The following is a 121,896-nucleotide window of genomic DNA, read 5'->3' as shown; positions in this document are numbered from 1 at the left end:
CAATACAAAGGCTGGTTTGCTCATTGTTTTGTAGCCTTTCCATTGGTTCACAGAAACTATCCACAATAGAAATAAGGAAATGTGAATACAATGGAGGAACACAACTGATACGAATGTATAGGCCTCAATCCACACCAAAGCAAAATCATGGAAGGTCACAATGTCGAAGATGATGACTTAGGAGTAACCCAACTTCATTCTCTGAATCTCTGCTATATTGTAAAAAAAACTAAAACAAACAATTAGACCATTACCATTATCCCCATTGCCTAGATCTTTCCATATACAGTGAGCGCCAAAAGTATTGGGACAGTGACCATTTTGTTGTTTTGGCTCTGTATTCCAGAACTTGTGATGATGATACAATGACTATGAGGTGAAAGTGCAGACTGTCAGCTTTAATCTGAGGGTATTTTCATCCATATCAGGTGAACCGTTTAGAAAGTACAGCACTTTTTGTTCATAGTCCCCTCATTTTAGGGGACCAAAGGTACTGGGACAAATTCACTTAAAATGTGTATTAAAGTAGTCAAAAGTTTAGTATTTGGTCCCATATTTCTAGCATGCAATGATAACATCAAGCTTGTGACTACAAACTTGTTGGATGCATTTACTGTTTGTTGTAGTTGTGTTTCCGATTATTTTGTGCCAAATAGAAATGAACAGTAAATAATGTAGTGTGTCATTTTTTGAGTTACTTTTATTGTAAATAAGAATAGAATATGTTTTTAAACACTTCTACATTAATGTGGATGCTACCATGATTACGGGTAGTACTGAATCGTGAATAATGATAAGTGAGAATGTGATAGACGCATATACACCTGTGAATGTAATGTCTGACTATGTGTAGTCACATAATTCCTTGTATCTCTGCTTCTATTTGCATGTATGTGTGGGTGGTGTACTAAGGTTTGTCTTGTGCAATAAGAAAGTGAGGCTCAGTAGAAGTGTTCTTTTGTGTAACAGTGCACTAGTGAAGTGCCAATGAATAAATGCCAAATGCCTAAAAAAATAAAATCAGGAGATTGTGGAAAGAGCCAGTTCAGGCAAGTCCTCGGGCACCTTGGCAGAGCTGGCAGGGTCGTGTTCATTAGGCACCAAACAGGAGAAAACAGACAAACAGGGAAGGACTACCTGGACTTGTCCAATAAGAAACAATCGTTTTTGTTTTCCGTTGCAAAACATTTTGTTTACGGTATTCCCTAATGAACATGACCCAGTTTCGAAATGCGCTGAAAGTCACATGGTTGGCTACGGCATACAAAGTCATCCTACTTCCTTCCCTAAAACAAGTTATAGTGGGACTGCTCCATCCTGCCACGTTACAGTTCCAGGAGGGTTTTTCCTAACCCAAACACTGAATTCAATACTGTTCTCAACAATACTGGATTCAACAACACTGCCTTGGGTTAACACTGTAGACTGCTCCTCCTCCCAGTTTGGCTATTGACATCCAGATGATGTGAAATCAGAGCGCAAGCCTTCCCAACTGGAAGCAGCCAGGCAGGGCAGGCAGCCCCCACTGGCCAAGAGAGACACTGACACCAGAGCTCCACCGAAGCATGAAATAGCCACTTGTGTTTTGCTATGAATGACTTCATCCCATGTGACTAAGTATCAGCATTCCTTACCTCTCCAATGTCAGGGATGGGCTATTCCAGGCCTGGAGGGCAACACAGTCCTGAAGGTTTAATCAATACTAATCTGCTACTACTGGGCCAACCACCCACTAGACAGCATAAGGCAAGCTCCAAACCAAACAATGGACGCTCATAACACACAAGACCCAATGTTGCAATTAAATTCAGCTAAATCAATGGCTCTCCAGGGCTGGAATTCCCCCCTTTAGTTTCTTGGCGGCCATTTAGATTTTTTGGATCCCCATTTATTTATATTCACAGGGAGGAAGTTGTTGTGATGGTGACAATAGGTAATGCTACACTGGTAGAGATACATAGGTAATAGGAATCACTCCAGCATACTGGCTTTAGTTAAAGTTAATTACTGGCTACAGGGTTTGAAAACACACATATAGGCGACGATGGCCCAAGCAATAACTGGTTTGTTGGCATGACAGGTAAAATGCCTTCATATCACCAGTGAATGCCATTTCACATTAACAGTTACAGCAAAGAGTTAGTTTCTCATAAAACAGGGATCGAGAGAAAAATACCACGTCTCTCTCTGATAGACTTGACAGACGTTGGATGATTCGTTTTTTGCCCACAGTACATTTTCCTTTCTATAAAATTTTTTCAATATATGTCACATCTAAAAATTGTTTTAAACAGTGAGATGAGGACATAGAAGAGTGTGTGTGTGTGGGGGGGGTCTTCCGTGTGATATTCTTCTTCTTCATCAGTAGAGAAGCACTTGCCTTGTTCTCTCTCAACCATTTCTCAACCAACCAATTGTCTCATGTAGGTTATAAGTCATTTCATTTTCCCTGGTTCAAAAGCCCTTTTGGGTAGCCAGGTCCTCTCTCTACCATACCGTGTTCCATTTACGTTGCCAGTCATTTCACTATCACACTTAATCCTTCATGGGTTGCCAGGTCTTTTCACTATCACATTTAGTACCTTTTGGGTTGCCAGGTTCTCCCACTTCATGCCACACCTGGACGTATTCACAGTGAAGGCCTGCTGACTGCGCTGAGAAAGCAACCCACAAAGTGAACGAGGGAGAGGTGCGAGGACAGACAGATAGGACAACAGATGTAATTTTCACCAGGCAAGCCCAAACTCTGACAGGGCACAGAATCAATGCAGACAACAGTCAGAAAAAGAGGGACAGAGAGAGGGAGGGAATGCGCAGAAGTGCAAAATGTAGCACCCTCTCGCTGCTGTGGCGATATAGTCAATGAGGACAGAGAGAGAAAGAAGAGGGCGGGTAAGAGTGAAAGGCTGGTGTACCTAATGTCTGTAAAGTCACCATTAGAAGTCAATAGAATGTTACACACCTGCTCAGTGATGTATCGTGGGGTTACTATTCACATAGGACGGACATTAGTGCTACGCTGAAGGATTTACGATACAGTGAGAAGGTTTTTGGAAGTGGACGCCATCTTTGACGTGTTTGTTCTCCACAGTCCTTGTAGTGGGATCGTCAGATGAGGATGGATAAATTGTCCAGCTTTTGATGCTAGTTCTCAGAATGGAGTCCTGGGACAGCAGTTGTTGGGTTGTGGTACTTCAGAAAGGGTATGAGAGTTGGGATGAGATAGGGACAAATCTAGTGGAAACAGTTGGTTAAAGGCAAGAAAGTGATATAATGTCTGTGATAAGTCACTGGACAGGCCAATGACTTGACTTGTTTGAAGGTTTGCGATTTTGGGATTAAGCATGGGGTTAAAAATCAAGGTTAGGATTTAGATTGGAGTTAGGTTTGAGGTTGGGGTCAGGACGGCTCTGATTGGTGTTGGGAGGAGGTCAGGGGTCAGGTGTAGGAGGCCAAGGGTCGGAGGGAGACAGGGTCCTGTTGGCGGCTGGTGTCCTGGAACGCCCGGGCTACGGAGAACACTCCAGAGAGGCTGCAGAGCGAGAGAGAGCGAGAGCGAGAGAGCGAGAGAGAGAGAGAGAGAGAGAGAGAGAGAGAGAGAGGAGAAGAAAAAGAGATGATTGAGAGAGGGCGGAAGTGAGAAATAGATAAACAGACAAAAAGGAAGCAAAAATGGGAGCAAAAATTAACAGAGAAATTAAGTACGAGAGGAGGAAATGAAGAAGTAGAGATCAAACAGAAAAAAGAAAAAAAGGAGTGTGATAACAAGCGTCGGGCACAGGGAGGTATAAAAATGGATCAGGGGGAGGGAATTAACAAAATAGAGGAGAAAGGAGATAAAGAGAGAAGAAAAAAAGAGGGGAGACATAATTATAAAATGGCAGGAGAGAATCAATCCAGTGGAGCAGCATTGCGCTCCCAGGCACACAAAGGGAGGTGGAGAGCTGTGTGTGTGTGTGTGTGTGAAAAAGCATACACACACACACACACACACACACACACACACACACACACACACACACACACACGTCAGGCGGATCAGGAGAGAGAGAAGATAACTGACATTTAAAGCTCGGCTACGACATGTGACATGGCACGGGTGACACATGCCAAGTCTCTCTGATGAGTCTGAACCCTCTCTGAAAGACTGTTACACTGTTATTAATACGCACATTTTTTTATTGAAATGAAATGAAAGCAAGGATATGAAAGCAAGAGCTTATGCTATATTTACCACATATAGGCTTTGTGGCTGTGTATCAAACTCATCATACTCAACATAACATTTCAGAACATACCACACACCACAGATCTCTAAATAAATACCACAAGTGTGTAGTTGTTTACATGCAGGGTTAGGGAGTAACGGATTACAAAAAAAACTAACTGTAATCTGTTATGTTACCAACAAGAATATTGTAAATCAGATTACAGATACTTTAGAAAAAGTTGATTATTATTTCTAAATTGTTCCGCCTGAGGAAGTCTGACCAAGTCAGAGACCACTATAAATAAAATGTTATTTGTCACATGCGCCGAATACAACTGGTGTAGACTACCGTGAAACGCTTGCTTATGAGCCCTTCCCAACGATGCAGAGTAAAACAATTATAATTGTAACATGATAAATAAAATACAAGCTGAATGAAGCTGTATACAGGGAGTACCAGTACCAGATCAATGTGCAGAGGTATGAGGTATTTGAGGTAGATATGTACATGAAGGCAGGGTAAAGTGACTAGGCATCAAGATAGATAATAATAAGAGTAAAATAAAGAACAGAGTAGCGGTAGCAAATGATGAGTGTGTGTACGTGTGCGTATGTAGTGTATGTGAATGTGTGTGGGTTTTGTGGGGGAGTGTCAATGAAGTGTGTGTGAGTGTGTATATGGTGTGTATATATAGTCTAGTGAGAATGCGTAGAGTCAGTGCAGATAGTTCAGGTACCATTAATTGACTATTTAGCAGTCTTATGGCTTGTGGGTAGAAGCTGTTTTGGAACCGGTTGTCCGAGAGCCGATGCTCTGGGCTGTCTGCCCCACCCCCTGTAGCGCTTTGCGGTCGAGGGCGGTGCTGTTGCCATACCAAGCCGTGATGCAGCCAGTCAAGATGCTCTCCATGGTACAGCTGTAGAATTGAGGATCCAAGGGCCCTTGGCACATTTTCTCAACCTCTTGAGGGGGAAGTGTTTGATGGATCGCAGGAAGAGAGATGGAATAGGCTTTTGTAGTCCAAGCTATGTCTTCCAATGGTGTGACTGCTGTCGGCATCCAAAGATGATCTAACTTGAATCAACACTTGGAGGTAAGGCCGTAGCCTACGGGCGATACGGATTTCACTTATTATTGACATAGCGCATTGATGCAAATCACACTGCTGCCCTCTCATTTAGCAAGTTTGCGCCTTAAGGACTGTGGTTGTTGTGGACGGCTAGTCACAAATGTATTTTAACCCAATAATCGTTAAATTGAAGAAGTTTAAGCTGCCTATTATTGTTTTTGCGACCAGTGGACAGCCAGTGAAAAATGTGCTCTTAAAAACAGCTGCATAGTGCGGATCCCAGTCTATGGAATATGAGTTTGACCGAGTTCCTACCTTCTAAACTCCTCCATGGTATTGTGCTCCATACTGTCAAAACAAGACCACGAGTGGGGCTTTTATTGTGCAATCTAACTGTTGCACATTTATTAATAATAAAACATTGAAATATTACATTCATATAAGTATTCAGACCCTTTGCTATGAGACTTGAAATTGAGCTCAGGTATATCCTGTTTCCTGCAAAGTGGAAAGCAGAATTGTTCTTGTTTGGAATAATCTGTTGACTGCATTTGACCTAACAGAACAGCATGCAAACTTATAATATAGTGCATTCGGAAAGTATTCAGACACCTTGACTTTTTCTACATTTTGTTATGTTACAGCCTTATTCTAAAATGGATTAAATAATTTTTTCCCCCTCATCAATCTACACACAAGACCCCATAATGACAAGCAAAAACAGGTCAAGTTTTTTTTGTGCTAATTTATAAAAAATAACACACTGAAATATCAAATTTACATAACTATTCAGACCCTTTACTCAGTACTTTGTTGAAGCACCTTCTTGTGTATGACGCTACAAGCTTGGCACACCTGTATTTGGGGAGCTTCTCCCATTCTTCTCTGCAGATCCTCTCAAGCTCTGTCAGGTTGGATGGGGAGCATTGCTGCACAGCTATTTTCAGGTCTCTCCAGCGATGTTCGATCGGGTTCAAGTCCGGGCTCTGGCTGGGCCACACAAGGACATTCAGAGACTTGTCCCGAAGCCACTCCTGCATTGTCTTGGCCGTGTGCTTAGGGTCATTGTCCTGTTGGAAGGTGAACCTTTGGCCCAGTCTGAGGTCCTGAGCGCTCTGGAGCAGATTTTCATCAAGGATCTCTCTGTACTTCGCTCAGTTCATCTTTCCCTCGATTCTGACTAGTCTTCCCTGCCGCTGATAAAACATCCTCACAGCTCAATTTCGAGTCTCATAGTATTTGTTTTTTATTTTTAATACATTTGCAAAAATTTCTAAAAACCTGTTTTCGATTTTTCATTATGGGGTGTTATGTGTAGATTGATGAGGGAAAAAAACAATTTAATCAATTTTAGAATAAGGCTGTAACGTAACAAAATGTGGAAAAAGTCAAGGGGCCTGAATACTTTCCGAATGCACTGTATATACAAAAGTATGTGGATACCCCTTCAAATGAGTGGATTCGGCTATTTCAGCCACACCCGTTGCTGACAGGTGTATAAAATCGAGCACACAGCCATGCAATCTCCATAGCCCAACATTGGAAGTAGAATGGCCTTACTGAAGAGCTCAGTGTCTTTCAACGTGGCACAGTCATAGGATGCCACGTTTCCAACAATTGAGTTCGTCAAATTTCTGCCCTGCTAGAGCTGCCCCGGTCAACTGTAAGTGCTGTTATTGTGAAGTGGAAACGTCTAGGAGCAACAACGGCTCAGCCGCAAAGTGGTATGCCACACAAGCTCACAGAATGGGACCGGCGAGTGCTTAACGCGTTGCGCGTAAAAATCATCTGTCCTCGGACGCAACACTCACTACAGAGTATCCAAACTGCCTCTGAAAGCAACGTCAGCACAAAAACTGTTTGTCGGGAACTTAATGAAATGGGTTTTCTTTGCCAGGCAGCCGCACACAAGCCTAAGATCACCATGCGCAATGCCAAGCGTCGGCTGGAGTGGTGTAAAGCTCGCCGCCATTGGACTCTGGAGCAGTGGAAAGACGTTCTCTGGAGTGATGAATCACGCGTCACCATCTGGCAGTCCGACGGACGAATCTGGGTTTGGAGGATGCCAGGAGAATGCTACCTGCCCAAATGCAGTGTCAACTATAAAGATTGGTGGAGTAGGAATAATGGTCTGGGGCTATTTTTCATGGGTAGGGCTAGGCCTCTTAGTTCCAGTGAAGGGAAATCTTAACGCTACAGTTTCGGGAAGGCTCTTTCCTGTTTCAGCATGACAATGACCCCGTGCACAAAGCGAGGTCCATACAGAAATGGCTTGTCGAGATCGGTGTGGAAGAACTTCAGTGGCCTGCACAGAGCCCTGACCTCAACCCCACCTTTCGGATGAATTGGAACGCCGACTGCGAGCCAGGCCTAATCGCCATTGAGATGTCAATCTCAATGTGACTTCCCTGGTCAAATTAAGGATAATAATCATATAAAAATAAAATCAATTAGAAATCCCAGATTCACAGACAATATAAAACACATTTTTCCCCCCACTGTGTACTCCTTGAGCATTTAGAGCCCCACACGTTGAAAAAATAACCTTCAAACTGCCTTATTTACATTGAACTCCAAAAGTATTGGGACAGTGTCCATTTTTGTTGTTTTGGCTCTGTATTACAGCACTTTGGATTTGAAATGATACAATGACTATGAGGTTAGAGTACAGACTGTCAGCTTTCATTTGAGGGTATTGTCATCCATATCGGGTGAAGCGTTCAGAAATTACAGCACTTTTTGTTCATAGTCCCCCCATTTTAGGGGACCAAAAGTACTGGGACAAATTCACTTGTGTATTAAAGTAGTCAAAAGTTGTGTCATTTCTGAATGGTTCATCCGATATGAATAAAAATAAAGCTGACAGTCTTCACTTTAACCCCATAGTCATTGTATCATTTCAAATCCAAAGTGCTGGAATACAGAACCAAAACAATGCCAAATCTGTCACTGTCCCAATACTTTTGGAGCTCACTGTAGTTGGTTAGGAGCTAGAATATTAAATGCTGAATAAAAGCAAGTAAAATGCATCATCTGTCTACCGTGTCTCTTAAGAGCCCTCAGAATACCCAGTGAACTCAGAATTACTTTGAGTTCTATTATTTTCTCTGATTACTACAATCTACCAAACCCAAATTAAACATGACAGGGTATGAATACAACCATGAGTGTGTAGCCTAGTTTGTGTGCGAGAGTGAATGTGTGTGTGTGTTCCTGCACGAGTCAGTGTGCCAGTGCAGTGAATGTGTGTGTAGCAGGTTTGTGTGCGTGTGAATGAGTGTATGCGCAAGTAAATGTGTGTGTGCAAGTAAATGTGTGTGTGCGACAGAGAAAAAGAGCAATGCACCATGCCCATCTTTCACCAGTTATTAAACAAACCAATTACAAGGCCCACTCATGCCGTTTACTTCCCAAACAAAGGCTGAATATGTTGATGATGATGATGATGATGATTATTATGTAGTGTGTACTGCACTGTAATTTACACACACAGTAAAAACTGTCTTCTCTGTCTCTCTACACCGGGGTCTCTCTCGCTCCCTTTCTCCCTTCCCAGTCTTCAGCCTGTGGTGGCTCCCTTGCTATTGGTCTCTCTCTCCATTTCTCCATTTTTATCTATCTATCTCTATGCATTAATAATCAGGCCTCACCTCTCATTATTTAATCAGAGCACACCTCTGAGGGTCTGTATCTACCATCTTTTGTTCTCTCTCTCCCTGTCTGTGTTTTGTCTGTCTAACTCCCCCATCCATCAATGTGCTGCTTCTGTGGAACTCTGGGTGAGAAAGTGTACGCCTGGAGTGTCACACAGTACCCAGCTAACCGTCAAGCCCACTTTGAAGTGCCTGATCTGGGCTATAGTCAAGCTTTTCTTGGGGGGTAAGAAAGGGACGGGGTTTGTGATTGGAGCGTGTCGAGTTCTTGGGGATGTGGTCTGGTTTGTGATTGGATGGCATCCATTTTCGGGTATGTGATCTGGTTTTTCGACTGGCTCTTTTCCCTCTGTTCGGGTTTTATGCCGTCTTCGGTGACGAACCTTACGTTTACTTGGTCAATGAGATTGTCTAATCAGGCCTGGAACTGAATGCCCTTCTTCTGATGTGCTCTAAGCAAGCAAATTATCAGTACATGTATTTATAGTATCTGGCCTACCATGTGGTTGGTCCATAGACTCATTCCTGCAGCAGCAGTTGTTCCAGGGAAACAGAGGGCCCTTGGGTTTGGTTACGTCACTTTGGCTGTGAGCTTAAATCCTTGACTGTTTGCTGTAACACACACAATATTGTTTGGAGACTGTGGCTCACAGATAGGGTTTAGCAAAGCCTTGTTCCACAGTGTGCCTTCAAAATAGGTCATCCTGTACTCGGGCTGTTTGTGAGTTTCCTTATTTTCTTCTGCCCTGATTTCACAACATAAACAAAAGACAGAAGTTTCTCTCGAAAACAGAAAGAAACTCTGCTCATCAGCATAACCCAGGGAGGTTAAGTAAATCATTTATTTAAATGTGGAGGGAGTCGTTCTGTCTTTATGACTTTTGTCACACAAGTTTTTGTTCGTAATATTTATTCCTGCAACTGCAAATCCCCACCAGTACTCATACTGTCAATGTTTGTTATTAGGATGAGGAAAAGGATGAAGTTTGGGGGAATCTGGGGCTGATTGGGGGTTTGGGTAAGGGAAGTGTGTGTGTGTGTGTGTGTGGCGGGAAAGTGGGATATAAAAATACAAGTAACTGCCAAAATAGTAGAAACATTTGAGTAAATGAGGGATAACAAGTATAGTATATTGAAAGCAGGTACTTCCATGGTTCCGGAGTTAATTAAGCAATTAACATCCCGTCATGCTTAGGGTCAGGTATATTGGCTACCATGGCTATGCCCCCATAGCATGACAATGCCTCCATCCACAGGGCACAAGTTGTCACTGAATGGTTTGATGAATCCCCTGTAGCTCAGTTGGTAGAGCATGGCGCTTGCAACGCCAGGGTTGCGGGTTCGTTTCCCACGGGGGGCCAGTATGAAAATGTATGCACTCACTAACTGTAAGTCGCTCTGGATAAGAGCGTCTGCTAAATGACTAAAATGTAAAAAAAAATGAGCATGAAAACTATGTAAACCATATGCCATGGCCATCTCAGTCACCAGATCAACCCAATTGAACACTTATGGGAGATTCTGGAGCGGCGCCTGAGACAGCATTTTCCAACAGCATCAACAAAACACTAAATTACGGAATTTCTTGTGGAAGAATGGTGTCGCATTCCTCCAATAGAGTTCCAGACACTTGTAGAATATGCCAAAGTGCATAAAAGTGGTTCTGGCTCGTGGTGGCCCAACGGCCTATTAAAACACTTTTATATTGGTGTTTCCTTTATTTTGGAAGTTAACTGTAAATTAATATAGTACGATGCCATGATGCCTCCATGCTCTAATTTATTTATTACATGTAATGGTACTCACCAGGTGACCCTACTTAACTCATTACCAGCACTCTGTTCTCTGGTTCTCTTCTTTAGCACAGAACTAACTTCTCCTCTAGGGATTTCAGTCAGTGATGCCAAAAAAAAAAAAAAGAACATTTGCGTGCAGAAGTGCTGAAAGTACTGTACTGTAAATGTGGCATGAGCATCCCTGTAGGTGGTCCGGAGAGGTTTGATGATGGTGGCGACGGCTTCATTATCCTCCACTTTCAGGGCGGTAACAGTGTTATTGCATTAAGCTCCAGAGTTATTACATGGTTATTGTAGCTCCACCATTGGTGAATGCAAAGATATTGGTTGTAGCTCCAGCATTGGTTCCAGGTAATGTAGCCTATTGGTTGTAGCTAGTAGTGTATTCGCTATATCTCAAGCATTGGTTACAGCTATAATACCAGTTGTAGCCCAAGCATTAGCTGTATTAGCATTAGCTAACTGCTAAACAGCTAATCAAATGGCTACCCGGACTACCTGCACTGACCCCTTTTTTCAACTAACTCTTTCACTGACTATGCACACACACTGGTCTCTACCCACACACTCACACCCCAACACACCCACACACTGCTGCTTTCCTTTCTCTCTGGCAACTGAGTTAGAAAGGATGCCTGTATCTTTGTAGTGACTGGCTGTATTGATACACCATCTACCTGCACTGACACCTTATTTCAACTAACTCTTTCACTGACTATGCACACACACTGGTCTCTACCCACACACTCACACCCCAACACACCCACACACTGCTGCTTTCCTTTCTCTCTGGCAACTGAGTTAGAAAGGATGCCTGTATCTTTGTAGTGACTGGGTGTATTGATACACCATCTAAAGTGCAATTAATAACTTCACCATGCTCAAAGGGATATTCAATGTCTGCTTTAGATGCCCTTCTTTGTGAGGCATTGGAAAACCTCCTTGGTCTTTGTGGTTGAATCTGTGTTTGACATTCACTGCTCGAGTGAGGGACCTTACAGATAATTGTATGTGTGGGGTACAGAGGTATTCATTCAAAAAGCATGTTAAACACTATTATTGCACACAGAGTGAGTCCATGCAACTTAGTGTGACTTGTTAAGCAAATCTTTACTGAACTTATTTAGGCTTGCCATAACAAAATGGGTTGAATACTTATTGACTCAAGACATTTAAAATGTTGAAAAACATAATTCCACTTTGACATTATGGGGTATTGTCCAGGCTTTAAGTCAACGGGGTGTGAATACTTTCTGAAGGCACTGTAGCTACCTCGATTATCTCGTACCGCTGCACAGACTCAGTGCTGGTACTCCCTGTATATAGCCATGTTATTTTTAATTGTTATTGTTATTCACTGTGTATTTATTCCTGATGTCACCATTTCTATTTTATCTTTAACTTTGCATTGTTGGAAAAGGACCCATAAGTAAGCATTTCACTGTTAGTCTACACATGTTGTTTACGAAGCATGTGACAAATACAATTTAATTTCTACAGGAATCTCTCATGGACAGACTACGTAACATAAATTGTATCGTTATCAAGTAGTTTGTGAAATGCTCGGTTCTAGGTTACCGAGACTAGCTAGGTCTGGTACAGCTTGTTGCTACAGCATCGTCTGTAGCTCAGACGTTGCAGTTTGCTGAATAATTGCTTTTACTTTGGGGCTCAGGTATTATACTGCAGTTTTGGCACCACTCCTGGTTCCTTCTGCTAGTTAGGGACGCAGAGAGAGAGTGGTATGGGGGCTGCAGCCTAGCCAAAGTCCAGCGCGCAGCACAGCACAGGTTTCACCTGACACTGATAAATACCTGAGGAATGGGACATACTCAAGAGCTCTGCTACGGCCTCATTAACCTTGTAGAACCTAACCCCGCGCCCATGATTAACAACAGCCTATTATGTGCTATTAAACACCATCACGGGAGCGTCCCGTCACCCATACCAAATCACACAACTAAAGCTGCCAAATATGTAGGGGCTTACTTTGAGTATCTAACTTTTCTAAGTGTGGCTATGTAATGTCTCCCATAGGAGGAAAGCTGTTACATAAAGCCACAGGCTTCTAGCTCTTACAGGAGGGCCAATATGCGTACGATATGATTGTATGGTAATGCATGGCCCAATATGCTCTAATGTCGCTATACTCCTGCTCTGTGTTACGTTTAAGGTGTCTCTTACATGTTTCTCCTCCCTGTCTATTTCAAAGACTGTTATTGTTTATTACAATAGAATAGAACGCCAGAGTCCCCAAAGTCTGGGCAATAAGCAAAATACCCTGCCACAGTAGAAAAACCGTTTTACATATGAAAAGAAGGGTAAAGCAGAAAGAGGTAGAGAGAAGGAAGCGGGGAACGAAACAGATAAAGCGAGAAAAGAGAATAAGGGGTGGCAAGGCGGGGTGGGGTGGGAGTCGAGAGAAAAGGAAGGAGAGAGAGCGACGAGGGTAGAGTGAGGGAGGGAGCGAGATGGGAGAAAGATGAAGAAGAGAGTGCTATTCCCTGATGTGGCTCTCGGTAGGCTCTTCGCGGCTCCTGCTCGGAGGATTACTGCTTCTACACTTCGGCTTAAAAATAGCCCCGTGATAATTTATTTAGCTGGATCGAGCCATCCCGCATTGTGCTCCTAGAGAATAGAATAGCTTTCCCAGTCTGTTCCAGGCATGAGACTTTCTGCTCGCTCCCTACAGCACCTCAATGTCATCTACTGTAGTTCCATCCAAGGAATGACAGAGCAATGTGATGTGGTGAAATCCATCATAGCGTCTTGTGCTACATCAATTAGGTTTACCACGCACTGCAGCTTCCAAAGCTACATTCATTGTCTTTTAAATCTAGGATATACACTGAACAAAAATATAAACGTAACAGGGAGCGTGCAATTGGCATGCTGACTTCAGGAATGTCCACCAGAGCTGTTGCCAGAGAATTGAATGTTAGTTTCTCTACCATAAGCAGCCCCTGCGTCACAATCGCAGACCACGTGTAACCACGCCAGCCCAGGACCTCCACATCCAGCTTCTTCACCTGCGGGATCGTCTGAAATCAGCCACCCAGATAGCTGATGAAACTGTAGGTTTGCACAACCAAAGAATTTCTGCATAAACTGTCAGAAACAGTCTTAGGGAAGCTCATCTGCGTGGTCGTCGTCCTCACCAGGGTCTTGACCTGACTGCAGTTCGACGTCGTGTGCTCTTCACGGATAAGTCCTGGTATGGCGTTGTGTGGGCAAGCGGTTTGCTGATGTCAATGTTTTAAACAGCATGCCCCATGGTGGCGGTGGGGTTATGGTATGGGCAGGCATAAGCTGTGGACAACAAACACAATAGCATTTTATCGATGGCAATTTGAATGCAAAGAGTTACCGTGACGAGATCCTGAGGCCCATTGTTGTGCCATACATCCGCCGCCATCAACTCCTGTTTCAGCATGATAAATACACGGCCCCATGTCGCAAGTATCTTAACAATTCCTGGAAGCTGAAAATGTCCCAGTTCTTCCATGGCTTGCATACTCACCAGACATGTCACCCATTGAGCATGTTTGGGATGCTCTGGATCGATGTGTACGACAGCGTGTTCCAGTTCCCGCCAATATTCAGCAACTTCACACAGCCATTTAAGAGGAGTGGGACAACATTCCACAGGCCACAATCAACAGCCTGATCAACTCTACGCGAAGGAGATGTGTCGCTGCTGCATGAGGCAAATGGTGGTCACATCAGATACTGACTGGATTTCTGATCCACGTCCCAATTTTTTTTTTAAGGTATCTGTGACCATCAGATGCATATCCTCATTCTCAGTCATGTGAAATCCATAGATTAGGGCCTAATGAATGTATTTCAATTGACTGATATCCTTATATGAACTGTAACTCAGTAAAACCTTTGAAATTGTTACATGTTGCGCTTATATTTGTTCAGTGTAGCTTTCACATTCTTTCCATTCACTGTCCTTGGGATGTCTGCCAGACCGCCACTTATTCTTGGAGCACAGTCTTGAAAAGACCCCTTGAATCCTTTAGCTTCCTCACCCAAACAAGGGCTCTTCGAAGTCAACACATTCGACGTTGACAACTCAATTCAAAGTCAACGTAATAAGAGTCCTTCAAAACGCTTCAGTATAAGACATGATCTTATATCGTCCAATTTTAAGAAAGGGGGAAGTGTTTCAATAGCTAAGGTTAAGGGGACCATCAGTCAGTCTTTCGCCTCTGAAGCCAATTTCATTTTCTATAGAAATGATGACTCGACAGAAGGGACGGAGTTCGTTGGGGAAGACGAGGAAGTGAGTCCAGGAAGGAATGACAACGTTAAGGCCTCAGCAATTTGATCTCCACAACAACCTTTGTGTGAGTAATGATGACCTCATCGCATAATCAAGTCCTCATAACCGCGTGTCACCGTGGTAACAGGATCTTTTTTGTCTCCCATTCGGCCAACTCAATGGCAGAATGTACTCAATGTTGTCTCTCGCAAGGCGGTAGTCTTGGCTCATGGGTTGTGTGAGGTATTTTTATTTGTTATTTTTATTTAACTAGGCAAGTCAGTTAAGAACAAATTCTTATTTACAATGACGGCCTACCCCGGCCAAACCTTACGGGACTCCCAATCACGGCCGGATTGTGATACAGCCTGGAATCGAACCAGGGTCTGTAGTGACGCCTCTAGCACTGAGATGCAGTGCCTTAGACTGCTGCGCCACTTGGGAGCTCACAGCCATTGAAGGTATTGTGGAATTATTTTTTCTCTCTACACAGGTTATAATCTTTCACTGTGTTTATTTAGTTAGCTAGAATTCAAAAACATACACTATCTTTCAAAAGTTTGGGGTCACTTAGAAATGTCCTTGTTTTCCATGAAAACATACATAAAATGAGTTTGAGCAGGAAATATAGCAAAATGCATAGGAAATGTAGTCCCCTGTAGCTCAGTTGGTAGAGCATGGCGCTTGCAACGCCAGGGTTGTGGGTTCGTTTCCCACGGGGGGCCAGTATGAAAATATTTATGCACTCACTAAGTCGCTCTGGTTAAGAGCGTCTGCTAAATGACTAAAATGTAATTGACAAGGTTAGAAATAATGATTTTTAATGGAAATAATAATTGTGTCCTTCAAACTTTGCTTTCGTCAAAGAATTCTCAATTTGCATCAATTACAGCCTTGCAGACCTTTGGCATTCTAGTTGTCAATTTGTTGAGGTAATCTGAAGAGATTTCACCCCATGCTTCCTGAAGCACCTCCCACAAATTGGATTGGCTTGATGGGCACTTCTTACATACAGTGAGGGAAAAAAGTATTTGATCCCCTGCTGATTTTGTACGTTTGCCCACTGACAAAGACATGATCAGTCTATAATTTTAATGGTAGGTTTATTTGAACAGTGAGAGACAGAATAACAACAACAACAATCCAGAAAAATGCATGTCAAAAATGTTATAAATTGATTTGCATTTTAATGAGGGAAATAAGTATTTGACCCCTCTGCAAAACAGGACTTAGTACTTGGTGGCAAAACCCTTGTTGACAATCACAGAGGTCAGACGTTTCTTGTAGTTGGCCACCAGGTTTGCACACATCTCAGGAGGGATTTTGTCCCACTCCTCTTTGCAGATCTTCTCCAAGTCATTAAGGTTTCGAGGCTGACGTTTGGCAACTCGAACCTTCAGCTCCCTCCACAGATTTTCTATGGGATTAAGGTCTGGAGACTGGCTAGGCCACTCCAGGAACTTAATGTGCTTCTTCTTGAGCCACTCCTTTATTGCCTTGGCCGTGTGTTTTGGGTCATTGTCATGCTGGAATACCCATCCACGACCCATTTTCAATGCCCCGGTTGAGGGAAGGAGGTTCTCACCCAAGATTTGACGGTACATGGCCACATCCATCATCCCTTTAATGCGGTGAAGTTGTCCCCTTAGCAGAAAAACACCCCCAAAGCATAATGTTTCCACCTCCATGTTTGACGGTGGGGATGGTGTTCTTGGGGTCATAGGCAGCATTCTTCCTCCTCCAAACACGGCGAGTTGAGTTGATGCCAAAGAGCTTGATTTTGGTCTCAGCTGACCACAACACTTTCACCCAGTTCTCCTCTGAATCATTCAGATGTTCATTGACAAACTTCAGACGGCCCTGTATATGTGCTTTCTTGAGCAGGGGGACATTGCGGGCGCTGCAGAATCTCAGTCCTTCACGACGTAGTGTGTTACCAATTGTTTTCTTGGTGACTATGGTCCCAGCTGCCTTGAGATCATTGACAAGATCCTCCCGTGTAGTTCTGGGCTGATTCCTCACCGTTCTCATGATCATTGCAACTCCACGAGGTTAGATCTTGCATGGAGCCCCAGGCCGAGGGAGATTGACAGTTCTTTTGTGTTTCTTCCATTTGCGAATAATCACACCAACCGTTGTCACCTTCTCACCAAGCTGCTTGCCGATGGTCTTGTAGCCCATTCCAGCCTTGTGTAGGTCTACAATCTTGTCCCTGACATCCTTGGAGAGCTCTTTGGTCTTGGCCATGGTGGAGAGTTTGGAATCTGATTGATTGATTGCTTCTGTGGACAGGTGTCTTTTATACAGGTAACAAACTGAGATTAGGAGCACTCCCTTTAAGAGTGTGCTCCTAATCTCAGCTCGTTACCTGTATAAAAGACAGCTGGGATCCAGAAATCTTTCTGATTGAGAGGGGGTCAAATACTTATTTCCCTCATTAAAATGCAAATCAATTTATAACATTTTTGACATGCGTTTTTCTGGATTTTTTGGTTGTTATTCTGTCTCTCACTGTTCAAATAAACCTACCATTAAAATTATAGACTGATCATTTCTTTGTCAGTGGGCAAACGTACAAAATCAGCAGGGGATCAAATACTTTTTTCCCCTCACTGTACCATACGGTCACAACAGCTCAATAGGGTTGAGATCCGGTGACTGTGCTGGCCACTCCATTATAGACAGAATACCAGCGGACTGCTTCTTCCCTAAATAGTTATTGCATAGTTTGGAGCTGTGCTTTGGGTCATTGTCCTGTTGTAGGAGGAAATTGGCTCCAATCAACCGCCGTCCACAGGGTATGGCATGGCGTTGCAAAATGGAGTGATAGCCTTCCTTCTTCAAGATCCCTTTTACTCTGTACAAATCTCCCACTTTACCACCACCAAAGCACCCCCAGACCAGCACATTGCCTCCACCATGCTTGACACGATGGCATCAAGCACTCCTCCAGCATCTTTTCATTTGGTCTGCGTCTCACAAATGTTCTTCTTTGTGATCCGAACACCTCAAACTTCGATTTGTCTGTCCAAAACACTTTTTTCCAATCTTCCTCTGTCCAGTGTCTGTGTTCTTTTGCCCATCTTAATCTTTTATATTTATTGGCCAGTCTGAGATATGGCTTTTTCTTTGCAAATCTGCCTAGAAGATCAGCATCACGGAGTCGCCTCTTCACTGTTGACGTTGAGACTGGTGTTTTGCGGGTACTATTTAATGAAGCTGCCAGTTGAGGACCTGTGAGGCGCCTGTTTCTCAAACTAGACACTAATTTATTTGTCCTCTTGCTCAGTTGTGCACCGGGGCCTCCCACTCCTCTTTCTATTCTGGTTAGAGCTAGTTTGCGCTATTCTGTGAAGGGAGTAGTACACAGCGTTGTACTTGATCTTCTGTTTCTTGGTAATTTCTCGCATGGAATAGCCTTCATTTCTCAGAACAAGAATAGACTGACGAGTTTCAGAAGAAAGTTATTTGTTTCTGGCCATTTTGAGCCTGTAATCGAACCCACAATTGCTGATGCTCCAGATACTCAAAACTAGTCTCGAGAAGCCCAGTTTTATTGCTTCTTTAATCAGCACAACAGTTTTCAGCTGTGCTAACATAATTGCAAAAGGGTTTTCTAATGATCAATTAGCCTTTTAAAATGATAAACTTGGATAAGCAAACACAACGTGCCATTGGAACACAGGACTGATGGTTGCTGATAATGGGCCTCTGTACGCCTACGTAGATATTCCATAAAAATAAAAAATAAAATGCAGTTTCCAGCTACAATAGCCATTTACAACATTAACAATGTCTACACTGTATTTCTGTTCAATTTGTTGTTATTTTAATGGTTAAAAAATGACATTTCTAAGTGACCCCAAACTTTTGAACGGTAGTGTACAGTGGGGAAAAAAAGTATTTAGTCAGCCACCAATTGTGCAAGTTCTCCCACTTAAAAAGATGAGAGAGGCCTGTAATTTTCATCATAGGTACACGTCAACTATGACAGACAAAATGAGAATTTTTTTTCCAGAAAATCACATTGTAGGATTTTTAATGAATTGATTTGCAAATTATGGTGGAAAATATGTATTTGGTCAATAACAAAAGTTTCTCAATACTTTGTTGGCAATGACACAGGTCAAATGTTTTCTGTAAGTCTTCACAAGGTTTTCACACACTGTTGCTGGTATTTTGGCCCATTCCTCCATGCAGATCTCCTCTAGAGCAGTGATGTTTTGGGGCTGTCGCTGGGCAACACGGACTTTCAACTCCCTCCAAAGATTTTCTATGGGGTTGAGATCTGGAGACTGGCTAGGCCACTCCAGGACCTTGAAATGCTTCTTACGAAGCCACTCCTTCGTTGCCTGGGCGGTGTGTTTGGGATCATTGTCATGCTGAAAGACCCAGCCACGTTTCATCTTCAATGCCCTTGCTGATGGAAGGAGGTTTTCACTCAAAATCTCACGATACATGGCCCCATTCATTCTTTCCTTTACACGGATCAGTCGTCCTGGTCCCTTTGCAGAAAAACAGCCCCAAAGCATGATGTTTCCACCCCCATGCTTCACAGTAGGTATGGTGTTCTTTGGATGCAACTCAGCATTCTTTGTCCTCCAAACACGACGAGTTGAGTTTTTACCAAAAAGTTCTATTTTGGTTTCATCTGACCATATGACATTCTCCCAATCCTCTTCTGGATCATCCAAATGCACTCTAGCAAACTTCAGACGGGCCTGGACATGTACTGGCTTAAGTAGGGGGACACGTCTGGCACTGCAGGATTTGAGTCCCTGGCGGCGTAGTGTGTTACTGATGGTAGGCTTTGTTACTTTGGTCCCAGCTCTCTGCAGGTCATTCACTAGGCCCCCCCGTGTGGTTCTGGGATTTTTGCTCACCGTTCTTGTGATCATTTTGACCCCATGGGGTGAGATCTTGCGTGGAGCCCCAGATCGAGATTATCAGTGGTCTTGTCTGTCTTCCATTTCCTAATAATTGCTCCCACAGTTGATTTCTTCAAACCAAGCTGCTTACCTATTGCAGATTCAGTCTTCCCAGCCTGGTGCAGGTCTACAATTTTGTTTCTGGTGTCCTTTGACAGCTCTTTGGTCTTGGCCATAGTGGAGTTTGGAATGTGACTGTTTGAGGTTGTGGACAGGTGACTTTTATACTGATAACAAGTTCAAACAGGTGCCATTAATACAGATAACGAGTGGAGGACAGAGGAGCCTCTTAAAGAAGAAGTTACAGGTCTGTGAGAGCCAGAAATCTTACTTGTTTGTAGGTGACCAAATACTTATTTTCCACCATAATTTGCAAATAAATTCATAAAAAATCCTACAATGTGATTTTCTGGATTTTTCTTTCTCAATTTGTCTGTCATAGTTGACGTGTACCTATGATGAAAATTACAGGCCTCTCTCATCTTTTTAAGTGGGAGAAATTGCACGATTGGTGGCTGACTAAATACTTTTTTTCCCCACTGTATATACTGCCGTATTCCTTGGACACTAGTCTCACAGGATAAAAAAGCAGAAGTTTATTTAATTTAATCTAACCAGGATAATGCATTCATTATCTACCATGGTTCCACTACCATTTATAAATGTCATTATCTACTTTCTTACAATTGATTTTCTCTGTTGAAGTAGCAGTAGCAAAATCCAGTGGGGTGCTTGCATCACCAGGCAACAGGACAAACCAGTTCCTAAAATACAGATTTTTCTGTACATTTAGTCTAAGTGGAACAAGTGAGCTAAACAAGTGACTGAACCCTCCCAAGACTGGGCGGTAATACGAGTGGGCAGAGGAGAACATCCAATCCTCCCACGCAATCATATCACCAATCAACAAAAATCTAATTTGGAGGCCTCCAGTCCTGAAAGACTTTCTGAAGCGCTCTTATTTCCCGAGTGGAGCTGCGTTTCATGTATAAACTAATTCCGCTGTCTCGTAATTAAATAAGAAATCAATTCGACAAACAATTAGTACCGCGTGAGAGACTTGGTGCTTTGGCGTGTGGGTGTAAGTTGAATTAACTCATTTTGGGTTGATTACAACAGTTATTTTCTTACATTTTAGTCATTTAGCAGACGCTCTTATCCAGAGCGACTTACAGTTAGTGAGTGCATACACTTTTCATACTGGCCCCCCGTGGGAATCGAACCCACAACCCTGGCGTTGCAAGCGCCATGCTCTACCAACTGAGCTACAGGAGGCCTGTTTGTGTTAGAGAGGCAGGAAGAAAGAAGGAGAAGTGGGCTGGACTTCATTACTAGATTCTTGGGCATTTTTTTTTGTCTCTAATGTTACCTAAATGAAAACTATGCATTGACTGCACACTGACAAATCTCTAATTTCCTTACTGAAAGTAGGAACATAGTGCAGCAAACCTTAAAGCTGAACACTGCATTATAAGGCTGCCTTTAGTTTGGGCTGTCGCAAGCGTGACGTAACAGATGTTGTAAGTCATCATACTCACTAGGGCCCTGTGACCTGACCAGGAAAAACTCTTGGCCCTAATAACAACCAGATGCCATGTTATGACGAGTGACTTGACACAGCGAAGACACACCGCACTCTTGGTTAGCTAGTTTGTTAGCTACATAGCTAACGATTACCTTACAAACTGCTGCAAGCAGTCTGCCGCAATCACGGCGGTGACATATCATTTGGCACATACAGACGTAGTAAGCTATTACGGCTGTCTATGACATAATAATTAGTGTTAAAGACGGGCCCCAATGACGGAGGGTTCAAAGGGCACATTACAGGGCCGTGCAGCTCTGTCACAACACACAGGTGAACTATAGAAACAACAGCTGTGGGAGCCAGACACGTGACCACCGAAGACTTACGCAAGTTCGATTCCCACAGCTGCTAACGTTACCACCGCTATCCCTGTACCCTTGAGCAAGATGGCACCTCACCTTAACTGCCTTAGAACTGTATATATATTAACCTGTGGTAAAATGGGATATTATACAAGTGTCAGCTATGTGTAGGTCCCGGTGGATATCGGCAGGGGCATCTGCGGGCTACCGTATGATAAATATTAATTTTCATATCGTGCCGGGGAGGGGAGAGACCCCGGGGGAGTAAGTGTCACCTAGCGAGGCCATCGTCATTACCCATCCACCACCGCAGCGTGTCCCAGTATGCCCTCAAGTCAATGTGGCCTTTCTGCTGTAGAACTCTATGGAGCTGTTCAGTGATGTGTGGCGCTACGCTGTTACAGTACAGTAGCTCTGGTATAAAATAATATATTTACCTGTGGGTACATAATGTCGCTGGATCAAGCCAAGCGCCACTAAGAACACAGAAGGAGCCTGATGACAGTATGGTAGCTGCAAGCAAGGCAGTCATATGACACACAGTTGGTGATGAGTCTATTGAGGGGCGAATGGAATATATACTACTACAGTATTAGGCTTATACTACTACAAGATACTGCTATATGTAATAATAGATTGTATTTATATACAGTAGCACTCCTCCAACTACACAAATACCTGTGGACAGTACGGGGTGGAACACATCTCATCCACTGTAGGTCTATTGGATAAGACAGGGAATCACTCGACAAATATCAACAATCATATCAATTGTCGATCTTACAGTATATTAGTGAGTGAGTAGAACGGATTGACTTCAAATGTATGAGCCTCAGCATTGGCTCAATACACATTTCTGGGGAATAATCAAGAATGGTCTGATGGAGAAGTGAGAGAGAGAGAAAAAAAACAGTTTGCGCTCAAATGATGACTAATCGGCGGTGTCGTTCGTTCTCACGCATTCCAGATCAATGTATCACCTGTTCTCACCGCCTACACCCACTGACTAATCACAGCCTGAGACATCTATCCTGCTAGCGGACAGCAGCGGCTCCTCCCCCTCCACCCCCGGCCAATCAGGGCCCAGTGTGACTGAGAGATGCCTGTGTTTGACTAAGGAGGGAGAGGATAGGCCGCACCCACCTACCCAACCAAGCAGCGCGCACACCTTTGCTTTTGCTCCTCCTGCTAGGTGATGATGGTGAAATGTCAAACTTAAGCCACGTCAGCTATGGATGAGAGCATGGGCTATGGGTAGAAATAAAGGACTGTTAAGAATGTGTGGGGGGAGGGAGAGAGAGAAGACAGATGGAATACAGCAAGAGAGAATAAATGTGAGGGAGGAGAAGAAAAAGGGGTGGGTGAAAGAGCGCAAGAGAGAGGGAGTAAACGTGAGCGAGAGATTTTTAAAAAACAAGAGTGAGGGAGGGAGGAGGGTACGAGAAGAGGACACAAGCAGCTACCCTTGTGATCTGCAATTACACACCTTTCTCTTTACATCTCCTTCTCCACCCCCCATCCCCCCTCTGACTATGTTGAGAGCCTTGAAAGAAGGCAGTGAAGCAGGGAGACAATTGCAAATCAATTTTCTACTTAAGCACCTATGATAATCACTCATTCTACAGGAAATGGGGCTTATTGCTTCCCCCACAATTCTATTAGGGGTAGAATTTTCAATAGAGCACAAAAACTGTAACCTAATTCAAAACCCCAAAACAAAGAAATAAACAAACAAACTCTCCAAAATACAGCGGTTTAACAACTACAGTAGAATGAAGATGCAGTGCCTAGCGTCTAGCCTATATGCAAATACAGAGCATTGTACAACGGGCTGACAATTAGTGTGTAATCTAATGATTATGCATTTATAGCTGCAAATGTGATACCCGTGCCTTTCTTGCACTTGTCTCTTCTTACTAGCACTGACTTTTCTGATAGCTGCTTTATTGAGGATATATTACTTTTATATGTGGTTGTCTCAACTACCTACCTTAAGATGACGCACTTACTGTAAGTCGCTCTGGATAAAAGCATCTGCCAAATGGACTAATGAAAATGTTATGTAAAAATGGTTCATTGAGAGAGAAAGAAACATTCTTGAAGTACAACAGCACTTCCTTTGACAGTGCCTTCAGTAGAGTCGATAACTTTCTGAGATTTGGCATTCAGTGAAATATTTAAAAGTGTTAAGTAAATTAAGTGTTAATTACGATCTGTAACTTTTTCCCTCAAGTAGTGCTAATTAAAAAAATACACCAGGATTTCTCAGGAACAAGAATTAGTCGTTAACTCAATATACATTTGATTTTAAGCTCCTGGGTGGAACTGACCGTACAGGATACCAACTAGGACTGGAAGACTAAATACATTCCCATCTCACATTGGCTCACTATCACCTTTCCTGACCAATTAGGAAGTCCATGTTACCCTTCTGACATTCAGCCTTGCACTAACACCTGTACAGTTGAAGTTGGAAGTTTACATACACTTAGGTTGGAGTCATTAAAACTCGTTTTTGAACCACTTAACAAACTATAGTTTTGGCAAGTCGGTTAGGGCATCTACTTTGTGCATGACACAAGTAATTTTTCCAACAATTGTTTACAGACAGATTATTTCATTTATAATTCACTGTATAACAATTCCAGTGGGTCAGAAGTTTACATACACTAAGTTGACTGTGCCTTAAAACAGCTTGGAAATTCCAGAAAATGATGTCATGCTTTAGAAGCTTCTGATAGGCTAATTGACATCATTTGAGTCAATTGGAGGTGTACCTGTGGATGTAAAAGCGCTCTACAAATGCAATGTATTATTAAATGTACTCAGTCTACCCTGATCGCTGGGAAACAAAAACAAAAAATTAAGAGGAAGAGAAAATGAGTTTGCCGTCATGGATCAGTGGAGAGCAGGTACTGTAGGTAGTGCACCGCCTCACACCTCGCACCGCTGAAGCAGAAAACCAATTGGCTCTGGAAATCACCCAAAATAACATCAGACAACAACAAAACCTTCACCTGAAAACACAAGTGACTAAGTCAGTTTGTCAGTAGGGTGGTTGTTTGTTTGCGCGCGTCTGGGAGGAGGGCTGAGGCCTCTAATGAGAATGACAGTTTATACCTCTCTCTATCTGCTTCCACACTCCAGCCTAAAGTCTACTGATTGATAGGTAAATGCAGACGCTAATTTGAAGAAAGTGGGGGGAGGGAAGGCGGGTGACAATGGCATCAAAGCAAGAGGAGGGAAGAAAGAAGAGACGAGAGGGGGGGATAGGATACATGTGAAGATCCTTTGTCTGGATTGTCTTTGTCAGCGATGGCTGACAGTTGACAGCAAAGTGATGGCGGCGGCGGAACAATTCCTGGTCCTGACAGTTCTCTTTCTCTCTTCATCTCTCCCCATCTTTCCATCGCTACCCACCCACTCACCCTCCCTCCCCTGCAAGACACCACCAACCTACGCTGGTGGGTAATTGCTGCCTGGCTCCTGGAGATCTTAATCAAGGTGTGCCCGTGATTGAGGCGGCGGCCTAGATGAGGCGCTTAAGGAGCGTTTAAGACCCGAGGGGAGCGTTTTTTTTTTTTCTTCGCCACCAAGGACGATGAGGCCACGGTGTCGGCGGGAGCGACTTGACTCCTTACGACTCCTTCCCCTCTTTGCCCCAACCTACAATTACACAATGAGCCACTTCAGGGCAATTTGGGAGCTGGAATGATAAAACGGAGCGGTTTACATCATTGTAATGCAGCCACACACACACACATACACACACACTGACTGCTCCGAGGGAGAGAGAGAGGGAAAGAGTGAGAAAAAGATGGAGGGGAGGAGAGTGAAAATTAGGGAAAGTGTGAGCGCAGTGTGAGAGAGAGGGACAGAGGGAGAGAGATTGAGAGGAAATGAGGGCTGTACGTCATGTCATCAGTCAAGAGGAATGCAGACAGGGTAAACTGTGGTTTTTATACGACCGGTTTGGACTTTTGATGACGCCAAACATTTGTTTACAGTTACATTGCATATAAACAATCAAAAGAATACAGACAGGGTGTCGTTAAATTAAAATGGTACCGGGGCTAACCGTGGGTTTTGGTTTACATGGCATGTCAGCAGTCGGAGGAGGCAGAAAAGCGCAAACTACGACCTTCCTACGTTATGCCTGTTCTTTGGAAACAACAGACCAACTCTAGTTTACTGTACATCACCTGTAAGCTATTACAGAGCACACACACATAGTAAATTATGTTTTTTTTCTTCACAGGCAACAGATGCCAGGATGTGGTTCGTAGTTCCAACACGATGTAGATTTGGTGTTACTTTCCCTGTACGCAGATCCTAACCCGTTCAACATTCAAACCCCTGAGACTGACTCCTGATTCCAGTCTGCTGTTTTTCTCCTGTTTCGCTGTAAACAATTAGATTTTGATTATGGCTCCCCTCTGGAGAACGATACATGGTGCTCTGTGTGGGGTTGCCACATGAGTCATTGGGCTATCAGAGTAAAGTGCATTTATTTATCCAGTGACAAGCCTCTCCCTCCAGACCAATGACATTGTATGTGGAATAAGTCCATAAAAATGGCCAAGGTGCCAGGGTGATAAATATTACTGCAAACATATACAGTACTGCACACACACAGTACATTGGGAAGTTGCCAACAATAGGGGCGATGAAGAGTTGCAATTTATGTTGCCAGTGATATGCAGTCAGGCGTAACACAGGCTAGCAGGCTTAAATAACTACCCATTTGAACAGGGTATATAGTCCCCTATAGATTATGCAAAGAGTCCCCTGGGAATCATAAAGCAGTTTTCTAACATATAAACTAGTTAACTGCAGTCACTCTGGATCCAGAGAAGTCTGTGTGTGAGTGTGTTTAAGTGTTCCCTTTCACTGTGTGTGTGCGCGCATGCGCATGTTTATTTATTTTAAAAGCAGTATGTCAGCTCTGTGCTATAGCTTCATATCAGATTATGGTAAACTACTGGTTCCTTGTACGACTCTCATCGTAACTCTGTCCACTTTCATTGCAGTTCCACAGAAAGACAAAAGTCCCGGAAATGCCTCCCTGGAACATCGCCCTGTATGATAGAAATATAACCCCACTGACATCTGGCTAGCAGTACTGACAACCCAGAGATCTGCTATCAGTCTGTCAGACACTGTTGCTGTGTAGAGGAGAGCGAGAGCGAGAGCGAGAGAGAGAGAGACGATGGCAGGAGAAAGACTGATGGAGAAGAGAGGAGAAGAGAATGATGTGGGGAAGGAGAAAAGGAACGGACTGATGAGACTGGAGGAGAGGTTGAGTGGTGATAGAAGACTGACAGAAATCTGTCTGTGTCCTCGATGTTACCTCTGTCTCTATGGCCTAGCACAACAACACTCTCTCCCTAACTGTGGCTATTTTACAGAAATGAAGACTGAGGCTTTCTGACTCACAATACCAACCACCAGTACTGTTTTCACTACAGTGTAGCATTGGTGGCACTTGATCTTGAACTATTACATGCTCCCCTATAAGAAATGCAGAAAGTACACGTTGCCAGGCTTGACCATTGATATAAGCCATGTTCCATTATAAATACATGGCATTTCAAACAAATAAAGTATGTGCGAGTCCAAGACCTTAATTCTTCAAGGTCAAACAATGCCAACACTTCAACAGCCACCACAAGCCTAAAAACTCCTCTCTATTCACAACGCAACTATTAAACCCTGCCAAATACCTTTAACGTATTCCTATCATTAATAGTTTGCATATAATATATTAACGCAGAGGTGCTTAGCATTCCATAAACACCTAGTCCCCCCCAAATCATATTTCTCTGCAAGTCCCGTCAGCAGTTCTGTGGAGAGGAGGAGGCTATTCCAACTAGCTCTCAGTCTCACGTCAGAATTAGACGTTCATCTATGTTTCTCTAACGTGACATTTCGAAGTTGTTGCAAACGTCACATTTCTAAGTGTTTAAGGTTAAGTTTAGGCATTAACTCTCGATTTTCAAGGTTAGGTATTAACTCCGAATGGTTAAAGGTAAGGGTTAAGGGTTTGGGATAGGCTAAAGAAATTCTCAAAAACAAGCCTATCCCAAACCCTTAACCATTCAGAGTTAATGCCTAACCTTTAAGATGAGTTAAAGACTAGACTTAACATTAAACACTTAGAAATTTGACGTTTGAGAAATATGAATGAAACGTCTACTTCTGAAGCGAGACTGAGAGGCAGATGCTTACGCCCATCCGCCATCCCCGTCCACAACACCCTAGCAAAACGGAAACCTATTTGAAGGTAAAGGCGCTCACTGTTGCCCCTAATGGCCGGTTTCCACGTCATATGCCGACGTCCTCAGACATGGATGGACGTCGAATACTGACTTGTATCACGGGTGACCTGGCTGGGCTAGTCAGTGGAGACCTGAGAATATGGCATTAGTATTCTGCTAATCCCTCTCTACTGGAGGAGGCTAATGGAGGTTAAAAGGACTTCACTTCTACAAACGCTGTGCTGGGTGGGGCTGAGGAGGCCCAGCCAACACCCCCTTACACCATACACACGTGTACGCATGCATTAACACATGCACCCACACTAGGGCTGCACGATATGGGAAAAAAAATCAAATTTGTAAACATTTCTAAAAACATGATTCCACTTTGACATTGTGCGGTATTGTGTGTATGCCAGTGACACAAAATCTCAAATTTCATCTATTTTAAATTCAGGCTGTAACACAACAAAGTGTGGCAAAGTCAAGGGGTATGAATACTTTCTGAAGGTACTGTATATTAAGAAGCAAAGTGGAAAGCAGCATTGTTCTTGTTTGGAATAATCTGTTGACTGCATTTGACCTAACAGAACAGCATATAAACTTATAATACAGTGCATTCGGAAAGTATTCTGTTACGTTACAGCCTTATTCTAAAATGGATTATTGTTTTTCTCCCCTCATCAATATACACACAATAACCCATAACGACGAAGCAAAAACAGGTCTTGATTTTTTTTGCAAATGTATAAGAAATAAAACGCTGAAATATCACATTTACTTAAGTATTCAGAACCTTTGGCAGTCTCTCCAGAGATGTTTGATCAGGTTCAAGCCCGGGCTCTGGCTGGGCCACTCAAGGACATTCAGAGACTTGTCCTGAAGCCACTCCTGCGTTGTCTTGGCTGTGTGCTTAGAATTGTTGTCCTGTTGGAAGGTGAACCTTCACCCCAGTCTGAGGTCCTGAGCAGGTTTTCATCAAGGATCTCTGTACTTTGCTCCGTTCATCTTTTCCTCAATCTTGACTAGTCTCCCAGTCCCTGCCGCTGAAAAACAGCATGATGCTGCCACAACCATGCTTCACCATAGGGATGGTGCCAGGTTTCCTCCAGACGTAACGCTTGGCATTCAGGCCAAAGAGTTCAATCTTGGTTTCATCAGACCAGAGAATCTTGTTTCGCATGGTCTGAAAGTCCTTTAGGTAACTTTTGGAAAACTCCAAGCCGGCTGTCATGTGCCTTTTACTGAGGAGTGGCTTCTGTCTGGTGCCACTACCATAAATGCCTGATTGGTGGAGTGCTGCAGAGATGGTTGTCCTTCTGGAAGGTTCTCCCATCTCCACAGAGGAACTCTGGAGCTCTGTCAGAGTGACCATTGGGTTCTTGGTCACCTCCCTGACCAAGGTCCTTCTCCCCGATTGCTCGGTTAAGCCAGGCGGCCAGCTCTATGAAGAGTCTTGGTGGTTCCAAACTTCTTCCATTTAAGAATGATTGAGGCCACTGTGTTCTTGTGGACCTTCAATGCCGTAGAAATGGTTTTGGTTCTCTTCCCCAGATCTGTGCCTCGACACAATCCTGTCTCGGCGCTCTACAGACAATTCCTTCGACCTCTTGGCTTGTTTTTTGCTCTGACATGCACTGTCAACTGTGGGACCTTATTTAGACAGGTGTGTGCCTTTCCAAATCATGTCCAATCAATTGAATTTACCACAGGTGGACTCCAATTAAGTTGTAGAAACATCAAGGATGATTAATGGAAACAGGATGCACTGGAGTTCAATTTCGAGTATCATAGCAAAGGGTCTGAATACTTACTTTTTTGGAAAAAGTCAAGGGGTCTGAAAACAGCGGGGCGGAGGAACAGCGCTGCTTGAGTGACAGGGGGCGTGGCTTTGTGCGTGTGGAAAACAGCCACAAGAGGAAAGTGAGACGACAATAGAAGTAAACTACAAAAAAAATTATGTTACACGCGGATGAGTGGCGTTTAAAAATATTGCGCTATGGAGATATACACCAAACACACATACATACACACACAAAAGTATATGGACACCTGCTTGTCGATTATCTCATTCCAAAATCATGGGCATTAATATGGAGTTGGTCCCCACTTCAATGCTATAACCGCCTCCACTCTTCTAGGAAGGCTTTCCACTAGATGTTGGATCATTGCTGTGGGGACTTGCTTCCATCCAGCCACAAGAGCATTAGTGAGGTCGGGCACAGATGTTGGGCGATTAGGCCTGGATCGCAGTCGGCGTTCAAATTCATTCCAAAGGTGTTCGATGGGGTTGAGGTCAGGGCCAGTCAAGTTCTTCTACACCGATCTCGACAAACCATTTCTGTATGGACCTCGCTTTGTGCACGGGGGCATTTTCATGTTGAAACAGGAAAGGGCCTTCCCCAAACTGTTGCCAAAGTTGGAAGCACAGAATAGTCTATAATGTCATTGTATGCTGTAGCGTTAAGATTTCCCTTCACTGGAACTAAGGGGCCTAGCCCAAACCATGAAAAACAGCCCCAGACCATTATTCCTCCTCCACCAAACTTTACAGTTGGCACTATGCATTCGGGCAGGTAGCGTTCTCCTGGCATCCTCCAAACCCAGATTTGTCCGTCGTACTGCCAGATGGTGAAGCGTGATTCATCACTCCAGAGAACGCGTTTCTACTGCTCCAGAGACCAATGGTGGCGAGCTTCACACCACTCCAGCCAACGCTTGGCATTGCGCATGGTGATCTTAGGCTTGTGTGCGGCTGCTCGGCCATGGAAACCCACTTCATGAAGCTCCCGACGAACAGTGCTTGTGCTGATGTTGCTTCCAGAGGCAGTTTGGAACACGTTAGTGAGTGTTGCAACCGAGGACAGACACATTTTACGCGCTTCAACACTCGGCGTTGCCGTTCTGTGGGCTTGTGTGGCCTACCACTTCGAATCTGAGCCATTGTTGCTCCTAGACGTTTCCACTTCACAATAACAGCACTTACAGTTGACCGGGGCAGCTCTAGCAGGGCAGAAATTTTATGAACTCACTTGTTGGAAAGGTACAATGATGCCATGTCTATCTAAGTCTATGTAGGAGCGACCGGTCAGGTAGGACGCAATCCAAGAGTGAGCCGCGCCGGAGATGCCCAACTCGGAGAGGGTGGAGAGGAGGATCTGATGGTTCACAGTATCAAAGGCACCATCCTATGACGATGCCACGTTGAAAGTCAGATGTCTTTAGTAAGGCCATTCTACTGCCAATGTTTGTCTATGGAGATAGCATGGCTGTGTGCTCAATTTTATACACCTGTCAGCAACAGTGTGGCTGAAATAGGCGAATCTGCTAATTCGAATGGGTGTCCACATACACTATATATACACACAAAAGTATGTCAATATTGCGATTTCAATGTGAATTAGATTAATTGTGCAGCCCTAACGCGCGCACACACACAAGGTGGGGGTGCAGGGGGTACGTCCCCATCAACCACCCAAAGCAAAACGTATTCATAATTTAAGCCATGTCAGAATGGTGTTTATAACGTGATGTTCCTTCACACACACACAAACACTTTTAATTGAGTTTCTGTAGGGCAAAGGGAGCACTGTGGATCAAACAGTTCCCTGATGTAGGCCTTTTACAAATCTGTAACACACTCACATTCTCTCTACCCTCGGAGCTCCATGATGATTCCCCTCCATATCCAGCTGCTGTGTGTGTGTGTGTGTGTGTGTGTGTGTGTGTGTGTGTGTGTGTGTGTGTGTGTGTGTGTGTGTGTGTGTGTGTGTGTGTGAGAGAGGAAGGACCTATCAATTAGTTCAGTATTTACTGTATCTGTATGCATATTATAATCTAAAATAAGTACGTACACTAGATGTAATCCAATTAAATATGTACAGTCTCTCTCGCGTCGATTCCATTTAACCTAATTATATCTAAACCAATAATTTTTAAATGTATCGTACTCGTAAACATATTCTGTGAATTAATACAATATCTACACGTATCTATAATGAATTCTGCCTATATAATATGTCTATACCTAGATTGTATATTAGTTTTGCACAGTGTGCTAAAGCATTTACAGATGTAGGATCTTAATTTGATCCACATGTTGTGGAAATGCAAACTTTTTGTGTATTCAAGGTTTAAAAAGGCAGACTTGATTTCCCCTACAAAAATGTCCATTAGTTATAATCCAATAATTCACTTTTCCTGTTGCTGAAGGATTATTTTCCTGCTGTGAGAAACTGGTCAAATTAAGATCCTACATCGGTATCATGTAAACTGAACAAAAATAAAAGCAACATGTTGGTCCCATGTGTCATGAGCTGAAATCAAATATTTCCGAAATTGTCCATAAACACAAAATGCTAATTTCTCTCAAAATGTGTGCACAAATGTATTCACATCCCTGTTAGTTAGCATTTCTCCTTCGCCAAGATAATCCAGCGACCTGACAGGTGTGGCATATCAAGGTGCACCTTGTACTGGGGACAATAAAAGGCCACTCTAAAATGTGCAGTTTTGTCACACAACACAATGCCACATGTCTCAAGTTTTGAAGGAGCGTTCAATTGGCATGCTGACTGCAGGAATGTCCACCAGAGATGTTGCCAGAAAATGTAATGTTCATTTCTCTACATAAGCCGTTTTAGAGAATTTGGCAGTACCTCCAACCGGCCTCACAACCGCAGACCATGTGTATGGCGTTGTGTGGACGAGTGGTTTGCTGATGTCAACGTTGTGAACAGAGTGCCCCATGGTGGCGGTGGGGTTATGGTATGGGCAGGCATAAACTACGGACAACGAACACAATTGCATTTTATCAATGGCAATTTGAATGCACAGAGATACCGTGACGAGATCCTGGAGGCCCATTGTCGTGCCATTCATCCGCCGCAATCACCTCATTTTTCAGCATGATAAAGCATGTCCCCATGTCGCAAGGATTTGTACACAATTCCTGGAAGCTGAAAATGTCCCAGTTCTTCCATGGCCTGCATATTTACCAGACATGTCACCCATTGAGCATGTTTGGGATGCTCTGGATCGATGTGTACGACAGCATATTCCAGTTCCCGCCAGATCCAGAAACTTCGAACAGCCATTAAAGAGGAGTGGACAACATTCCGCAGGCCACAATCAACAACCTGATCAATTATTTGTGAAGGAGATGTGTCGCACTGCATGAGGTAAATGGTTGTCACATCAGATACTGACTGGTTTTCTGATCCACTACCTTTTTTTTAAAGGTATCTGTGACCAACAGATGCATATCTGTATTCCCAGTCATGTGAAATCCATAGATTAGGGCCTAATGAATTTATTTCAATTGACTAATTTCCTTATATGAACTGTAACTCAGTAAAATCTTTGAAACTGTTACACGTAGCGTTTATATTTTAGTTCAGTATATTAGTTTAATGAGTTCTCGAAAGTGGTCACTGTGCATATAGCGTTATAAGGCTCGTTATGCATTATGAGGCTACATATTATTTTCTAAAATCTAGGTCTATGTAGTCCAAGTGTTGGACCCTCCACACTGGTGGCAGTGGAGTCAGCGCTTTAGTCTCGTGTGTGTGTGTGTGTGAGAGAGAGAGAGAGATCTCTGCCCTGGACTTGATGATCCCCTTGACCCCAATAAGACCAAATAAGATTTAGATGCAGGTATCCATCCCCCCGGGTCACCAATTGTAAAGTGTAGTAGAAGTATACCATAGCAGTATTCTACATTTACAGTATTGTATCTATCAGTAGTAACATATAACCTAAAAGACCAATCTACAATTTGACAGAATATGACAGTAGCCCATGGTAAATGCATTAGCCCATGGTAAATGCATTAAGGCCAGAGTAAGGGTCGTTTTCAAAGTGTTGGGTTGACTTCAAAGCAACAGTATTTTTTTTTTTATGTTCAAAAGTGTTAATGAAAGGGGGCAAATGTGAGAATGGACAGAAAAATACTTTGAAAATGGGTACATATCACATGTAATATACATAATTAAAACAGGATTGGTACAATCCTGCATTCACTGATTCCATGTAGGGCTATATCGATAAGCCGAACCACATCTTGCCGCAATATCCTCTGCAAAAGGTACAACATAAAAAAATAGACCTTATTGGAACCAAGACCTAAAGAGAACTGATATTGGCACAGGAGGGAGTGTTGGTACATAACAGAATTACAGTTAACAAAAATGTATGCTTAATCCAGTATAAATTAATGTACAGAATTTATCATACAAGAGGCAAAATTCACAAATTCTACAGCACAACGGCAGAGTCATGTCTTAAGCTTAAAACAAACAATGACTCAATAATGAATGTCTTCTGGGAGTACTATAAAGTCCAATAGCTATGGCCGTGTACATCTGAAGTATACATTCTAACCGCAACAACGACCAGAAACATTTACATTTACATTTTAGTCATTTAGCAGACGCTCTTATCCAGAGCGACTTACAGGAGCAAGTAGGGTTAAGTGCCTTGCTCAAGGGCACATCGACAGATTTTTCACCTAGTTGGCTCGGGGATTAGAACCAGCGACCTTTCAGTTACTGGCACAACGCTCTTACCACTAAGCTACCTGCCTCCCAGAAACTCTACCAAGGACATTGAGATCTCTGGTGGGCAAACCAGAGTCCTACATCATCAACTCAACTATCGAGGAAAGCAACACGTAAATACATGTTGCATTTCTAATCCGAATGAGCGATTATTAGGGTGCATAAGTATTATGATTACTGTGAGCGTAGTTTTCAAAGTAACTACGATAGTTTGAATCTCTGTCTCTCCCTTCCATTCTGACCCCTCCACTACCCAAGCATTCATGCTAATGTTAGCCCATTCCACTAGGGATCTGTTTTCATTGTATTATGTAAGTAATCAATAACCTGTGTGTTTATATTGCGTTATTATTTAGTTAGTTAGCAAATAAATAATTAAGCCAATTTGTGTATTGCTGATTCATCAATAAGGTTAGGGTTCTTGCAGGTTCAAGGATTATGCGACGTTCAGAATGAGACTGATAAGAGTTCATTATTTAATAAGTGACTTATCGATATATATAACATTCATATCTAAGAGTTTAATTCGGGAGATGGTAACTCGTTAAACAACTTCTTCCGTGGTGCCCCAAATTCCTAATGAGTTCATTGTTACATGATTCATTTAATTGAGTGACAATTAAATATACAGTGGGGAAAAAAAGTATTTAGTCAGCCACCAATTGTGCAAGTTCTCCCACTTAAAAAGATGAGAGAGGCCTGTAATTTTCATCATAGGTACCAGAAAATTGTAGGATTTTTAATGAATTTATTTGCAAATTATGGTGGAAAATAAGTATTTGGTCACCTACAAACAAGCAAGATTTCTGGCTCTCACAGACCTGTAACTTCTTCTTTAAGAGGCTCCTCTGTCCTCCACTCGTTACCTGTATTAATGGCACCTGTTTGACGTTGTTATCAGTATAAAAGACACCTGTCCACAACCTCAAACAGTCACACTCCAAACTCCACTATGGCCAAGACCAAAGAGCTGTCAAAGGACACCAGAAACAAAATTGTAGACCTGCACCAGGCTGGGAAGACTGAATCTGCAATAGGTAAGCAGCTTGGTTTGAAGAAATCAACTGTAGGAGCAATTATTAGGAAATGGAAGACATACAAGACCACTGATAATCTCCCTCGATCTGGGGCTCCACGCAAGATCTCACCCAGTGGGGTCAAAATGATCACAAGAACGGTGAGCAAAAATCCCAGAACCACACGGGGGGACCTAGTGAATGACCTGCAGAGAGCTGGGACCAAAGTAACAAAGCCTACCATCAGTAACACACTACACCGCCAGGGACTCAAATCCTGCAGTGCCAGACGTGTCCCCCTGCTTAAGCCAGTACATGTCCAGGCCTGTCTGAAGTTTGCTAGAGTGCATTTGGATGATCCAGAAGAGGATTGGGAGAATGTCATATGGTCAGATGAAACCAAAATAGAACTTTTTGGTAAAAACTCAACTCGTCGTGTTTGGAGGACAAAGAATGCTGAGTTGCATCCAAAGAACACCATACCTACTGTGAAGCATGGGGGTGGAAACATCATGCTTTGGAGCTGTTTTTCTGCAAAGGGACCAGGACGACTGATCTGTGTAAAGGAAAGAATGAATGGGGCCATGTATCGTGAGATTTTGAGTGAAAACCTCCTTTCATCAGCAAGGGCATTGAAGATGAAACGTGGCTGGGTCTTTCAGCATGACAATGATCCCAAACACACCGCCCGGGCAACGAAGGAGTGGCTTCGTAAGAAGCATTTCAAGGTCCTGGAGTGGCCTAGCCAGTCTCCAGATCTCAACCCCATAGAAAATCTTTGGAGGGAGTTGAAAGTCCATGTTGCCCAGCGACAGCCCCAAAACATCACTGCTCTAGAGGAGATCTGCATGGAGGAATGGGCCAAAATATCAGCAACAGTGTGTGAAAACCTTGTGAAGACTTACAGAAAACGTTTGACCTGTGTCATTGCCAACAAAGGGTATATAACAAAGTATTGAGAAACTTTTGTTATTGACCAAATACTTATTTTCCACCATCATTTGCAAATAAATTCATTAAAAATCCTACAATGTGATTTTCTGGATTTATTTTTCTAATTTTGTCTGTCATAGTTGACGTGTACCTATGAAGAAAATTACAGGCCTCTCATCTTTTTAAGTGGGAGAACTTGCACAATTGGTGGCTGACTAAATACTTTTCCCCACTGTAGTTAGGTGATTCGATAATTAACAGTCATACATTAAAGTGAGTCACATCCCATACTACTTTACTCATTTCATATGTATATCCTGTATTTTAGTCAATGCCATTGCTCATCCTGATATTTCTTAATTTCATTATTTTACTGTTAGACACTACTGCACTGTTCGAGCCAGGAACACAAGCATTCGCTACACCTGCAATAATAGATGCATGTGACCAAAAAATTGATTTGATTTGGGGCCATGCATTATCATGCGGATGAATGGCATGACAATGGGCCTCAGGATCCCGTCACAGTCTCTCTGTGCATTCATATTGCCATCGATAAAATGCAATTGTGTTCATTGTCCGTAGCTAATGCCTACCCATACCATAACTCCACCATGGGCACTCTGTTCACAACGTTGACGTCAGTAAACTGCTCGCCCCCCCACGATGGTACAGTTGAAACCGGGATTAAGCCGTGAAGAGTACACTTCTCCAGCGTGCCAGTTGCCATTGAAGGTGAGCATTTGCCGACTGAAATCGGTTACGACGCCGAACTGCGGTCAGGTCAAGACCCTGGTAAGGACGACGAGCTTCCCTGAAACGGATTATCATAGTTTATGCAGAAATTCTTAGGTTGTACAAACCCAGTTTCATCAGCTGTCTGGGTGGCTGGTCTCAGACGATCCACAGGTGAAGAAGCCGGATGTGGAGGTCCTGGGCTGGCGTGGTTACACGTGGTCTGCGGGTGTGAGACCGGTTGGACGTACTGCCAAATTCTCTAAAACGACGTTGGTGGCGGCTTATGGTAAAGAAATTAACATTAAATTCTCTGGCAACAGCTCTGGTGGACATTCCTGCAGTCAGCATGACAATTGCACGCTCCCTCAAAACATGTTCTGTGACAAAACTGCACATTTTAGTGGCTTTTTATTGTCCCCTGCACAAGGTGCACCTGTGTAATGATCATGCTGTTTAATCAGCTTCTTAATCATTTTAAAAACTTCTCCTTAAAAATTGGAAATCAAATGATCCTCCATCATTAAGACAGTGGATGAATCAAATGCATTATTATTTCAATAAAGAAAAAAATGTGGGCTACAGATTTGAAGCCATATGGCATAACGTATCACAAGCCCTAGAAATATCCAATGGATGAAACAATTGAAGAAAAAAAAAGTATTATGAGAACAAACAAGATGGGTATGGATATTGTGGGAACATGTAGGTTTGAGCAAGTATGATGTCATTAATGTTTGTTGTAATTTTATGTACGTCTGAATTGGTATTGTTTGGTCTTTATTAGTCTTTTTTCTTTATGTTGAAGGTTGGGCATTAAGTCCCAGCCAACGTCATGTCTAGTTTAGTGGATCCATGTCTATGAAATGTTAAAGTTGTCTTTTGTCTGTCTATTGTCTAAAAAACTATTTTTATTTTTATAACAAATACACCTTTAAAAAAAAAAAAAGCTAGTACAGAAACCTCTTAAATGTATATATCCTTTGACCAGTCCTGTGTACCTCCCAAATTCTGACAAACAGAATTTCACTGTCTTCAGTAAAAAGCCAAGGGGAAGACAGTGTCCCTTAGACATAGCTGTGCAGTAGCTGACTGCCTGGCCATTGTCTACTGACTGTGCCTTGCTAGGAGGAGTGGCTGAGGACAGAGTCGTACTGACATAGACAGGTTGCCTTGTCTCCTGCCTTAAGCCTGTCTCTTCTAATACGGACAGCTCTACGTAGACCGGGCCCTCTGCGAATGTCACCGAAGTGCTCGTCTGAGGTGGTGTGACGGGAAAGGTCGCCTTCCCAATAGCACAGCCTGAGAGGATAGGGAGTGACTAGTGCTTCAGTCAACCCCTTGCTTTTCTTGCAGTATATACACATTTATTTTATATTTATTCTATTCTACCTAATGTCAAGGTAGCAGCCCCCTAGAAATCTCAATTTCTATTTTTGCACAATGAGTAATAAGCCTAACTGAACAACATGGTCCGGCCTAACCTCCACCTGCTATCTGAGGAGGAGAGGACTCTGGAGAAAGAAAGACTCATTGTTATTCTCCTCGGCTGGCCGGGCCTTCTTTTCAATAAGACAGTATTAATGCAATTTTTTGTACTTTTATATAAAACCCTGCCTCTTGACGGCCAGCGCATCAACAGAAATGGCAAGGGATCTGCGCTCAATATCTTTGTCAGATATATTGTAATTGTGTGGGGCAGGGTGGCAGAGCCCGGCTGGTCGGGATATTGCTCGGGTATTTCCCCAGAGTCTGTCGCCCTCGCTCATCCACTTCTCTCGTTCTCTGCCTCAATCTTTGTCTGTGTCTCTCTCCTTCCGCTCTGCCTCTTTCTCCATCTTCCCGTCTCCCTCTCGTCTATCTGAACGCCACCAGGAAAACAAGTCATGCATTTCACTCTCAATGTCTGTGCATTAAGCTCAAGATATGATCTAGAATAATACAACATATGAGGTGCGTCTCGGCAATGCTGGGATAGCAAAATTATGGTCTTGCACACACATGGATACACATTCACAACTATAATGGCATTCCAAATGAGTGCAGGGAATTAAGCGTGTGCGCAGAGAGAGAGAGAGAGAGAGAGAGAGAGATGGGAACTGAGCTGCACTTCCTAACTTCCTGCCAAATGTATGACCATATTAGAGACACATACTTCCCGCAGACTACACAGACCCACAAAGAATTTGAAAACAAATCCAATTTGGATAAACTCCCATATCTGTTGGGTGAAATACCACAGTGTGCCATCACAGCAGCAATATTTGTGATCTGTTGCCACAAGGAAAGGGACACCAGGGAAGAACAAACACCATTGTAAATACAACCTATATTTATGTTGATTTATTTTCCTTTTTGTACTATTTACACATCATTACAACACTGTACAGTGAGGGAAAAAAGTATTTATTTCCCTCATTAAAATGCAAATCAATGTATAACATTTTTGACATGCGTTTTTCTGGATTTTTTTGTTGTTATTCTGTCTCTCACTGTTCAAATAAACCTACCATTAAAATTATAGACTGATCATTTCTTTGTCAGTGGGCAAACGTACAAAATCAGCAGGGGATCAAATACTGTTTTCCCTCACTGTATATAGGCATGACACTTGAAATGTCTTTACTCTTTTTGAACTTTTGTGAGTGTAATGTTTACTGTTAATTTTTTGATTGTTTAATTCACTTTTGTTTATCATCTATTTAACTTGCTTTGGCAATGTAAACATGTTTCCCATGCCAATAAAGCCCCTTAAATTGAAGAGAGCGAGAGAGAGACTGCAATTGTTGGATATAAAGCAAACTGGATTAATCTGGTTCGGGGTGGAGTGTGTGCTGGTACTGTTATAGCCTTAATATTTTACTCCTCACACTCTCTCCCCCTCTCTTCCTCTGCCTGTCTCTTCCTCCGTTAATTTCCACTTGGCTGGAGAGAGCGAGGGCGAACAGCAGTACTCAAATTCTCTCTTCCGCAGACACCACACAGTTTCTCCTGGACTGGCTTGGCTTCAGACAGCGCAGGCCCATTTTAGGCAATGGGATTAAGAGGAAAAAAGTTCAAAAGTACAGTAGTCGTCGAGAGAGAGAGATCGAGAGAGAGAGACAGAGAGAGAGAATGACAGCGCGAGAGAGAAATTGAGGGAATAGAGTTTCGCTGTGGAATGCGGCAGCAGGAGGAAAAACTGAAGTCTCATGTTCTTTTTGGAAGATGAAAAATCCCTGCAAATCTGGAGGTGATGAATAAGTGAGGGTGCGTACGTCCGTTGCTACTCCGAGTAAAAGTATGCAGCTGGTGTGGAGGAGCTGAAGGAATCCCCCTTCTCTCGGTCCAGATCCAGAACATTTCAAAAGTTCATATGTCGACCGACTCAAAACTTAAATTGGCAATATACTGTATTACTGTGAGCTGATAGGAGACGTCTTGTTAATACATCTCTGTGGAGGCCAGAATGTAATGCAGCTCAACTCATAAAATTTTGTCTATTTCATACATAACAGATAAGGAAGGAGCTGGCTACTTCCACTGTGTGCTCCTATAGAGAGATACACTACTCAGTATAGACTTTCTGGCTCTAATAGAGGCAGTTCAAGAATGCGTTGTGTAATACAGCAGTTAATTATGATGAGCTTTGAAGTAATTATCGGACATTTCCATGATAGTCTATTAACATTGTTGTGATTGTGAGAGGCCAATTTACTCCCTCAATTGCAGTTATAAGATCAGGGTCGTACTCATTATTACGGCATGCCATACCAAAACGTTTTTTAAACGGAAAACTAGCGTTTCCTATTGGACAAGTTCAGTTAGTCCCTACCCGTTTCAGTCAGTTTTCTTCAGTTTGGTGCCTAATGACACCGATTTAAAGTTTGAACAACAATACACTCACTATTTTAATGATCAAATAACTTATTCCGCTCCACTCTTCCTGACTCGCATTAGTTAATTACCGAAACATAGATTATTACAACAGGGAAACATACTCCCCTAGAACATCTAGTCCCTGTGCGAGAGCCAGAGAGTGTACAGCACATTGAATACCAACTCTCTGATCTGAGCAGAACAGGTGCTGGACTTACACCTAGGCATTAGATACCCTTGATACGAGTTTAGCTATAGTAGCCGTCACTGAAGTTGGTTCTCTGGGCTTGGTACCACAGACTCAGCTCTATCTGTGGGAGGTTTCCTCCACCATTCTTATATTGTCCTACTCTATCAATCTGATCCAAGAATGGTGGAGGAAAACAGAACCAAAACTTAACTGGGTACAACTTGTTAACAGACAAACACGACTTGGGAAGAGAAACCGCAGGTTTCTGAGAATAGTTACTGTTGACTAATGGCTACCTAATTGCAAATAATTGAAACTTGAACTTGAGCCCTGGACTGAAGCACACCGATGAGAAACATTTCTTAAAATGTCTTGATTATTATTTAATGTGTGCTTAATGAGAAATAATATCTCCCCCATAAATATCTGTGTGGTAAGTGTGTGTCATATACGCCCCGAGTGTCCATTGTACCTGGCGGTCGTGCCAAAGAAAACGGCTGGCACGTTGGCCAACCCGACTCATTCCACCCAGTTATGGTTTCTCTGCGCCAGCTTTATAGTAGGGACACTAAAAAGTGTGCCATGTAATCATTCCTCATTTTCTACGAGCCAAACACTCCTGAGCCAATAGGATGGATGATTGGGGTAGAGGAGGAGATGGGGTAGAGGAGGAGAAGGGAAAGAGAGAGATGGAGAGAGGAGGGGGGGAGGGCTTGTTGTACATTTACTTTACATTCAAATGCCTTTTTTATGACTCATTGCCTGGAGCGGTACAAATTACAATAAATTGAACTATTAGAGAGAACACAAATGGCTAAAGAGGAATTCAAATGAAAGTGTAACCAAAACTGAACTGGGTACGACTTACGGTGGGCAGCCGGGCAGGGTGTAAATACAGAGGTGACATGCAGGTGAAGGCCTTAATGGAATTGATTCGGTCTCTGTGTTCCTAATGGCAGCGGGCCGTGGCGGTGTTGTGATGAGCCCGCGGTGGCCCTTTGATCAGCTCGGATGAGGGCGAGTTTGATTTGTCCAAGGTTGTCAACGAACGCCGGCTGTGTTTTCTCCCGTAATCACAGCAAACTACACTACAAAGTAGTTTAATTAAAAAGAGCTGTGGTGCGGATGAGACCGAACGGACGGCAAGGCGAGCTGAAAACGCCATCCGCTGTGCCGCAGCCCCTGAATGGACTCCAGACCACACTGTAAAGGTCTCTCTCACTCTGGTTGGTACACTCACTCAGCCCAGCCACCGTAATTAAGTTACAGCACCAGTACTGTTTTCACGGGTGACTGTATGATTAGATGGAGGCACATTAAAAGAGGGACAGTGTGTGGAAATGTTAGTTAGGGAATGACACACACACACACCTTCATGACGTCTGGGCAGCTGGACTTTCCACTATATATTCCTCCTTCAAACAGTGTGGGGTTGGACACCTCAAGGCTTGGACGGTATACCGTAGTATATATATATATATATATATATATATATATATATATATATATATATATATATATATATATATATATATATATATATATATATATATATATATATAGGGGTATTTGGAAAAAGCCACAGGATGGTTTTTTAATAAATGTGAACATTTGTAGCTACTTTTTAAGTTAATACCTGCAGTCAACTTGTGCAATACATTAGGACATAAAGCAGATTGCGTTCATTTTACCTGTCATATGATGACGCTTACCGTAGTTCCCCAGAACAGTTGAGCCAGTCACATGAGGTGATGAAGTTACACTTCTATACAATTCACTACTAAACGTTTGCCATCAGATATCTTATAATGGCTTTGACAGAAGTCAAAGAGCTCTGGATGAGTTCTGTACATCTGAAATTTTTTCCCTGTGCTTCCTACTCACGTTTTGTTTCTCCTCTTCTTCTCCCCTCTGCTCCTTGTAAGCATGCTGCTCTTCCTTCAGAAAAGCATGTAATTCATTTGCATAATTTCTCTCATTCACTTTCGCTTGTAAATTACATTGACATTTGAGTAATTTAGCAGACGCTCTTATCCAGAGCGACTTACAGTTAGTGAGTGCATACATTTTTCATACTGGCCCCCCGTGGGAAACGAACCCACAACCCTGGCGTTGTAAGCGTGATGCTCTACCAACTGAGCTACAGGGAACTACATAAATGTCCACACTCAGTGAAAATACTAGCTATGTATGCTTGTATAACTTTATGAGCTGGATTTGCCGGTTTTTCAATTAGTTTATGTTCGTTTTCGCTCGTTAGCATTTAGCTAATTAGTGTCCATGTGATCTCACTGTTAGTTTGTGCTAATTGTGTTAGCATTCTGTAATGGAGGCCCAACGGGTTTTTGTTGCTTTTTTAGCGCCCCATTGTGTGCTATGCCGGTAAATCCCGGGATGACGATATGAAAATGGGGATATTGCCCAAGCCTATACACCTCTGAGCCTTGTGAGGCCTCTCACCTACAGGTAACTGCCAAAATAAAGGAAACCCAGTATAAAAGTTTCTTAATAGGGCATCGGGCCACCATGAGCCAGAAAAGCTTAAATGCACCTAGGCATAGATTCTACAAGTGTCTGGAACTCTATTGGAGGGATGCGACACCATTCTTCCACGAGAAATGTCATACATTTTGTGTTTTGTTGATGGAAAACACTGTCTCACACACCACTCCAGAATCTCCCATGTATTCAATTGGGTTGAGATCTGGTGACTGAGACGGCCATGGCATATGGTTTACATCATTTTCATGCTCATCAAACCATTCAGTGACCACTCGTGCCCTGTGGATGGGGGCATTGTCATCCTATGGGGGCATAGACATGGTAGCCAAAATAATGGCCTGCCCAGCATTTTTATACATGACCCTAAGCATGATGGGATGTTAATTGCCTAATTAACTCAGGGAACCACACCTGTGTGGAAGCACATGCTTTCAATATACACTGCTCAAAAAAATAAAAGGGAACACTTAAACAACACAATGTAACTCCAAGTCAATCACACTTCTGTGAAATCAAACTGTCCACTTAGGAAGCAACACTGATTGACAATACATTTCACATGCTGTTGTGCAAATGGAATAGACAACAGGTGGAAATTATAGGCAATTAGCAAGACACCCCCAATAAAGAAGTGGTTCTGCAGGTGGTGACCACAGACCACTTCTAAGTTCCTATGCTTCCTGGCTGATGTTTTGGTCACTTTTGAATGCTGGCGGTGCTTTCACTCTAGTGGTTGCATGAGACGGAGTCTACAACCCACACAAGTGGCTCAGGTAGTGCAGCTCATCCAGGATGGCACATCAATGCAAGCTGTGGCAAGAAGGTTTGCTGTGTCTGTCAGCGTAGTGTCCAGAGCATGGAGGCGCTACCAGGAGACAGGCCAGTACATCAGGAGACGTGGAGGAGGCCGTAAGAGGGCAACAACCCAGCAGCAGGACCGCTACCTCCGCCTTTGTGCAAGGAGGAGCAGGAGGAGCACTGCCAGAGCCCTGCAAAATGACCTCCAGCAGGCCACAAATGTGCATGTGTCTGCTCAAACGGTCAGAAACAGACTACATGAGGGTGGTATGAGTGCCCGACGTCCACAGGTGGGGGTTGTGCTTACAGCCCAACACCGTGCAGGACGTTTGGCATTTGCCAGAGAACACCAAGATTGGCAAATTCGCCACTGGCACCCTGTGCTCTTCACAGATGAAAGTGGTTCACACTGAGCACATGTGACAGACGTGACAGAGTCTGGAGACGCTGTGGAGAACGTTCTGCTGCCTGCAACATCCTCCAGCATGACCGGTTTGGCGGTGGGTCAGTCATGGTGTGGGGTGGCATTTCTTTGGGGGGCCGCACAGCCCTCCATGTGCTCGCCAGAGGTAGCCTGACTGCCATTAGATACCGAGATGAGATCCTCAGACCCCTTGTGAGACCATATGCTGGTGCGGTTGGCCCTGGGTTCCTCCTAATGCAAGACAATGCTAGACCTCATGTGGCTGGAGTGTGTCAGCAGTTCCTGATAGAGGAAGGCATTGATGCTATGGACTGGCCCGCCTGTTCCCCAGACCTGAATCCAATTGAGCACATCTGGGACATCATGTCTCGCTCCATCCACCAACGCCACGTTGCATAACAGACTGTCCAGGAGTTGGCGGATGCTTTAGTCCAGGTCTGGGAGGAGATCCCTCAAGAGATCATCCACCACCTCATCAGGAGCATGCCCAGGCGTTGTAGGGAGGTCATACAGGCACGTGGAGGCCACACACACTACTGAGCCTCATTTTGACTTGTTTTAAAGGACATTACATCAAAGTTGGATCAGCCTGTAGTGTTGTTTTCCACTTTAATTTTGAGGGTGACTCCAAATCCAGACCTCCATGGGTTGATAAATTTGATTTCCATTGATCATTTGTGTGTGATTTTGTTGTCAGCACATTCAACTATGTAAAGAAAAAAGTATTTAATAAGATTATTTCATTCATTCAGATCTAGGATGTTTTATTTAAGTGTTTTTTGAGCAGTGTACTTTGTATCCCTAATTTCCCAAAGTGTTTCCATTATGTTGGCAGTCACTTGTATAGATGTAAAGGATTTATGCATCAGATCAATGGCTTTGATGTTCAACAAGCCGCCAATTTCTCCCCACTCACAGCATTCTAGACCGAGTGGAATATATTGAGACCGAGTGACAACCATATATGTTAGCAATCTGCACAGATTTCTCCAAGTCAATGGAAAGAAAATTAGAACAGTAATTCCTAGAGACCCATCACAATATCGATCTATGTGCATCGATCTATGTGCACGCACACAGACACAAACTAGGCATTGTTCTGGAAATCCTGCAGTGTATGCAGTGGTGAAACTGCTCAATGGAAGGGACACAGAGGAGAGGGGAGTTCAGCAAGTGTTCTTAAAAGGGTAAGGCCACAATGATCGTGTCTGTACAGAACTATAGAATGCACCTCATATGTCAAGTCATTAGATACAAACTAGCCTGACTCATTGTGGAAATCCCATGACATATGAAACCCAGTTAGCCACACAAAGGCCTACAGTAGTACTACAAATCACAACAAGGCTCCTTAAGGCCTTCCCACACTGTACGTCAGATTCAGTCTTTTACGATTATTACATGTCACACTGTGCAATGTTACCAAATTAAAATCTTGATATCAAGCTGGCCAGATTGTACGATTTGCTTCAGTTTTGTCACATTCTGCGATTTGCTTGCGGGGCTACGTCAGCCGACAAAGGCTACGTCAACTGCAGCAGAGTATTTGATCTGCGCATGTGCCAGCTCCTTTTTAGTTTGGAAAAACTAAAAAGTATGCATCTTAGAAATAGTTTACACATACAAACTTTATATGTCCAAACTCAGAATCAAATAGGCTTCCCAAAAAGAACATGGCCGCTGTGGTAGAACATCTATTTTGATTGGCGATTTTGTGCATTTATCAAATCCGTCAGGTAGCCTGATTTCAGATGTGTCATGTAGGCTATTATTAGAGAAATCATTCTTCTTGCAAAGCATGTAAACGTTTAAATCAAGCTATTATATTAAATCTGACTATTCACAATAATCGTATTATTATGTGCATACTCAGTGCTGGCCATGTTCCTATTGGTCAGTCACCGGGATTGGCTCATAACACCAGCCACACAACACGATAAAGGCAAAACATTTCTGACACTGACCGCACGTAGCGGTGCTTAAAATCGGCAGACCTAGACCCTGTCACACTGAACGAGCCAAGACATCCGACAATCGTTTACGACCTAAGAATTTGCCCACAACGTGGACATTTTGTCTGGGATGGCAAAATTGTGGCATAAGACGGCTAAAATGGTACAGTCTGTGCGGGCCTTAAGTGTGACCCCCATGATCTTAAGACAAACAAATAATGCTCATTCATCGGACAACGTGGATTACAAAATGGCTGCCATGCCATGGCAACAAATCACAACCATGATGACAGGTCATAAAACAGAAGAAAATGTTTCAAATGTTTACAGCTAGATTATATGAGTGGAAATGTCTAACCCATCAATGTCACGTCATAATGATGAATCTACAGCATGTTACCATCTGTATACTGGTACCACTACAACCAGGTGCTAGGTTAGGCTAGGCTAACCCCTCTCAACTAACTTTGCAGCCCATCTTCAACCATCCCCGCCCAATAAAAGACTTGAAGACCGGTAGTAAAAACCAAAACACATTTCTTCTAGTAAAATCCCATGCATGTTGAGAGAATATCTCAGTGGGGAAACATCTCAGCGTGGACTGGGCACACCTCTTCTTTACTGTGGTGCTGCCTGGCAGAGGCACTGAGGCAGCCCAGGTCTGTACCATCAGCAATCTCTCCCTCTCCCAGGTTGAGGAGTTCAGTTTGGAGGATAATCAAAGGGTGTAATTACAGGAGTGTCCCTCAAACATGGCGGCTGGACGAGCGGGGCCAAAGGGGGCTGAAGAGGGTTAGAGAGAGTGCGCGAGAAAGAGAGAAAACTAGGGCCAAGAGACAGAGAGCAGACTGGTATTCTTAGCGTATCAAAAGGGCCGGCGCGAGATCAATCATCCAGAATGGTTAAAAGACCTTTCAATGAACCTCCTTTAATCTCGGCACAACGCTACAAACCGAGAGTCACGAAGTGGGGCCCTGGGGTTTAATAATTCCCTGTGAAGAGCGTAAATCTTTAATAGAGGGCAAGTTAAGCCTGCGGTGGCTCCGACGACGTGCACAGTGATGCGTGCACGCGCTGATCCGGATGCTTGATGATGCACATAGACAATGACGATACTTGACACACAAACTGAAATATTAAGTAGCATTAGAGGTATAGTCAGGGATGTCGTATGAAACGAGCAAGCAAACAAATGAACCCAGGCATGCATGCACACACACACACACACACACACACACACACAGGCAAACAAGATAGATGCAGAGAGGAATAATGGATCGAGAGAATTATAATATGCGACTTACAAATAAAAGCCTCATTTATATTTCACCCTCTTGGCAACCCTTGCCTGTAAATATTGATAAAGTCATACAAATTAAAGTTAGAAGCTATCTGAAGCTCCTGTGAATTCATTTAGTCTCAGTTATAAAGATAAAAGGCATTTCTCAGCTACTATTCAAAACCAAAAGAGGCCAAATCTTATCAAAAACGGTAATACCTGTTAGCCTACCAGTATTTTATAATCAAGTGTGCCCTATGTTGAAACTAAGTTGGGATCAATGCATTTCTGACTACTACCCAGTACCTGGATATCTGAATACTTATGTAAATAAGGTATCTTTTATTTTGATAAATAATCATTAAAAAATATGTTTTCGCTTTGTCATTATGGGGTATTGTGTGTAGGTATTGTGTGTCAAGAGCTCTGAATACTTTCCGAATGCACTGTACATCATTGCATCCATCCAATAGAGTTCAAGACATTGTAGAATCTATGCCAAGTTGTATTGAAGCTGTTCTGGCTCGTGGTGGCCCAACGCTCTATTAAGACACTTTATGTTGGTGTTTCCTTTATTTTGGCTGTTACCCACGTGCCTTTAAAAAGTATTCATACACATTGACTTATCCTACATTTTGTTGTGTTACAGCCTGCATTTCAAATTGATTAAATATTGTCTTGTCACCATCTACACACAATAACCCATAATGACAGTGAAAACGTTTTTCTTATTGAAAATGAAATAGAGAAAGTATTCACATCCCTAAATAAATAAGTCTAAGAGCTTTGCACATCTGGATTGTACAATATTTGCACATTATTCTTTTTAAAATTCTTCAAGTTCTGTCAAACTGTTTGTTGATCATTGCTGGACAGCCATTTTCAAGTTTTGCCATTTATTTTCAAGCCGATTTAAGTCAGAACGGTAACTAAGCCACTCAAGAACATTCAATGTCGTCTTGGTAAGCAACTCCAGTGTACATTTGGCCTTCACTGATCAACTGAGGGACTTTACAGATGTGTGGGGTACAGAGATAAGGTAGTCATTCAAAAATCTTGTTAAACCCTATTATTGCACACAGAGTGAGTCCATGCTACTTAAGTGACTTGTTAAGCACATTTGTACTTATTTTGCCATAACAAAAGGGGTTGAATACTTATTGACTCAAGACACTTTACATTTTTAATTAATTTGTAAACATTTCTAAAAACATAATTCCACTGACATTATTTGGGTATTGTGTGTAGGCCCGTGACGTCTAAATTTAATCAATTTTAAATTCAGGCTGTAACACAACAAAATGTGGAAAAAGTCAAGGGGTGTGAATACAATCTGAAGGCACGGAATGCGATACTGATGATGGCATACAAGAACCTTGTGAGTCTTGATGTACTAGCTTTTAGTGAGGGGGCCAAATTTTTGATTTTATTTTAGACAATATATCGCATTGTATCATTTTGTAAATATCGCAATATTATTTAAGCGCCATTTTGCTGTACCTGCACCAAAACTCCAGTATTTTTCCTTCATAGCTTGTTCTCCATCTTCTTTTTAAATAGGGAGCCAATTTGTTTTCAGCACTTTTATTTCCATTCCTGATCAAAACTCGTTTTCTCATGGCTCACTTGACCCTCTGCAGCAAACATACACTGAGTGTACAAAACATTAAGGACACCTTCCTAATATTGAGTTGCACTCGCCCCTTTTGAGGACACGTTTTGACTTGAGCACTACTTTGAGAACTACTGGCTAAAAAGTATGCAAATCTTCCTCAAAGTCTCTTTAAAATTGTTTAGCCTGTATGGCGCCATTTTGAGTACTGCAAGCTTGGCCCATGTGGGCCAGCCCCCAAGCAATTCGAGTGCCATCCAATGAGGTTGCAGGGCGGGCCCAACCGCTCAGTGACACACGCGAGAGAGACATTTTCGGCGACACGTTTTGGTTCGAGCGCTACTTTGAGAACTACTGGCTAAAAATATCATTAATTACTGACAATCATATTTGCCCTCAACGTGAAAGATGTTACAATAATAATGGATCATCAGGTGTAGCGCCGCGGCTACCGCTATGTGCGGTATCATAAATCCTGAGCACACAAATGATGATCCAGCATTATATACACATCATTTCCTTTACGCACCCCTTGATACACATACTTTCCCTCAAAATGCCCTTGCTCTCTCGCTCTCCGTGTCTTTCATATGTATCTATGGCAACATGGGCTAACACATCCCATCTGTTCCATGCCTATAAGTTAACCTTTATCGATCTTAACTGAAAGACCAAATAGAGACAAACACCTTGAGATTAAGATTGACCAGCTACTAAAAAAGGTGCTAAAATATAAGAGCGAGAGTCACTCACTCTAGCGAAATAACTAGACACTCAATTAAAACAAGACATCAAATGAAAATACCTCCAAATAAGCAAGACCAGTACAAGAAAAACAGGCTACGCTCCAAATGACAATGATTGATGACACACAATCCACTACATTAAGGTCACCATGGCAAAACATAAACCCATCAAAACCTCTATACTGTATAGAGTGGTGAGGAGGAGTCTCACGTATCCGGAAGCGAATTCACCATGAATATTCTGTATTCAGGGTTCCCTCAAACATTGTTTTAAGCTTTGTTTTACTATTGACAGTTACAGCTGATTTCAGAATTGTATATCGAGTTGCTCTCCTTAAATATAAGTCATCTGATTTATTAGTTTAATCAAACTTTTCACCACCTGAATTAGCCTGAGCTCGTTTTCCCCGGCTAGCTGAACTATGCTAGTTTGTCCTCATTGCCAAACTTCATAAATACTGCACCCTCAACTTCAAAACTCCTTTGCTAGTTATACAATCATGTAACTAAGAAATTAGTTGGAAAGAAACTTAAATTATATCTTGTTTTATTGTTTTGTTGAATAGTCATGACTGGTTCGAGATATCTGTCATAAGACGACGGAGGCGAAGGTTTTCAACGGGCAGCCTCTCCCCGCTTGGCTCAATGGGATATGTAGTGACTTTGCCAACACAGTCTTGTACCCTTAACCTTTTTTCAACTGACTATTGTATTTGTTGATTAAATCAGACTTTATTAATATAAATAGTAATCCAGGAATGTCACAAGTTAATTGACATGAGAAAACCCGAGAAAATAGCAACTCCACAGATCGCAATGACTACAATGAATGGCTAAATTACTTCTGAACACTAAGGGTCCGTGAAACTCATCCTCATCACTCTATAATAGTGTCCTATAGCAACCCTCCATATATGGACCCAGCAGCCAGAGCCCAGGGATATGTAATGGCTGGCGGTGTTAACAGTAAAGCGTCCTGCTTGGCTATTGATCCAGGTTGGCTAGATCATGAGTGAACGCTCGGAAGCTGACTTCATGTGCCTGACTGCCTAGGCGGTCAGGCGTCTGGACTCCTGAGTGGACGGTGGTGGTCGGGGATGGCTGTCTGCAGACTGAGTGGAACCAGCTAGGGCAGGAAGATGCCTTTTTAAATGCTCTTCGTTGCTCCGTATATTGATGAATGCGGCTCCACGCAGTGAAACAAACCCTCACGGTAAGAGGATTAAAGACATTTAAACGATTGAGCTTTTTGCGGCTTTAAAATCGACCTGCCGGGTCATTGTTGTTGCAAAGTTCAGTGCAGAGACTTGCAGAGTAACAGTTTGAAAAGAGAATCTATAATAACAGTCTATTAAGCTCACAATAAACTTTTTTTTGTATAAAGTCAATGTCCATGCTCTCTGCAAAGGTCCATTGTAGGACATGATGAAACTAATAAAGACTTTGCCTCTAGAGTCTATAGCATCAGCTAAGAGATCAGAATCTGTGCTTCTCCGTGCTATCTCTGTGCTTCTACCAGGTTCACAGGTCGAAGGTGATAATGCAGAGAGCCTCACGTAGGACTACAGCCTCTGGCTATTCTACCTGCATGCCCTCTCTGCTCTGGGTATACCATCTTTTGAATTCTACAGTGTTGCCCTTTCTCCTTCAGCTTCATTAACAGATCTGCACATGTTGTTCATGCTTCACTGCCCTACAGCTCTGAAATCCTTGAGAGACAGTGAGGCAGGTTAGAAGTGTTTTGTTGTATTCTTGTATTCCCTGTTTCTCCCTGGATAAAACCAGATGACGTGCTTCAGCGGCTAACCTTGACGTTCTTCAACTTCCTCTATGCAAGTAGGCAGGGAAACAAAAGGAGAAAGAAAAAATGGCCACCACACACACTCGCATTCCGGTCTGAGGGATTTGTGAGAGAGAACAGTACTCTTATTGGTAACCTAAACAGGAAGCCTTCACTCCATATTGAGGGGACTTGTCGCCGGAGGTTATCAAAGGTAGAGCTATTATTTTCAAATGGCAGTGTTTTGTTCCAGGCTCGTATAAAAACACCTGGGCTACATTTCCCACTCAATACCAACTGCGAGGCGACTGATTACCGAGGCCGCTCTCAATGCAGTGCAAATAAATGGAGTAAATGGAGTCTGTGCCTTCACAAAGACAGAAATAATTATTCCCTGTATTTCATAACATTTATTAGCTTGTGGGCTGTGTAGCTACATTGTCTCTCACCGTGGGTAGCTGAGCTTTCAGACGTTAGCGACTAATGAGCGAGGGCTCCGAGGCAATTTCACGAACAGTGTGGCCATGTTACTTTGCTACATAATGACTCCTAACCTTTCGAATATGAGCCCCGATTGGTACCTAATATGTAGTGCCACCTAAGGCATTCACATTGTGTTTCACGTTTAAAATAGGGAGTACCCGAACTGAGGACTTAAATAGTGATATCATACCGCTCAGCTTCGGTCTTATAGGTAAGAATTACATCTAAAAGGCATTTCCCATTTTCTTCACCTTAAACATATCTTGCCGACGTTCCGGTGCAGATAGTCTATTTTGGGGGAGAGCAAAGGAGGGGGAGACTGAGGAGTTTTTCGGGGCTAGTGACTCCACAGAGGTCTGGAGCCTGCCGAGCAGAGAGCTCAGAAAATGAGACCACTCAGCTCAGCTTCCTACTCCAGAGTAAAGACATTCTATTCACTAAATACCCCAAGGAAAGACACTACCTGCCAAAGACTCTATACACTAAAGACTCCAGAGGTAAGAATACATTCAATACAGATCCCCAAGCAACACTATTCACTAAAGATCACCAAGCAAAGACATTCCTATTTGAGGCCATAGATCAGGGAGAGTTAATTCCTTTAGCCTGGAGCAAGGAAACTGCACTTTAGACTACAGTGCAAAGATACTCTTTTCACTGAAGGCCTTGGGGCAAAGACACTTCATTAGAGAAAGAAGACACTCTTGCTTAAGAATGTAGTGAGTGCAGAGACAGTGTTAACTAATGAACCTATAGCAAATACAATATTTTAAGAAGTGAATTTAGTTGTTATTATTGCTACTGATTTTATTGTTCTTCTAACATACTAACTGAAGTATATCCTGCTATATCCATCTCCACAGAGTAGTCCAATACACTTGACGGATAACTTGGTATCAAATTCTTTGTGCTGTGCTAGTTCAAGTTTAAGAGTAATGCATTCAATGGTATGTTAAATGAGGTTTGCCTCTAATAAAGAGTTACTATCAGAAAACATTATGCATCGTTTATGGCCATGAAATTCAATACAGAGGGGACAATCTTTTTGAACAACCAACCGTTAACTTTCCGGTCTATGGAGCGCAGACAATTTGGAGATTCAGTACAGCCTATTGTAAAAAAAAATAAAAAATAATAATAATAATAATAATAATAAAACAGCTCTAATAAAAACATTAACATTAGAGTTACTCAAGTTTTCCATTAACCTTGTACCCTTTAGTACTAAATTGATTTCGTTTTTCCTTTATGGTTGCTTGTCAAGAAGGTTAACAACAAGCTATAATTCGTTACCAAGCAACTAGCGAGAACATTTATTTTCACCATTAGTACACTGTCTTAACTAAGTATCTGACTCTTATTCCATGGATGCAGAAGAAAAGTAGAAAGTCAAGGTGGCATACACTATAAGTCTAATAAATGCAATCTAAATACGCTCTTCTGCTAGGTTGAATATTTATATTCAAATCACAAAATTCTACATCTCTAGCGTCCAACCCTTTTTAAAAAGACATTTGGACACCGATTCATTCTTGAAAGTACAATTGCTATTAGAAATCAGAAAATTCAACAGCATCAAAAAAAGTGGGAGAAGCTAGTCAGCCAGCCCATAGAGCCCACAGTGGAGGTGTCACAATACCCGTAAAAGATAGCGTTCAAACAGGGAAATGGTTCTAATCGTTTTTTCACCATACATTTTTCCCATAGGGGATTTTAGAAACACTTTAAATAATGGCTGTGTTTTGTGTAGGCTTATCCTGGCATGACATATTGATAACCATTTCAATCTCTCTAGGACAAGGTGACATATCAATATATTTGGCTCTATTTAGTCTGATTCAAACATGCTAATTAGCATCAAAGTAGACATCATGCAAAACTACAAATCCCTGCACGTTATCTCTAGCTGATACCTTTGTTAAGAGGTATTGTGTCAATTTAAAAACTTGCATAAGACCGTTTTTTTTTGGGGGGGGGGGGGGTAAATACAGGCGAATATATTGATAATTCACCTTGTCCTAGAGAGATTGACATGGTTATCAAAACATAACACCAGGGTCAGCCTACACAAAACACAGCCCTTATTTTAAGTGTTTCCAAAATCCCCTATGGGAAAAATGAATGGTGGAAAAACGATTGGAACCATTTCCCTGTTTGACCTCTAGGTTTTACAGGTATTATGACTCATACTGTGATACTCTAGAGAGCGTTGCATTGTGGATTTTGTAGTCGACTTGAGCTGCAACAGATTTCCACGATTTTCCATGTTGCTACCAACCTTATTATAATGCCAAAATGAAACATTTGTTCACAAAAAATAATTGTTCACATATTTGTATTATTTAACACTGTAAATTAAAGGATTTTTCCTTTAACTGATGTAGTTGGAATTTGTGCACAACTACTTTTATGAGATCGATAGCAAAGACATCAGGCTTGGATCCACTTTGAACATCCATATACAGTGCCTTCAGAAAGTATTCACACCTTGACTTTTTCCACATTTTGTTGTGTTACAGCCTGAATTTAAAATGGATTGAATTGAGATTTTGTGTCACTGGTCTACACACAATACCCCATAATATCAAAGTGGAATGATGTTTTTAGAAATTTTTACACATTAATTAAAAATGAAAAGCTGAAATGTCTTGAGTCAAGAAGTATTCAACCCCTTTGTTATGGCAAGCCCAAATAAGTTCAGGAGTAAAAATGTGCTTAACAAGTCACATAATAAGTTGCATGGACTCACTCTGTGTGCAATAAAGGTGTTTAACATGATTTTTTTGAATGACTACCTGATCTCTGTACCCCAGACATACAATTATCTGTAAGGTCCCTCAGTCGAGCAGTGAATTTCAACCACAAAGACCAGGGAGGTTTTCCAATGCCTCGCAAAGAAGGGCACCTATTAGTAAATTGGTAAAAAAATAAAATTAAAGTAGACATTGAATATGCCTTTGACCATGGTGAAGTTATTAAAATTACACTTTGGATGGTGTATCAATACACCCAGTCACTACAAAGAAAGGCGTCCTTCCTAACTCAGTTGTCTGAGAGGAAAGAAACCACTCAGGGATTTCAACACGAGGCCAATGGTGATTTTAAAACAGTTAGTGTTTAATGGCTGTGATAGGAGAAAACCGAGGATGGACCAACATTGTAGTTACTCCACAATACTAACCTAATTGACTGAGTGAAAAGAAGGAAGCCTATACAGAATACAAATATTCTAAAACATACATCCAGTTTGCAACAAGGCACTAAAATAATACTGCAAAAAATGTGGCAAAGCAATTCACTTTTTGTCCTGAATACAAAGTGTTGTTTGCGGCAAATCCAATACAACACATTACGGAGTACCACTCTCCATATTTTCAAGCATAGTGGGGGCTGCATCATGTTATGGGAATGCATGTAATCGTTGAGGACTGGGGAGTTTTTCAGAGAAAAAAATAAACAGAATGGCGCTAAGCACAGGCAAAATCCTAGAGGAAAACCTGGTTCAGTCTGCTTTCCAACAGACACTGGGAGATTAATTCACCTTTCAGCAGGACAATAACCTAAAACACAAGGCCAAATCTATACTGGCGTTGCCTACCAAGAAGACAATGAATGTTCCTGAATGGCTTAGTTACAGCTTTCACTTAAATCTGCTTGAAAATCTAAGGCAAGACTTGAAAAGTGTTGTCTATCAATGATCTACAACCAATTTGACAGAGCTTGAAGAATTGTGAAAATAAAAATGGGAAAATATTGTACAATCCAGGTGTGCAAAGCTCTGAGACTTACCCATTAAGACTCACAGCTGTAATCACTGCCAAAAATGTGCAAACATTTCTAACTTTGTCATTATGGGGTGTTGTGTATAGACAAAAATATATATTTCATCCATTTTGAATTCAGGCTGTAACAACAAAATGTGGAATAAGTCAAGGGGTATGAATACTTTCTGAAGGCACTGTACTTGAATGTGAACAAACCATGTTATGAAAGTATATGTAATGGAATGGCTCAGTTTTGGCAAACAATGCCACTTTATCTGTCCTCCTCAGTCTAAAAAACCTCTACCTAACTTGAGTATTACTGTTTAGCGAAAGGACAACTCTCCTTTTTTGTTGATAAAAAGTAGAGAATCCTTCAGAATCCTCCCTCTGGCGTGGAGACAATGAGAGGAGAGAGAGGAGATGGGAATCTAATTATTTTCCTCCCATGGCCCACTGCGCCTTAAAGGTTAATCACTGTCCGTCTGGCTAATTCTGCCTGGGTACACTGCAGTAATTACACCACCGCTCTCCTCATCTCACCTTCACTAAAACTCCTCTCTCATGCTGCCTTTTGTCACTTTTGTCATTTTCCTCAACTTCCCTGACCGTTAGGTCCTGCCTTCCCACACCTTTATTCCAAAGGTGTCTAAAGCACACTAGCTCTCCTCTGTTCAAGGCTCTCTCCCTCTATCATCTTCCTTCAGTGTTCGCTTCCCCCACTAATGACCCACACCCAGTCCTTTCCGCAGTAAAGCAAAATTCTCCTTTGTCTCACTCCTTCCCTTCACACTTCCTCCTCTCCACACCACTCCCCATTTCTCTCTCTCCTTTCTTCCCTCACTGTTCTAATTCTCACAGCAGTAGTTCTAGTAGCACAAGTTCAGCCTTTCTAGGGACACAAGAGGCCCCTCTCCCCCAGCAGTAGCGTATCATCTCGCTCTCTCTCCCTCAACCAGTGGCGAGAGAGAGAGAAACCAGTGGCAACAAGAAAGGAGCATCAAAGAGAAACAACACAACTCCAACTGTTTTCCCGGAATTCGAGACGAGAACAGTTTCCCAGTATTTGGATTTCGCCCGAGGCAAAAGCGATCTGCGTTGAGAGCCAGAGACATGTTGATGGGGATGATGCTGATTTCAGTTGCCGGTGGTGATGTGGGTGATGAGTGATGCGGAGGAGAGACAAATCGCTAAGAATGACTGGATGTCAGTGTGTAAGGGGTCAGTGTTGTGATTGGACGATCTGAGATGGGGAGACAGACTGTAGAGAGTAGGGCCCAGAAATACACACATACTGTAAATTGGTTGTAGTGTTTATAGGTGCAGGTAGCTGGCTTTGGCCACATAAAGAGTGCTGAGAGAACAATTTAAAACTGATTGAATCTAAAGCTGCACGACCACGCAAATCGGGTGAGTGAAATGGCCTATAATTTCATAGGCTATCATTGTAAAGCTAGTCACACAGGCTCTATCATGGCCAATGACAGAGGTGTTATGAGGTGCATCCCAAATGGCATCCTATTCGTTATATTCCTACTGTTGGTCAAAAGTAGTGCACTATATAGGGAATAGGGTGCCATTTGAGACGCTGCCCTGGTGAGAGCTGTACCTTGCGTGAGTAGCTGCAGGGTGCGGACCTCCTCTCGGACGCGGAGCTGCAGGACCTGCTGGAGGATGTACTGCCGTTGGCCCTCCTGCATGATGCCCATTCGCTCCAGCTTCCTGTCTGTCAATCTCATCAGAGCCCGCCCTGGACGGACAGAGGGAGAGAGAGAGCGAAAGAAAGGTTAAACTCAACCCCTCATGAGATAAAGACTCCCATCTCTCCCACCCAAAGCCAACACCATAAAGGGGGGGGGGCAAGGAAGACAATACACTGAGTGTACAAAACATTAGGAACACCTGCTCTTTCCATGACAGACTGACCTGGTGAAAGCTATGGTCCCTTATGAATGTCACTTGTTAAATCCACTTCAAATCAATGTAGATGAAGGGGACGACAATTGAGACATGGATTGTGTATACAGCGCATTCAGAAAATATTCAGACCCCTTGACCTTTTCCACATTTTGTTACGTTACAGCTTTATTCTAAAATGAATTAAATACTTTTTTCCCCCTCAATCTACACACAATACCCCATAATGACAAAGCAAAAACAGGTTTTTAGAAAATTGTGCAAATTTATAAAATAAAATATCAAATGTACATAAGTATTCAGACACTTTACTCAGTACTTTGTTGAAGCACCTTTGGCAGAGATTACAGCCTCAAGTCTTCTTGGGTATGATGCTACAAGCTTGCCACACCTGTATTTGGGGAGTTTCTCCAATTCTGCTCTGCAGATCTTCTCAAGCTCTGTCAGGTTGGATGGGGAGCGTTGCTGCACAGCTATTTTCAGGTCTCTCCAGAGATGTTAGATCGGGTTCGTCCGGGCTCTGGCTGGGCCACTCAAGGACATTCAGAGACTCCTGCATTGTCTTGGCTGTGTGCTTAGGGTCGTTGTCCTGTTGGAAGGTGAACCGTTGCCCCAGTCTGAGGTCCTGAGCGCTCCGGAGCAGGTTTTCATCAAGGATCTTTGTACTTTGCTCGATCCTGACCAGTCTCCCAGTCCCTGAAAAACATCCCCACAGCATGATGCTGCCACCACGCTTCACCGTGCAAGGTTTCCTCCAGACGTGACACTTGGCATTCAGGCCAAAGAGTTCAATCTTGATTTCATAAGACCAAAGAATCATGTTTCTCATGGTCTGAGAGTCCTTTAGGTACCTTTTGGCAAACTCCATGCCGGCTGTCATGTGCCTTTTACTGAGGAGTGGCTTCTGTCTGGCCACTCTACCATAAAGGCCTGATTGGTGGAGTGCTGCAGAGATGATTGTCCTTCTGGAAGGTTCTCCCATCTCCACAGAGGAACTCTGGAGCTCTCTCAGAGTGACCATCAGGTTCTTGGTCACCTCCCTGACCAAGGCCCTTCTCCCCCGATTGCTCAGTTTGGCCGGATGGCCAGCTCTAGGAAGTCTTGGTGGTTCCAAACGTCTTTCATTTAAGAATGATGGAGGCCACTGTGTTCTTGGGGACCTTCATGCTGCAGAAATGTTTTGGTACCCTTCCTCAGATCTGCGCCTCGACACAATCCTGTCTCAAAGCTCTACGGACAATTCCTTCGACCTCATGGCTTGTTTTTTTTTCTGACATGCACTGTCAACTGTGGGACCTTATATAGACAGGTGTGTGCCTTTCCAAATCATGTCCATTCAATTGAATTTACCACAGGAGGACTCCAATCAAGTTGTAGAAACATCAAGGATGATCAATGGAAACAGGATGCACCGGAGCTCAATTTCGAGTCTCATAGCAAAGGGTCTGAATGCTACTTTTTATTTTTAATAAATGAGCAAAAATGTCTAAAAACCTGTTTTCGCTTTGTCATTATGGGGTATTGTGTGTAGATTGATGAGAAAAAAATTATATTTAAATACATTTTAGAATAAGGCTGTAACGTAACAAAATGTGGAAAAAGGTCTGAATACTTTCCGAATGCACTGCATGTGTGCCATTCAGAGGGTGAATGGGCAAGACAAAAGATTTATGCGCCTTTGAGGCGCACCGGTTTGAGTGTGTCAAGAACTGGCACACTGCTGGGTTTTCCACGCTCAAGTCTCCCGTGGGTATCAAGAATGGTCCACCACCCAAAAGACATCCAGACAACATTTTGACACCTTGTAGAGTCCATGCCCCAACGAACTGAGGCAGTTCTGAGGGCAAAATAGGGTGCAACTCAATATTAGGAAGGTGTTCCTTCCTAATTGTATTTACACAATATATAAGTGTATTTACACAATATATATTCCCATTGTTTGGAATAGGATCGCTGTTCAAATCTCAGTAGCACCTCAAGGTGAACTAAAGCATACCTGAACAATAGGACTGTCTCTCTCTGAATGCTGCCTTCAACTGTACTGTTACATACAATAAGCAGCACAAGAAATATCCAATTTTCCAGTTCCATTATGCATAGATATCGTCAAGGTGACTCTATTCTCAATCTATGAATAGATACTTCTCTATCCATTCAATACATGTTATTCAATTTATGCTTGGGTATGCTTGCAGGAAGCATCGAGCAGCCAATGATGACCCATTTTCTTTCAAAGGAATATCTTCATCTGGCTACATAACACACTTTAGCGTATTTATTAATCTTCTTTTGCCAATAGGCACCTTCTTCTGGGAGCCCTTGATTTTAAAATCCCTAATTTAATCTTCAATATAATTTCTTAAAAGTAGGTGATTTTGACCAGTGCTAAATATGCAGTGGAGAGTACAGTCTAATTAATTATGCTCTTTATGGAAGGCCTTTGTGGCAATGTGCGGGATTGGGGAGCTAGATAGAAGCTCATTCCTGCCGATTACTATGCATTAGCCCGACCCCTGTAGATCCCCTCACTCGTTTACCCTAATGACTCGGGGCTCTGAATCGCTCCTCCTGATTGACTGGCAGCCCGTTAACTTTCCCTGGTTTATGGTCTCAAAGCAGAACTGTGGTGGCGTGACTGTCACATGCTCTCGCTCTTTCACCCCGAGCTCCTTCCTCCCATCCACTCCTCCAACAGTACTGTACTTACTGCAGTGATTACACAATCTAGATTTTATGGGATTTCATAAGGATTTGTTACTTAACGACTTTGTATATTTACTTTGTGACAAGGCTCATTATTGGAGATAGGAAAAAATGAGACAAGGGGTGTTGTGTGAAAGCATTGTAGGCTAGAATGTCTTGTGAAAGTCACTTTTGGTGATTTATTATAGGCCTTATGCAACCATGCCTCTTAACACACAGTGAGCAGTTAATGAAGCTCAAGTAGGCTGTGTATTGGTATAAGGCTGACAGCAATGGCAAACCTACTATGCCCAAACACTATTTGTGGGCGACCATGGCCAAAGAGCGGCAAAAATGTTAAGTGTAAAAAAAAAAAAAAAAAGATGTTGAAATGCCAGCTACGGTTTAATGATGCCCATTACAGAGTAGCTACCTATAGACAGGAAAACCTATGAGGGCCAGTAAAATGGGATGTGTGAGAGCTAACTAGAACAACAATATGAATGTAAAAGGATCACTTGAGGAGTCTATAAATAATGACCAACCATCACTTGGCACCTCATTTGAAATCCTACACAAATCTGCTTGGCAACAGAGGCACCTCTTTAGCTTTACCTCATGGCTATCTGTCCTATAAACAAACAACCATACAGGATGTATGAGAGATGAAGCTTTCAAATCAATGACTAAACAACTGCTATAATAAAGCATCTTTAATCATCAATAGCTCAGAGTTAAAAGGAGACAGAACTGCACGATACTGGACAGCTTAAGATGCCTCAAGATGAGAGCAATTTGGAGCCAAGCTGCCAGTTTCTTGGCGGAGGTGCCAACATAGCGCCTCTCCTCTCCTTCCGGTAGCAGCCAGGCGAAACGCTTCTGTGAGGAGTCCAAACTTTTCTCTCCACTGCAGTTCTGAGTCATTGACTCGACAATCCCACGAAGCCACAGCAGGGAATTTATCAAACCACAATTAATACACAGAGCAGTGTAGCATGGCCGGGCGGAGAGAGCAGAGAGGAGTATGTCTGAAGAGAGAGAAGAGGAGGAGGAGGAGAGAGAGAAGGTTAAGAGGGAGTGGATTTGAAACAATTATTCATAAAAAGTGAGAAGAGAGGAAGAGGAGACTTGAATAGACAGCTTAGGGTTGAGTGGAGTGCTATGACAAAGCACAGTGTCTCCAAAATGGTGGACCATTGGGTGGGGTTGGAGTAGCTATTTCCTAATGGGTCACGTCATGGCAGGTAACATGGTTAAATTTAGAGAGTGGTTCAAAAGAAAATGTCAAAAGACTAGCTATACTATTTGTGGTAATGGCAGAAATAGTATGGAAGCGTGCGCACCCACACACACACACACACACACACACACACAAGGAATGGGCATTTGAAATTATTTTACTATTCAGTTTTTTGGATTTCCAGATAGTGGAAGTTTTCAAATCAAAAATTGCTCGACTCTCTCGACTAATCAGAATGACGCAAATGCACATGGCAGAGGTAAACAGAGGACAGGGTAATTTGTAAGCAACAGTGAAAGAGAAGTCAGATTTTTGCCACGATAGATGTGATTCTGTTACAAAAAAAGGTGTTTTGCATTGATCCGTTTCAGGTCTAGTGGAACTGCCGCTAGGCGAGCGTCTGTTAGACATTTGATTAACCGTGCCCATCTCTAACACACGCACGCACACACACAGCACTCTCTCGGACTCAACCCCAGCTAAGGTAAGAGGGCTTCTATTTCTATCTGAATAAGTGTAATAATTTCCTTTCCTCTAAACCGTCTGTGATGGGAACACTGCCAGACAACAAAGCTTCCTTTTTACTTCATCTCCTGTATTCACTTATCTTTGGTCAATTGACTGAAAAAATGACTTACGGCACTCTGCCTCTTCAGTTGCACAATATTGATTGGATTTAAATTTCACTCCCACTCTCCAGTTGGTCTCCCATGTAGCTTGTTGGCTGGCGGTGTTAGGTCTGCCCTCTCTCACTGTCCGCCCCTCTATACCATTACCGCAAACCTGCCTGTGAACGAGGCACTGCCTCCTTCTAACCCAAATATTAGTTACTGTTGAAAAGGCTACCCCCCTATAAAGGTACATATGCTTTAAAATACAGTATATATATATATATATATATATATATATATATATATATATATATATATATATATATATATATATATATATATATATATATATTCAAGTCAGCATATTCATAAATCTACGGATACAAACCTACAGTGCGCACACACACACACACACACACAGAGAGCCCACGGACCAGGCGTTAGATTAATGGGCAGGGGGAGTGCAGGCCTACCTCAGTGTGAGGCTGCAGGCAGATTAATCTACAGCTATGGCCTGGCACAGTCAACTACTGCTTTGATGAATGGGGGCTTAGAGTGCACACATGCACACGTACCCACCCCTGCAGGACCTGTCCCTTTTTGCGTGTGAACCAAAAGCCATGCTAATTACTGCTCTGTGGAGCAACAGAGGGTGAAGACAGGGGCACAAAAGCAGCAAATTAACCTCACTTTCCCTCCATCTCACAACTCTCTCCAAACGGCTCCAGTCAGTGAACCTACATGTGTTTTACAGTAAGAGCTGGGCTGGCTGTGAGCTGGAGATCGAGGAAGAAAATGTAGTTCAGGTGAAACCTTCAGACACAGCTGTGCGTGTGTCTCTTCTGGGGAAGTGGGCAGACCACTGAATGTCTCAGGAGTCTCTGGTTACCCTCCACATGTGCAATAAGTCACTACATGCAGCAACACATCCTTATCAATAGACCATTCTATAACAGGGGTCTCAAACTGGTGGACCGCGAGCCGGATCCGGCCCACGAGCCCATTTAATGTGGCCCACTGTTGTCTAAATAAATGCGAGAGTTAACATTCCCAACTTGCTGTGTATACCATCCTTTACTAGTGCTTGGCTTACTGACACACATTACAAATACATGGTGACCATTATGTGACTCTCTCAGTAACCTAGGCACGATATGTAAAGTGCTGCTCCCAAATGGCCATGAGATGGGCTATGCTCTGAGATGAGATCCAATGGGTTCCAAATTAGATGCTAATGCTGACTGGAGCAAAGAGGGGCATCATTCTCAAGGGGATGCAGCCCTCTTCCTTAATGAAGCACAGCAGCAGAGGGATAATCAGCAGCACAATCACACTGCAACCTCAGCAGGATGCTAATTCAGAGTCACTGCCCATCTACAGTATCTGATCACTAATCGTTTATTAACTAGCACAGAGAAGTGAGGAAGAATGTCATATATAGCATTTGATTTGTGAGAGGATCAACATGATCATACAATTAGGTGGCTCTCCAGATCACTCAGATCCAATCTGATCACTTACTATACGTTTGTGCCATTGTGTCGGCCTATCACTTGCAATGTTTTTCCTCACAATCATTGAGGATATTGGATTCTTCAGAATTCTTCATTCAGGATACTTTTGGTCATTAAGTGTCTGTGGACACCTGCTTGTCGAACATCTCATTCCAAAATCATGGGCATTAATATGGAGTTGGTCCCCCCTTTGCTGCTATAACAGCCTCCACTCTTCTGGGAAGGCTTTCCACTAGATGTTGGAACATTGCTGCGGGGACTTACTTCCATTCAGCCACAACAGCATTAGTGAGGTCAGGCACTGATGTTGGGCGATTAGGCCTGGCTCACAGTCGGCATTCCAATTCATCCCTAAGGTGTTCGATGGGGTTGAGGTCAGGGCTCTGTGCAGGCCAGTCAAGTTCTTCCACACCGATCTTGACAAACCTTTTCTGTATGGACCTCACTTTGTACACAGGGGCATTGTCATGCTGAAACAAGAAAGGGCCTTCCCAAACTTTTCCCACAAAGTTGAAGCACAGAATTGTCTAGAATGTCATTGTATGCTGTAGCGTTAAGATTTCCCTTCACTGGAACTAAGGGGCCTAGCCCGAACCACAAAAAACAGCCCCAGACCATTATTCCTCCTCCACCAAACTTTACAGTTGGCACTATGCAGTCGGGCAGGTAGCGTTCTCCTGGCATCCGCCAAACCCAGATTCGTCCGTCCTACTGCCAGATGGTGAAGCATGATTCATCACTCCAGAGAATGCATTTCCACTGCTCCAGTGTCCAATGGCGGCGAGCTTCACACCACTCCAGCCGACGCTTGGCATTGCGCTTGGTGATCTTAGGCTTGTGTGCGGCTGCTCGGCAATGGAAACCCATTTCATGAAGCTCCCGACAAACAGTTATTGTGCTGACATTGCTTCCAGAGGCAGTTTGGAACTCTGTAGTGAGTGTTGCAACTGAGGACAGATGATTTTTACACACTACGCGCTTCAGCACTCGCCGGTACCGTTCTGTGAGCTTGTGTGGCTTACCACTTCGCTGCTGAGCCGTTGTTGCTCCTAGACGTTCCCACCTCCCAATAACAACAACACTTACAGTTGACCGGGGCAGCTCTAGCAGGGCAGAAACTTAACAAACTGACTTGTTGAAAAGGTGGCATCCTATGACGGTGCCATGTTGAAAGTCACTGAGCTCTTCAGTAAGGCCATTCTACTGCCAATGTTGGTCTATAGAGATTGCATAGCTGTGTGCTCGATTGTATACACCTGTCAGCAACGGGTGTGGCTGAAATAGCCGAACATTGGCAGTAGAATGGCCTTACTGAAGAGCTCAGTGACTTTCAACATGGCACCGTCATAGGATGCCACCTTTTCAACAAGTCAGTTTGTTAAATTTCTGCCCTGCTAGAGCTGCCCGGTCAACTGTAAGTGCTGTTATTGTGAAGTGGGAACGTCTAGGAGCAACAACGGCTCAGCCGTGAAGTGGTTCCAAACTGCCTCTGGAAGCAATGTCAGCACAAGAACGGTTCATCGGGAGCTTCATGAAATGTGTTTCCATTGCCGAGCACATGCCGAAGATCTCCATGCGCAATGCCAAGTGTCGGCTGGAGTGGTGTAAAGCTCGCCACCATTTGACTCTGGAGCAGTGGAACCGCATTCTCTGGAGTGATGAATCACGCTTCACCATCTGGCAGTCCAACGGACAAATCTGCATTTGGTGGAGGAGGAATAATGGTCTGGGGCTGTTTTTCCATGGTTCAGGCTAGGCCCCTTAGTTCTAGTGAAGGGAAATCTTAATGCTGCAGCATACAATGACATTCTAGATGATTCTGTGTTTCCAACTTTGTGGCAACAGTTTGGGAAAGGCCCTGTCCTGTTTCAGCATGACAAAGCCCCGTGCACAAAGCGAGGTCCATACAGAAATCTTTGTTGAGATTGGTGTGGAAGAACTTGACTGGCCTGCACAGAGCCCTGACCTCAACCCCATCGAACACCTTTGGGGTTGCTTAGTGGTTAAGAGCGTTGTGCCAGTAACCGAAAGATCGCTGGTTCTAATCCCCGAGCCGACTAGGTGAAAAATCTGTCGATGTGCCCTTGAGCAAGGCACTTAACCCTAATTGCTCCTGTAAGTCGCTCTGGATAAGAGCGTCTGCTAAATGACCAATTTATTTTAATTCGAACACCGACTGCGAGCCAGGCCTAATCACGCAACATCAGTGCCCGACCTCACTAATGCTCGTGGCTGAATGGAAGCAAGTCCCCACAGCAATGTTCCAACATCTAGTGGAAAGCCTTCCTAGAAGAGTAGAGGCTGTTATAGCAGCAAAGGGGGGGACCAATTCCATATTATTGCCCATTATTTTGGAATGAGATGTTCGACGAGCAGGCGTCCACATACTTTTGGCACTTGGTGATACATCAAACATTCAGTATTACAATAAAAAAGACTATCCTTCTTACAGTATGCTCTTGCGAAGATGAACCTTTAAATAGAACCAACACTGGTGCAAGCGTCACCATTTCCCTACAGTCACTTTATACAAGATTTTGTTGGATGCTTTAATTTTGACTGCAATCCAAAGGCCTGCCATGCTTAACTAACTGTCTGACACCAAGGGTGCATCCACAATGGCACTCTATTCCCTATATAGTGCACTACTTCTGACCAGAGCCCTATGAGCCCCTATGGATTAAAAAGTAGTGCAATACATATGGAATAGTGTGCCATTTGCGATACAGATCAACTGTCTCGTATCTACAGCTGCATCTCTTGGTCTGTCTGAAGTGGAGGCCATTGGATCACCATGTTCTAATTCATTCAATCCACTGCTCCATGACAGGGGAGTGTGATTCAATCATCACCAACCCCTTCTCTTCCCCTTCTGATTACATATGACAGTGCACCTCTCCACTGATTACACGTATGGTATCAGTAAATGTGTACTTAACTCATTTACCACACCACGCTCTTTGCTCGCCGCCACAACTCTGTCTTTGTAATTACACAAGATTAGGGACTAATATCTAATTACGCCTTAATATGCTTTAATGCAATTTTAATGACAGCTCTGTTAAAGTCAAATTCGTAGGCTATCTTTTGGTAGTGTCAAGAGAGAGGGGAACCTTGGCAATCGAGGCTGGAGGATGGGAAACACAGATTTTGATTTTGGCTGCCGCTCAACAACGCTGGCAGAGGACGCCAACCGGCAGCTGCATATTGAAGTCTTTCAAAGAAGTGAAAATGTAGCAGTGCTGCAAATCCCTGAGATGTAAAATATCTTGCACTGTCAGAGCTAGGACATAAAATGAGGGATGTGTAAGAGTTATGATTTGGATACGCTGCAGTGTATTGATTTGATACTTCTGAGAGGAGGACCAGTGGGCCAACACCAATGAAATTGAGTAGTATTGCCATCCTACAATAGGCTTGGGTTTTCTACTAGTAGTACTACTCTGTTACTATAGATAGCATTGCAGAGGAAGTCCTATTAAACAGAGGGCCTCCACCTAATCAGACCAGAAACAAACACACAACATCATTTTCAATTTCCAACTCAATTTCCTAGCCCCAGCCAGAGTGTGACAATGCATTGACATGTTGATACCATGTTTCATGAGCTGAAATAAATCCCAGACATTTTTCCATATGCACAAAAAATGTATTTCTCTCAAATTTTGTGCACACATTTCTGTACATCCCTGTTAGTGAGCATTTCTCCTTTGCCAAGATAATCCATTCACCAGACAGGTGTGGAATATATCAAGAAGCTGATTAAAACAGCATGAACATTACACAGGTGCACCTTGTGCTGGGGACAATAAAAGGCCACTCTAAAATATGCAGTTTTGTCACACAACACCATAGATATCTAAAGTTTTGAGGGAGCATACAATTGGCATGCTGAATGCAGGAATGTCCACCAGAGCTGTTGCCAAAGAATTTAATGTTCATTTCTCTACCATAAGCCGCCTCCAACGCCATTTTACAGGATTTGTCAGTACATTGAACCGGCATCACAACCGCAGACCACGTGTAACCACGCCAGCCCAGGACCTCCACATCCGGCTTCGTCACCTGCCATCTGGACAGCTGATAAAACTGTGGGTTTGCACAACCGAAGAATTTCTGCACAAACTGCCAGAAACCGTCTCAGGGTAGCTCATCTGCGTACTCGTCGTCCCCACCTGACTGCAGTTCTGCATCGTAACCCACTTCGATGGCCACTGGCACGCTGGAGAAGTGTGGTCTTCACAGTTGAATCCCGGTTTCAACTGTACCGGAAGATAGAAGACAGCATGTACGGCGTCATGTGGGCGAGCGGTTTGCTGATGTCAGCATTGTGAATATAGTGCCCCATGGTGGTGGTGGGGTTATGGTATAGGCAGGCATAAGCTACGGACAAAATTGCATTTAATCGATGACAATTTGAATGCACTGAGATACTGTGATGAGATCCTGAAGCCCATTGTCGTGCCATTCATCCGCCGCAATCACCTCATGTTTCAGCATGATAATGCACGGCCCAATGTCGCTAGAATCTGTACACAATTCCTGGAAACTGAAAATGTCCCAGTTCTTCCATGGCCTGCATACTCACCAAACATGTCACCACCCATTGAGCATGTTTGGGATGCTCTGGATCGATGTGTACGACAGCATGTTCCAGTTCCCACCAACAAGCAGCAACTTTGCACAGCCATTGAAGAGGAGTGGGACAACATTCCACAGACCACAATCAACAGCCTGATCAACTCTACGCGAAGGAGATGTGTCATGCTGCATGAGGCAAATGGTGGTCACACCAGATACTGACTGGTTTTCTGATCCACGCCCCTACCTATTTTTAAAGAGGTATCTGTGACCAACAGATGCATATCTGTATTCCCAGTCATGTGAAATCCATATATTAGGGCCTAATGAATTCACCTCAATTGACTGATTTTCTTATATGAACTGTAACTTTATTTTATTATTTTCGACATTGTAGAATAATAGTGAAGACATCAAAACTATGAAGGTCAGTCAATACGGAACATTTCAAGAACTTTGAAAGTTTCTTCAAGTGCAGTCGCAAAAACCATCAAGCGCTATTATGAAACTGGCTCTCATGAGGACCACCACAGGAATGGAAGACCCAGAGTTACCTCTGCTGCAGAGGATAAGTTCATTAGAGTTACCAGCCTCAGAAATTGCAGCCCAAATAAATGCTTCACAGAGTTCAAGTAACAGACACATCTCAACATCAACTGTTCAGAGGAGACTGTGTGAATCAGGCCTTCATGGTCAAATTGCTGCAAAGAAATCACTACTAAAGGACACCAATAAGAAGAGACCTGCTTGAGCCAAGAAACACGAGCAATGGACATTAGACCGGTGGAAATAGGTCCTTTGGTCTGGAGTCCAAATTTGGTTCCAACCGCAGTGTCATTGTGAGACGCAGTGTGGGTGAACGGATGATCTCCGCATGTCTATTTCCCACCGTAACGCATAGAGGTGGTGGTGTTATGGAGTGGGGGTGCTTTGCTGGTGACACTGTCTGTGATTTATTTAGAATTCAAGGCACACTTAACCAGCATGGCTACCACAGCATTCTGCAGCGATACGCCATCCCATCTGGTTTGGGCTTAGTGGGACTATCATTTGTTTTTCAACAGGACAAATGACCCAACACACCTTCAGGCTGTGTAAGAGCTATTTGACGAAGGAGGAGAGTGATGGAGTTCTGCATCAGATGACCTGGCCTCCACAATCACCTGACCTCAACCCAATTGAGATGGTTTGGGATGAGTTGGACCGCAGAGTGAAGGAAAAGCAGCCAACAAGTGCTCAGCATATGTGGGAACTCCTTCAAGACTGTTGGAAAAGCATTAAAAGGTGAAGCTGGTTGAGAGAATGCCTAGTGTGCAAAGCTGTCATCAAGGCAAAGGGTGGCTACTTTGAAGAATCTCAAATATATTTTGATTTGTTTAACACTTATTTGTTACTACAGGATTCCATGTGTTAGTTAATAGTTTTGATGTCTTCACTATTATTCTACAATGAAGAAAATATTAAAAATAAAGAAAAACCCTTGAATGGTACGTGTCTTGTAGCCCATTCCAGCCTTGTGTAAGTCTACAATCTTGTCCCTGACATCCTTGGAGAGCCCTTTGGTCTTGGCCATGGTGGAGAGTTTGGAATCTGATTGATTGATTGATTGCTTCTGTGGACAGGTGTCTTTTATACAGGTAACAAGCTGAGATTAGGAGCACTCCCTTTAAGAGTGTGCTCCTAACCTCAGCTCGTTACCTGTATAAAAGACACCTGGGAGCCAGAAATCTTTCTGATTGAGAGGGGGTGAAATACTTATTTCCCTCATTAAAATGCAAATAAATTCATAACATTTTTGACATGTGTTTTTCCGGATTTTTGTTGTTGTCATTCTGTCTCTCACTGTTCAAATAAACCTACCATTAAAATTATAGACTGATCATGTCTTTGTCAGTGGGCAAACGTACAAAAATCAGCAAGGGATCAAATTCTTTACACACACACACACACACACACACACACACACACACCTTGTTTGTTTACACAGTGTTGTTCTCGAGCACAATCCTACAGTCATCAGTGCTCTTGTTGATTCTAATGGAGTGGAAAAAAAGATCTGCATGATATTTCTAAGAGATTGATTGGGATGCAAATTGCATTGTGCGCCCGATTGGTATGTCCTTGCCTGTTTTAATTGGATTCTGTTAATTAATGTTGGATGGGATGATGAGAGGAATTACTAGCGTGTTTTGTGCATATCGTTATCGCTAATTGATCCTGAGACAACAACACCTCACAACTGCAGGTAATTACACTAATTGTGAGGCAACATCTTAGTCACTGTTTGTTTCATTATCGGCAGGCTAATGAGGAAATGCATATTTAAAGACAACGTGCTAAGATTATCTAATATCTTATATCTAAGGTTATCGTCAAGGAGGTTGAATTCAGCCAAACTCATTGATGGTCTCATGAGCAAAATTAAATGGATGAAATGAGCACTTTTCTAAATTCTTTACATTGAGCATAATTTGATATTTTATTAGTTTATGTACAGTGCATTCGAAAAGTATTCAGACCCCTTTCCTTTTTCCACTTTGTTACGTTACAGCCTTACTCTAAAATGGATTTAAAAATATATATATATCCTCAATCCACACACAATACCCCATAATGACAAAGCGAAAACAGGTTTTTAGAAATCGCCAATAAATAAAAAAATTTAACAAATGAAATACCTTATTTACATAAGTATTCAGACCCTTTGCTATGAGACTCGAAATTGAGCTCAGGTGCATTCTGTTTCCATGGATCATCCTTGAAATGTTTCTACAACTTGATTGGACCCATGGGGCGGGGCACAATTGGCCCAGCGTCGTCTAGGGTAGGGGAGGGAATGGCCGGCAGGGGATGTAGCTCAATTGGTAGAGCATGGCGTTTGCAACGCCAGGGTTGTGGGTTCGTTTCCCACGGGGGGGGGTATGATTTTTTTTTTTTTTTAAAGTAACAATAATGTATGCACTCACTAACTAAGTCGCTCTGGATAAGAGCGTCTGCTAAATGACGTAAATGTAAGATGTTTCTACAACTTAATTGGAGTCCACCTGTGGTAAATTGAATTGATTGGACATGATTTAGAAAAGGCACACATGTCTATATAAAAAAGGTTCCACAGTTGACAGTGCATGTCAGAGCAAAAACCAAGCCATGAGGTTGAAGGAATTGTCCGCAGAGTTCGAGGATTATATCGAGGCACAGATCTGGGGAAGGGTACCAAAAAATTTCTGCAGCATTGAAGGTCCCCAAGAACACAGTGCCCTCCATCATTCTTAAATTGAAAAAGTTTGGAACCACCAAGACTCTTCCTAGAGCTGGCCACCTTGGCAAACTGAGCAATCAGGGGAGAATGGCATTGGTCAAGTAGGTGACCAAGAACCTGATGGTCACCGACAGAGCGCCAGAGTTCCTCTGTGGAGATGGGAGAACCTTGCAGAAGGACAACCATCTCTGCAGCACTCCAGCAATCAGGCCTTTATGGTAGAGTGGCCAGACAGAAGCCACTCCTGAGTAAAAGGCACGACAGCCCGCTTGGATTTTTCCAAAAGGCACCTAGAGGACTCTTAGACCATGAGAAACAAGATTCTCTGGTCTGATGAACCCAAAATTGAACTCTTTGATCTGAATGCAAAGCGTCACGCCAGGAGGAAACCTGGCACCATCCTTACGGTGAAGCATTGTGGTGGCGGCATTATGCGGTGGGGATGTTTTTCAGTGGAGACTAGTCCGGATCGAGGGAAAGATGAACGGACCAGAGTACAGAGAGATCCTTGATGAAAACCTGCTCCAGAGCGCTCAGGACCTCAGACTGGGGTGAAGGTTCACCTTCCAACAGGACAACGACCCTAAACACACAGCCAAGACTATGCAGGAGTGGCTTCGGGACAAGACTCTGAATGTCGTTGAGTGGCCCAGCCAGAGCCCGGACTTGAACCCGATCTATTATCTCTGGAGAGAAAATAGCTATGCAGAGACGCTCCCCATCCAACCTGAGAGCTTGAGAGGATCTGCAGAGAAGAATGGGAGAAGCTCCCCAAATACAGGTGTGCCAAGCTTGTAGCATCATACCCAAGAATGTAGCATCATACCCAAGAAGACTCGAGGCTGTAATCGCTGCCAAAGGTGCTTCAACAAAGTACTGAGAAAAGGGTCTGAATACTTATGTAAATGTGATAGTTCATTTTAAATACATTTGCAAACATTTCTAAAAACCTGTTTTTGCTTTATGGGGTATTGTGTGTAGATTGATGAGGAAAACATACAATTTAATCCATTGTAGAATAAGGCTGTAACGTAACAAAATGTGGGAAAAGTCAAGGGGTCTGAATACTTTCTGAATGCACTGTACATGTTACTGACATGGGATAAATGGGATTCCTACCACATGTAGCGAGATCCTATTAATGTTAATAGAAAGTAGCATTTTCCAGGTAGCATCATCAACCTCTTGATGGAACACCCTGACGTGTGCTCTGGTTGAGCCCTTAACCCCAGCGATCTGTTTCCTCGCGGCCTAAGTGCATCATGGATGAAGTGCTCAATTTCGGCAGTCACGGCGAGCCTAGAGGGCGTCAGTACGTCGCAAATAAACAAACATTCTAATGTAATGAGTCGTGCTCCGAGAGGTTGAGTGTGCGGCAATTAGTAGTCTCGTCATTATGCGGCAGGTGGGTCGTTAGCGGGTGGGCGGGTGTGACCTTGCCGAGGGGCTCGTTAGGGGGAAGATTGACATGACGACAACGGTAACCGTGACGACAGATACTCGGGCTGTGGCCGGCGCACCTGTGATGTCATGCTGCTTGAAGGAGTCGCTGTAGATCTGGTGCTGCTTGGGGCAGTGCTTCTTCAGCCATTTGCATACGTCTTGCTGGGTCCACAGGGCCACCGGCTTGGACAGCTTTACGTTCCCCGGCTGCATGGAGGGGAAAGAAAACAGATCAATTATAGGTCCAAAATAGATGGCATATGCAGTACTAACATACACTACGCAGTAATACACTATACCAGTAACCACTAACACACAAGACAGCCTGTCCCTATACAGTGCATACACAAACAATACTTTTATCTGCATTGGTTGATATTGTAAGGGCCATTTGTATCATCCTGATGGATGATCTGCATGTCAGTAATAGACAGCAATACACAAGAGTTGCTAGCGTATACACTATAAGTAGGCCTAGGGTTAGAAATTACATAGTACATGCCAGTACCAATGATATAGCAATGTCTACAGATATATGGTAATAAGCAGATACGCATGTTAGACAGCACTAATGGAATCATGGTACAGTACTATTTCTCAGACCAAAGAGGACATACTGTAGATAATTTGACCCGACAACAACATGCAGCCAGGGTGATAGTTAATATGTTGCCTAATCCCTCAGGCATTCAGTCTGCGTCCCGCTTAACAACCGCCATCATAGCTAAAGTGCTGGCATCGCTTCCTTTTGATTGAGGGGCTACTAAAATTACCCACCGAAAGGTGGTACAAATTACAGATCCACCCCCTTCCTCCCATCTCCCTCCCACTCCAGTCAGCAGCTCAGTGGTGGCTCGCATAGGGTACTGTGTGGTGCGGCATAGCAATAGAACATGCCTCCATCTAGGCTAGCATAACAACACAGTACCCACAGCATTCCCCTGTCTGTCTGTACCTGACTGACTAGAGAGAGACAGAGACCGGGAGCGAGATAGATAGAGAGCACCACCAGGGAACACAGTCATTCTTCCCGTGCCAAGCATAGTCAGAGTGCAGACTATGACGACCAGCGTGACTGCTTTGGCAGGCCACATAGATGCTGAATCTGCAGGGAGGGAAGAGATAGGAGACCTCCGCTGAGGGGAGGATGGCGTTGCAACAAAAACCCACGTTAACCATTACATACAGCTCAGCTCAGCTCAACACTAATTAACCCTGACTAGCAGCCTGCGGCGTATGATGCAGTACAGTGCATGAAGGGGAAGGAGTTAGTGTAGCTCTGGATGGCTTAGCCAGAAACACTACCATGATGAGCCAGTAGGGAGTAATGGGGAGAGAGAGAAAGAGAGCGAGAAGGGGCGTGTGTGTGTATATAAGTCTGTGTGTGCGTGTGTGTGTGTGTGTGTGACAGAGAGCGAGAGAGATAGTTAAAGAGATAAGGGACAGGGCTGGAAAGAGGATCGGGAGAGAGGGATGAAGTCAGAGAGAGGCTTGGCTTTGCTCACTACTGCTCAGGGGTGAGTGTGTATTAGGGTGCACTGCACAGGGTGAGCTCGGTGGGGTTGGAGAGGGAACTGCAACAGTTCCTGAGTCAATATTACATAGTACTGTAATGTAGCACAGAGCAGTGTTTCTGGGACTTTAACATTGTGTGAGGCTATGCTTGCCAGCCATGGAACGCATAGAGAGAGAGAGAGAAAAGAGAGAGAGAGAGAAAGAGAGGAAAGGAAAAGGGAGAAAAGGGGGAATCATCCACAGAAATGCATTTGAGACTGAGCCAATTAGAGATTTGAGTGACAGCGCTGCTGTTCAACTCACAAAGCCATGAAAATTAAAACATACACCCACAGCAACAAACACTGACTACTACCAGGTGTAATGAATAGGATACTTGATATTGATACTAAAAGCATTACAGGTAGTTAATGAATTACTTATATTCATTTAAAGTAACACCATTATTACAACAATGTAAAGGCATTTTAGGAGTTCTCGTAGTGTTGGCGTAGCGCCACCACCATGTATAGCCTAGTTAGTACACTATACTGCCCTACCAAGCAAAAGAGCAGTAACTGTGCATTTGGTCAAAAATGAGTTAGACATTTTTTATACATTAAATACATGCTTTATCATGTGGACAAATAGCCTGGCTCCATTGTGTTGTGGACAAAATGTGTGGGGTCATGTTTGAGGGGGGGTCAAAATGTTAGTGAAACCAGGTAAAAAAAGGCACTAACTGCCATCACTAACATCAGTTACTGCCTTTTACCTTGTTTCACTGAGCTTTGGGCTGCAGTGTCTACGGTTTATGACACTGACAGCCACATACAAATAAATATATTAACACAAGTGTGTGTCAAAAAAAAGAATGTCATGGAAACCAGTGGGTGTACCAAGCAAGGGGCGGCAGTAACTGCAGTCTAGGGTCAAAGGTAATGTCAGAGGTCAGGGTCAATATGAATAAACCTCATAGTAAGACAACAATTAACCACATCTCTAATGATTTGTCTACAATTCATTTGGCTGGACAAAAAAACAACAACTTTGAAGTCGTTTTTCTCAGTTAATGCTCTTTTGCTTGGTAGGGCAGTATACAGCTCTGGCATTCTCAAACATACAGCGCCATCTAGTGAATAAATGACCACACCGCATAATTCCAATGATACAGTACAATATTTCCTCAGTGATGAGTGGGAATATCCATTAGCGTCACGCTGACCAAGTAAGTGGGTATTTGAGACATTGAGCCCCAGTCTCTCTCTCTCACACACACACACATCGCTAATTATTCCGTTACGTTGCAGGAATAAGGCAGGCCGGGCAGCAAGGGAGAAATAACACGCTATGCTAAGTAAATTAATAACCGTTTTAAAGACGCCTCCGGGTTGAAATTGGATTTACAAGCAGTGTGGAGACGGACTTTATTTGGGGCCACATCAAAGAAAGAACATACACAACGCTGGCTTTTAATTCCCTGACCTTGGGAGTCAATATCGGTGTTTTATGAAGCAGGGCAATAAGAGTTGGTGAGTGTGTACACAAAGTAATATATTGCTTTGGGCATGATATTGATTATGTGTAAGGTTTGTTGATTTTCAATTATAATATACACACACACACTGAACAAAAATATAAACGCAACATGTAAAGTGTTGGTCCCATGTTTCATGAGCTGAAATAAAAGATCCCAGACATTTTCCATTCGCACAAAAAGCTTATTTCGCTCAAACTTTGCACACAAATGTATTTACATCCCTGTTAGTGAACATGTCTCCTTTGCCAAGATAATCCATCCACCTGACAGCTGTGGCATATCAAGAAGCAGATTAAACAGCATGATCGTTACATAGGTGCACCTTGTGCTGGGGACAATAAAAAGCCACTAAAATGTGCCGTTTTGTCACAACACAATGCCACAGATGTCTCAAGTTTTGAGGGACCATGCAATTGGCATGCTGACTGCAGAAATGTCCACCAGACCTGTTGGCAGAGAATGTAATGTTAATTTCTCTACCATAAGCCGCCTTCAACGTCATTTTAGAGAATTTGGCAGTTCGTCCAAACGGCCTCACAACCGCAGACCACGTGTAACCAAGCCAGCCCTCCACATATTTCTGTCTGTCATAAAGCCCTTTTGTGGTGAAAAACTCATTCTGATTGGCTGGGCCTGGCTCCCCAGTGGGTGGGCCTATGCCCTCCCAGGCCCACCCATGGCTGCGCCCCTGCCCAGTCGTGAAATCTATAGATTAGGGCCTAATGAATTTATTTCAATTGACTGATTTCCTTATATGAACTGTAACTCAGTAAAATCGTTGAAATTGTTGCATTTATTTATTTTTTATTTCACCTTTATTTAACCAGGTAAGCCAGTTGAGAACAAGTTCTCATTTACAACTGTGACCTGGCCAAGATAAAGCAAAGCAGTGCGATAAAAACATTTTTTTTTTATATATAATACATGCCATTTAGCAGACGCTTTTATCCAAAGCAGCTTAAAGTCATGGGTGCATACATTTTACGGATGGGTGATCCCGGGAATCGAACCCACTATCCTGGCATCGCAAGCACCATGCTCTACCAGGTCATGCTTTCAGTCGATGCTGTTGCTTAGCCACAGAGTTTTCCTATTGGCTGAACTGCACCTTACTGTGCTGGCTCTGACATTTTCAAACATGTTCCAGCAACTAGAGGTATGTGTAGCCTGGCCAGAGCACTACAGCTTGGCTCGGGTTGGTTTGGCTCAGTAGTGTGAAAAGGGTATCGAAGTCATTAACTCAAATGACGGATACTGTACAATGTGCATGGTTGAAAATACAGTTTGTGATTAAGACGTCCTACTTCATGCTCTTTATTAAATATGTGAAGAGTTGACTGATGCCCTATGAAGTGAGGTAACAGAACTCCCACAGCTTTCTAATGAGGATTCCATGCAGTGATGACATTCATTTTTCAAATGAACTAACATGGTGGTTTATCACACTTCCTCTTCTACTGTAGGAACATAGAAGGCATGTACCATGCAGGGTGACTCTAAAAAGCATCCTAGTTTTTCGTCAAAGGCGTAGCTACGTGGAGCTTCTTGGAGGACATATTGTCTGGGTGAAAGCAGTTCCAGTCAGCCAGATAATTATCTGTCATTTTTCTTTCTCATCTCCCTTCAGAGACAGAGGTGGAAAGAGGAAGAAATGTCAGGTCCGTCGTCTCGACAGGATGCTATTTTTGGAGAGGAAATAAAAGCAAATCTCCACTGACAACAACCTTTAATCTAAATAAGTCGTTCTCAGGAAACATTAATTAAGGGCTGTCGAAAGAGTTCATTTGAAAAGTTCCTTGATTGCTCAAGCAATGGTTAGGTGCCAGAAAGAGTGTAGTAAGGAAGTAATTACTGAATTCAAATTGTCTGTTAGAATTACATTTCTGAAAGTCCCTAAAAATGTGCAAGGGTACAGCAAAGGATGGGACCTGTTACTAATATCCCAAAATCAACCTACAAATCTATTACAGACCAATAATTATGGTATGAGTGGTCACCCCAGCCTGGTACCTATCCTGACATTCGTTAGAGCAGACCTTCTCAACCCAGTCCTTGGGACACACCAGCTGTACCATCTATTTGCTCCAACACCATGCACTCCTGAAACTAGTCAACTAATCAGCAAGCTGCTTTTAAATTAGAATCAGTTGTGCTGGGTTTACGATACATCAAATATATGGAATGACTATTGGGTCCCGAGGACTGGGTTGATAAAGGCTGCATTGAAGTCCCCCTGTTCTTACCCGTGAGAGTTCTGACTCAGAGACGGAGCGCTGGGGCGGCGAGCGGTGCTGGTACCCGGGGCTCACGTCCTGACAGGTGGGGCTGTCGTCGTCCAGCATGGCACCTTGGTCAAGGGGCTCCTCCAGGTGTGAGGTCACGTCGTCCGGGCACATCATCTGGTGGTCGATCCCATTCTGGCTCAGGTTGCAGTGGACAGCTGCAGGGATAAATAGGAGGGAGGGGACGGACACAAGGTTAAATTAAACTATAGGACATCAATGTGTACAGTATAGCTGTGTGTCGGTGTACCAACCATCAACTTGCTGGTTGGTAATAGTATACACATCCATTCTGGAAGTCTGGATCACATTGAGTGACAGTTCAGAAATGTAAAAAAATACTATGGAAAAGTGGGGACTTGAATACCAGTAGCAAAGGTACCAGCGTTACCACATTTGAGTTCTTGGTGCATGTTGTACTATTAGAATATCACTAGAGGGCGGTACATAACATAATTTGGTAGAGTGGCCAACACCATCTTACTTGGAGAACATTCAACAATTAGGCCTAACATTTAGGTCTAAAGCTTTTATAACACTGACATTAATTACACATACTGATAAAAGTCGATTGCAGGCACTATTTGAAGTCTAATCAGAAAACAGAAAGAGTACTGGTGGAAGTTACCATGGTAAACTAAAATAGTTTTACCATCTAGCCATCTGTCAGGCTTTTGAAAAACCAAACTTTACATCACCTTAAAAAGGCTTGTAAAATGATCCAAAACAAATAATGAAAACGCATAAATAAAATTAACACACTCTTATGCTTGAGGTCAAATATTATAACTGTTTCCCTGACTGTGATCTCTAAAAACACACACCATTAGGCGGGAAAACACATTCACCGTCTAAGCTCTGACCCAGTCTAACCCCACACTTTTTTTGGAGGGTACACAAACTACACGAGCTGCATAATAATTGCATATTATTCCTATACATTTCTGCGACAGGCATATTTGTGCTGTGGGGAGATTAAAAAGATGACACGTTCATAAGTCTGACCCTGATGTAAGTCATGTTGGCACGATGCCAGGTGGTGGATAGCTGCCAAGGCTTGTTCTGGGCCACTGTCACCGAGAGATTACAGGAAACCCAACAAGGAAGAACAAATGAGTAAAACATTTTGTTTTTCCTCATAGTAGAGTAAGAGGAGGCGAGACGCCCTTCTGATCCTGATCCACTAGCTCTACCACTTCAGTCTACTTATGATGACACGACAGCGTACAGCAGAGATTACCACAAAGGGTTACTGGATGTAACCTGCTGGATTTGACTGACTACAAGACTAACTAATATCAACAAATAAATATTTAAATGTAAGGGAAGTGCATGTTTCAATTTGAGCTGATAGAAATAAATGCAAATTAGACAACTAGACATTAACCCAGAGACAGTTTTAAATCCAAGCAATAGTAAACTATAAACACACAATGGCAGCAATACATGTGAACTGAACTATATTGAACCCTTACAATGCCACCTCATTATCAATAGCAGTAACTGACTTGTTGACAAGATTACATATGGTTTGGTTTCAGTTTCAATCTCTGAGTAGTCTCCCTAGGTGGACAGCATACACCCTTGGTCTGGAATTCCCAAGACAGTAACTAGGCAGAAACCATGATGCATTCCCTTTCAAATAGAAAGGGCAATATACAGTGGGGAGAACAAGTATTTGATACACTGCCGATTTTGCAGGTTTACCTACTTACAAAGCATGTAGAGGTATGTAATTTTTATCATAGGTACACTTAAACTGTGAGAGTCAATCTAAAACAAAAATCCAGAAAATCACATTGTATGATTTTTAAGTAATTAATTTGCATTTTATTGCATGACATAAGTATTTCATACATCAGAAAAGCAGAACTTAATATTTGGTACAGAAACCTGTTTGCAATTACAGAGATCATATGTTTCCTGTAGGTCTTGACCAGGTTTGCACACACTCCAGCAGGGATTTTGGCCCACTCCTTCTCCAGATCCTTCAGGTTTCGGGGCTGTCGCCCCATCTTCAATGCTCTTACTGAGGGAAGGAGGTTGTTGGCCAAGATCTCGCGATACATGGCCCCATCCATCCTCCCCTCAATACGGTGCAGTCGTCCTGTCCCCTTTGCAGAAAAGCAAGCATCCCGAAAGAATGATGTTTCCACCTCCATGCTTCACGGTTGGGATGGTGTTCTTGGGGTTGTACTCATCCTTCTTCTTCCTCCAAACACGGCGAGTGGAGTTTAGACCAAAAAGCTATACATTTGTCTCATCAGACCACATGACCTTCTCCCATTCCTCCTCTGGATGGTCATTGGCAAACTTCAGACGGGCCTGGACATGCGCTGGCTTGAGCAGGGGGACCTTGCGTGCGCTGCAGGATTTTAATCCATGACGGCGTAGTGTGTTACTAATGGTTCTCTTTGAGGACTATGGTCCCAGCTCTCTTCAGGTCATTGACCAGGTCCTGCCGTGTAGTTCTGGGCTGATCCCCCACCTTCCTCATGATCATTGATGCCCCACTAGGTGAGATCTTGCATGGAGCCCCAGACCGAGGGTGATTGACCGTCATCTTGAACTTCTTCCATTTTCTAATAATTGCGCCAACAGTTGTTGCCTTCTCACCAAGCTGCTTGCCTATTGTCCTGTAGCCCATCCCAGCCTTGTGCAGGTCTACAATTTTATCCCTGATGTCCTTACACAGCTCTCTGGTCTTGGCCATTGTGGAGAGGTTGGAGTCTGTTTGATTGAGTGTGTGGACAGGTGTCTTTTATACAGGTAACGAGTTCAAACAGGTGCAGTTAATACAGGTAATGAGTGGAGAACAGGAGGGCTTCTTAAAGAAAAACTAACAGGTCTGTGAGAGCCGGAATTCTTACTGGTTGGTAGGTGATCAAATACTTATGTCATGCAATAAAATGCAAATTAATTACTTAAAAATCATACAAATGTGATTTTCAGGATTTTTGTTTTAGATTCCGTCTCACAGTTGAAGTGTACTAATAATAAAAATTACAGACCTCTACATGCTTTGTAAGTAGGAAAACCTGCAAAATCAGCAGTGTATCAAATACTTGTTCTCCCCACTGTACATGTACATGTACATGAGGGCCATGTTTTAACCAAAGGCAACTTAGGATGCATGGCACAGAGCTCTCCTCCTGCTCTCTTGTCGCCTCCCTCGTTCTTTTGCTCTCTCCCCCTCTGTATCGTAATGCATTGTATGACTGGTGTTCAACCATTCTGGAGCAGCACTGAATTATGCATCCTCTGTTAAGTGTGTATGTACAATTACAGCAATATGGAAATAGAAAGAGAGACAAAAAGGATAGAGGGGGAGGGATGAAAGGAGAGGGAAAGATTGAGAGTTGCCTGACTCTCTGTCCCGTTGAGGAGGGGGGCTCAGTGGGGTAGGTGGGGGTTGAGGAAAAGGATGCTTTTTTTCTGCAATTGCCCAGAACATTCACCCCCACTCCTTTCCTCTGACATGCGCACATTGTGAGGGAAGAGAGACGCATCCGTCCGCTTTCCTCCCTCCTTTTTTCTCTCAATGAGGCAGAGTCAATGAGGGGGAAAGAGAAAGCAAGAACTGCATGGAAAACGCATAGAACCACCATCTTGGCTGTTGGCATTACTGTATCAATGGTCTTTGGAAGGACAAAGGTTGGTCATGAATCCAAAGGTCGTACGAATGTTACAACATAGCAGCCCTGTGGAATTATGTCTTATCACCTGTATAAGGACTCATATCACGCTGTTGTAATGGTATAGTTTCCGACAACAATCTTGCGGAGGGCTTTCTTTACTTAATTTATAGCTCTGTGTATAGTACAAAGTATTAGAAGCGAGCTAAGAATGAGATGAGCATAGACCCTGATTTTAATTCATACACAACTTCCATCTCAAATTTCCCTTAAAGATATACAATGATGAGCATTTTATTGACGTTACCCCAGATGTTTAAGTCGGACTGCATGAAGCCCCCAGATCAGAATCCATGTCCACCAACATCAAAGTTTGGATTGAAGACAAAGCAATGTAGAAGGGGGAAACAAGGTGGTAAAGGTTGTGGAAGCACAATTAGGCTATTACAATCTGTACTATAAATACAAAAATATATATACTAGTTTTATTTTCCCTACATGCATCCAGAGCCATATTTGAACCAACAGAGCCAGTATAATCAGAAGTGAAGTTTGCTTAGTGTGAGCTGGTCGCCGGGCGCTCCGTCTTCACTGTCCAAGTAGAGCAGAGTGAATTGTTTATGCATACACTGTATGACCCAGAAATCAGGCCTGGAGAAAGAGACCAGCTGACTGTAGCCCTGTACACTACATTAGGGGCCTCAGCAGCCAACTCCCAGGACATTTTCCAAAGGTGAAGCTAATTAGTGATCCACTAGGGGATGTACAGAGGAAACGGGGGGGAGCTCTCGCTCCTTCTCCCCATTCGTACCAGGGGAGACCCTGAGGGGGGCTAGAAGAGGAGTCAGGGATTGGCTGGGCTCCAGTAAAATGACGATTCATAGGCTCTGCTGCCAGCCCCGCAGCTGCTCCTTTATCTGCTGCTAACAGTAGCTTTGAGCGCTAACCACAAACAAGCCTTTTCATAAGCTGCAGAAAATCATCTTTACTTCTGTAGATGCTCTAAACGCAAACAACTATTTTGTGGTTTTATGGACCGAGGGAGTGTAGGTAATGGGTATTGTATATTTCGATGCAGTCTTTAACTTCCTCCATCTGTGGTTCACTCATCATCCCGCTTTATAGCCCATCCAAATACTAATACACAGTCCTAGGCCCACTGCACAAATGTTACTGACAACAACAACAACAAAAAAGACTCTGGGCAATGCCGATTCCTCCTTTCTACTGTCTGCATGCACAATCAGAAAAGTCTCCCAATCGCTCTAAAAGTGTAAGCATAAGTGTCTCCACAACTGACTACCCTAAGGACTTTCAAGAGCACATTTTCCATCAGCGGGGGAAGGCACAGTCAGATCCTTGTTACACGCTTGCTTAAAAGTACTAATTGGAACTTCTTTGAGGGGAAGAGGAGCTCATTGTCCCATATGGGGCTCTTCGCCTCGGGTGCCTCTTACTAATAAGCCAATGAGTGGATGGGGGAGGTTTGAGTGGGACTGTCATCTATCAATCATTTGTCATGGCTAGCTCAGCTTTGAGATGCATAGGTCATCTCAGCCAATGGGGCATTGACATGCATGGGTCAACTTCGTCACAACAGCATTGAGATGAGTAGGTGATCTCAGTTACTATACTGAACAAAAATATAAACGAAACATGCAAGAATTACAGTTCATTTAAGGAAATCAGTCAATTGAAATAAATTCATTAGGCCCTAATCTATGGATTTCACATGACTGTGCAGGGGTGCATAGGCCCACCCACTGGGCGAGCCAGGCCCACCCACTGTGGATCCAGGCACACCAAAACAGAATTAGTTTTTCCCCACAAAAAGGGCTTTATTAGAGACAGAAATCCCCCCCCCCGACAATCCCGCAGGTGAAGAAGTCAGATGTGGAGGTCCTGAGCTGGCGTGGTTACACATGGTCTGCGGTTGTGAGGCCAGTTGGACATACTACCAAATTCTCTAAAACGACATTCATTATAGTAGAGAAATTAACATTCAATTCTCTGCCAACAGCTCTGGTGGACATTCCTGCAGTCAGCATGACAATTGTACACTCCCTCAAAATTTGAGACATTGTTTTGTGTGACTAAACTGCACATTTTAAAGAGGCCTTTTATTGTCCCCAGCACAAGGTGCCCCTGTGTAATGATCATGCCGTTTAATCAGCTTCTTGATATGCCACACCTGTCACGTGGATGGATTATCTTGGAGAAATGTTCACTAACAGGGATATACACAAAATTTGAGAGAAATACATTGTTTGTGCATATGGAAAATATCTGGGATTCTTTTATTTCAGCTCATAAAACATGGGACCAACACCTTACATGTTGCAATTTTTGTTCAGTGTACAGTTGCAGCGATGAGACAAGATTGTAATTGTGGAGAAAAAGGGGATCCATTTTTTAAAATATATATCTATCTATCTCTCTAGCCGGTCAAAGTTTTAGAACACCTACTCATTCTTTATTTTTACAATATTGTAGAATAATAGTGAAGACAAAACTATGAAATAACACATATGGAATCATGTAGTAACCAAAAACGTGTTAAACAAACCTTAATATATTTTAGATTTTAGATTCTTCAAATAGCCACACTTTGCACACCCTTGGCATTCTCTCAACCACCATCACCTGGAATGCTTTTCCAACAGTCTTGAAGGAGTTCCCACATATGCTGAGCACTTGTTGGCTGCTTTTCCTTTACTCTGCGGTCCGACTCATCCCAAACCATCTCAATTGGGTTGAGGTCGGGGGATTGTGGAGGTCATCTGATGCAGCACTCCATCACCCTCCTTCTTCGTCAAATAGCCCTTACACAGCCTGGAAGGGTGTTGGGTCATTGTCCTGTTGAAAAACAAATGATAGTGGGACTAAGCCCAAACCAGATGGGATGGCGTATCACTGCAGAATGCTGTGGAAGCCATGCCGGTTAAGTGTGCCTTGAATTCTAAATAAATCACAGACAGTGTCACCAGCAAAGCACCCCCACACCATAACACCACCTCCATGCTTTACGGTGGGAAATAAACATGCAGAGATCATCCGTTCACCTACTCTGCGTCTCACAAAGACACGGCGGTTGGAACCAAAAAAAATCACCAATTTGGACTCCAGGCCAAAGGACACATTTCCACCGGTCTAATGTCCATTGCTCGTGTTCCTTGGCCCAAGCAAGTCTCTTCTTCCTATTGGTGTCCTTTAGTAGTGGTTTCTTTGCAGCAATTCGACCATGAAGTCCTGATTCACACAGTCTCCTCTGAATAGTTGATGTTGAGATGTGTCTGTTACTTGAACTCTGTGAAGCATTTATTTTGGCTGCAATTTCCGAGGCTGGTAACGCTAATGAACTTATCCTCTGCAGCAGAGGTAACTCTGGGTCTTCCATTCCTGTGGCGGTCCTCATGAGAGCCAGTTTCATCATAGCGCTTGATGGTTTTTGCAAGCACAAATGTTTCGTATTGACTGACCTTTATGTCTTACAGTAATGATGGACTGTCGATTCTCTTTGCTTATTTGAGATGGACTTGGTCTTTTACCAAATAGGGCTATCTTCTGTATACCCCCCCTACCTTGTCACAACACAACTGACTGGCTCAAACACATTAAGGAGGAAAGAAATTCCACAAATTAACTTTTAAGAAGGCACACCTGTTAATTGAAATGCATTCCAGGTGACTACCACATGAAGCTGGTTGAAAGAATGCCAAGAGTGTGCAAAGCTGTCATCAAGGAAAAGGGTGGCTATTTGAAGAATCTCAAATATTTTGATTTGTTTAACACTATTTGGGTTACTACATGATTCCATGTGTCATGCTTTGTAAGTAGGAAAACCTGCAAAATCTGCAGTGTATCAAACACTTGTTCTCCCCACTGTGTGTGTATATATATATATATATATATATATATATATAAAATAATCAAATAGTTTGATAACCCTGTTTGTAAGCTTTTACATTATATCAATCTCAACCATTTATCTTCTCCAGTGATGAAGACATGGATGTCTCATGGTATGGTATGCACAGTTCTTTGCCACAGGCCGTTTGTACAGGGCCTCAAGATTTATAGGTCAACTGCGCTACTTGCAATGAGATGCATTTAATTATCGCAGCTAACAGGGCATTGGAATGCATGGGTTAGCTTTGTCAATACAAGATTGAGAGGTTGACTCCTGCAACGGAGTTAACATTGCTACCGCATGGGTTATTAGCGTATTAAGATTCATAGGTCAACTCGGTCTACATGGGTCAGCTCCAACAATAGAATATACAGTGCATTCGGAAAGTATTCAGACCCCTTCACTTTTTCCACATTTTGTTCTACGTTACAGCCTTATTCTAAAATTGATTAAATTAATTGTTTTCCTAATCAATCTACACACTAACCCATAACATTTTTGCACATTTATTAAAAATAAAACAGAAATACCTTATTTACATAAGGAGACTCGAAATTGAGCTCAGGTGCATCCTCTTACCATTGATCATCCTTGAGATGTCTCTACAACTTGATTGGAGTCCACCTGTGTTAAATTACATTGATTGGACATGATTTGGAAAGGCACACACCGGTCTATATAAAAAGGTCCCACAGTTGACAATGTGTCAGAGCAAAAACCAAGCCATGAGGTCAAAGGAATTGTCCGCAGAGCTCCGAGACAGGATTGTGTCGAGGCACAGATCTGGTGAAGGGTACCAAAACATTTCTGCAGCATTGAAGGTCCCCAAGAACACAGTGGCCTCCATCATTCTTAAATGGAAGAAGTTTAGAACCACCAAGACTCTTCCTAGAGCTGGCCGCCCTGCCAAAATGAGCAATCGGGGGAGAAGGGCCTTGGTCAGGGAGGCTTCGGGACAAGCCTCTGAATGTCCTTGAGTGGCCCAGCCAAAGCCCGGACATGAACCCGATCCAACATCTCTCGAGAGACCTGAAAATAGCTGTGCAGCGACGCTCCCCATCCAACCTGGCAGAGTTTGAAAGGATCTGCAGAGAAGAATGGGAGAAACGCTCCAAATACAGGTGTGCCAAGCTTGTAGCATCTTACCCAAGAAGACTCGAGGCTGTATTCACTGCCAAAGGTGCTTCAACAAAGTACTGAGAAAAGGGTCTGAACACTTGTGTAAATGTGAATTCAGTTTTAATTGTTTTTATAAAATGTGCAAAAATGTGTTGTGTAGATTGAGGGGGAAAAACAACAATTTAATCCATTTTACAATAAGGCTGTAACGTAACAAAATGTGGAAAAAGTAAAGGGGTCTGAATTCTTTCCGAACGCACTGTATTAGAGTACGCACAAACAACCATGCGCCTGACAGTACCGACAAGGTCTAGGATCAGATGTAGGGCTTTGGGCATGGCAGGCTTGATGAGTTTATGTCCCGGCTATGCATGGTAACTTTCAGACTGACTGAAGTTTGAAAGATCTCATACTTTTCTCCCCAATTCACCCTGACATCCTATCAAAAGTTACTGTTCAAACTTTGCCAGGCTCCACCATGAACTCGGGCTGGCCTCTGATAGGCTGTCCATAGATGCGTTCTGCTCTGAACATCTCTCACTGGTTTGGGGGTGGGCACTTTATAAACGACACATGCTAAATTTAACACACCGTTGAGGCAGTAAGCTATTAGCACTCGGCATCAAACACAAAGAGTCAAAGACAAAAATAGATGATATGCTCGATTCGGAGCATAAGGACAGTGTTTAATATTTCAGCAGAAGGAACAACTCTCCCAATTTAGCTTCTGCCAAAAAAATTGACTGAAACTTTCTGTACCTTTTCCGACTTCAGCAGCTGCAGCTTTTAAAGCTCCGTCCAACCAATACCCATAGGTATGAGAAGCCTCATGGGTCTTGTCTGCAACCACAAACTATTTGACATCTATATGGAGAGTACAGTAGGCAAGGCAAGTGCCCTCCTGAATGACTTAGAGATTAACCTATGTCCCAGAAGCCAAAACGGGTTGCAACGGCATCCTTATGCCATGTTTTTTCATACGTCTTTTTAGTGACCAGATAAAGACAGCTGGTTATGTCTCCAGATAACAACCAGAATATGACGTGTTTCCCTGGTTGTAATGTCTGAACAACCACGAGAAGTATGACATCAATGCCAACTTCTTCCTGCTGGGAAATGTACACTGAGTGTACAAAACATTAACACCTTCCTAATAATTAGTTGTACCCCCCTTATTGAATAAGCTAAGTAGCCAATAGGCAGAGGGTAGCATTTGTCTGATTCCCTGTAATAGTGGTATGGGAATAATAATGAATTATTTTGTAAAGTTGTTTCTTGCATCAAACAACATTTCAGTCACCTCCTTGTCTGAAGGACAAGTGGATAAACAGGTTAATGTCAAGCCCTGCATGTTTCTTTTCAAACGTCTCATGGAATGTAGGCCTACATTGAACACACATTTGCTGCTACTGTATGCTGAATGATAGAACATCTATTTCCATGTTAAAATGTTATGAGATGCATTTTTCTCCACTGTTTTTGATGGTAGGCCACTCTGGTAGGCCTACATTATGATTAAATAGCCACAGTAGCTTACTTGGCCACTGTTAAAACTAACTTAAAGCGTTCACATTAAACGTGCGCCAGAAATTACACAGAACTTTCTAAACATTCAAGTTTGCGCTCAGCAGACCTGAAATTTGCTCAGTGCCGCTTTCTTTTTTTTTTAGGGAACATTGCCTACCACCATACCCCGTTCAAAGACACTTAAAACTTTTGTTTTGCCCATTCACCCTCTGAATGGCACATACACAATCCATGTCTCAATTGTCTCAAGGCTTTAAAGAAAATCCTTATTTAACCCGTCTCCTCCCCTTCATCTACACTGATTGAAGTGGAATCAATAAGGGATCATAGCTTTCACCTCGATCCACCTGGTCATAGAAAAAGCAGGTTCTTAATGTTTTGTACACTCAATGTATACAGTGGCTTGCGAAAGTATTCACCCCCTTTGGCATTTTTCCTATTTTGTTGCCTTACAACCTGGAAATAAAAACACAACATGCCTACCACTTTGAAGATGCAAAATATTTTTTTATTGTGAAACACACAAGAAATAAGACAAAAAAACTAAACTTGAGCGTGCATAACTATTCACCCCCCCAAAGTCAATACTTTGTAGAGCCACCTTTTGTAGCAAATACAGCTGCAAGTCTCTTGGTATGGCTCTATAAGCTTGGCACATCTAGCCACTGGGATTTTTGCCCATTCTTCAAGGCAAAACTGCTCCAGTTCCTTCAAGTTGGATGGGTTCCGCTGGTGTACAGCAATCTTTAAGTCATACAACAGATTCTCAATTGGATTGAGGTCTGGCCTTTGACTAGGCCATTCCAATACATTTAAATGTTTCCCCTTAAACCACCCGAGTGTTGCTTTAGCAGTATGCTTAGGGTCATTGTCCTGCTGGAAGGTGAACCTCCATCCCAGTCTCAAATCTCTGGAAGACTGAAACAGGTTTCCCCTCAAGAATTTCCCTGTATTTAGCGCCATCCATCATACATTCAATTCAGACCAGTTTCCCAGTCCCTGCCGATGAAAAACATCCCCACAGCATGATGCTGCCACCACCATGCTTCACTGTGGGGATGGTGTTCTCGGGGTGATGAGAGGTGTTGGGTTTGCGCCAGACATTTTCCTTGATGGCCAAAAAGCTCAATTTTAGTCTCATCTGACCAGAGTACCTTCTTCCATATGTTTGGGGAGTCTCCCACATGCCTTTTGGCAAACACCAAACCTATCGGCTTCTTCTTTTCTTTAAGCAATGGCTTTTTTCTGGACACTCTTCAGTAAAGCACAGCTCTGTGGCGTGTACGGCTTAAAGTGGTCCTATGGACAGATACTCCAATCTCCGCTGTGGAGCTTTGCAGCTCCTTCAGGGTTATCTTTGGTCTCTTTGTTGCCTCTCTGATTAATTCCCTCCTTGCCTGGTACGTGAGTTTTGGTGGGCGGCCCTCTCTTGGCAGGTTTGTTGTGGTGCCATATGCTTTCCATTTTTTAATAATGGATTTAATGGTGCTCCGTGGGATGTTCAAAGTTTCTGATATTTTTGTATAACCCAACCCTGATCTGTACTTCTCTACAACTTTGTCCCTGCCCTGTTTGGAGAGCTCCTTGGTCTTCATGGTGCCGCTTGCTTGGTGGTGCCTCTTGCTTAGTGGTGTTGCAGACTCTGGGGCCTTTCAGAACAGGTGTATATATACTGAGAACATGTGACAGATCATGTGACACTTGTGTCCACCTGTGTGCAATCTACCTAATTATGTGACTTCTGAAGGTAATTGGTTGCACCAGATCTTATTTAGGGGCTTCATAGCAAAGGGGGTGAATACATATGCACGCACCACTTTTCCGTTTATATTTTTTTTAGAAACAAGTTATTTTTTTCATTTCACTTCACCAATTTGGACTATTTTGTGTATGTCCATTACATGAAATCCAAATAAAATCCATTTAAAATTACAGGTTGTAATGCAACAAAATAGGAAAAACGCCAAGGGGGATGAATACTTTTGCAAGGCACTGTATGACCCAGTGAACTAAGAGTTTGTATTCAAACTCAGGTGCTCCATCATGCATACAATTGCATTCCTTACCAAGACATCGCTCTCACCTCATGCGAAAGACGTCATGGCCCAAACAAATATATTTTATGCAAAAATTCAGCAAATAAGTCTCTACTGACTTCCTCTGACAGAGTCCCACATCTGTGCCCACAGTTATATCAATGACTTTGAAATTCTCACTTCAGTGGCTTCAATCACTCAGCAGAATGGGGCTCAGTGAACTTCATGGTCATCCAGAGTTGTGACAAAGCAGAAGTACACAGCAAGTTGACTCAATGTCTACGTCCCAAATGGCACCCTAATCCCATTATAGTGCACTACCTTTGTCCAGGGCTCATAAGGCTCTGGTCAAGACTAGTGCACTATAAAGGGAACAGGGTGCCATTTTGGACACACCCTTTATTCAAAGGAGATGGGAATCATAATTATAACAAAAATAGTTCTTATAGATTTCTAAAGGTGGAAGAAATAACTGTCCAAAGTCCTACTTTCTTACGTTTTTTTACTCCCAAGTATTTTCACACATAGTTCTGAGCTATAGTTCAAACGGTATGTTACATTGTATTTTTGGTCTGGTTGGTTTCACAAATGTCAAACAAATTCCTAAAACAAAGCCACGTGTCCATGCTAATTATTTGTTTATTGGACAAACATGCTCACGTTAAATCCATTTATGATTATCATGAAGCGTCACTTGTGTCACAATCTTTCATATTACTTTCGCTTTAGTCTTCCAACAACATGTGGGAGAAAACAGCGCAATAGTGTGGAAAATATAGCCCAGAATCTGCATCGGATTCGCTGCTACTCACAGAATGTTTCAGAGATCAAGTTATGATACTGTGTGTATTTCATCAAATGTTCGCAGTCAAACAACCAATAATAATGCGTTACTGTGTTTGGTCCGGACTGCGTTTTCACCTGCAGCGAACCGCACCACGGTACGAATTGAACAGAGACCACCCTTTTTGAGCGTACCGTGGTGAGTTGTTTAGTGTGCTCCCGAATGTGGATAGAATGTTCACACCAGTCCAAATGAACCAAACTAAAAGGTGGTAAATGCACCAGTTCGGAAAAACCACACCAAACCAATTTGGTGTGAAAGCCCCCTTTAGAGGTCATTCATGTCCTTGACTGAGTGAATTGATTATGTTGACAAACAGCAAATCTATAGAGCTGATGTTACTGTACACATGAGCGACAACAGGAGTTACGTGCTCTCAGTGCATTGTGTCAATTGCATATTTATCAGGTCTAAAATTAGACTGAGTTACCTCATCCCTGTATCTCTGTGTGTGAATCTGCCTCAGTACATAGTGTGTCAGTGTATAAAAATAAAAGCTGCCTTTCTATTTAAATCGAATCCACTTCAGTAATTGGGAGTTATACAAGCTCAGTGGGAGGAATAGCAGAAGTTCTCTAATCAGTGACTTTGACAAAATATAGGTTGCTCTGTGAATATGAAGATGTTTTTTTGTGGATATTTTGAAACCATAACGAATCTGGCACGATACAGTGAGGGAAAAAACTATTTGATCCCCTGCTGATTTTGTACGTTTGCCCACTGACAAAGAAATAATCAGTCTATAATTTTAATGGTAGGTTTATTTGAACAGTGAGAGAAATACGCATGTCATAAATTGATTTGCATTTTAATTAGGGAAATAAGTATTTGACCCCCTCTCAATCAGAAAGATCTCTGGCTCCCAGGTGTCTTTTATACAGGTAATGATCTGATATTAGGAGCACACTCTTAAAGGGAGTGCTCCTAATCTCAATTTGTTCCCTGTATAAAAGACACCTGTCCACAGAAGCAATCAATCAGATTCCAAACTCTCCACCATGGCCAAGACCAAAGAGCTCTCCAAGGATGTCAGGGACAAGATTGTAGACCTACACAAGGCTGGAATGGGCTACAAGACCATCACCAAGCACCTTGGCGAGAAGGTGACAACAGTTGGTGCGATTATTCGCAAATGGAAGAAACACAAAATAACTGTCAATCTCCCTCGGCCTGGAGCTCCATAAAAGATCTCACCTCATGGAGTTGCAATGATCATGAGAACGGTGAGGAATCAGCCCAGAACTACACGGGAGGATCTTGTCAATGATCTCAAGGCAGCTGGGACCATAGTCACCAAGAAAACAATTGGTAACACACTACGCCGTGAAGGACTGAAATCCTGCAGCGCCCGCAAGGTCCCCCTGCTCAAAAAAGTTAATATACAGGCCCGTCTGAAGTTTGCCAATGAACATCTGAATGATTCAGAGGAGAACTGGGTGAAAGTGTTATGGTCAGATGAGACCAAAATGGAGCTCTTTGGCATCAACTCAACTCGCCGTGTTTGGAGGAGGAATGCTGCCTATGACCCCAAGAACACCATCCCCACCGTCAAACATGGAGGTGGAAACATTATGCTTTGGGGGTGTTTTTCTGCTAAGGGGACAGGACAGCTTCACCGCATCAAAGGGACGATGGACGGGGCCATGTACCGTCGAATCTTGGGTGAGAACCTCCTTCCCTCAGCCAGGTCATTGAAAATGGGTTGTGGATGGGTATTCTAGCATGACAATGACCCAAAACACACGGCCAAGGCAACAAAGGAGTGGCTCAAGAAGAAGCACATTAAGGTCCTGGAGTGGCCTAGCCAGTCTCCAGACCTTAATCCCATAGAAAATCTGTGGAGGGAGCTGAAGGTTTGAGTTGCCAAACTTCAGCCTCAAAACCTTAAGGACTTGGAGAAGATCTGCAAAGAGGAGTGGGACAAAATCCCTCCTGAGATGTGTGCAAACCTGGTGGCCAACTACAAGAAACGTCTGACCTCTGTGATTGCCAACAAGGGTTTTGCCACCAAGTACTAAGTCATGTTTTGCAGAGGGGTCAAATACTTATTACCCTCATTAAAATGCAAATCAATTTATAACATTTTTTACATGCGTTGTTTTGGATGTTTTTGTTGTTATTCTGTCTCTCACTTTTTCAAATAAACCTACCATTAAAATTATATAAACTGATCATGTCTTTGTCAGTGGGCAAACGTACAAAATCAGCAGGGGATCAAATACTTATTTTCCCTCACTGTATCTTATCCATCTTAACCGCTTTTATTGACTACAATATGACTGAAAATATTAGTGATGTTGTAACGTACTACTTAGGGATACTGAATGACTACAACACCAAATAAATGGTTTCTCAGCTATAAATATTCATATTCTTGTGTAGAACTGACAACCACAAATTTTTTTAGTTAAATATGATATCTCGTAGGTTCTGTTAAAAAGTGTTTTCTCCCTATACTGTGGGGTTTTCCCCAAAGCCCTGGGTAAACTAAGCGAAAGGGGCTAGTGTTGAGGCGCAACAAATAGCCTACAGGTCCCTCAGGGAAGTGTAGCCAGCCTCTTTCCCTGGGCTGACAGGCCTCTACGTTGCCAGGGGCGGTGGAACTGAGAGATTTAGGCATCTGAATGGCTGCACCAGGGTTCGTACAGACAGTGGCAAGTCAAATTCAAGGACTTTCAAGGAAGTTTTCAAGCACTAATATTTAATTTCAAGGACCATCAATTTGTAATAGTTCCTATTATGCAATTGTTTCTAGTCGCCACCAGATGACAGTATATCGCCACAACCTCATGAAAATAACCAACTTACTTACTATTCATCACTACCTTACAATTTCTACTCAAGTGTTTCACTACTTATATACGACATACATGAGTGGTAAGTCAGTACTGATGATGTTGACTGATTTCCTTATTTGAACTGTATTTTTGTTCAGTGTACATGATAATAATATTAAATTGTGTTTATATTTCACAAAATGTTTGGTCCCACAGGCTGTCCCAACACAATGACATAAAGGTGAATTCCGACAGTGTAAAAAGGCCCTTAGATTACTCTAAAATGTTGTATTCTATACCCATTTGAAGAGAAACAACTTATTAATGTCTTTGGTAAGATGAAAGGTTCCCCTGAGAGAATCTATTTCAATTTTAGAGGACCCCACAAGGGTCCTGGAACCCAAGTTTGGGAACCACTGTACTACTAAACTCTCCCTGCTTGCTTCAATGCTTCCTCTGTCTGTGCATCTCCTTTGCCTACATTGCTGTATGACTCACCACAGTCCGTCTCACTACTCTCTATTTTGTTATGTTAACTTATAGTAGCCCATCTTTTGATTATAGCTAGCTTAATTTCAGTCAACTGCTCCTGTTGAGGTCAGGCTCCGTTCAACGTTAGTGTCTAACTTAATCCTTCTAGCCAGTTAGTTATAGATAGTTACCTAGCTAATAGCCAGAGCCCTTGAGTTACCTAGCTAGCTAGACATTTGACTGAAATATCAGCAACTATTTACCAGTTGTACACTCATTCTCCAAGAGTCAGGTTTGTTTTTGTTTGGGTGATGTCTCTCTGCTACTTGCCACTGTAGGTCTGGACTGAGGTAGTTCATTTCACCTCTCGGCCTATGTCGTGGGCGGAGTTTCCCGTTGGACAGAGTGGTGAGTGAATGCGCCGCTAACAAGTTAAATCCGGGGGAGCAGGCGAACATGCATGAATCATTCATGATTTCACTCGTTCGCAGAGGTAGGCGCGACTAGAACTCAGATCAAGAAGCCTTCTGAACGTTGATCAATGCTGGTAACGCAGTAAGTGGGTAAACAATAATTAACTAAATAAAAACGGTGAGTAAACGCTATTTCACAAACAAAAAAAGTGCTTAAAAACTGTGTTTACCCTCCACTGCATCCCTGGTTGGGTCTGGCAAAACCCATTCATAAACATCAATATCCTGTCAGGCAGGCTTGAATCTACATTTGCCCAGTATTTTAGCTATCAATGTGACATTTGGCGGCGCCTAATCAGTCAGTTCTGTACCTGCCTGGCTGAGTGGCAGTGTGGGTGGAATGAGCGAGTTCGCCTGGCAACAGGGCACGAAACACGTGAGGAAATAAAACTTGGTAGTCTGCCTGAAAATGAATTTGCAAGACCAACAAATGTTTAATCTTTTTCATATTAACATATTTGATCATTTTCTGTTCTCCTCTCCATTCAAATTCAAGTACCAACTTGAGAAAATGTCTGATTTAAGGTATTCCAGTACTTGGATTTCAGAGTGCCAAATTCAAGTACTTTAAGCACCTTGTGCAAACCCTGATGCTTAGTGAGGAGGGTCAGTGTAGGGCGCATTAGACAGGCTGAGCAGAGAGAGGCCAGACTGAAGGGAATGGATAGGCTTGGCCAAAGAGGTAAACGCTGCGCTTAACTAAGGTTTGAGAGCATTGGTCTGATGGATAGGCCAGGGCATCCAATTGTAGGCTAAAGTAATGTTCTGTACCAGTTCACTGGAACCCTCAGCCACAAAGCCATTTACAGTGTCCCAAGTATTATGCAACAGATTACATAAGCAGTCATAACTTATGTCAGTATGTGCAAGATAAGCGTCCACCGTCATAAAGCGGGACATGATGTCATGACTGTGATCGTATCATTTGTCATGAAGCGACACAAGTTATGATATCACGGACAACATAATAACAATTATGTCCTCCACGTTTCTCAGGGCAGTATTAAGTTATGATGACGCTACATGATGAAGCCTCAAGTAGAACTCAGTGGACATTTGTAACGGCACTGGTCTTTAATCAAGGATGTGTGTGTAGATTGAGGGAGGTAGGGTGTCTGCCCATAGGTTCTCAAGAACATGTAATATGTATTTTGAGTGTGTATGTGATTAATAACTGTCTCAGACTGTCATGATATACAGTTGAAGTCGGAAGTTTACATACACCTTAGCCAAATACATTTAAACTCAGTTTTTCACAATTCCTGACATTTAATCCAAGTCAAAATTCCCTGTTTTAGGTCAGTTAGGATCACCACTATTTTCAGAATGTGAAATGTCAGAATAATAGGAGAGAGAGAATGATTTATTTCAGCTTTTATTTATTTCATCACATTCCCAGTGGGTCAGAAGTTTACATACACTCAATTAGTATTTGGTAGCATTGCATTTACTTTTTTTTTTTTCCTTGGGTCAAACGTTTTGGGTAGCCTTCCACAAGCTTCCCACAATAAGTTGGGGCAATTTTGGCCCATTCCTCCTGACAGAGCTGGTGTAACTGAGTCAGGTTTGTAGGCCTCCTTGGTCGCACATGCTTTTTCAGTTCTGCCCACACATTTTCTATAGGATTGAGGTCAGGGCTTTGTGATGGCCACTCCAATACCTTGACTTTGTTGTCCTTAAGCCGTTTTGCCACAACTTTGGAAGTATGCTTGGGATCATTGTCCATTTGGAAGACCCATTTGCGAACAAGCTTTAACTTCCTGACTGATGTCTTGAGATGTTGCTTCAATATATCCACATAATGCTCCTTCCTCATGATGCCATCTATTTTGTGAAGTGCATCAGTCCCTCCTGCAGCAAAGCACCCCCACAGCATGATGCTGCCACCCCCCTGCTTCACAGTTGGGATGGTGTACTTCAGCTTGCAAGCTACCCACCTTTTTCCTCCAAACATAATGGTCATTATGGCCAAACAGTTCTATTTTTGTTTCATCAGAACAGAGGACATTTCTCCAAAAAGTACAATCTTTGTCCCCATGTGCAGTTGCAAACCGTAGTCTGGCTTTTTATGGCAGTTTTGGAGCAGTGGCTTCTTCCTTGCGGAGCGGCCTTTCAGGTTGTCGATATAGGACTAGTTTTACTGTGGATATAGATACTTTTGTACCCGTTTCCTCCAGCATATTCACAAGGTAATTTGCTGTTGTTCTGGGATTGATTTGCACTTTTCGCACCAAAGTACGTTCATCTCTAGGAGACAGAACGTGTCTCCTTCCTGAGCGGTATGACGGCTGCGTGGTCCCATGGTGTTTATACTTGCGTACTATTGTTTGTACAGATGAACGTGGTACCTTCAGGCGTTTGGAAATTTCTCCCAAGAATGAGGTCTACAATTATTTTATTTTTTTCTTGGCTGATTTCTTTTGATTTTCCCATGATGTCAAGCAAAGAGGCACTGAGTTTGAAGGTAGGCCTTGAAATACATCCACAGGTACACTTCCAATTGACTCAAATGATGTCAATTAGCCTATCAGAAGCTTCTAAAGCTATGACATCATTTTCTGGAATTTTCCAAGCTGTTTAAAGGCACAGTCAACTTAGTGTATGTAAACTTCTGACCCACTGGAATTGTGATACAGTGAATTATAAGTGAAATAATCTGTCTGTAAACAATTGTTGGAAAAATGACTTGTGTCATGCACGAAGTGGATGTCCTAACCAACTTGCCAAAACTATAGTTTGTTAACTAGAAATTTGTGGAGTGGTTGAAAAACGACCTAAGTGTATGTAAACTTCCGACTTCAACTGTACCTCATCTCCAAGACAGTCTGCCTGCTTCACCACAGGATCTTCACACAAAGCAATATCACCTCACCATCCCTAGCATTTTAGACTGTCTGAATCTGCCAGAATACATTTCATGCTACTAAATAATTATATTAAGATCAAGGTGTCTCAACTGGAGATCAAGCAGTTGAAGTAATGATGTGCTTTATCACTTGCAGGTTATACACTACTGTATGTCAACAGTGAAGAGGCGACTCCGGGATGCTGACCTTCTAGGCAGAGTTGCAAAGAAAAAGCCATATCTCAGACTGCCCATCTTAATATTTTCTTTTTATTGGCCAGTCTGAGATATGGCTTTTTCTTTGCAACTCTGCCTAGAAGGTCAGCATCCCGGAGTTGCCTCTTTACTGTTGACGTTGAGACTGGTGTTTTGCGGGTACTATTTAATGAAGCTGCCAGTTGGAGGACCTGTGTGGTGCCCGTTTCTCAAACTAGACACTAATTGTCCTCTCGCTCAGTTGTGCACCGGGACCTCCCACTCCTCTTTCTATTCTGGTTAGAGACAGTTTGCACTGTTCTATGAAGGGAGTAGTACGAGATCTTCAGTTTCTTGGCAATTTCTCGCATGGAATAGCCTTCATTTCTCAGAACAAGAATAGACTGACGAGTTTCAGAAGAAAGTTCTTTGTTTCTGGCCATTTTGAGCCTGTAATTGAACCCACAATTGCTGATGCTCGAGATACTCAACTAGCCTCAAGAAGGCTAGTTTTATTGCTTCTTTAAAATCAGCACAACAGTTTTCAGCTGTGGTAACATAATTGCAAAAGGGTTATCTAATGATCAATTAGCCTTTTAAAATGATGAACTTGGATTAGCAAACACAACATGCCATTGGAACACAGGACTGATGGTTGGTGATAATGGGCCTCTGTACACCTATGTAGATATTCCATAAAAAAAATAAAAAAAAATCAGCCGTTTCCAGCTACAATAGCCATTTACAACATTAACAATGTCTACACCAGGGGTGTCAAACGAGATGCGAGATGATTTTGAACAAAATAAAAAAAGTATAAAAATGCGCTGCAATTTTTCTATAAAATAAACTGCTGTTCCAATTGCGTCCACTGGATGGCGCAATAGCAATTGTGTTAAGCAAGCACTGTTTATACCGGGGCAGAGCAAGTAGGTCAAGCACGTGCAGCCAATGAGCTACTTTGTGTTGCCCGCGATATTTATTACGGCTTCTACTTTTAACATTATGTGCTTTGGCACCCTCATTGCCCCAATATGCCTCTGTCAAAAAAGAGAAAAGTGGACGCAGAGTGCAGAGTGTTCCAAGAAAAATGGTAATCCTATTTATTCACGGAATTGAATGGGAAAGCTGTATGTTTGGTGTGTTCAGAGCATGTTGCAGTGCTGAAAGAATATAACCTTCGTCACCACTATGTGAGTCTTCATGCCGACAAATATGACAACTTTCAAGGACAGCGGAGATGAGAGAAGGTGAATGAACTGTTGGCGGGTCTGAAGAAACAGCAGTCTGTGTTTACTCACAGCTGAGACATCAGTGACGCTGCAGTGAAAGCTAGCTACCTCATTGCTAATGAAATCGCAGTGGCTTCAAAACCATTTAGTGAGGGTGAATTTGTAAAAACATGCATGATGAAGGCAGCGGAGATTGTGTGCCCTGAAAAGCGGCAGGCTTTTGCAAATATCAGCCTCTCTGAGAAGGCTGTCAAACTGACGGTGATTCAGGCTTCTGGATCGGATGAAATTAACAGTTTGGATGACCACCTTCATGACGTTATCCATCTTTAATGACTTGCAACACAAAGCCAAGAAACACAGTTGCAGACAGGATTTCCGATCTTTCAGTGGATTTGGACAGCCAGTTGAAGCAAAAAGTAAAGTCATTTATTGCGTTTTCGGTTGCAATTGATGAAAGCACGGACATTACAGATGTTGCACAACTGGCCATTTTCATCCGCGGAGTTGATGACACATTGACCGTCACCGAGGAGTTCGTGGAGTTGGTGCCGATGACAGATACAACGACAGCAGCTGATATTTTTACCGCACTCGTCGGCGCGCTGGACAGGGTCGGAGTGGACTGGTCCCGCGCTGTCAGCCTGGCTACAGATGGTGCGCCCTCAATGATCGGGAAAAAAGCAGGCAGAGAAAGTGCAATCTGCAAATGGAGGATGTGATTTTTTGACTTTTCACTGTATTTTGCACCAGGAGGCTTTGTGTTGCAAGTCATTAAAGATGGATAACGTCATGAAGGTGGTCATCCAAACTGTTAATTTCATCCGATCCAGAAGCCTGAATCACTGTCAGTTTGACAGCCTTCTCAGAGAGAAAGACCACATCAATGGCCTGCCATACCACACTGAGGTAAGATGGTTAAGCCGAGGTGCTGTGCTGAGGCTTTTCTTTGATTTACGAGAAGAAATTGAACAGTTCATGGAAGAAAAGGGCAAACCAGTGTTAGAATTTCATTCCGCAGAATGGATGCAGGACCTTGCATTTATGGTGGATGTTACAGAGCACCTGAATAACTTGAACAAACAGCTGCAAGGGCGCAACAAAGTTGTCACGCAGTATTATGACAGCATACGTTCTTTCAAGTTAAAGGTGTCATTGTGGGAGACGCAACTTGCCGGTGGTGATGCAGCTCACTTCCCCTGTCTGAAAAATGTGTGCGCGACCCAACATGTGGCAGACATGAAGCGGTTCAAAGATAAAATAACGGGACTGTTACGGGAGTTTGAGCAACGCTTTCAGATTTATGTTTATATGTTTTTATGTTGATGTGCTATTGTTTTTAATTGATTTTATTTTATTTGTATATTTAACCTATTCTTGACTGTGGTTCATGCACTTGTTTGGGGAACAGGATTTTCATTATTTTTATCTACATTTCTGCCTGAGAAATGACACCCTGATATAGTTCTGTGATCTGTGAAACAGTTATGTTAATCACTGAGGCATTGTGTGTTTGTGTGTTCTTTTTCTTTAGAATTTTCAAATAAACTTGACGTGTTTTATGATTAATAGTGATGTTGTGCTTGTACTATTTTGGACACACTGTCCTCAGGCTCCAGCTTTATGTTGTATGTTGATCGTATTAAAACAAAGATAACAATCTGAAGTTGTTGTTTTTAAGATATATATATATATATATATATATATATATACACACACCATGATTTTTCCGGTCCGGCCCACTTGGGAATAGATTTTCCTCCATGTGGCCCCTGAGCTAAAATGAGTTTGACACCCCTGGTCTACACTGTATTTCTGATCAATTTGATGTTATTTTAAAATTGACAAAAAAATATGCTTTTCTTTCGAAAACAAGGACATTTCTAAGTGACCCCAAACTTTTGAACGGGTAGTGCATAAAAATCAGAAAATAACTAATGACTTAAACAAATATTTAACTGTTAAACCAAGGGATTCTAAAAATTTCACATTTTCAAACAGCTAATAATTGTCTCACATGTTATACATGTAAGTAAGCATTTCACTGTAATGTCTGCACCTGTTGTATTCGGCGCATGTGACCAATAAAATTTGATTTGATTTGATTTGATTAATACCTGCGCTGCATTCATTGTCTAAGAAGAGTTGGTATCGGTTCATAATGTAACACGGTGACATTGCAGAACCAGGCTACATCACATCTGTACTAAGGTGAAACTCCAACATAAGGATGCTACTGTTTTTTTTAAACCAGCCTGGTTTCATAGACTATACATAACATAGTAAATGTAAATCCAGGACACTCAAATTACTATGATATGTTACGTTTGGTATGGTTCCATAAGACAGAAGGTTACTTAAGGCTAAAAACTAAAGTAGTATGGTTGGTCAGGGTGGACATATAACGCTAACGTCTAGCAACCTAAAGGTTGCATATTCTAACCTCATCACAGACAACTTTAGCATTTTAGCACCTACTTACTACTTTTTAGCTACTTAGCATGTTAACTAACCCTTCCCCTAACCCTTTAATCTAACTCCTAACCTTAACCCCTAGCCTAGCTAACATTAGCCACAACCAATTGGAAGTCATAACATTAAAATACGTTTAGCAAATTCGTAAACATAATGTACAAATTACAATTCGTAACATATATCATACGAAACGGATGATGGACATGCACAAATGAATACATACCATATGAAACGTAACATATCATACTAATTGGAGTGTCCCGGATTTACGATTACGTCTACCCCTGAATCCAGGTTGTTTAAACTCATACCAGCACAGTGAGGACTCATCACAGAACTGCCTACATGCTATTTATATTCATTACAGGACTTGTTTGCAGGTTAGAGAGTAGGACCAAGGTACATTTTGTCTCTATGTATGTAGGCCCTATATGGTATTAGTAATAATTAAAAATGTCTAGATATAGGGGCACCCTCACTAAAAGTGTGTAAAAACGGAAACATTATGTGTAAGAAATATACAAATGTAATCTCCAGTGCATTAAAAGGATGTTTGGGCAGTTTTAGCAGAAGAAGACCTTCTGTGAGATTAGAAATGCCTCTGATGTGCAGTTCACATTTCTCCACAATCTCAGCAAAGCAATTAATTAATGCAGTCTCAATAATCATTTCTGCAGATGAAGGCCTAATTGATCTGCAAATATAGCAAAAGGTACCACAGTTAAGGTGGTCCTTGAGAAAATGTAAAAATGGTTTTACAAGATTTAGAGCATAGGTATGTTGAATAGTAGTCTGGTCATATGGGCCAAATAGGAGTTTAGACTTCCTCACTTCAGTTCCACATAAAATATCCCAGGAGATGCAGAGGTGACCCAGGACAACACATGAATGACACACACCGACTGTGTCATCATCATGTGTAATGCTATCAGCTTGAATAGTAACAAATGTTGCATTTTAAAATTGTGATGAAATGATAGGTGTTGATTACACCAAACCAAGTTACATTTTTACTGAAGAAGTGGAACCAGAGAGAACGGTTAGGATTGAACGTGATAGCATCAGTGCATGGCAAAAAATGGATGATCATGAGATCAGCAACCTGTCCACAATTTTCATCCCACCTGACACAGAGAAGGGTTGCATTCCCATAGGTTATGAGCCCACCAAACATACCTCTCATTGGATTCTGAATCCACAAGATGCCTCCAAGAACGTGAGGTGACTGGCCGAGCATTGCAGTTGAACTGCACACTATGACTCGGCTATGGCTTCTTGCCTTCTTCACCGAATATCACTGGTCTGAACAAAGCCGTTCGCGGGTCTAGATGGCATAACTCCTAATAACTGCTAAACCAGCCTTCACTGTAAATACTCGGTAGAAATAACGCGCTATGTAGTTAATGCAAGTAAAAGGGTTTAAAATGTCAAAACAAAGTGATGTTTCCCTACGCAGATGGAACACTCACCGCGGGCTCCAGTATCCTAGTGAACAGGTGCAGACCTCGAGCACAGCACGATAACAGCGCGCGTCAAAAATTGACTAATTATGCCAATGATTGCTCAAAATATATCCACACCTGCATAGGCTGTATATGATTATTGAAGACAGAAGACCTATTCAGTAGTATTTCAATCACAGCTCTTTCTAAGGAAAGCTGTATTGGGTTTCAAATACCTTATTCTTCTTCGATGAGGTTTAACTGCGGTTGGCATCCAATTTGTTGCATTACTGCCACCTACTAGACTGGAGTACAACTCCCTTATATTTTACTTGAAAAATAATATAAAGAAATACCCTACCATCTAACACTACACTCACAAATTCAAAAATATTACAGCTCGTACAGGATAACTTATATATTCTAACTTCACTTTGTCAGGCAAAGACTCAACTTCAAAACTCAAAAGAACAGACAACTACTCTTCTGTTTCCACACTCTCGCCACCCTGTTTGCGTCGCACCAAATGACGAGCATCACAAACACCGGGAATCTTCCCTTCAGTTAGTTTCAAATACCGACAGATGCCTGCGCATTAATACTGATCTGTATAGCACGTGATGTGAATGAACTTCTTCGCAAACACCAAGCCCTCTTCGCAAACACTATAGTGGTATCCATATCAATTGCACTGTAGGAATAGATGACCAGGCCAAAAATATGCAGAGCGCGGCAACTGCAATATCGTCCAATCACAGGCTTTCACAGTTGACCAGTAACCGAAGATTGTCTATTATATTGACAAGATATTGGAGTGACCGCACTAACAATGGAAATACATGTCCTCAAAGATGGAAGTTAGGCGGGAGGGACCATTCTAGCTAATGTGAAGACAGATACGTTTGTGAACAACATGCCATAGAGATAGATAGAGGACTCATCTTTGTATCGGAGCCATTATAGCATCTGTGACAGCTTGGGCAGCGCCTTTGAGGCTATCTCCATTTAAAAGTAGTACATTGTCTTCATTGGCTGATTGCTCCCAACTCATAGGAATTCCCACACAGTCAACTACTTTAAAATCTTAATGAGTCCTCTATCTATCTCTATGACCACAGGCACAACTCCAATATAAAGTAGTTTTTGGGTATGTTGCCGAAATGACACGTGTGTCCACTTATATCAGTGCATTTGTAACAACCTAACCATTACAAAACGTATATTCGATCAAATAAGCCTCAAATACCAAATTAGCAATTCTATTTTTTGTTGACCAAATTCGACACGCTCTCATTGAGCTCCACACAAAAATGTCTTACTTCGTGTGCTTATTTTCGTGAACATATATTGGGCGGAGTAAAACATCTTGCTTCACCTCTTCCTCTCTGGAGGAACCTAAAGTAACTATCAGGTAAGCAATAAACCCAGCCTATTTCTACAATTTATCTTCTTAAAATGTGATTTCAACCCTAACCACACTGCTAACCATATGCCTAACCCTAACCTTAAATTAAGACCAAAAATCTAATTTTAGTTTTCATTTTTACGATACAGACAATTTTGACTTTGTGGCTGTGGAAACCTATCCGGTTTTCAACGGAAAGGGAAGCTAGGTTGAATTAGCTGTATCCCTGAAAACCTGATGCATCTGGTTGTTGGCAACTCCACTAAGCCTACCCTTCAAGAAAGAAAGAAACCCATCACTGAGGGAGTTCTATTAACCTGAGCCATTGTGCACCGTCTATGGCCCATGACGTTGAGGGAGGAGCGGCCTTCTCAAATCAAACAGTAATCTGCACCACTCGGTCATGGTGTCAGCAAGGCAGCATGGTGCATCTATTTTCCATAAAATCTATGTTTGAATTTTCAAACTAATTTTAATTGAGATGGCATATAAAGCATATTATTTTTATGCAATCACTTTTGCATGTGAAAAGTAAACACAGAATCCTACTCATTACTCCACGTGCTTAATTTAGCCTACATCACTTTTGTTTTGAGGCATCCAAGAAGGGTGCAATTGCGGCCTGCAATTCGGGCTGTTCCTGCATCTGCAAGAACCCCTTTTTATATTTAGATTGGTCCATTTTTAAGTTAGGATAGGCGGGAGGCGGGTGTGCTCCAGTACAGTAGGTGGCGTTAATGCACAATAACTTTGGATGCCAGCCGCCGATAAACTCCACAGAAGAAAGGACGGGGGCGACAACGGTAGCTAGCTAGCCGTACACCGGGAGGCAGTGTCCTTCGTCCCCGCCTGTCAGGCACTGTTTTCCTGCAGTTCTGTTAACGACGGTGAGGGCAGGTGTTCGGCAAGCGGGAGCGAAATACACTGTGTGCTAGCTTAGCCAGCTAGTCCTAAGGGGGACTCTGGTACCTGGGAGGCTGGGGCGAAACGGTGTCACTACCTTCCAATCAGTCAAATGGATGAGTAAAAGACGCAGCAACTCCGTTGCAAAGACTATCCAACCAATTAAAAAATGTAAAACAGTGTTTTCCTCACCAAACAGCTGTGTTGGACATGTGCTTAATTAATTTTGGTTTGAAGGTAGCCTTATTCTGTGGCATCAATTTTTACGTATGGGTGGTCCCAGGGATCGAACCCACTACCCTGGCGTTACAAGCGCCATGCTCTACTCATTGAGCTACAGAGGACCATGTCTGTAGCTTCGCTCTCACTCCCATTGGCCCAAAACCTTCTAATCAGTCTCTGACAGGGAGTTACTCCAGGATTAGACAGGTTTATGGTGCATAGTGCTTCTCCACTCTGCATATGAGTGGAGTATTAGCTATATACAGTATATATAAAAAATATGCATGACTTACTGACATGGAGTGCTTCATGTTCCTGCTGGGAGCAGGCCTCATCCTGGATGCAGGAAAATGTCCCGCCTTGGATTATGGTTGTATCTATTTGGCATGGCCCCTCAGATCCTTAGGAACTTTTACAGCTGCACCATCAAGAGCATCCTGACTGGTTGTATCACCGTCTGGTATGATAACTGCATGGCCCACGACCGGAAGGGGGTGAGCTCCTAGCCATCCAGGACGTACCTGCCAGGTGGTGTCTAAAAAAAGCCAGATAAATTGCCAAAGGCTCCAGCCATTTGAGACATGGACTGTTCTCCATGCTCCCCTCCGGCAGGTGGTACCATTGCATCAAGGCTAAGACCAACAGACTCCCAAAAAGCTTCTATCCCCACACGTACGCTGCTGCTAAAATGATTATTGATTAGCTTTATTACTACCACTATGCTGCTGTTAATTGATTATTGATTGCCATTTCCATTAGTATCTATCTATTTATCTTGCTACTTGTCACTATTACTCCTGTTTACATGTATATATTACCATTAGTATATTACCTTAAGTATTTATATATTCCTGCTACCAGTCACTTTTCAGCCCTGTTTACATGTACAGTGCATTCGGAAAGTATTCAGACCCCTTCACTTTTTCCACATGTTGTTACGTTACAGCCTTATTCTAATCTACACACAATACCCCTAAATGACAAAGCAAAAACAGGTTTTTAGACATTTTTGCTAATTTATTCAAAATAAAAAACTGAAATATTACATTTACATAAGTATTCAGACCCTTTGCTATGAGACATGAAATTGAGCTCAGGTGCATCCTGTTTCAATTGATCATCCTTGAGATGTTTCTACAACTTGATTGGAGTCCACCTGTGGTAAATTAAATTGATTGGACATGATTTGGAAAGGCACACACCTGTCTATATAAGGTCCTACAGTTGACAGTGCATGTCAAGTTTGGAACCACCAATACTCTTCCTAGAGCTGGCTGCCTGGCCAAACTGAGCAATTGGGGGAGAAGGGCGGTGACCAAGAACCCGATGGTCATTCTGACAGCGCTCCAGAGTTCCTCTGTGGAGATTGGAGAACCTTCCAGAAGGACAACCATCTCTGCAGCACTCCACCAATCAGGCCTCTATGGTAGAGTGGCCAGACGGAAGCCACTCCTCAATAAAAGGCACATGACAGCCCGCTTGGAGTTTGCCAAAAGGCACCAAAAGGACTCTCAGACCATGAGAAACAAGATTCTCTGGTCTGATAAAACCAAGATTGAACTCTTTGGCCGGAATGCCAAGTGACACGTCTGGAGGAAACCTGGCTCCATCCCTATGGTGAAGCATGGTGGTGGCAGCATCATGCTGTGGGGATGTTTTTCATTGGCAGGGACTAGGAGACTACATTGAAACAACGGGACAAGTTGGTCTGTCAGATTTGCGAAAACATATGTGTGATTTACTCAAACATGTTTTGTTTCTCCTCTCAACGCGATTTCATTGCTTGCAATCAATGCAACACGAAGCAAAATCAGATCTACTAGCTTGAATCAAGTAGTGGGAGTGTGAACAAATAAAGATAATTCATGACGAGCAATGATGAATAATTCAAACCGCGCAATAGAAGAATCTTCCAGAAAGAACGCTGGCGCGTTAGCGGAGAAGACAGTGCCTAATCTTGGTCAAGGTAAGCATGGTGATTGATTATTCAACGTTTGTCTGTGTGGTTGTAGTCAGAATTGTAAGAATTAACGTTATTAGTGATTACTCCATATCCTCAATTTGTGCTCTTGAGTCTGAAACATATTGGCATGGCAGCTAAAGGTAAAAGACGATGTTGCTAGCTAGCTTCTATGAACAGTAAAACAGGACTAGGTCAATGATTAACATTTTGCAAGGAGGTAAAGTTAGTTGGCGAAACTTCGAATTTACCAAGCCAAGAGCTAATTAAGGTTTGCTGAGGAGTGCACACCGCTTGAGCTAGCTAGCATGCTAGCTAACTTGCTAGCTAACTAATGCTTTGGTGCTTGTGCACGACATCGTCTGTAATCACTTTCCAACAGCATTTAGTGCGCCCTTTTTTTCCCTTTTTGAGGTAAAAGTAACAAATTGTAAAACTTCATGTATTTGCATCAAAACAGACATTTTAAAAAAGAGTTGTTTTTCATTACATATTTAAGATCTAATGATTATACACCTAATCCTATGCGATTGGTGCTTTCATGCAGTTTAACAGTTTGACCATGGCTGCCTCCATGTTGTAAAACGTGGTGCAAAGATGACATACAGACTTATTGAAATGGGATGTGGAGTTCATTTTAGCACTTGAACAGTGTTACTTTATATTATGGGTGTATATTTATCAAGAAAAATTATTTGATACAAATCATTCAACGTACAGTATGTGCATATGAGTGGATGTATGCAGAAATCAATAGATAACTGAATCAAACATTTAATAATGAAACAATGTAATAATTTAATGAACAACATTTATATTTACAGGTCCATGATGTTTGCCTACTACATTTGTGCTGCTTTGTCTACCCATTAAAAGGCTATATAGTGTTGGTGAGTACTGTTATCAGAGGTTGTTTTAATACCCCCAAACAAATCCCTCTGAATGTCAGTCTTTAGGTCTTATGGTATTTCTGTTCTCTTTTTTTCAGTATTGTGTGAAATGTGGAAATGTAAGCGGTGTTCAGAATTGGTGTCAAGTAGGTCCCAACTTTTGCATCATTACAAGTTAAAGCACCCACATTCCGGCCGTACTGTCCGTTACCCATGTACATACGTTGACTGTCTGTTATGTGAATTATTTATCAAACTATTCTGTGTCTCTGTGCGTCTCCCAAAAGGTTGTAAGTCTTTTGGGATTTAACCCTCCCGTTGTCCTAGGGTCAAAATGACCCGCCACTGTGTTGAACCAACTTTATTTAATTTTTATATTTTTTGGATCATTTGTGAGAAGGAGGCAGTGATACTTTCTAATATAAACATATAACCCCTTTCTATTAATTTTAATAATCGCAACCTGTTGCATTTATGTTTTTAAAATATAAACCTATTGTTTAATAACTTCATACTTATAACCAATGTTTATTCAATTCATCATCCTAATAGTCACAACTATATCCCATTGTTCAACGTACCATAAACAGATTATCGTTTTAGAAATCACCAATTATTTTCATACACCACTGGTGTTACCCAACCTATACAATAAAGTAATAACCATTAGAATTTGTCAAAGAAAGGCTTTTCATTCAACTATTCAACCTTCTGCTCGATACAGTCAAGCAAGTCGATACAGTCAAGATACCAGTCTCCCGAGTGGCGCAGTGGTCTAAGGCACTGCATTGCAGTGCTAGCTGTGCCACTAGAGATCCTGGTTCGTATCCAGGCTCTGTCGTAGCCGGCCGCGACCGGGAGACCCATGGGGCGGCGCGCAATTGGCCCAGTGTCGTCCAGGGTAGGGGAGGGAATGGCCGGCAGGGATGTAGCTCAGTTGATAGAGCATGGCGTTTGCAACAGCAGGGTTGTGGGTTTGATTCTGCAGGGGGGTAGGAAAAAAAATAATGTATGCATTCACTAACTGTAAGTCGCTCTGGATAAGAGCATCTGCTAAATGACTAAAATGTAAGTACAACTAGAACCATCTTCTTTTTTTTTTTCTCAATTCAAATAATTGTCCCAACTCTATAGCAATTTTCAGTTCGCTATTCAATTTCTTTATTAGGCCCTAATTAATAAAACAAATACTTGCTATCGTTGATAAGCATACATTTAATTGTATTCCTATCATTTGAACTATGTACTGTCTTTCACCCCTCCCCCCCCATGCTCCTTCCTACACAACGGGGGAAGCGCGGGGACCTGCCCTAATCATCTTCCTTCTTATGAAATCATGTCATTAGTACTTGTAACCACAACCCATTACTACTTAAAAACATATTTTCATAGACATAACTAGAATATGTATCTACTTAAGCTATCTAATTCAACCTTTCACATTTCTCAATCCACCTAGTAATCTAGGTCCATAGCCCCAATGCGAAAGCTTTACCCACTGTCCCTACCTAGGTTCGAACCAGGGACCCTCTACATACATTGCCAGTCACTCCGCAAAATCCGCGATCCTTTCAAAGCACGCCAAACAACCACTTCCATGTCGCACAGCCAGCCACGTCATCACTCCCGACTAGCCAGCCGTTTCATCCCAAACACTAAATCCCCTAGTAGCAAAAATAAAACACACTCTCAAACGGCGTTCTGCATTTACCTCTATCATCGGGTTTAAAAACTAACGTAACAACATTAACCATCCTTTATTGCTGTAGTAACGTCATGTTTGGTTCAGTTTATTTATTACAATGGTATGTCCATAATACTTCTCTATTCTCAGTAGTTTTTAACTCACCTCATTCGGCAACACAAAAACTCTCTCCCTGCACCTATTCCTGTTGAATAAGTGAGCTTTTCTATTTAACCCAAACCACGCTACAAATCTTCCATTCAACATCACCAAACCAAATACTCAGTAGTATCCAGTTACCACCCATACCAGCCATTGAATTACACTCATAAATACAGATTTCACCTTATGCCATTGAAATGACAAATAAACCATAATAGTTAAATGGAACCCTATATTTGCTTTCTGCTATATTATACATTACGTCTATAACCACATTAGTTATTGTCCGATTAGTCATTAAACCTTATCACATTATCCAACAACTGTACAACCTTAAACTCATATTCTCTACTTTCTCACCCATGACGTACGTCTACGTTTGGGTGAGCAAGTTCATACATGTATAACGTTAGGACCTTATAGGTACCTTGTTTTTAGCCAATTCTTAATCGACACAAATCACTTCTTCAAACTTTTTACCCGTGGAACCAAAAAAATTGACTGTCATTTCCCGGACACTGCTCTCACTACATCTCTCTGAGTCCATGCTCTGTATACGTATAAGGTATCAGGCTGGTTGTCTTCTCCTGCTCTGGTGTTTTGCAGGGATATTAAGGGATAGGATTGCTCCATCTTACCCTTACCACTGCCAGCCCCACCTGACTCTTCTCCGTCTGTCTCCTCTACCTCTATTGCTGACTTTCCATATGTGTACCTCATATGTTATTATTCTTATGTTTGCTGCCACTGTATATTCCCCTATGTAACATCCCCTTATTTTGTATCTGTTTTCCTGTGGTTCTCTTTCTAATCTTTGTCTCGGCATTCCTCCTCCAGCCCCTTCTTCCTCATAGGGAGGTGGGGACGGTGGGGGGGCGAGATTATTCCCCTGCACTCTCCATCTCCTCACTACGTACTCATCATCTGGATTTTCTCTCCATGCCTGGTCTGCCAAGTTTGGATATAACCTTTCTGCCCTCTGGTCTGGGGGAGGCACTGAGACCTCAGCCTTCACTTCTCTTTCACTCTCACTCACTTCTCTTTTCTTCCTGCCTTCTTCCCGCTTTCTAGCTTCGATTAGCCACACCCTGGCTGTTTCTAAGCCCTCTCTTTTCTGTTTCTTTAGATCAGTACCACAATTTACATGCATTTGTTTAATCATGGATTCCAGTTTAATTACATAAAGTATTTCTCGTCCCCAGTAAATTCTGGGACCTCTTGTGAGGATTTGCCCCCCATGGTTGGTACTGTTAAAAATCCCTTAGCCACCTCTTCTATATAACAAGTCAATATAACAAGTAATTCAAAACAGCTTCACACCACAACACCTGGAATCACCCCTCCCTGTATAGGTATTCTTGACTAGTCCCCCAGAATGATCTCCTACTCTACGGAGGAATTTATCCCCACAATGTAATCTTGACAATTCCTGACAGTCTCATACAACAGGAATGGGTTCTCCCTCTTCTCTATACAACCACCTGGAACCACCCCTTCCTGTATATGTAGTCTTGACTAGTCCCCCAGAATTATCTCATACTCTACGGAGGAATCTATCCCCACAATGTAATCTTGATAATTCCTGACAGTCTCATACAACAGGAATGGGTTCTCCCTCCTCTATACTTCCACCTGGAATTATTCATAGATGTGACTTTTGAGCAAATATTAGGTCTCACACGTATACAACCTTACATGATTATTGGTTAACACCATCGGTAACCGGGAGTTTGTAAGGCTCCAGAACAGATAGAGTTACAGCAAAATCTACAGTTGTTTGTGACTTTTGACTTTACTAATATTCTATTTCTCACACATGCTATTTTAATTCCTTCTGGTGTACAACTCGAAAATCCCTTCTCTTCCCTGTATTTCTTTAACCTCAGGTTCTCTGAATACAGGGTAGTTTATTTTGGTAATGGCCTATTACCGTGAATGGTTACGGATCCACCCTGAGCAATCCCAGACTGCCCCAATTAATGAATAAAGAATACTGACCTTATCCTTGCAGCCAAGATTCAATGTAGGTTTCGATTCCGTCACCGTCTCTGTCATTAATCAGGTGTCCTCTGGCCTGTTTTAACCCTTAATGTCAAAGGGCAGGACTTTCTATTTACGAATGTATCATTCGCCCGTCAACGGTTTTCGGAGTTACCTGGAATGACAGAAGCAGGTATTGGAGTCCGGCTCAGAAGGACCAAGCTGTTATGTGAATTATTTATCAAACTATTCTGTGTCTCTGTGCGTCTCCCAAAAGGTTGTAAGTCTTTTGGGATTTAAGTAACGGACAGAGTCCCGATCTGCATAGTCAGAGATCTTTATTAATTGAGAATTCTGCCATCACAATTTCAGAGTCCATCTTTTATACTCATACGTCATACAAAAAAATCCCTCCCCCCTTTTCCACTCTAAAACTGCTCTCCTGACCATCAGTTCACACACACACACATACTCACATGCATACACACACACACACACACACACACACACATGCATACACACACACATACATACACACTTTCTTATCATAGCCTTCTCCCTGCATTCCTCAGTTATCGCCGTTCTCACAATATTCTGCACCTTGTTCCATAACAGTTTCTCTCCTCCCTAAATTGGGAGGCCTCTTTATCTTGGTTTCTCAGTTGTCTGTAGACAGTTCTCCTTGTCCTTTGTCTGGCCTAACTCTTACTCACATTGCTGAATAGTAGCTCAATGTCATAGTCTTTACTGGTCCTACACTCACACATTCTAACACATTCCACACAGTTTCAGGGTGTAATAATTAGTCATGAATAATTAATATATCACTGTCCATGCACATTTAAGACCTGGAATGCCTTAATTGTGCACCAAAGTAAAGTCCATTCAACAGAGGTTACTAAAAATCTCTCAAACGTGGCAATATTCAGTTGTCATCTATGTGCTTGTAATGATTTTGCATCAGAAAATAATTATTTTGTACACAACAGCCATCTCAAGAGTAATGAAATTATCACTTGTATGTTTGTAGGCTGTAATTTTCATACAAACATTAATGGTACCTTTAAATCTCACAAAAATCGCAAACATTGCTCTCACACATGGTTGGATTTTAAACCTGGATTAGTCACAACTACTAGAGTAGCTTCACCATCAGGGGATGAATCACTTGCAAATAGTCAGGAAGAAGAGTTGTTGATGATGCCAATGCTTCTTCAGATTTGTATTGTACAGCTAAAGGCTTAGCAACTATTATTGAGGAAAGATTTGCAGCTTCTCTACTTAAATTAGAGCATTTGGTCCATGTGCCAAGCTCAGCTATTGATTAGTTTTTAAGGGAGCTCCATTTGATTTGTTCTGCACCTGTCCCTTTATCTAGTGACTGTTAGTGGCATCTTCCGTCAACATAACCTCCAAGTGAATGAATTAATCGACCATTAAAGAAATTGGTGTTGCAGTTTGTTCTGGTAATCCTGTGCACAAGTCTATTGAAAAAGGTGGTCATCTTAGCGCTGCTTATCAGCGTAAGCAGTATTACAAGGAGAACTTCAGTGTTGTGGAGCCAATTGAATACATTCTCAACGCTAAAAACAGACACACTTTCCAGTATGTCCCAATACTGAAGTCATTACAGAAGCTTTTAAGTAGAAGATACATTGTTGATAAAGTAGTTGGGAGTCATTGGGGACAGCAGGACATTAATATTGGACCATCATATCAATACAAGTCCTACAAAGATGGTTCACATTTTAAGGATAACTGTTTTCTCTCTGGAGAATAGCTAAGGATACTCTTAGGTCTTTATGTGGATGACTTCGAAACGTGTAATCCCCTTGGCACTTCACGGAAGAAACACAAGCTATGTGTGGTTATTGGGTGTTGGCTAACTTGCCCCATGGGTCTCATTCCTCTTTATCATCAATTTATTTAGCGGTTCTGTGCAAGAGCAATGATGTTAAAACCTAAGGTTATGGTAAGGTTTTAGAACCTCTTCTATGAGATCTTCGAACTCTGAAGGAACTTGGTGTTTATGCCCCTCTACTAGGTGTATCTGTCAAAGGTACAGTACAGAGTGAAGTGGCTGACAATCTGGGAGCTCACGGCATAGCTGGTTTCATTGAGAGTTTCTTAGGGGAGTACTATTGCAGGTTTTGCACAGGAAAGAGTTGTAATATTCAGTTACATGAAGTTGCATCTGGTGCTTTCAGCTTGAGAACAAAATAAATTCATGAGACTCATGTAAAACAAGCTCAAGAAACTTGTACAAACATTTTTGGGGTGAAGAAAGACTGTTTTCACAAGCAACTTCTCATTTTCACATCATCTCTGGCTATCCTCCAGATCTTGCACACAATATTTTTGAGGGTATTGTCCCAAACGAGCTGTCTCACTGCTTAGTATCAAGATTACTTTTTACATGGGATGACCTGAATAAAGCTATTCTGAATTTCTCCTACAAGTGGTCAGACAAGACGAACAGACCTCATGTGTTACCACACAGTTTGTCCAGTAGAAAAACTGTGGGTGGAAACGCTCATGAAAACTGGTGCTTGCTAAGGTTGTTACCATTTTTGATCGCCCCCCTTGTACCTGAAGATGAGCCAGCATGGCTTGTACTTATGGACCTGAAAGACATCATTGAGCTTGTTGCCCCTGTGCATAGGGATGATTCTATTTCTTATCTAGAAAGCAAAATAATTGAGCACAGGCATAGATACAAAGAGTTGTTCCCTGGCGTTAGGCTTCTACCGAAGCATGATTATCTGGAACACTACCCCCAGATGGTTATGTTTTTTGGTCCTCTTGTAAGGCTATGGACAATGCGGTTTGAGGCCAAACATAATTTGCTTAAAAAGCCATCAGAACCACAAGGTGCTTCAAATGTGCCTCTTTCAGTAGCCTCCAAGCATCAGATGATGATGATGATCGCTTACCAGTTGAGCTCTCCATATCTCAGCAAGTCTGAACTTGATGTCTCAACTGTCTCCACTCTCCCAGTGGATTTACTCAAAAATGAAATAGCTGAAGCCATTAGACAGAAGTACCCTGACACACCTGAGGTTCATCTTTCCCAGTGTGTGACAAGTAAGGGCATAACCTACAGGAAGGGAATGATAGTTGCCCATAAATTAGCAGGTGGATTACCAGATTTTGGTGAAATTGTTCAAATTTGCATTTTGCATGAGTGTGTTTTTCATTGTCAAGGAACTGTGTGGTTGGTACAGAGAACATTATAGAGCCTTTGAACTTAGTCCTGCTCCCACAAGAGATGTCACTAGTGGCACTAAGTGAACTGGCAGACCGTTATCCACTGGTTGACTACATAATTGGATCAGTCTGCATGGTGACTTTGAAATGGCATATCCAATAAGAGGTTAAGTATGTTTAGCACACACTGGTTGAATATAAATTAATATGCATGCCTGCCTAATCAGTAGAAAATAGATATGAAAACTATATTTCTTACAACTTTCAAATATAATTAACATTTTATGGACCATGAAGAATAATCTTTGACTGTCGTTCTTGTCTGTCTGCTTTGCAGACTAAGAAGCAAGATGTCAACTCCTGCAATCATGAAGATCATTCTGATTGATAGCGGCTGCCAGAGACTGACCTTCCCTTGTGGACTACCTGAATCTGTGACTGACCTTTTGAACGATGTAAAGAAGCAGTGTGAACTTCACGGCAACTTCAGACTTCAGTTCATGGACCCTATTTTTGGAAATGAGTTCTTTAACCTGACCTCAATGGCAGAAGTAGAGGACAAAGGTACTCTTAAAGTTATTGACATGTCAGAGACCCCCACAATTCACTGTGCTGAAACCTCCAGCAGTATTAACACCCCACTCCCGACATCCTCTGCCTTCAATCGTCGCCACATCGATGACTCGTGAACACTATCCAGTGGCTCAGTTGACACTGACATACTGTCTTCTCCAGAGTCTACTAACTCACGGTCCTCTTGACCTACTTTGTTCTGTGTGCCTCAATTCTCCCATGATGCCGAGCTAAAACTTCAGCAGGCCAATTCAGCTTACCTTGAAAGTGGCACTCTACTTGTTCCAGAGCCTAAGTTGAATTCAGACGTACTCAACGGCTTGTTGCAAGAAATTGTCCAGTATAAAGTTTATGCCACTGATGGAACAGGTTGCACAGAGTCTAATCAAGATGCATCCATGTTTGACTGAGAAGTGTTCCTTCACTGGATGTGGGGGATGGAAAACCAGTTTGAAATACAAACTGGCAAACTACCGCACTCGCCTGAGAAGACTGGGATGTCCAGAGGTGACGATAAACTCCTTGAAGCACAAACCTGCAGGCAACTCAAGTGCAGCCTATGGTGTTAAAAAGGCAAAGAGAGCAGAAGTGAACTTTTACCCACATATCCCTCAGGAGAAACAGAATAGAGCCACGAGGACATGCAGAAAGCTCTACTGTCCGACGTGAAGAAAAGGAACAACAGAGACAGTGAAATTCAAAATGGAGAAGACGTTTGCATACAGGAGACATGTAGTTGTCCGTGACGCACCCATGGTAGAGGACTTCATGGCAAGATGGCCTACGCTCTTTGAAGTCATTGAGGTAAGTTAGTGTCGTGTATTGGGATTATGTCTTTGTTAAATGTTTTTAAGTGGAACTGAAAGAATGTTGATTTTAGTATCAAGAGGGAATGTTTTAGTGTAACGCCACATACAACAGACAGGAAGTGTGTTGTAGACAGGGGAGACTGGTGATTGGCCAGAAGAGGGAGCATCTTTTTGCATTGTTTATAAGTAGGGGCTAAACGAAGAAGAAAGGCAGAGCGGCCATTCTGAGGCGTCGCTCTCCGGATGTCATGACATCTGTCACTTATGCTGTAACCGTGGGATATTAATAAAAGCCTCTAAAACACGGTGCAGCCTAAGCGGACTCTTTGTTGACAGCAATAATTGCCACCATTCACCCGATACGACATTAGCCATGCTTGTCTTATTGTTGATCTATTGGGTATGTTATCTGGGATTTGTTGGTGAAGGTAGAAGATAATTTTCCCTCAGCTTGCCACATAAGTGAGCCTTTTTCAGAGTTATCACCATTTGTGCTGACTGCCGAGTTATTTCTCTCCCTATAGAGAACCCTATAGTCTGCTGCTTGTGTGATCATCTCCAGTCTATTTCCTTTCTGCAGTTTCTAATATAATTTGTTTAATTACTATTTTAAGGTCAATGCTGAGTTTAAGAGAATCACCACAACCCCACTCCAGTCCAAATGTCTTTCTCAACTTGATATACACTCAGAGAACCTGCTGAAGTTCCAAAGAAGAAGAGGACAGCTGGGCAGAAGACTCATGTCAATCATGGCACCTATGGCTGATGTAAGAATTCCTTATGCTTCAAAAAGACACATTGATATGTGGTTCTACACCAAAAGTTGACTTCAAAATGAGACATCAATTTAAAAATCCTTCTATTTTCTTAGAATAGCAACATAGATGTCGGACGATAATGCATCATAAAGGGAGTGTGTGTGTGTGTATATGGGTGAAGACCCAGAAAAACTTGTTGAGGAATATGTGGTATGTTAATAGATTGAAGTGTTTCCTTCTTCCTTACTTTCTCTTTCTCTTCCTCTCCTGTTCCGTGCCACCATCATATTATATCACTAGCTATTCTATTACTTTGTCACCTCCTCTGTCTTCCATCTTATTTCATTAGCTGCGGTTAGATGCACTATTTCTTTGTATTCAGAATTGTATCATGTATTTTTTTGTTTGCATGAATGCTGAATACAGTGATCAAATTGGCTATGTCTCAAATGTAATCTGAATAGAATGGAAATCTTGGTTAGAACCACTTTTAATTTTAGCCTTGTAATAGGCGGTGTTCAAATATTACCAGCCGTTCTTGATTTAGTTGACACTTAAAAGGACTCCAGTCTTGATTTATTTATGTCTGTATCATGCTCTTGTGCTTCACAAGCTATACTTTTTGCAATCTAGAGTCCCTAACTGTAAACACTTAATTGATGAATGATTCATTTTGTATGATTGACAAGTTTTGCCTTTGTGTCTTGTTCAGGGCATGGATGAAGAGTCCACCAAGGCAGCCATCGAGGGTGATCTACATGATCAAAGACCATGCCGCAAGTGAGGAACCAGAGGACACTGGGATTGTCCTTGAAGGCATCAAGGTGCTGCAGGATCTGGGCAACGTAGCTTTTGCTGTTGCAATGCTGTTCGGCCTCATGTAAGCCATGAACCTCAGTTACCCTTCTGAGCTCCACTACACCTTTTGAAGTCTTTCAGAAGGTTTTTAGGGAACTGAATGGGACAAACTTTCTAACAAAGCTGTTGCATTTAAAAACAGGCTGTTTCAGTGAGCTGTTTTGTTGTGTGCTGTGTTTCAGACTGTATGTTTGACTTATGTTGAATTTATTAGATTGTTCACAAAAACTCAAAACAGAATGAGCATGTCCAAAGATGGAGCTATTGTGATTTTGTATGGTGTTTTGAGTAGATGCTCTTAATTTTCTTTGCTGCTTATAGAAAAAGTTCAGTTTCACTTTGTAGTGACTTTTAGTCAATATAATTAACATGCACAAATATGTACACATACCTACCTCATTCTTTGTCTATGTTACTCCTTATGAAAAATAACTATCTCATTTTGTAACAAAATGCATTAGAGAGAGTGCCCAATCATTGTTAGGACAACTCTTCTTATTTTATTTTTATACAGATACAGTGGGGAGAACAAGTATTTGATACACTGCCGATTTTGCAGGTTTTCCTACTTACAAAGCATGTAGAGGTCTGTAATTTTTATCATAGGTACACTTCAACTGTGAGAGACGGAATATAAAACAAAAATCCAGAAAATCACATTGTATGATTTTTAAGAAATAATTTGCATTTTATTGCATGATATAAGTATTTGATACATCAGAAAAGCAGAACTTAATATTTGGTACAGAAACCTTTGTTTGCAATTACAGAGATTATACGTTTCCTGTAGGTCTTGACCAGATTTGCACACACTGCAACAGGGATTTTGGCCCACTCCTCCATACAGACCTTCTCCAGATCCTTCAGGTTTCAGGGCTGTCGCTGGGCAATACGGACTTTCAGCTCCCTCCAAAGATGTTCTATTGGGTTCAGATCTGGAGACTGGCTAGGCCACTCCAGGACCTTGAGATGCTTCTTACGGAGCCACTCCTTAGTTGCCCTGGCTGTGTGTTTCGGGTCATTGTCATGCTGGAAGACCCAGCCACGACCCATCTTCAATGCTCTTACTGAGGGAAGGAGGTTGTTGGCCAAGATCTCGCGATACATGGCCACATCCATCCTCCCCTCAATACGGTGCAGTCGTCCTGTCCCCTTTGCAGAAAAGCATCCCCAAAGAATGATGTTTCCACCTCCATGCTTCACGGTTGGGATGGTGTTATTGGTGTTGTACTCATCCTTCTTCTTCCTCCAAACACGGCAAGTGGAGTTTAGACCAAAAAGCTCTATTTTTGTCTCATCAGACCACATGACCTTCTCCCATTCCTCCTCTGGATCATCCAGATGGTCATTGGCAAACTTCAGACGGGGCTGGACATGCGCTGGCATGAGCAGGGGGACCTTGCGTGCGCTGCAGGATTTTAATCCATGACGGCGTAGTGTGTTACTAATGGTTTTTCTTTGAGACTGTGGTCCCAGATCTCTTCAGGTCATTGACCAGGTCCTGCCATGTAGTTCTGGGCTGATCCCTGTAAAACAAGCTCAAGACACTTGTACAAACATTTTTGGGGTGAAGAAAGACTGTTTTCACAAGCAACTTCTAATTTTCACATCATCTCTGGCTATCCTCCAGATCTTGCTCACAATATTTTTGAGGGTATTGTCCCAAACGAGCTGTCTCACTGCTTAGTATCAAGATGACTTTTTACATGGGATGACCTGAATAAAGCTATTCTGAATTTCCCCTACAAGTGGTCAGACAAGACGAACAGACCTCATGTGTTACCACACAGTTTGTCCAGTAGAAAAACAGTGGGTGGAAGCGCTCATGAAAACTGGTGCTTGCTAAGGTTGTTACCATTTTTGATCGGCCCCCTTGTACCTGAAGATGAGCCAGCATGGCTTGTACTTATGGACCTGAAATACATCATTGAGCTTGTTGCCCCTGTGCATAGGGATGATTCTATTTCTTATCTAGAAAGGAAAATAATTGAGCACAGGCATACATACAAAGAGTTGTTCCCTGGCGTTAGGCTTCTACCGAAGCATGATTATCTGGAACACTACCCCCAGATGGTTATGTTTTTTGGTCCTCTTGTAAGGCTATGGACAATGCGGTTTGAGGCGAAACATAATTTGCTTAAAAAGCCATCAGAACCACAAGGTGCTTCAAATGTGCCTCTTTCAGTAGCCTCCAAGCATCAGATGATGATGATGATCGCTTACCAGTTGAGCTCTCCATAT

The 121,896-nt window shown here is 42.5% G+C and overlaps 1 protein-coding gene across 1 annotated transcript; it reads right to left on the bottom strand.

Annotated features, from left to right (window-relative positions):
• Nucleotides 1–2,320: 2,320 nt before the first annotated feature.
• On the bottom strand, nucleotides 2,321–104,472 carry LOC121571474 (sterile alpha motif domain-containing protein 12-like). The gene is made up of 5 exons (XM_041882955.2): nucleotides 103,979–104,472; nucleotides 79,225–79,421; nucleotides 74,025–74,154; nucleotides 58,310–58,450; nucleotides 2,321–3,532 (listed from the first exon to the last, which is right to left on the bottom strand). Exons 1-5 carry the CDS (start codon nucleotides 104,037–104,039, stop codon nucleotides 3,510–3,512), a joined length of 552 nt encoding a protein of 183 aa, XP_041738889.1. The 5' UTR covers nucleotides 104,040–104,472; the 3' UTR covers nucleotides 2,321–3,509.
• Between the last annotated feature and the right edge of the window lie 17,424 nt (nucleotides 104,473–121,896).

The sequence above is a fragment of the Coregonus clupeaformis genome, chromosome 8, assembly GCF_020615455.1.
Source record: "Coregonus clupeaformis isolate EN_2021a chromosome 8, ASM2061545v1, whole genome shotgun sequence".
Taxonomy (NCBI): Eukaryota; Metazoa; Chordata; class Actinopteri; order Salmoniformes; family Salmonidae; genus Coregonus; species Coregonus clupeaformis.
This window is presented reverse-complemented; position numbering and strand designations above follow the sequence as displayed.

Coding starts and splice junctions, on each gene's coding strand:
- LOC121571474 (XM_041882955.2), bottom strand. CDS start 104,039: ATGCTCGGCCAGTCACCTCACGTTCTTGGAGGCATCTTGTGGATTCAG. Junction 79,422..103,978: donor GATTCAGAATCCAATGAGAG/GTATGTTTGGTG, acceptor TTATCCCTGCAG/CTGTCCACTGCAACCTGAGC. Junction 74,155..79,224: donor CTGAGTCAGAACTCTCACGG/GTAAGAACAGGG, acceptor CCCTCCATGCAG/CCGGGGAACGTAAAGCTGTC.